General features: G+C 37.9%; 4 protein-coding genes and 2 non-coding genes across 12 annotated transcripts; 3 read left to right on the plus strand and 3 right to left on the minus strand.

Annotated features, from left to right (window-relative positions):
* Positions 1-338: 338 nt before the first annotated feature.
* On the plus strand, positions 339-74,437 carry LOC104595258 (N-terminal acetyltransferase A complex auxiliary subunit NAA15-like). Of its 2 annotated transcripts, XM_010255909.3 has the most exons (26): positions 339-540; positions 6,241-6,319; positions 19,351-19,433; positions 19,538-19,687; positions 24,571-24,686; positions 31,522-31,627; positions 32,631-32,702; positions 32,801-32,916; positions 44,096-44,228; positions 51,280-51,357; positions 51,512-51,565; positions 51,712-51,782; positions 66,513-66,567; positions 66,663-66,758; positions 67,264-67,392; positions 67,537-67,619; positions 69,453-69,683; positions 70,486-70,618; positions 70,695-70,805; positions 70,956-71,087; positions 72,219-72,275; positions 72,374-72,471; positions 72,561-72,619; positions 72,718-72,829; positions 72,957-73,057; positions 73,608-74,437. In XM_010255909.3, the coding sequence occupies exons 1-26, from the start codon at positions 490-492 to the stop codon at positions 73,811-73,813; spliced, it is 2,712 nt and encodes a 903-aa protein (XP_010254211.1). In that variant the 5' UTR covers positions 339-489; the 3' UTR covers positions 73,814-74,437. The 2 variants fall into 2 exon arrangements, with proteins under 2 accessions (XP_010254211.1, XP_010254212.1); XM_010255910.3 differs by lacking the exon at positions 6,241-6,319 and having other exon boundaries at positions 353-540.
* A 1,717-nt stretch (positions 74,438-76,154) lies between these two features.
* On the minus strand, positions 76,155-83,869 carry LOC104595259 (uncharacterized). Its single transcript, XM_010255911.3, has 5 exons — positions 83,662-83,869; positions 80,254-82,254; positions 78,547-78,667; positions 77,540-77,599; positions 76,155-77,437 (listed from the first exon to the last, which is right to left on the minus strand). Exons 2-5 carry the CDS (start codon positions 82,089-82,091, stop codon positions 76,301-76,303), a joined length of 3,156 nt encoding a protein of 1,051 aa, XP_010254213.1. The 5' UTR covers positions 82,092-82,254; positions 83,662-83,869; the 3' UTR covers positions 76,155-76,300.
* Positions 83,870-94,897: 11,028 nt separating this feature from the next.
* Positions 94,898-104,389, minus strand: LOC104595260 (E3 ubiquitin-protein ligase At1g63170-like). 6 transcript variants are annotated; one of them, XM_088898237.1, is made up of 9 exons: positions 104,205-104,389; positions 103,950-104,089; positions 103,574-103,852; positions 101,930-102,575; positions 100,335-100,460; positions 99,953-100,250; positions 98,496-99,004; positions 95,736-95,844; positions 94,898-95,147 (listed from the first exon to the last, which is right to left on the minus strand). In XM_088898237.1, exons 4-7 carry the CDS (start codon positions 102,547-102,549, stop codon positions 98,849-98,851), a joined length of 1,200 nt encoding a protein of 399 aa, XP_088754363.1. In that variant the 5' UTR covers positions 102,550-102,575; positions 103,574-103,852; positions 103,950-104,089; positions 104,205-104,389; the 3' UTR covers positions 94,898-95,147; positions 95,736-95,844; positions 98,496-98,848. The 6 variants fall into 6 exon arrangements, with proteins under 6 accessions (XP_088754363.1, XP_088754358.1, XP_088754361.1 ...); XM_088898232.1 differs by having other exon boundaries at positions 98,727-99,004; positions 101,930-102,741; positions 103,935-104,374; XM_088898235.1 differs by having other exon boundaries at positions 101,930-102,609; positions 103,935-104,373.
* LOC148801997 (small nucleolar RNA snoR97) lies at positions 95,594-95,698 on the minus strand. Its single transcript, XR_016083283.1, has one exon. It is a non-coding gene; the product is annotated as a small nucleolar RNA snoR97 (small nucleolar RNA).
* Positions 104,390-126,395: 22,006 nt separating the features above from the next.
* Positions 126,396-126,468, plus strand: TRNAK-CUU (transfer RNA lysine (anticodon CUU)). Its single transcript has one exon. It is a non-coding gene; the product is annotated as a tRNA-Lys (tRNA).
* Positions 126,469-137,357: 10,889 nt separating this feature from the next.
* IAA19 (indole-3-acetic acid inducible 19) lies at positions 137,358-139,449 on the plus strand. The gene is made up of 3 exons (XM_010255922.3): positions 137,358-137,843; positions 138,189-138,282; positions 138,987-139,449. The coding sequence occupies exons 1-3, from the start codon at positions 137,495-137,497 to the stop codon at positions 139,087-139,089; spliced, it is 546 nt and encodes a 181-aa protein (XP_010254224.1). The 5' UTR covers positions 137,358-137,494; the 3' UTR covers positions 139,090-139,449.
* The last annotated feature ends 4,730 nt before the right edge of the window (positions 139,450-144,179 follow it).

Below are 144,179 nucleotides of genomic sequence, written 5' to 3' on the forward strand. Positions count from 1 at the left end.
TATGGGAAGATATTCCCAATGAATGAAAATCAGCCCTCCACAAAATTGTCCCCCACGACGTCCCAAATCACATTCCTGCAGTGTATTGGGAATATTTCCCAATGATAATATCAGAAATGATAATGTCATCATCGGGAGATGTTCCCAATACAGGACGGGGCTGTGCTGTGGGACGTTGTGGGGGGCTGATTTGAACTCCGTTTTCGGAGGACCGAATTCCATGTCTTTTGAAGCAAATCCGGAATCATGGCCCGATGACAGATCGGCCGGTCCGACCGCGTGTTGAAAACACTGATCAAACTTGCTTTAGCCTAAAAACAAGTGATACGTATTGCACTCTCCTCTTCATCTGGTCTACAGTCTACTGCTGCTTGCTCTTGGGGGTAGGGTTGCAGCATATAAAATACCACTCCATCTCTTCTTGCGCAGCCATAACCTGTGCACCCTTAACCTTATCCTGCGCACTTCTCATCCCTCTGCATCGAAGCAATGGGGTCTTCTCTTCCTCCCAAGGAGGCCAATCTCTTCAAGCTCATCGTCGTAAGTTCTTCCGCTCTTCATTCATTTTCTTAACTGGTTATCCACAGGCAACCCGTTAACGATTGTAGTTCTTTTTACGTTTATTCATTTCTTTATTTTTTTCTTCATGTTACTGCAATCTGTTCCAGTGTCATTCCCATTGAAAAAACCCTAGCCTCTGCCATGTTCTTCAGCCATACATTATTCTCAAAACTCTGATTCAATTGTTTTTTTTTTTTTTTTTCTTGTATTGTTTGCTTTACGCCCTCTAAGTGCTAAAATAACTACAAAATGTGATCGATTCTCACCGAGTTTCACCTTTGCGCTACGGAGCTTATTGTTTTGGATTATTACACTGGGTTAATTTCCCTATAGAGGCTTATGCATACTCACTGGAATTGGTTCAAACATGTTAATCCGGTCATCCATTCGTTGGCTCTGACTGAAAAAGAATTTTAGAAATTAATCGTACTATATTCTGGCTCGATGAGTGTTTCGTCTCTTTCAAAAGTACAAAGTTCAAGAATAGGTTTGATCTTTGTTTTTCTGTTGTAAATTAACAATCTATCTTTGCCTGGGAAGATAATTTTGAACTGCAAATCATTCCGTTCAGCTGGGTCATCTGGGTTTTGAAATTATTGATTAATCACCTTGTCACTTCTTTATCCTTACACAATGGATATTTTTGGCCCAATTTATGTCTACTGGTCCGTGAAACTTTATTTTGTTACGTGCAATCATTTGTCACTCTTCTGTCTCCACAATGTTGGAATTATTACTCATGTTTTTTTTATGGTAAAAACTCTGATGGTTGTTTGGTAGTTCAAGGTTAATCTGCTCAATCATTGCATCTCAGTGAGCACCCAAGAGTAAAAGAATTTTCTGTTTAAATGGTGCTTGCTCCAGCCCTTTCTTGTTACCTAGACTTGATAACAATTAACAACCCAAAGAAATAAAGTTGCCTTTTACAGTGGCTGCATTGCTCTTTTAGGATTGTTATAGTGTATATAGCTGTTTTAAAAAAGTTCAATATATTTCTTTTTGTACAGAAATGTATTCAAATTAATGTTATATAACATGCAACTGATCCACTTTTTAGTTGCTTCATTTAAAAATTATCTATCCTTACATTGCTTGTTTAGTTGAAAAATTTCTCAACACCTTTTATTGATCACAAGAAAGAGAAACATCTAATGCTGGAAAAATGAAATGCTTTTTTCTAGATTAATCAGTAATCACTTTTCAAAGCATTTCAGTACTCCTTTTTGATACACATTAGATATGCGCATATTTTAATGTTTCTCAAAATATATAGTTTAGTATGTTTTCTTTGTGGAGAAGGTATACAAATTGATCTAATAGTATTTGCAAATTGATCCGCTTTTAGTTTCTTGTTTAGTGGAATAACTTCTAAAGACCTTCATTGATCATGAGAGACATTTGACACTGTATAAAAAGCTCATTGCATTCTTCTAGACTAATTACTTTGAATCTTTCAAAGCATTTCAAAGGTTAGGACTGTATCCAGTCTACCCCTCCTAAAATCCCAGATAGCTGGGACCAACATTGGGTAACAGCCTAAATGCTTTATAATCTCTACAGTTTTTTGTTTTACATTTAGCTGGTATGTTATGAGTATGCTACATTTTCTACTCAAATGAAATGTGGATGTGTATGCTGTAATCCTCGAAAGGTTAGGGCAACATAGTAATTAGTAACATTGAGTGGATATAGTGAAGGGGAAATCTCTAAAATTACCCTCAAGTTTTAGGAAATGGACCAAAACTTCCCCTACCTTCGCAAAATCCCTTAAAGTACCCTTAAGTTTTCTAATAATTGACTAACTATACCTCTACCTTTAGTGTATCGTCACATCCTGTTCACATATAGCATATTATTGTCATAATATTTTAAAAACCCACATTTGCCCTCTGTTTCTTCTTCACCATCTCTGACCACTGAGAATAGAGATTTGAATGGGTTTTAAGTATTTTACAGGGGAACGCTGTGCAGTTCTGGGCTCCATTTTCTCGTAATTCAGAGGGACTTGTTTCCATTGTTACTATTATGAGAACCCCATCCGAGTATCTTGGTGTATAACAGAGACGTAGGACCCAGTGCACCCTCTTCCGCTCTTTATCAGAGTGACCATTTGGTTTGATTGACAGTTGGTGGGATGGGATGATACTGAGTATTTTTATCAATAAAGCTTTCATGGGAGTTGATGAGGTAGTTGATGGCCACTTAGGCCAATGCTAGTAAAACGACAACATTGACAAGTATGTGTTTAATCCATTTTAGAGGATAAAAGCCTTGAATGAGCTCTGAAAACTTTTTCATAGTTCCCACATTAGAAATGAATGGAAGGGCCTTTGTTCTGATATTTTCTTCTGGGCTGTGCTTAGCATCATCATCCCAACACTTATCGTCTTGTATGCAGGCACAAAATCCAATTTGAACTCCAATGGTCAAGTATGACAATAATAGATTTTTCATTTTGGTCATTCATCATGATTACAAAGAAGAAATTTTGGGAGCATCTTAAGGCTGATATCTTAAAAGTTCTCGAGAAGTTTCATAATTCTGCAGCCTTGGAAAGAAGCTTGAGTGCAACTTTCATTTCCTTGATTCCAAAGAAGAAAGGGGCTTCTGAGCTGAAGGACTTTAGACCAATAAGTCTGGTTGGGAGTATCTATAAAATCTTGGCCAAGATTTTAGCAACTTGGTTAAGGAAGGTGATAGATTCTTTGATATCAAAGTACCGAGGAGCTTTTGTTCATAACAAGCATATTCATGATGTGGCTCTCATAGCAAATGAGCTAGTTGATTCAAGAAAGAGAGTTGGGAGGAATGGTTTGGTCTGTAAAATAGATTTAGAAAAGGCATACGATCATGTTAATTGGTCTTTTCTGGATTATTTGATGGAAAGAACGCACTTCGGCTCAAAGTGGAGGAGCTGGATGAAATTTTGCATATCCACTCCAAGATTCTCTGTACTTGTTAATGGTGCAACTAGAGGCAATTTCAGAAGTTCGAGAGGTTTGAGACGAGGGGATCCCTTATCTCCTCTCCTATTTATATTAGTAATGGAAGGACTCAGCAGAATGGTGGACAAGGCTGTGGAGTTGAACCTGTTGGAAGGTTTTGAAGTCAGCCCAAATGGTACTTCCGTTCCAATCTTGCAGAGTTGCAGTATGCTGGTGACACACTGTTTTTCTGCAAGGCCTTGGAGGATCAAGTTCTTAATTTAAAGCACCTCATTTTTTTGGTTTGAAATTGTTTCTGGGTTAAAGGTGAACTTAGCAAAAAGTGAAATGATAGCAGTGGGGGAAGTGTCAAACATTCAGTATTTGGCTGAGCTATTGGGCTGCAAAGTAGGACTTCTACCCAGGGCTGCCTCTGGGTGCCAAGTGTACATCAAAAACCATTTGGAACCCAATTTTGGAGAGGATGGATCAAAACCTGGCCAAATGGAAGGCTATGTATCTTCCCAAAGGAGGGAAGGTAATTCTTATAAAGAGTGTCCTAGCCAGCCTGCCTACCTATTTTCTGTCTCTTTATCCAATCCCTTCGGAGGTGGTGAAGGAATTAGAAAAAAAGATGAGAGACTTTCTGTGGATGGGTTGGAAAGGCTCACATAAGTATCATCTAGTGAAGTGGGGGCAAATATGCAAACCCCACTCACAAGGGGGCTTGGGGATAAGAGATCTAAAATCCTTCAACTTAGCTTTATTAGGCAGCTGGCACTGGAGGTTTAAATGTTTAATGCAGAACTGGATAACCTTTGGAGGAAGGTAATAGCTGAGAAATTTGGGCTGGACAGTAATGGTTTGTAGTGTGGTCCCCCTCCTTCAACTTATAGCTGCAGCCTTTGGAAAGGAATTTGTAGAGCTAACACCAAGTTCAGACAGGGTATCGGGTTCAAAATAGGAGATGGCAGAAGGATCAGATTTTGGCTAGACCCTTGGACTGGGGAGAGGTCCCTTAAATAGTTGTTTCCTATTTTGTTCAACCTGGCAGCTGACAAAGAGGTGCTGGTAGCTGATTCTTTTGTTCAGAGGGGAGAAAACATTTGCTGGAACCCATCCTTCAGAAGGGACTTTAATGATTGGGAGATTCAACCGATAGGGGATCTTCTAGCTTTGCTTCATGATCAGACTCTGAACTTGCAAAGCCAGGATTTGAGAGTGTGGGTTGGGAGAAATCAGGAGTATTCTCAGTTAAATCCTTCTACAGATTTTTAGTAGGTGGAAATGGTACACGTTTTCCTAGCCGGGTCATTTGAGGGACAGTGGCACCCATGAAAGTTAAATTTTATGCTTGGATGGCAGTTTTAGAGAAATGCCTAACAAAAGAAATGCTGTTGAAGAAAGGTTATCCATGCAATGACTTGAACTGCAGCCTGTGCAGTGGCCAGTGGGGAGATGGAATCAGTTAATCATCTGTTTTGCATTGCAAGTTTGTAGGAGATATATGGAACTATTTTCAAAAGTGCTTAGAGGTCAGCTGGAGTATGCCTGCCTCAGTTAAAGAATGCTTGGAGGCTTGGCACATACCAGGATGACAAAGAAAGTGAAGTTGTGCTGGTCCTCTTTACCTCTGGCTATTTTGTGGGCAGTATGGACTGAAAGGAACAGTAGGACTTTTGATCACACAGCTTCTACTGTAGCTGGGGTCATAAACAAGACTGTTGAGCTGCTTAGGAGCTGGTTGTCTATACATACAGGTTTTAAAGAAGATACATCTGACTGTAATTTTTTGAAGGTGGCCTTATTTTGTGGTCCTTTTGCTTTTGTTTTGTACAGTTTCTCTTTGTACAAAGGACCATTGATTAATATAATTATACTTCACCTTTTCTCAAAAAAAAGCTCCATATTGCTTAGAAAAAGACTGGCATCCCCCACTCTTTGGCAGCAAAGCCTCTCAGCTGCACTGCCTCATTCTTCCTCCTCCACGCCTCCGCCTCTCCACTGTTTATGGGCTTTATGACTGCAATTTTTTGCTCTGCTAATATGTGTTAATGATATGAGCTTAAAAACATCCTGTGAGTGGGAATAAAAAGTTTCAAAATGTTGTTTATTCAAATATTACTATTTTGAAAATTTAAAGAAGAATGAAAGGTCAACTAGTCTTTTCCATCTTTCCTTAATGGTTAACGGCAATTGTCAATTGTCAGAAAACTTAGGGATACTTTAAGGGATTTTTAAACAGTAGGTAGGCAATTTCCTAAAACTTAGGGCAACGATAAAAAAAATCTTAAAACATAGGGGTAGTTTAAGAGATTTCCCCTATAATGAAACTTTGAATTATCCACAGCCACATCAGAGTTGTTCTTGGGCATCAATGTGCATCTCTGATTTTCTTTGTTTTTCATTAGTAACATCAGGTGCTGTTTTTGTTGATACAGAAGTTCTGAAACTCTTTCTAACCCATTGCTAGGACATGAAATACATCTAGAATGCTCTGAAACTCTTATCTCTTTCATTAAAAAAAGTTAAGTTTGGTTCTTTTGAAGAGAATAAATGTAAACAATAGATGGTTGTTTTTTTTTTTGATCAATAAATAATAAATGGTTGTTTATCTACTAAAATCCTTGTTTTTATCTTAATCTAAAAAGGGAAGATGTATTACGTCTGTTTGCTAAATCCGGATTTATTTTTTCATTTAGACAAGTATCAATATCTGTTGGAACATCCTTCTTATATATTCTAATCATTTCAGAAATCATATGAAACTAAACAATACAAAAAGGGACTAAAAGCTGCAGATGCTATATTAAAAAAGTTTCCAGATCATGGAGGTATGTAGTCTTAGTAAGATTCTTGCATTCTATATGTCTTTATTATTTTTTTTGAGAAAAGGTAAAGTAATATTTATTAATCTAAAAAAAACCTGTACAACAAGAGGCTGTATATAGGGTGCTTAACTGCTCCTGCAGTGCTAACTTAATAAACCATTATTGTTTACAAAAGATTTTCATATACAAAATATGTACTATGATTCCTGCCCTTGAATAGCTTATGACCGCATTTGGGGCAACTTCTCCTACGGGCTTTTTGTGCATTTTGCATTTAAGAAGCCAAAAGCCTGATTGAAACCGTTTGACATATATTTGGTCTGGCTTCTCCTTATGGATAATTCGATGCTTCTTTTGTGGATAAGCACAAGCTGTTTTTTTATTGGCTTCTTGCTTCTGCCTTTTGCATTTAAAGTGGGGGCTACATTTTAAAACTTTAAGATTCCCTTTTAAATGCCATTAATGCCCTCAAACTTATGTTTTAAATGACTATTAACACCTTGAAAATTTTTAAATGTCTAAATTAACACCCCGACTATTTATTAGTACTTCAAAATGACTAACATGCCCCCAATACTTCCAAAACCCAGATTCATCCGCTTCTTCGACTTGTGCCTATCCAGAAGCACTGCTTATGGATAATTTTTAAGCTATTGGTTAAGCGCTCCCAAGCACAGGCTATGTGTGGCAGCCATGAACACATTCTACCCACTATCAGCTGAAAGACGGTGTTCACTGAAGATTCCTTGACCTTGAATATCCTTTAATTTCTTTCCTGCTGCAGACGCCAAAAGGCAGCTGCTGGAATCATATTCCATTCTCCCCTTCTTACTCAAGCCTCCAGCCTCCCACGAACTCCACCAAAGATTGTGGGCAGCAGCTGCAGCACCCCTTCACAGCAAATATACTCAATATCTTCACCCAAATGGCATGAGACAAGCTGCAGTTCAGCAAAAGGTGATTCGCAGATTCAGCATTCCTCTCACAAAGCACACATTCCTTATAGGTTATCTCTAGTAAGCATTTTCTATTCAAGCAGGCAGTCCACACAAAAAATGCCACCTTAGAATGGGTTGTTCTTGCACCATATGGTATTAACAGGGACCTCCTGTTGGGGCCAAATGATTGGAGAAAGACTTAACTGAGAATTTGCCTGGCTCTCCCACAACCATACCTTGCAATCTGTTGCATTGGGATTCACCTGAGTCCCATATAGCCCTTGCAATCCACCATGGGTCCAACTTCCCAATCATTTAAATTTCTTCTTAATTCAGGCATCCGCATCATGTTTCCATTTTGGTTTTGAAAGCAACCAGCCACACTTACCTCCTTATCCACTGCCAGCTCAAACAGATTTTGGAAAGCCTCTATTAGTGGTCTGTCTCCACATCACATATCCCTCCAAAATTTCAGTCTTTTCATCTCCTACCTTGAATCTCACACCTTTAATGAACTGGCTGTATACTTTCTCAATCCCCTTCTACACTGGGCAAACATGAGGCTGACTGGACATCCCTGGGTCACAATCCAAGCTTCTTAATCCATATTTAGCTTGTGTTTACCCATCTCCAAATAGCAGGGCATAGTTTATATCCTTTACTCCTTTTCACTCCTGACCCACCAAATTTCTTTGGTCTGCACACCTTACTCCAATTAACCAAATGATGTTTCTTCTCATCTTTCCAACCCCTACAGAAAAATTCTCTTGTTTTCTTTTCAATGGTAGCTGCCATACCAGAGATGGTATAGGGTACAATAACAAATACATAGGTATAGAAACCAATACACTCTTCAACAAAGTAAGCGTACCTCTGTTTGACAGGTATTTTTTTTTTGTAAGGTATAAAAAGTAATTGTATTAAGTATAAAATATATGGGAGGGCATGCAGCCTTCAAGGGTTATACTGACTGCCGAGTGTGCTTGTATATATTCACATCACATATACATTCAGCTCTTGTACATAAAATTAAAACAATATGGCTGACCAATGATCTGAAAAATGGCTAGAGTGTCTTCTGGTGTAATAATGGCACAGAAGAAAAGAGTGTCATCTGCATACTGTAATTGTGGCACTTCCACCACCCCACCATTTTCCATAGAAAATCCTTTGATCATCCCCCAGAAACAGTCCTCAGCACCATCTTATCGAGAGATTCCATGACACAAATAAATAGGAAGGGGAACAAGGAATCCCCTTGCCTTAATCCCTTGGAGCTTTTAAATTCACCAACATTGAGAAGAGGGGTGGATATGCATACTTTGACCCAATTCCTCCATTTCTACTAAAGTTCACCCTTTCTGAAATATAATCCAAGAACCACCAGTTTACAGATATTCCTCACATCTCTTTGACATCTGTCTCCATTTGATCTCCTCTTGATGTGCAATTCTATCGTAGACTTGTAGTCCAATTTAGCCTTTGCCTTCTATTGCCCACCCTCTTTTGATATATGCCCCTTATCTTCCAATTTGTCCAACTCCTTAATGATGTCTAGCAAGGCAACTAGAGAAACTTATGAGGGATTTCCTTTGGAAGCCAATAGATGAGAGGAGGAGGGTCCACTTGGTGAAGTGGGAATAGATTAGCAAACCTAAGGAGCAGGGAGGGCTTGGGATAGGGAACCTAACTCATAGGAACACACTCTCTTAGGTAAATGACTTTGAAGGTTTCGATTGGAAAGGAACAGGCTGTGGAATGCGAAGGTAGCTCCCCTCTCAATTTCAACTTCTCGTTGAAAATCAATACAAGAGGTATATCTGACTTTCGTTAATTTCACCTAGTTTGATGTGGGCTGTGAGGATAGACTGATAGTCTTTTTTTTGGGAAGATTTTTGGTTAGTTGAGATTCCTCTCAAATTTCAATACCCTGTGCTTTACTTCATGTCAAATCACAATTCTTCAGCCTATCTCTAGGTTTAGGACTTTTTCTCCTTCTGGGATAAATTGAGATTTGGATTTAGAAGGGGTCTGAGAGGTAATGAATGGGTTCCTTATTCAATTGTTGGCTAAGCTTGAATTGGTTTTTCTGGTGTGGTTTGTAGAATGTAGAGGAAACTAGAATTTGGTCAATTTCTCCTGATGGCATATTCACTTTGTTTCTTTCTTCAATGCCCTCACATAGTTCAATCCCTTGGGGTAGAACTTCCCTATAAAAGAGATTTGGAGCGAGCCCTTCCTACTTAAAGTTCAAGCTCTATGTTGGGAAGTATTCCTTGGAAAGATAAAATACCTGTGACATGCTTCAAAAAAGGAAGCCTAAGAAAAGGCCTTTCTCCTCATGTGCGTTTCCTTTGTAATGCAAGTGGTGAAACCTTATCCTATTTACCAATCTCCCACCCTTATGCGCTTTGTGTTTGGGAGTACTTCTGTTCTTTATTTGGTTGCAAGTGGGTTCCCCCTCAAGATGTAATGAGTCTCTTCAATCCAAGTTTCTTAAAGCAGCCAAGGAAAAGAGGGAGAATTATCTGGAAAGCAATCAGGGTAGCAGTGGTATGGATTATATGGGAGGAAAGAAACGGGAGAATTTTCAATTAGAAAAGCAGGTCAAAGGAGGAGATCTTTGAGATTATAAAGATTAAAGTTGCACACTAGATAAAGACAATGGAGATTTTGCAAACCATATCGGTAAATGATGTAATAAGAACATAGACTGAAATGGCACAATCTTCTAAGGCTGTGTTTGGTTTGAAGGAAAAGGTAGGGAAAGAAAGGGAAAGGCAGGGAAACCTATAATTGTACAGGTTTCCCTTCCTTTCCCTACATTTTCCGTCAAACCAAACACAGTTTAAAGAAAAGGATAGGGTGGTCATGGAATAGAAACCCCCAGCTGGTAACAACATAAAACTAAACCTTGATGGGAGTTCCATGGGCAATTCAGGACTGGCAGGTATAGGAGGCGTGTTCGAAGATTCATCAGGCAGGTTGATGACTTTGTATTTTGGACCTATAGGGGTTGGAGACTCACTGAAAGCTGAGCTGTTGTCTTTGCTGCAAGGTTTGAGATTTGCAAAACAATCAAACTTCTAGCAATTGGAATTGGAAGGGTACTCGAAACTGGTTATTTCTTGGACAGGAATTAGGCAATTAGCTGTCAATTACCTTGGATTTACAGGCATGTGTTTAGGGAGATAGAAAGCCTCTCTAAGGATTTAAACACCACTTTTAATTGGGTGAGAAGGACCACAAATGGGGTGGCAGATGCTCTAGCAAAACAGGGGGTTTTATAGAGAACAACTGTTTTGGGCTGTAATGTAACTCTTTTTGTAATATTGGGCATTGGCATATTCTTCATTCTACTATTTGGTGGTTGGAATTCTAAACTGTTGTGCTAAACTTTATTTACAAATCAATAAAATTTCTTTGTTGATAAAAAAAGCACTCCACTGAAGACCTCTCTTCTCATAACTTTTTTTTTTTTTTTTTTTTTCTTTTAACCCCTTCAACTTCTTACATCTTCTTTAAAGGCAATTCAAGTTATACAGTCATTGTTTTTTATGTGAGGATTAAGAATTTAAGACCCTATCATGGACTTGTTTGGGCTTGCCTCAAGGGGCGTGGTACAAAGGCGGCTCGTAGAATCAGGAATGCAATATGTTTTACATCACTTCAGCTACTTCAAGTAATGCAATTGAAGAAAAAAGAGATTGTGGGTTTTAGATGCTTGAAAATGCTTTATATGTTTGATTTTATTTTTAATTTTCATTTGAATACTCTTTACATGTTATGTTTATGTATTTTAATTTTAGATAATAGGTTTATAAAACATTTATTTTAAAATTTAAGTTATATTTTTTTATTAATATTATGTTTAATGTTTTTCGATTATTTTGCATTTGTGGCATTTTTTGAATTTTCTGACATTTTTTTTTGATTTTTTAGCATTTTGTTGTATTTTTGCATCTTGCTTCAAAAAGGTGTGCACCTCACCTTGTGGGTTTTAGATGCTTGAAAATGCTTTATATGTTTGATTTTATTTTTAATTTTCATTTGAATACTCTTTACATGTTATGTTTATGTATTTTAATTTTAGATAATAGGTTTATAAAACATTTATTTTAAAATTTAAGTTATATTTTTTTATTAATATTATGTTTAATGTTTTTCGATTATTTTGCATTTGTGGCATTTTTTGAATTTTCTGACATTTTTTTTTTGATTTTTTAGCATTTTGTTGTATTTTTGCGTCTTGCTTCAAAAAGGTGTGCACCTCACCTTGCACTTTTAAAACACTGGCTTCAAAAAGACGAGGAGAGGGGATGGTGGGGTTACATCAATGAAAAAAAGGAAATTTAGACATGTGACACAAGGAATGGATATCATGCTGAATTGGGTGAAGAGGGATGCCAACAATATGGCTGATGCTTTAGCTAAACAAGGGGTGGGAAGAAGCACTTATTTCTGGGCTATATTGTAATCCATTTTCTTGCTTCTTTCGGGGGAGTTAAGAGAGTTTATCTCCTCCTTATTTGTATCTTCTGTTTATGGTTTATTAATGAATCAATGAATTTCAGTTATTGATAAAAAATATGGCTAGCTGTCCCCTCAAAACTCATCTCCGTCCACCATCCCTTGGCTGATCTAAAAAGCCTCCTTTTTCTAGGCAACAATGTTCAAATATGATGGAAGTAGGCTTAGGGAGGATCCCCTCACAATCCCTCCCCTCAAACTATTATTGTCAGAACCATTACTGCCTATAGCACCCATTCCTACCCATCCTTCTCTGACTGGAAGAGAGTAGAGATTGAGAATATACCTATTTTCTTTGTCCTTCAAACTTACATCAGTTAGGTCCCAATTCACCATTATACCCTTTGCTGTCTCCACAGTTGGCAGTGTCTCCCTATCACAGCTGCACTCTCCTTGTAAACTTCTGATAACCACAGCCTCTATAACCTCCATCTTAGTTTCTTGCAAGCATAATATGCTTGAAGCCCACTTTTTGGTGCATGAGCTTGCCACCACCCTCCTCCGGCTTGAATTTAGGCCTCTAATATTCCATGAGGTGATCCACATGATGAGGTTAAATTATTATAGCTAAAATAATACATTATCTCTATTTATCAAAAAAAATATTATCCCTCCCTTACAGGAAGAAACAATTAAACTACCCTTTTCCTTGTCATTTTGCTTTCTAGCCAATTAAACCCTGCTTTATCATTTAAGTCCCACAAGAGCCTGGACATTTCTTTCTCGGTCTTCCTTCCCTTCCTTATTTTCTTTTCTAAGGCCTTCCTTTCAATCTCCATCACGAAAGGGGGAGAGGGTGGAGTTTTGGGAGGAACTCAGAGGGCTGAGGGAGAAGTGGGATGGGCCTTGGTGTGTGGGTGGGGACTTCAATGTAATAAGGAGAAATGAAATGAAGGGGGGAGGGATAGAAGAACTTCTGTAGGTATGAGGAGGTTTGAAGAATTCATAAACAATAATGAGTTGATAGATTCACTGTTGATTGGAGGGAAATTTACCTGGTCGAACTGCCAAATTCTAGCCATCGTTAGGAGGTTGGACAGATTCTTATTCTCGGGAGACTGGGCATACTATGTGGGAGAAGTAGTTCAAGAACCAATGACCATCCAGTTGTTAGACCATAAACCAATTCTTCTACGAAAGGTTGCTGCTGTTATAGGCGTCAAACCGTTCAGGTTTGAAAATGTTTAGCTACTCCAACCAAACTTTGTGGAATGGATAGAAAGTAAGTGTAAGGACCAGCAGGTCTAAAAGTGATTAAAAAATTGCAAGCCATCAAGCAAGCGTTGAGGGAGAGAAGGAAGGAGGTAGTTGGAGGGGAAGAGGGCTGAAAAAAAGAGATTTTTGGAAAAGCTGGCCAGATTAGAAAGAGTAAGAGAGGGAGGAGAGTTCAGGAGAGAGGCTCAAATTGAGATGTCTGTTACTCTGTTTTGGAATCTGAACTAGAGGGCCTAATTCTGAGGGAGGAAGTCAGGTGGAGGCAAAAATCTAGAGCTATGTGGCTGAAAGAGGGAGACAAGAACACCTCTTTCTTCCATGCTTTTGCAAATGGGAGGAGGAATTGGAGTTGGGTGTCCCTGGGAGATCTGGAACCAATCCGGCTAAGCAACAGTGCAGCGGGTTGGTTAGAAAGGGATCTTGAAGTTGGAGAGGTACAGGAGGCTTTGAAAAAGATCAATGGTGACAAAGCACCAGGGCCAGATGGGTTCAACTTTATTTTCATTAAAAGTTGCTTGTACTTCTTACAAGAGGATTTTATGCAGATGTTCAAGGAGTTTTGGGATCCAAAACTCTAGATAGGAGGGAAAATGCTACATTCATCTCTCTAATACAGAAAAAAAAAAGTGGGGTAGTGAACATAAACAACTTCAGACCAATTAGTTTGATAAGCAGCTCTTATAAACTATTGGCAAAAGTGCTGGCAGGCTGGCTAAGGAAAGTAATTCGGGAAGTGATAGGGGAGATTCAGATGGCTTTTGTAGAAGGAGGGCAGATTTTGGACAGGGTCTTGCTAGTGAATGTATAGATTCAAGGTTAAGAAGTGGAAGACCAGGCTTGGTATGTAAGTTAGACATAGAGAAGGCATACGACCATGTTGAATGGGGATTCTTGGAGGAGATGCAAAGGTTGATGGGGTTTGAGGAGGTTTGGAGAGGTTGGATATATGAGTGCATTTCATCAGCCTCCTTCTCACTGTTAATTAATGGTGTGTCATCAGAATTTTTCCAAGCTTCTAGAGGGTTGAGGCAAGGGGACCCACTTTCCCCTCTGTTGTTTGTCTTAGTCATGGAAGCACTAAACCTGATCATGAAGAAAGGAGTGCAGAGGGGGCGGTTAGAAGGCTTTAAAGTTGGACATGAAGCATAGTTGTCAAGGTGACGCCTAGGCGACAAGGCACCCTTGGAGGCTCGCCTTGCCTAGTCACTTAGCAGTTTTGTGCATTGGGTTATAAAATACTTTTAGATTTTTAATTTTTTGACATTATAATTATAAAATAGACATTATTAAACTAGAATATTCATTTTACGTGTTTATATACTAATTTCTTTTTCTTATTTTCTTATTTTGTTAGGGTTTAATCAATGCAAACATTGCTAACTGCTGTATTGAACCCATGGTTCACAGTATCGATACACCTTTGTGTATTGGCAGAGGTGTATCGGTACTTATAACGATACTCCCCCTATTTTTTTATTTCTTTGGTTTTCAATTTCATTTTTAAATATATATATATATATATATATATATATATATTATTTAAAAAATGGGTCCCTGAAAACACCTGTAAACAGGTATCGAGACCCCAAAGATACAATACAATACACCCGATATGGGGTGTATCATATCGAAATTTTGATCCTTGATTTAACCCTCAAAAATTTCAAAACCTGAACCTATAAGCAAGTGAAGAACTTAAAATTTTGTCTAATCAACACATTTTCTTCTTCCGCGTCTTCTTCTTCTTCTATCTTTTCTTTTCTTCTTTCCTATAACAAAAGTAGGGGTTCAGCCCCTATATTTTTTGAATTTTCTTTACTTTGTTCTTTTTCTTCTCATAAAATGTTGATTTCTAGATTTAAACATGAATTTATACTTTTCTTATGAAAATTATGAATAATTATTAAGGAAAGATGGTTATGGAACCTAGGGAACTACCCTAGGATCTAGGGTTTTACTTAAAAAAATCCATCGCCTAGGCGCCCGCCTAGGCGACTAGGCGACAAGGCGCCCCCCTGTCGCCTAGCCTCGCCTTGGCGCCTTGAAAACTATGACATGAAGGCCAGTGTATCTCTTACCTACAATATGCTGATGATACACTAATTTTCATAGATGCTTCAGCAAATCAAGTTCTGAACCTAAGAGCTATTTTAGCCAACTTTGAGATGCTGACTGGTCTAAAGGTGAATTTAGAAAAAAAGTTTACTGATAGGAGTTGGGAACCTAAGTGTTGAGAAAGTGAGGCAATATGCAGAGGTGCTGGAATGTAAGGCAACAACAATTAATATCTAGGGACTTTTAATAGAAAGGACGGAGAGGAGGCTAGGTAGATGGGAAGCCAAGTATCTATCTTTGGGTGGGAGAATTCATAAAGAGTGTTCTGTCTAGCTTACCAACATATTACCTTTCTCTCCTAAGAGTTCCCAAAGAAGTGACTTTGAAAATTGAGAAAATTCAGAGGGACTTTCTATAGGAAGGGGTGGGCAGGGGGCAAAGTGTTTCATCTGATCAAGTGGGAAAAAGGTCTGTAGATCAAAGGAGGGGGGGTTTAGGGTTGAGAAGGGTAAAATTTGTTGAAGATTAATTAGTTTTATGATGTTTTTCTGAGTAGATGTTTTATGTTAGTTGTTAGGTAGGAGGTGGGGACCACAGTAGTTATGTGAGTCCAAATTTTATTATGTTTTTTGAGTGTTATATATGCTGTTTTATGTTTTGCCGTCCTATAAGGGCATAGTTCTCTTTGTATTGTTCTATTATTTTAGTATAAATAATAAGTGAAGGGAGCGGCCAGATTATTGCTCTCTTTTCTTTCAACTTCTCTTCTCTTCTTCTCCTTCTCTCTTCAAGAAACTACTTTCTTTCATATTTTTTTAATTCAGCAGATTTCTACTAAATTAATTAACAAAACACTTTTACGGAAATGGCTGTGGAGATTTGGGCAAGAAGGAGAGAGGGAGGCATTATGGAGGAGGGTGGTGGTTGGAAAATTTGGAGTGGTGAGGTTCGGGTGGGAATCAAGGGAGGTAAGAAGTTCCTATGGGGTAAGTGTGTGGAAGGGAATCATGAGTTTTAATCAAGAGTTCAGAAGTTAAGTTTAAAGTGGGGGTAGGTCATAGGGTAAGGTTTTGGGAAGATGAGTGGCTTGGGGTGGGAAAACTGTGTGAGGTGTGTCCTAGCCTATACAAGCTGACAGATCAACAAGTATTTTTGTGAACCACCACTGGGATTGAATCTTTATATTACCATCCACTTCCTCTAGCCATTTGCACCTAGACTTCTGTTTCCAACAAATCTCTTCCTTCGTTCAGATCTCTTCCAAATCCTTTATTCTATCCATCTCCTCAATTCTTGATGTTAGATCCACTTTGATTTCTTCTACTTTTCCAAATTGCTCTTTGTTCCAAACTTAATTCTTTCCTTTAATCTTTTCAGCTTCCTTGCAAAACTAATTACCTTTTCTCTTCCCAAAGGATTAGATTCTCCCCACAGAAACCTTCAGTCTCTCCTTTAAAGAAGGACCTTCAAACCACATGTTCTCAAACCTGAAAGGCGAAGGGCCTCCACCAGGGATTTCTTCCTCAATACAAATGGGACAGTGATCCACAGAAACCTTCAGTCTCTCCTTTAAAGAAGGATCTTCAAACCACATGTTCTCAAACCTGAAAGGCGAAGGGCCTCCGCCAGGGATTTCTTCCTCAATACAAATGGGACAGTGATCAGATGTCACTCTAGGCAAATCTCTTGAGACTAGTTCCTCACAAATCTTCCCACTCATGAGACAGGAGAAATCTATCCAACTTTGAACAAGTAAAGGGGGGGGGACTGAAAGCTTGACTAGGTAGGGGAAGCTCTCTCAACTCAAGGGAGTCAACAAGATCATTGAATTTTCTCATGCTTGTAGTGATAAGGGTTTGGGTTATTTGTTTCCCCCGAGAATCTTATAACATTGGAATCACCCCCTAAACACCAAGAACCTTCCCATAATCCCCTGGCAGCATACAACTCCTCCCAAAACAAAGCCCTATTTCCATACGAATTAGGGCCTTAAGCATTTGTCAGAACCCATTCTCTTCCATCTGAGGCTCTTTTGATTTTTTGGGAGACTGAAAATTGTCCTTTGAGCTCCTCTAGACAATCCATTTCTTCATTCCTCCAGATGGTAAGAATTCCCTCTGAGGCCCCCTAGGAAGGTGCAAAGGACCAGCTAAGACCCCTAACGCCCAGATACTCTTGATCCATTTTCTATCAATTATTGGTAATTTGGTTTCTTGGATCATTACCAGGTCTGGTTTTTCTTTTCTGAAAATATTCCTGTTCAATCTTCTCTTTTTTGCACTTCCTAACCCTCTCATGTTCCAACTTATTATTTTCATTTCAATGGCTTAAGAGTCCCTGAATTCCTGTCATCAGATTTACTCCCCTTTCCTTCTTTCCTTCTTTTTGTTATCCTCCTTCTCATAATTTATTCCGCATTTCAGCTTTTCAATTGTGCCCATTTTTCTTTTCTTCTGTTTACTATTCTTCCTCAGATACACTGTTGTTTTCCCACCCTTCTTTCCTTTCTTGTTCTACATTCATCTCTCCTTCCTTTACTTCACCCAGGTCTAGCTTAGGTTTCTGAACTTGGGTAGCATGGCGATCTAACCCAGGACCCACCGATTCTTTCTCTACTTCTAGGGCTCCTAGGTTCTCTAGAATTAAGTTCAGAACTCTTCCCCCTTCCTCTTCTACACTGCTATCCAGGAGCTTCTCACCCCCTAAATCATTGGCACTTGGAATCAAGGTTCAAAATATCAAGCTGTATCAGCCCTTTCTCTACCTCTTCTACCGGCGTATTGGTCTATGTCAGCCCTCCTTGCTTTTTTTTTTTCTTTGTGAACCTGGTTCAGAGGGGTCGGTCTAAGGCGCTTCTACCCCCTGAACCGGGTTAAACGCCAAAACACCCCCTTAGGGGCTTATCGAGAGGCTCCAGATACGATACGTATTGGCTGATACGGTCCGGTACGTATCAAAATTTCGAACCTTACTTGGAATATAAGCATTCTGGGAGGGTAATGCTTCGATGGTCCTGCAAGGATGGAGGGAAAGGTTAGAATAGTAGTAGTTTACACTATACAAGAACTGTGCGAAGCACCCCTAGATATAGGTTAGCAGTTTATCTATATGAGTCCCCCTGTTCCAAGATTTTGGGGTTAGATAAGTTTGATTTAAAATGCAGATATCCACACCCAAACACGTGTAACATAAAAATGGGTTTTATAGAGAAGCAATAGGCTGTTTTGACAGTTCTCCTTTGATGATATTTGGAAGAATAGGTTTTTAGTGCCATCTAGTTCTGTGTAGAAGATTAAAACAAGGTCGGTGTGGACACCTCTTGAAGGTTTTCTGAAATTAAACTTTGATAGGAGCAGTCAAGGCAACCCAGGTCCTTCAGGAATTGGAGGAGTCATAAGAAATAAGAAAGGGATCATACTAGCACTTTATTCAGGACTGGTGGGCATTGGAGACTCTTTAAAGGCTGAACTGTTTGCAGTTTCACAAGGTGTTCAGATTGCAAAGGACATGAGCTTGGAGAACCTGGTGATTGAAGGGAACTCCAAGGTGGTGGTAGGTTGGCTAAGAGATCCAGACTCAGTGGTTTGGTGTTATAGAAATCAAATGAAGAAGTTCCAGTGAGAAGAGGAAGTTTAAGTGGTTGACTAAGGACATTGATGTTTAATGTATTTGGGTAAAGAGAAGTGCCAACTCCTTTGCCAACAGTTTAGCTAGGCAAGGGGTGCATAGGGATTCTATTTTCTGGGCTCATTTGTAACTGTTTTTTCTCTTCTGATTCCTAGGGGAGCTAAGATATTTTATCTCCCCTCCTTTGTATTTTAATCTCTTATTAATGAAGTGCTTCCTGTTATTGATAAAAAAATGAAGAAGTTCCAGTGGTTAACACAGCAGATGAATCTAAGTATACAGTGAGTGGGGAGGGAGGCTAATGCATTGGCTGATTCATTAGCTAAGCAAGGGGTAATTAGGGATCAGTTGTATTGGGTGCAATTGTAATTACTGTGCTAGTTCTGATTTAATAGTGAGGCTGCATTTCGTGCCTCCCTTTGGGATGCTTGTAACAGTGCCTATCATTATTGATTTCAATGAAATTTAATGATCTTTTACTTATAAAAAAGGATGTTTTGTTGTTAGTAAATCCATAACAAGATTAATAGGTTTTAATGGTGCTTTTCTTTTTTAAGTGTTCCCTTAATTGCTCATCTCTCTCCCTCCCTCCCTCCCTCCCTCATTTTATTTCTGATATCTCCTGAAAATTGCTGGTCTTATATATGTATTTTTCTCCTCTGCTACTAGAAACTTTGTCGATGAAGGGGTTAACATTGAATTGCATGGACCGCAAAGCAGAAGCATATGAGCTTGTACGGCGTGGACTAAAGGTTGGAATACCCTATGGTTTTTAGTAAGCTATATAGTTCCTTTTTATCAAGGTTGTAACTTAATTTCTTAAAACAATACCCACAGCTTTTCTTTTTTAATGCAGAATGATCTTAAAAGTCATGTTTGCTGGCACGTTTATGGTCTCTTATATCGATCGGACAGGGAATACAGGGAGGCAATAAAATGCTACAGAAATGCTTTGAGGATTGATGCAGACAATATTGAAATACTTCGTGACCTCTCTCTCTTGCAGGTTGTTATATGCTTTGCAACTTCTATATGTAAATGGTCTTGTAAAATTATTCTTTTTTTTGAGTGGTAAATTTAACTTTATTAATTGTGGAAAATGAATGTTTTGTACAAGGGGGTTTATTTTGTTAGGCTGGCTCTACAGTGTACACCACTTAACGCCCATTTTACTTCTCAGGTTTACTAATAACTTTCATCTGTTATCCTACATTTGTTCCCTATTAGCCCCCTGCTTGGCAAATGGCAAGTGTACCAGCTATATGATTTGCTGATCTATGTGCCCATGTGATCACAACCCTTTCCCCTCTTATAAAATTATTCATCAAAAAATGGTCTTGTAAAATCTACAAAGTGGAAATGAATACAATTGCACTTAGTTTTGTCAATAGATGCATGTGGTTGTCTATATCATGGTCAAGATAATTAAACTGATGAAACAATAAAAGCTATGAGGCAAGGTTCTCTTTTTGAAATCTCAACCCAACTTAGCCTTAATCTTTACTATTTACGTCTGTATCATGAATCCTGTCCTGCCATTGTGTGCTACCAAGGTATGATAATAAAAACTTCCTGATTGTTATTGATGGAAAAAGCTTATTCAAATCATCAATAAAAACTACAAGGTGTTGCTTTACTGTAAGACATTGAAATGATAAACACTACCAATAAAAAAGGAGTCAGTTGCTCATAATTCAGGGTCTCTTGTGCGTCTCTCTAGCTAATCCTTTACTCAATTGAGTATTATTAGGTCGGTATGGATGTCCTAAGGTGGTAAAAATTTGCTTCTTCATGAAAGAAGTGCTAAAATGAACAGTTTTTTTGATGAATATGATAAGTGAACATTGCAGTCCATCTTGATAATATCAACCGGGATATGCTTATATCCCCATCTGCTTCTTTTTATTCATCTTAAATATGATATTGCAGTGGCATTATTTACACATGGTTTATAGGGAGTTCATATTTATTTATTTCTTTTATAAAGCTTCTTCTTGCTCTATGTGGCAGCGGGTTTTGGACAGATTTGAGAAGAGGTTGGCATCTTGGAGGAGCAGATATTTGCCATTGAGGTGGGGTATGGTCACTCTCATTAAGAGTGCTCTAACCTGTTTGCCAGTTCATTTCTTTTCAGTTCTTAAAATTCCAACAAGAGTGGCTAATAAGTTGGAGAGTATTCAGTGAGATTTCCTTTGGAAAGGAGGGGGAGGGGGAAGAAAAAAAATTCAATTGGATAAGCTGGGTATAAGGAGAACTTAGGGAGCTAAATAGAGTGTTGCTTGGGAAGTGGTTATGGAGATTTGGGAAGGAGAGGCATCATTGGAGGATGGAGGATGTTGGTTGACTCATCCACTATTGGGGACACTACTCACCCCCAATGGACCCTCCAAATGTTAGGTGCATTAAGTTATTCTTGATGGAAGTTCAATTTGTAATCTGGGACCTTTAGGAGTTGGTTTGTTTTTAGATATCATGGTGGGAATGTATTTGCACTCTATTTTGGACTGGCTGGCCATGGAAATTCAATAAGAGTGGAATTCTTAGCAGTCAAGCAAGGAATGGAGATAGCCAAATCACCTAATCTTAACTATGGGCAAGGTTGTTTGAAACCTTTGGAATTCAATGTTGGAAGCCTTAAATGGATGGTACATACCTGGGCTAAGCAAAAAAGGAAAGTGATCTGGGGAATTATGCCTTTGGAGCTAGTTTGGACAGTGTGGCTGGAAATAAATTGCAGAGTTTTTGAATGGTGTGGAAAATCAGAAGATGAAAATATCAAGGCTCTTTGAGGTAGACTATATTCTTGGGTTGCAGTGCATATTCTGTTTAGAAACACACCTTAGAGATCTTTGTTTTTTTGTTTATGCTATTCTTTTTTTTGTAACTACCAAAGAGCAAATTGAAGTTGAGGCTGATAGTCAGCTCATGGGTGTATATGCCTTTTCTCAATTTAATTTATTTTCTCTCTCTTTCTCAAAAAAAAAAAGGAAATGCTAAATCTTAAAGACTTAAATGATTGAAGGGGACTTAAAAGTGATGTTAGGATGGTTGAACAAGAACAAATAGGTGCTATGGATTCACAGACAAAGTATAAGGGAAATAAGGAAACGAGCAAGGGAATTGAATGCCACCTTTCAATGGTTGCAAATTGATAAAAAAAAAGAATAACTATCAATGGGTACAAAAGAAGCAAATGGCTTATCAGATACCTTGGCTAAACAAGATTGGTTAATAGGGAATACCTATTTTGGGCTGCTTTGTAATGAACAATTAAAATGGGATAGGTGACATCCATCCTATATAATTGGTTTTCAAGAAACTTTGTTCACAATATTTCTGTTAATGAATTAATAAAGAATCTTAGTTAATATTCAAACAAAAAAAGGTTTAAGAAAGAGAAAGATGCATTAAGGAGAAGAGTGGTGATTAGTAAATATGGGGTGGTGAGATTTGAATGGGACACTAGAGTGGTTTCTTCCCCAATGGTGTTTGTGTTTGGAGGAATTATAAGTTCTAAGCAGAATTTGCTAAATTTTCTACCTTTATGGTGGGGAAGGTAAATAGGGTAAGGTTTTGGGAGGATGAATGGTGTGGAGATGTTAAACTTTGTCAGATTTGTCCTTGATTGTATAATTAATTTCCAAGGTGATTCAATGCTTTGAAAAAAGGGTAACCAGATTGTGTTTGTCCTGTTTTTAGAAGACTACTATTGGATAAAGACCTTGGAGTGTGTGCTGTACTATTTTCAATGTTGGAAGCACAGAAGATGAATACCAAACCTGACATGAGATGTATAAAGAGTGCAAGGATGATAGGAATTTCAGTAAAATCCTTTGTGAAGCTGTAGCTAGGGAGCAGGTATAAAGTTCTTTTTTAGGTGGGGTAGAACCTATGGGGCAGCCCAATACCTCCAGGAGTGGAGTATTTTCATGCCTGTTGGCGATAGATAGTGTTCTGATGTTGGACCATTTAAAGTCAAGAGGCTTTCCATTTCCTAGCATTTGTGTTTTGTGCATTGGTAATGAGGAGGATGAGCTGAATTGCCTCTTCACCCTAGCTTTCCTTACCAATTGCAAAGATAAGAGGGTGTGGTTTATGAATTGATTGATATTTTTTCTTGTAAATCCTTCTTCAAAGCCCTAAACAAATCTCCTCCACTCCCCTGCCTGCCTTTTCCTCCACATGATGTTTGGGATGGGCCCACTTCACTGAAAATCAAGCCTTTCTTATGGGAGGCTGCTTGCAAGATAATCAACACATATGAAAACCTCTAAAAGGAAAAATGAAATCCTGGTGCCTCCCTCATGTGTGTTCTTTGCATAAAATATGGGGAAAGTGTTGACTATTTATTACTATCTTGTCTATATTCTAAGGCATGAATTCATTTCTTTTACCTCTTTGGATTGAATTGGCCCACCTTTAAAACATCATGGAGCTATTCAACACTCAACTTGTGGCCCATAAAATCCAAAAGGGGGAAAGTACTGTGGTCATGCATTGGAGCAGCAAGGCTTCATATGGAGCCTTTGGCATGAAAGAAATGCAAGAATCTTTGACTGAAGACAGCTCATTGGGTGTTGAAAAAAAGGGAATTTAAAGGGGATGGACTGCTGTGGCAAATTTATCCAAAGAAAAACTACTGTCACCACCAGTTGGATACCTTGGGAGATGGGGAGATTAAAATTAAATTGTGATGGATAATCTCTTGGCACTATGGGGCCATCAGAAATTTTGGGGGGGGGGGGTCAGTGAGAGATAATAGTGGCAACATTCTTATGAGCTTCACAGGATTGATTGTGGTTGGTAGTCTTTGAGAGATGGGATCCACACACTCCTTCAAGGTCTGAAAATAGCTTACTCAGTAGGGATTGCAGAGTTGTGATGAGTTGGAAAACAAAGTGAAGGCCCCTGGGCACCTTGTCAGGAGATTAGAGAAGCATTATGGTTGACATCCAATTTGAATTGCTTGTTCAAGTGAATACCCCAGTCAACCAATACTTTTGCTGGTGCTCTTGCAAGAGATGGAGTAACCAGAGCCATATTTTTTGGGGAGTTGTAGGACCTGGGCATGATGTACTTCCAGAATCCCCAATACAACTGATCCCTTGGTAACCCTTGCTCTTCTATTGTCCATCCTCTTTTGATATATGCCCCTTATCTTCCAATTTGTTTACCTCATTAATGATGTTTAGCAAGGCAACTAGAGAAACTTATGAGGGACTTCCTTTGGAAGCCCCTTATCTTCCGATTAGTCCAACTCCTTAATTCATCTGCCAATTTGTTGGTAGCCTGTGGAGCCCATTTCACTTTTGCTTGTATCTCCTCTGTTATTCTTTGTAGCTCTCTTATAACATATCTGTAATTCCAGGCTACCTTCTGATTGCCCCTTAGCCACCCAATAATTGTTCTTGAGTCTCCTTCAATTTCTACTTCATGTTTAGTGCCTTTGTGCTCCTTACACCGGTAAGTTCTGCCCATAGTAAATGTGATACTGATTGATCACAAGTTTTTAAAATCTCTACAATTTTTTTTTTTGATCAATGCCAAAGCACTATAATTTCTTCTCTTTGAATTTTCATTGTGGGGTGCTGGTGGATAGGTTTGTTATACAGGGGGTAGTCTATCTCTGATAGTGATGGAACCATGGGATTTGATCCTAGGTCTCTGCTACAACCAGGAGGAGACTTTACCAGTGATTTAGCTGTCGCCTTCTTATTATGATTTTTCTTGCTACATAGTACATACAAGTTACAAGAAAGCTTGTGTCTTCCATTGTATGGTTTATTACTTTTTCTTTTGAAATTTAATTGTGCCTTTAGTAATTTTTTGTTTTAACTTTTTTTTTATCTGTTATTTAATCTTTTGCTAATGCCTTCTGTTATTTTACAGGCACAAATGCGGGACTTGACTGGTTTTGTTGAAACAAGACAAAAACTCCTGACCCTGAAACCAAACCATCGCATGAATTGGATAGGTTTTGCTGTTGCCCATCATTTAAACTCAAGGTATGCCTGGACCTTGCTAGATCAAGATCTTGATTATGACAAACTACTGGTGTATTTATATTATGTATACATGTATTTGTGTATTCTTGCCAACTATTGTTAGACCTAATGTAGTGAAGGGATAATCAAAGTAACTAATTAGAGATGTTTGACTCTAGTGTTTCTGTGATGTCATATACTTGTTCTGATGAAAACCGAGCTTCATTGATAGACAAATGAAAACCAGTCTTCTAGATTGGTAATAATTATGCACGGGACCTTTTGTATTAGAGATGGGAATAGAAAGTCATAATTTCTTAAATTCAATTTGGATATGATTCATTATTTTTTAAGTCAAATTAATGAGTTTCTAATTTGATGTTCATTAGTGGGTGATTTAAGGTTCTTTTCTAATTTGGCAAAATATTAGTGTTTAGAAGATCAAAAAGATCATGATTTGTAGTAGTAAGAAATGATTTAAGGGCTGATAACTTAACAATGGATATGACATATGACAGTATGGCACTGAAGAGAACAGAATGGTGATTTGTGAAACAGGATTCATGTTGCCAACCCCATATAATTGGGACAAGGCTTAGATGATGATGATATTAGTACTCAGAAATGACACTTTTCTTCGAAAATTAGATATAAAAGCATGATATAAACATATTAAACATATTAAATAGGATATCCATACATATATCTATTTCTGAGATCTTAAGAAATGGAGAATGTATCCCTGTTTGCATCCGTATCTGGTGTCATAGTCTAGCTCAGATCCCTTTATTCTTGGTAGGAAATTAAGAGTACCTTCTGTTCACAGGGAAAGGAGAGGACTTGGATCCACTAGGGGCTCAAGTAAATTATTGACAATCTAATGAAATCAGGGAAGATATGAATGGGATACTCATATGCAGGAGAAGATGAGAGAGAGAAAGGAGCAGAAAAGGGGGGGGTCTGTAATTAGATGGAAGTGGTATGTAGAAGGAAAGAATGTGGTGGACTGGGGCTGGGGAGATTGAAGGAAAAGAACTGGGCTCTGTTAGGGAAATGACTCTGGAGATTTCGAAGGGAGACAGACAAACTATGGCATAGAGTTGTAGCTAACGTTCATGGGCTTTCAGAGATGGTTGGGGTGCTGCAATATCTATCAGGGCTTCTGGTGCTTCTCCTTGGAAGGCTATCCACAAGATTCTTCGACTTTTTTGACTCATACCAGGGTTGATATCAATTTGGGAAACAAAGTTAGATTTTCCGAGGATCTATGGTTAGGAGAAGCTCCTTTAATGGATAGTCTTTTCCTTCTTTGTTTGCTCTTTCATCCTTCAAGGATAGACCTAACTCTGATTTCTTGGTTCATTTCCATTCCCAGTCTGGTAGTGGTTGGAATTTGGGTTTCCATAGAAACGTGAGGGGGTTCAGAGGTGGGCCTTGTGTCACAACTGCTTCATTTGTTGGATGGGGTTTTTTCTTGATAACAGTAAAGTGGATAGTGGTTTATGGACTAGTCAATCCTCTGGAGTTTTCACTTGTGCTTCCTTTTTTGAAGTGTTGGTTTCCCCTCCTATTCTACCTATGCATTTTCCTGTTAAAGAAGTGTGGTGTTGTCAAATCCCTCCTAGGCTGAGTGCTTTTTGTTGGGAGGTCTACCATGGTGCAATCAATACTCATGACTTATTACAAAGGAGGAGGCTTGGTTGATGCCTATTTCCAAACTGGTGTGTTTTGTGTGAATCAAATGGTGAATCTGCTCATCACCTTCTCATTTCCTGTCCTTGCTTGTTGGGAATGGTTTTTCTTTTTTGTTTGGTTGTAAGTGAAACACTCCATTTAGTTTGGATATATTGTTTGATCCCTCTACTTTCAGCTGACCAAGAAGAAGGGGAAGATTACTTTGGAAGTGCACCAGAGCTGCTGTGGTCCAGACATAGGTAAGAAAGAAACGGGGGAATTTTTGAGGAAAAAAAAGTAGAGTCTTTGATTGAAAACATAATGGTGACACATTGGCGGAAGTCAACAAAGTTGTTTTTTGACTTTACTTTTGATGATATTCTCAGACATTGGGGAACGATTGCAACATCATCTTCAGCAAAGAAGAAACAAATGAGAAGTTGGGATCCACCAGTGGATGAATTTTAAGTTGAAATTTGATGGAAGCTGTCTTGGCAATCCTGGTGCTGCTGGAATGGGGGTGATAAGAAATGGTGAAGGAAAATTGGTTTTCTTGTATTCCGGGTCTTTAGGGGAAGGAAACTCCACAGTGCAGAACTGAAGGCAGCTGTATTTGGGATCCAAAAAGCATGGGAGATAGGGATCAGGAAGTTGTTGGTTTAAGGAGATTCAAAGGTGATCATAAGTTGGCTGAGAGATCATGATAAAGTTGCATAGTACTTCAGGAATGAGATTACAAAGTTTAAAAGATTTTCAAAAGATATGCTGGTGGTTTTGCAGTGGGTCCCTAGATCAGCAAACAGATTAGATGGTCATTTTGCTACAAGGGGTCAATAGAGGGAATTGCTTTTGGGCTCATTTTGTAACTGTAAGTTGTTGTCTTAAGATCATGGGGTAGCTGGGGCTACTCATAACATTGTAAATTTTGCTTGTGTCTTAATAAAAGTTTTATTTCTGTTGCTGATCAGGGGGGGGGGTCTGTAATGATTGATGACCTACAAGAGTGTTCTTGTGTAAAAATTAAATTGTGACAGAGCTGAATTTCTTATAATTTCCTTTTTTGTTTGAAGTGTAACATCACTGAATTTTATTAATTAGAAGTTGAAATAAGAGTACACCAAGATAGGAAAACCCAACTGAGGAGGCTAGCTTCGGCTAACCTCCAGTAAAGAAAAAAAATATCTTAACCAACTTGAGCCCAGTACAATTGATCCCTCATTACCCCTTGCTTTGCTAATCTGCAAACCCATTGGCAGCCCTTGGAATCCATTTCACTTGTGCTCGCAATTCCTCTATTAACCTTTTTATCTCTCTGATGATGTATCTATAATTCTAAGTCACCTTCAGTTCCTCCCTCAGCCACGCAATGACTGTTCTTGAATCTCCTGCAGTTTTGACCTTCCTCAAGTTCAATGCTTTTAGCCTTCTTAGACCTGTAAGTGCAGCCCAAGTCTCTGCCTGAATTGAGTTTTTGCACCCAAAGGACCTGAAAAAAAATTCAAAGTTGTTGCCATTTTCATCCCTGATTACTCCACCTTATGCCTGAATACCTAGGTTACCCAAGCTGCATCCATCATAGTTCAGTTTTAAATGTTCCAAGGATGGTGGAGGCCATCTTGGGTTCTAGGAATATGATTTGGATTCTTCTTTGACTTCAGAACTTGATAAGGATATTTAAAGTTCTATGTGGCCATATGGCTAGAGAACTCCAATAACTTACCTGTGGGACCTTGCTGGAGAGTTGGAGTTCCAATGGTGTTGCGTTCTTATTCCTTAAATTTGAGATGTGTTAAGTGATTGACCTTATCAATTGGTGAGTCAGGTACTTCCTGCGGTCTTGCCCTGTGAGTCTGTTACCTTTGGGTTTAATGTTGTCACACTTCTTTAGCTTCTTAATTAAAGTTTTCTTCATTATTTATGAAAAAAAAAAGATTCTTCTAGACTATTCAGTTACTGCTCCCTCTTATTAACTTTTGCCCAACTTTTAGTTCTATCAGCCAGAAGTTAAATCTCTGTACTTGTATCTATCCAAACCCCATTCTGTTGTTGGGATGTGATTTGTGAAAAGGTTGATATTGGTCATGTATTTCAAAGGATAAGGCAAGATGATCTCACTCATGTTTGCCTAATCTGTTTACAATTAGAGGATGGGGAATTAGTGAACCATCTCTTCATAGTTCATACACTGTTTTGAGGCCAGTATTATGTGAAGGGCTATCTGGACTTGATTAATTTAAGTGGCTTTAATTTGAGGACATCTTTGATTTTATTGTGTAATGTGTGATATTGACCTTGCTTTTTATGTATATAGGAAGTAAAGTACTGAGTGAATGGATATTCAAGGACCTATTTCTTTTGATTCATGATTTTATTGATGGTTTTACCATCAGCATCAGCCATTGCAAGGTTGTGTTGTATGTTTTAGGAGCAACTTTGTGGACTTGATAACCCATGAATGGTATTCTATTTCCAGTTGTGAACTATTGTAAGATGGATATTTCTCTGTTTTTCTCCTCTTCCTCGCAATACTGTAAAACTTTGTTTAATGGCATTACATGGAGAACCTTGGCCTTGCTAATATTGAGGGTGCTTTGAAAAAGAGTGATTGTGAAATTCTATTTTGGGCACCTTTCTCTGTCTAATGGAGCCAGAATCATGTCACTTGTGTAAGGTCTTAGTCTCTCTCTAGGTTTTGATGGCATTGTGGTTGAACCATTGAAGTGCATGATGCTTCCTTTTGGTGCATGGCTCTGCTAGTACTTCTGATTAAGAGTTGGTAAATAGAGACAGAATTTCAATGGGGGTTCACTGGCCAGGTGGCGCTTTTCTAGTGTTATGATGTGCATCTGTGTGGTTTCTGTGTTTTTGATTTCTTTTTTAATTAATGTACATGCTACTGATATTAAAAAGGGTGATGATATTGCCACTCCTTGTATTATTTACTGACTTTAGTTCAGCCCACATGCAGTGAAACTTTGAAAAGATGAGCAGCTATAGCAAAGGTGAGGAGGGAATAGCATCATCCCAAGAAAAACCTAGCATTCTTCCCTCATTATGGTAGTTTTCTTAGGCATCGTTTGGATAAGCTTTGGTTTTAGAACTTTTCGAAGTCCAAAGTAGAAAGCTAATTTCCGACTTTCTACTTTGGACTTTTGGCTATGTGACTCGCTTGGTAAATTTGGCTTCTGAAACATGCTTTTCATAGCAAAAGCCCAAATTGGGTGTTTGGTAACACGAAACTACTTCTTGTCTTCATTGACAGGTGGCACCATTATATTGGTTGTAATTAAAATATAGTATTTCAGCCTATTAACCTTCTTCCTCATCAGTCCATTAAAGAAATAATAGATAAAACAATCCATTTATCCAAAGGAAAGCTTTCTTTCTCATTCAGTCCATCAAAGAAATGACAGATGAAACAGTCCATTAATCATAAGAAGATCGTTCTTTCCCATTCAGTCCATCAAAGAAATAATAGATGAAATAGTCCATTAACATTCTTCCCAATTCAGTATTCAGTTTGTCAAAAAAATAGTCCATTACAGAGAATTACATGATAAGCAAACAATTCATTTAGCATGTAGGGGGTTTAAAACATAATAGGGATATTGTTTCTGTATGAAAGGATGTAGAGTACAACTGAATGGGGAGTTTAACATACATTCGAATTGGTGTTTTAACACATATCATTATACATAGGAATGGGGTATAATAGAACACAACAGAAGCATTCAAATGGGGATTTTGTAGAACACGTAGAATACGTTAGCATGGGGGTTTCATAGAACAAATGCAAAAAGCAAGAAAGAATTATGAAGGGGGTAAAGGGTTTTAGGATGACATACTTGGGAGTGGAACTGAATGTTGGATCTGTGGAAAACTGGTTAGGGTCTTGTTGATAAGAAGAATGGACTTACCATTGAAGAGAGTCGAGAGAGACAAGAGAGTTGGGTTGCATTTCGTTCAAAAAGCTGAAAGGCCAAAGTTCTATTATTTTGACTGGGATTTCGACCATTAATTGACTTTGGCTTTGAGAAGTAGGTGCTACCAAATAAACAAAGTAACTTTTTGGCTTTTTGGACTTTTGAAAGCTGAAAGTCCAAAAGTAAAAGCTTATCCAAACAACATCTTATTATTTGTCACCCTAATAAATTAATTTCCATAAACATTTTTTTAAGAAAAAAGGAAGCAACAGGTTGATTGTTTATGGTTGCTCCTGGATTGGGGTACATCAAATTAAATTTTAGTGGAGGAATGAAATTGGAGACATTTATTTTTGGATTGTTAATGAAACTGGAGACATTGCTAAGGTACACAGGTCCATGGAGAAGGAAACTCATTGGGAGCTGAAACACTAGCTCTTTTTCAAGGTCAAGATTGCCTTTTTTCTTCCATTTATTTTCCAATTTAATTGTAAGACCATTAAGTCATTATTTCATGGTTCACTTCTACAGTTCCTGGTCTGTGGATCCTGAGGTGTTTGATTAGAGCAGAAAAGGTTTTGGAAACTAATATGAACTGCTTGTTCAATTGGCAAGGGTAGTAAGAACAGAACTGGTTTGAGGGCTCTAGGCCAAGGGTTGGAAAAGCAAGGCAATTATGTGCTTTCTAGTAGTTAATTTATGGCTATCCATGGGCTGTAGTGTTTTCTTCCTCAATCCTAATTTGTATTGAGGCTCTTATTTCTTTCAATAAAATTCTTTTCACTGTTATTGATAATGAAACGATATCAGCATATTATAATGGAGAGTCATATCTCTGTTTGCTGTATCAATGTGTGTCAGTATTTGTGTCTGGGTATCATAGCTTTTATTTTAGAAATGTGACATCAAAATATTGCATTTATTGTATGAAAAAGGAAGAAATAAAAAAAGAAAGAAATGATGAGTCCATAGGAAAGCTATAAGAGCATGCAGATATACAAGTTTTCTTATGTCAATCCATGTTTCTACTCACTACATGTTTGTTTCCTGATTTGCTCCTATATTGCTTTGTTATCTTGCTATATCATTTTGTTGATTATGGCCAATCTGATCAAAGTTTGTCTTTACTAATCATGCAAACATTCAAGCATATTCTTTCTCTCTCTCTCTATACACACTTGTATGTATTTCATATCTCAATTTGCCATTTCTTTTTTACTACCTTTTGTTCTTTACTTTTTATGTTTTCCCTTCTCTAGTGGCTCAAAGGCAATTGAAATCCTTGAAGCCTATGAAGGGACACTAGAAGATGATTATCCTCCAGATAATGAACGTTGTGAGCATGGAGAAATGCTCTTATACAAGGTTTGTACTTTACCACATGCCAGACATGCACAAACATGGTTGCATTGCCCGTTTAAACTATAGTAGGCTTGTAAATAACTTCACTCTTTTTAGTCAACTTGTTGAGAACTTGCTAAAAGCATTTTCATGATGGGACTCAATCTAGGGGAAAGATGGTTATGACCAATCACTTGTCTTACATGGAAGTTAATGTGGTGAAGGCTTTATTGCCTGGTTGTGCTATGATATGAGCCCTCCCATGAATCTGCATTTGACAGTCAAGTACCATGGGGTGGAATATGGATTCTTATGATAACTGAAATGAAGGAGAAAATGAAAGGAACAAGGAGACAATGTCTGGCCCAAGCCCTAATGCAGGTCAAAAGAAGCTCATGATGATGGGTTCAAAGCTTATAAAATCAACTTTGTAGTCCCAGCAGGCTCCAAGCCTTGAGCACGATTGGGTGTGAAGACATGACTGCATACGCCCAGTCCCATATGCATGAAATACAAGACTTTTTCATTCCTTTCTTTTCTAACATGCAAAGCTGTTATCTAGATATCCAGTTCATCCTCCGTATAAAGTTTGTTGATTCCTCATTATGAGATTTCTAGTTTGTTGATTCCTCATTCATTGTCAAACATTGAACTTCTGCAATGGTAATTCCATGGAGGTTTTATCTAACCTTTGATAGTGTTAATCACGTCCAAGTGCTTTTGCCTAATTTTCATCATTCTCCATAGATCTTTTCAGTCTTTCATGTTCCTATTTCCTTCATTTTTCTAGGCCTGAGATTTTTTTCCAGTTTTTGAAATTTTAAATTTGGTCAGTTTTTCTGATAATCCGGCTAAAGAACATTGGTGCTTGATGCCATGAGCTTGTTTTGGACTATCATTGATTGGCTTTGGTTTGTAACCAAATTTTGATATATGATGGGACAAACTTCAATTTTATGCTCAACATGCTTTTGGAAGTGAGTCTTGGTCTTATATTGTTTCTTGATATTTTTATTTTCTTATGCAGATATCTCTGTTGGAGGAATGTGGATTTCTTGAAAGGGCTCTGGAGGAATTGCACAAGAAAGAGTCTAAAATTGTGAGTGCATGTTTCATGATAGTAGTAAGGTCAAGTTGGAATTTTGGTTTTGAATGTAAGAATTTCATATATTATCTAGTTTTGTAATGTGTTTCCAGGTTGACAAATTAGCTTTGAAGGAACAGGAAGTTTCTTTGTTAGTAAAGCTTGGTTGTCTAGGGGAGGGGGAGAAAATATTTAGAGCTTTGCTCTCCATGAACCCTGACAATTACAAGTGAGCTGTTTATCTTTCTTGTTTATTTCCTTCATTTTTGTAGGTATACATTCCAATTGTGCCTTGGAAGCGGCTTAGCTATGATGATGATTGGGTTAAGAATGGGATGCTTTATGAAAAATTACAAGTTGATGACCTTTTACATACTACACGCATAAATAGAATTTGTTCTTCTTCAACTTGAGATGGTATGGAATGTCTCAGCAAGCTAGCTATGATCTGCAACATTGTTTTATAACCATATTGATTTTGGTCTTAAAATGAAAATTGGTGATTCTCAGCAAACTATTGAGGTACATTTTGTTTCACATTAGGGTATGATTTCATCAGCAGTTACCAGGATATGACATTCTTGAAGATTTAACACCCCATGACATGGCATGACATTTGTGGTATGTCTTGGTACAATCCACTCTGGCATCAGCAATAGAGTAGGTTTGGCATGTTTTCCAATGATGTCAGGTCTCAAACAAAACATAACATGCTACATGACTCTTTTACATGATAAATGGGCAGCCCAATGCACGAGGCTCCTGCCAATGCAGGGTCTGGGGATGGACAGATGCACACAACCTTACCCCTGTACATACAGAGAGTTTGATTCCAAGATTTGAACCCTGCACATGATATCATAATTATTTAATAATTTGTTAATATGTGTGCTGTTAGATGGTTGTAAATTTGTATATGTTTAAGCATTCTATTTAAGTAACTTGCATTTGAAGTATTATAAGTTAAAGAGTTACAACAAGCAAATTGAGGCCATGGTTGTCAAGGTGCTAAGGCTGGGTGACTGTGGAGTGCCTTGTCAACTAGGTGATTAGGCACCTACCTAGGTGATATTTTTTATGTAAAAAAACCTTGGTCATCAACTTGCTCCTAGTTTTTGTAACAACTAGAAAACATTAGAACATTGTGACATTAAAGAGTTTTGTGCCAAAAGTAAAATTAAAACAATATTACATAGTGGATGGAAAACTAGAGGATGGCTCTCGATTCTGTTAATGCAAGAGGGAAATGCAGGGAGTGGTTTGCGTGTTAAATCAAAGAACAGGAGAAAACAAACATGTGGGTCTTATTCTGAAGGCAACAGAGATATAGAGATTAAAAATGCGAGTGCGAGTGTTTTAACCGTGAAGAAAAAGAAAAATGTGAAGGGCCGGAACCCTTATTCTGGTCAGAATTAGAAAGGCAGCTAAGGGATTTCACAGAGGATTTAAAGTTAAAAGAGCAAAAGGCGGAAAATTCCATTTTATGGCTAAGTTGAAAATTAGTCTTTTATGATGGCTTTCTGCACCCTCTTACCTTATTTACACAATATGGTATGATATGGTTTAGTTGCTCTAGACCTAAGGCTATTAAGTATTCCATATGGAAACACTAATGGTCCTTTTGGTTGCCAAGAAAGAATGAGATGGGAAAGGATGGGATGAGAAGGGAAAATTTATTTTCTCATTTTGGCATTCAGGTGTTTGATTGCTGAGAAAACTTTTTGCCTGATTTTTTATATTTTGACAAAAATACCCTTTAAGGATACCCAAGATTATAAAAATACCCTTATTCCCTAAATGTTAGGAAAACTAAGTTTTTCATTTGATTTATTATACTGTTCATCGTCTTCCTTTGAACTCAAACCAGTGGCATGGACGAGGTGAGTTCCAATCTCCCCTCATTTCTCTCTCTTTCTCCTCTTTTTTTTCCGATTTATTATACTGTTCAACGTCTTCCTCCCTTCGAACTGAAAACTAGTGGCATCGACGAGGTGAGTTCCAATCTCCCCTCATCTCTCTCTCTCTCCTCTTTTTCCTCCTATCCCTCTTTCTTTTTTCCCTCTTCTTCTTCATCTTTTCTTCGCTTGCCTCTGCTACTTGAACCAGTAACGATAGAAAGACCTCTGTCCCTCCCGTTTTCCTTGATTTCTATTTTTATTTCAGCCACCTCCATCTCTGATGTCATTACTCTGCCGGATCTCTCTCTTCTACAACACCGCTGCACTGTTTCATATCCCTCCCTCCGTTCACATCTTCAACACTACTACTCCGTCCTTCTCCAACGCCATTGCATTGTTCATATCCCTCCTTCTGTTCACATCTCCAACACTGCTACTCCGTCTCTGACGTTGTTACTCCACCGGACCTCTCTCCATCTCTGACGATGCCACTACTATTTATTCAATCAGCTTCAAACAAGTCATGGTATTTTTTGGAAGTGGTTTCCTTTCTCACTGGGGTCGCACCGTTTCAGTGCAACCCCACGTTCCAAGTTTTGGGAAACCGCATCTCACTATTTCTTGGTCCGTCTCACAAAACCAATGAATGAAAATGGGAATCTGAGGAGAACATTCCCATTTTCTCTTCTCGGTTGCACCAACCAAACAGACTGTAAAGCAGTGCACAACGTGATCCAAAAAGAATGTCTAATCACCTAGTTTCAGTGCACAATCAGTACATTTCTTTATATCATAAAATGTCATTTTTTTAATCAAACTCATGACATTTTATGATATAAAGAAATGTACTGATTGTAGAGATTATAGATACAGTTAAATATGTACAACTGAGCCAGTCCATTGCTGCCTCCCCTCTCTGGTTCTAACAGGGTCTAATCCTTTTATATTGCTCAGTTACTTTAATGGGCCCCCCTCCCCCAGGTTAACCCCTTGTTGGGCTACAGAATCATCAAGAGAAAGATCAAGGTATTCTAATAGACTGCTTCCGAGGTATCATGCATATGTCTTGCTTGTTGCTGCCTTAATTTGGTATCATAAGAGGCAAGGTCCTTTAGGTTCTCCATTCATTCATCTGTGTGCTAATCTTCTTCTATAAGCAGATTCCTCAATCCAATTGTTCTTGCAAGTGTAAGTCCTTGTCTCCTTTGTGATCTTGAGAGCTGTACTTGAAGTAGAGGAGAGGAGAAGAACACCACTGATATGCTGTGAATATCGAACTGAACTGCTCAGTTGGCAGTACTATTATTTATATTATGATGTAGTACAATGATACAGGAAGTTACTAGAATGCCCCAGATTAGTGATGGGACACCCAGACAACTTAAAACAATAAACAGGATTAGGCCCATTAACATAGGCCTAGTATAGGACAACTAAAACTTAAGTATAGGCTAATAAGAACTCTTATCAGCCGAATACTCATACATACAAAGACTTCAATCCAACACTCCCCCTCAAGCTAAGCATGGATATCAATAATGTTTAGCTTGCCAAGCATGTCCCTAAACTTTGCTGCTGCCAGCCCTTTAGTCTGTACATCTGCAATTTGCATCTCAAATGGAGTATAAGGCACACAGAGTTCACCCGAGACAATTCTTTCTCTAACAAAGTGCTGATCAATCTCAATATGTTGTCTTGTCATGCTGCACGAGATTGTTGGCAATGTTGATGGCAACTTTATTGTCACAATACAGCCTGAGAGGACCTTCAACCTTAATGCCAAGTTCATTAAGAAGAGTTCTGAGCCATAAGAGTTCAGCAACCCTGTGGGCCATAGCTCGATATTCTGCTTTTGCACTTGATTTAGCCACTACATTCTGCTTCTTACTGCGCCATGTGACCAGGTTTCCTCCCACAAATGTACAGTAACCCGAGGTTGACTTCCTGTCTCCAACAGACCCAGCCCAATCTGCATCAGTGTAGGCTTCAATTTCAATTCTATTGTTTTTCCTGAAGAGAATTCCCTTCCCTGGGCAAGTCTTCAAGTACCTGAGAATCCTTTCAACTGCTTTCATATGAGGGATCTTTGGAGAGTGCATAAATTGACTGACAACATGCACATCATAAGCAATATCTGGCCGAGTGAGGGATAAGTATATCAGCTTCCCTACCAATTTTTGGTATCTCTCTCTATCACAGTAGTCCTTCCCTACTAATTCCTGCAGTCCATGATTCTGTTCTATTGGAGTATCTGCTGGCCTGCACCCCATCATGCCTGTTTCCTCTAGGAGGTCAAGAACATACTTCCGCTGACATATGTAGATTCCCTCTCTTGACCTGGCAACTTCAATCCCAAGAAAATATCTCAAATGACCCAAGTCTTTGATCTCAAATTCCGAAGCTAGAAACTCCTTCAGTCTTTTTATCTCTTCCAAGTCATTCCCGGTAATTACCATATCATCCACATAAACAATGAGTGCAGTAAGTTTGCTATCCTGTCTCCTTATGAACAAGGTATGGTCTGCACCACTCTGAGTGTACCCCACTTTCTTCATGGCCCCACAAAGCCTCTCAAACCATGCACGGGGAGATTGCTTCAACCCATATAATGCTTTCCTCAGTCTGCACACCTTTCTACCAAAATCATAGCCTGGTGGAGGTTCCATAAATACCTCTTCGTGAAGGTCACCATTTAAGAAGGCATTCTTCACATCCAGCTGATGAAGTTCCCATGAAAAATTTGCTGCTAGTGACAAAAGAACCCGAATTGTGTTGAACTTTGCTATTGGGGCAAAGGTTTCTTTGTAGTCAATCCCTTCTTTTTGAGTAAACCCCTTTGCCACAAGTCTGGCCTTGTACCTTTCAATAGACCCGTCCTTCTTGTGCTTTATAGTAAACACCCACTTGCACCCAACAGTGCTCTTCCCCTCTGGCAGATCCACTAATTCCCAAGTTCTTGCTTTCATTAGGGCTTTCATTTCTTCATTCATAGCTTCTTTCCACCTTGGATCAGACACAGTCTCTGGGTACTTAGAAGGAACACACATAGAGGAAAGAGCATACACAAAGGAGTGATAGGCAGGAGATAAATGTGAGTAAGAAACAAAATCAGCAATGGGGTGCCGGGTGGTGCAAGAGCGAATAGGCTTACAGAGAGCAATAGGAAGATCCAAATCAGAAGTATGTGAGTTGGAATTACCTTGGATTGTAGAGACAGATTGATTCGAGTCCAACTGGTTGCTGTCATGAGATTGAGGGCCCCTTTTTCTTCTGTTGTATGTATGTATCTCTTTCTGTTGCCTACTGGAGCCTTCAGGAACATCTGCAGCATCAGGAGAGGTAACCGGCACAGTGGGAGCCTCACTGGGTTGACCTGGAATGCCACAACAAGGAGTAGGAGGAGAGGATGGAAGACCCGAGGTAGATAGGGGAACAAAAAAGGAGGGAGAATGAGAATCCTCTTCCATCCCACTAGTCTCCCCTTGAAGAGGATTCTGAGAAGACTAAAAATAGGGTTGAGACTCAAAGAAGACCACATCTCTGGTGACATACTTTCTCTTGGAGACGGGGTCATAACACTTGTAACCCTTTTGTGTAGGAGAGTACCCCAGGAATATTCCCTTTGTAGCCTTAGGATCCAGCTTGGTCTTCTTTGGATCCTTCACATGTATGAAACATATACATCCAAAGACCCGAGGAGGAAGGGAAAAATCTGGAAGAGTGGGACACAAAACAGAGAAAGGGGTTTTCATACCCAACACCTTAGATGGCATCCGATTTATCAGATATGATGCAGTAAGAACCGCTTGAGACCAGTATTGCTTGGGAACTTTGTGCTGGAATAGTAAGGCTCGAGCTGTCTCCAATAGATGTCTATTCTTGCGCTCAGCAACCCCATTCTGCTGAGGGGTATAAGCACAGGATGACTGATGTAGTATGCCAACATCTTCCATGAATAAGTTCAAGGATTTTTCAAAGTATTCAGCAGCATTGTCTGACTTGAATTGCTTAGTCTTCTTATTAAACTGAGTTTCAATCATCTTGCAAAATGCCATAGTTATCCGTGGTACTTCATCCCGTTCTTTTAACAGGTAAATTCATGTGCATCGAGAGTAGTGGTCAATAAAACTGATAAAGTACCGGAAGCCATCAAAAGAAACAATGGGTGAAGGGCCCCAGACATCAGAATGAACCAAATCAAAAGGAGCACAAATTTCATTACTGGAAATTGGATACACAGTTCTACATTGTTTTGACACTTGACATACTTCACAGGTTAAATCCTGACTTGAAATGCCCTTAAACAGTTCGGGAAACAACATTTCTAATGAAGAGAAAGACACATGACCTAGCCTAGCATGCCAAAGATGCAACTTAGCTTTTGACTCCACACTCTCCGGACTACTACCAGCATATGCTTGTAAGGCTGAACCGATGTCTACATCAAGATAGTAGAGTCCTCCATACTCATGACCGCACCCAATCGTTCTCCTTGTCAATCTGTTCTGGAAGACACAATGAGTAGGAAAAAAGGTTATGCTACAATTCAAATTTTTGGTAAGTTTTGAAACAGACAAAAGATTTGAGGTGAGACTGGGAACATGTAAAACTGATTTAAGAGAGAGGTCCTTGCTTAGGTCAACCATTCCCTTTCCAGAGATAGTGGAGAAAGACCCGTCAGCAACTCTCATCTTATCCTGACTAGACAACAAATGATATGAAGAGAATAAGGAAGACATATGTGTCATGTGGTCAGTTGCACCGGAACCAATAACCCAAGAAGTAGAGTCAATAGATCCAGTGGCACTGAAGGCAGAGGCTGTACCTGATCTGGCAAGAGATGTAGAAGCAAGAGAATTATTCCTTAGACGGGCTAATGCTCTGCTAAGGCCCTCTACCTCACTAGCAGTGAAGTCCAAAGCACCAGTTCCAGAGGAATCAACAACCTGTCCCATAGGAGAAGAAGACCCTGTTGGAGTATTCTGTGAGTTGTCACCATTGTTGCTTGTGACAAGGTTCCCACTTGCCGCAGGCCTGTTATCCCTAGAAGAAACTTCTCTGGATATTGGAGACATCTTGACTGCAGCCGCTGTGAAGGTGACACTGTTTAAGACTAGCCGAAGCAGTTCTGAAGGTTCTGAACCAGTTCTGGAGCAGGTTCTGATTAGCCGAAATGATCACAGCAGGTTCTGAAGCAGTTCTGAAGTAGGTTCTGATTTGCCGAAGTGATTACAGCAGGTTCTGACAGCACTCGACACAGTTTCAGACTTGCCGAGACTGTCACAGTTCTGAAGCAGTTCAGTTACAGCAGCAAGCAAGGAGTTCTGGGCTGGTAACCGACCTGAAACTAAGGGTTCTCAACTATTGTGCTATGCAGACTCCACTTGAACTTCAAGTACTGCAACTGTAAGGAGAGTGTCCCTCCTTCCGGCCAATACTAGGACTGCTGACATCAGTCCTCAACTAGGGTTCACAGTGCTGGACAATCTGGAGCTGGCAGCTCCCTAGGTAATCTTCACTTGAGCTGAAGCAGTTCGGGTACAGCAGTGGTGAGAGGTTCCGGACTGATAACCAACCTGAACATGGAGCTGTTTACCACTGTGCTATGCTGGTTTTGCTGGGGCTTCGAAGCTGCAGTTGTGAAGAAGCTCTCCCCCTTTCGGCTAGGGCTAGGACTGCTGACATCAGTCCTCAACTAGGTCTGTCCTATACAGACCTCTCTTAGTAGCCAAATAGCTACTATTTGCTGAGAGAAGAACCTAGTAGGACATCCACTTCTGGGCCTTACCTCCCTTGAGCCCTACAACCAAGGGAAACCCTAGGTTCGAATCTTCTTTGTTCTCTACCCTAGTTTTTTTTTTAGCAACCCAGAAAAGAAGAAAGAAGATGGAGAGAACAGCAAGAGAAGAGAGAGTAGTGCGCCGGCTGAAACCAAAGAGACCTAGTGCTCTGATACCATGTGATCTTGAGAGCTGTACTTGAAGTAGAGGAGAGGAGAAGAACACCACTGATATGCTGTGAATATCGAACTGAACTGCTCAGTCGACAGTACTATTATTTATATTATGATGTAGTACAATGATACAGGAAGTTACTGGAATGCCCCTGATTAGTGATGGGACACCCAGACAACTTAAAACAATAAACAGGATTAGGCCCAGTACAGGACAACTAAAACTTAAGTATAGGCTAATAAGAACTCTTATCAGCCGAATACTCATACATACGAAGACTTCAATCCAACATCCTTGAAGCACTGTCTGATGTTCCATCCTTGTCTAATTTCCAATACCTGGTTCTCCTGGCTTTCCAATGTTGCGTCCATCGAAGTTTTATTTTAATTCTGTTTTGGGGTGGGGTAGACAGTGCAATATTGCCTCTAGTTCTGCTGGTGGATGATTCTGGCACCACTAGTCATCCTCTTAAAAATTTATCTGTTGGAAAGCAAGTAAAATTCTCTTTTGTCTTGAAAGCAAAAAATCCCATCAAGGAGCAATATGCTTCAGCCACAAGTATTAACAAGCAAGTAAAAAAGAGGTCGTTGAAGAGGAAGAAAGAATGATTTCTACTATAGCTGTGGGCAGTGGTAGAAATTAGAGAAAACCCAACTTTTTTCAGAAAATCAGAAATTTAACAATAGAGTAAGTGAACTCTAAAATTTCAATTACAAAAACTCTTGTCTACTGACAAAAACATGAGGGCTTGGATCTCCATTCACAAACTCCAAATTTGACTAAAAAATCCAAAGCAAGTTCTTAGTTTTACTGCTCTAAAACTAAGACACCCATAGTTAACCCATTAAGGGCATTAGGGAACTCAAATGGGGGCCCTAACTCCTAAAACCGGTGTTGTCAGACTTGGAGCAGAGAGAACCAGAAAACTGATTGGTCGCAGTTTTACCAGTTAACTGGGAGGTTGGATTGTTCAGCCACGAAAACAGTTAAATTATTGATGAAGCAATAATTTGTGGCATGAAGTAGGAAGGTTAGCTCAAAGGAATAAAGCTCTCTTAGGGAAGTGGTTGTGGAGGTGGCCTAGAGAAAGGGAGAGATTGTGGCATGAAGTGATAGCTAGTATACATGGCAGACGGGAAAATGGTTAGGATGCGGGTGTATCACGTCAAGCTACGTTGGCATCTCCTTGGAAAGCAATTTAGGGTGTCCTCCCTTAGTTTCTCAACTTGGTCAGGTATGATGTCAACTCTGGTGACTGTTTTATTTTGGGAAGATACTTAATTCCCGGCTCTCTATTCTCTTTTCCTTTACAAGGAAAAAACTGTTTCTCATTTTCTTCCTTCTATTACTTCACCCTCTTCCTTAAGCTGGGACTTTGGTTTTAGGAGAGGTTTGAGGGATGTTGAACTTAGTAGTGCTTTAGAATTGTTGTCTCTTCTTGGCAGTGTCTTTCTGGACCCTCTTCGCTCGGATGTGAGACTATGGTCCCCTCATCCAAAAGGTTTTTTCACTTGTGCTTCCTTTTTTAAGTCCCTTTGCCCTTCCATGGGACAGTTGGGTTTCCTTGCTAAGGAGATTTGGTTCAGACCTGTTCCTCCTAAAATTATAATATTCTGCTGGGAGGTGTTTTATAGAAAGATCAATACTCTGGATTGCTTGCAGAAGAAAAGGTCTTTCATGTGCTTGTCCCCTAACTGGTGTGTACTTTGCAGGGCTAGTGGTGAGGATTGCTCCCACTTATTTGTATCTTGTTCCTTTTTTAGTGCTATTTGGAGTTGGATCTTTTCTTTGTTTGGATGCAGGTGGAATCTGTCCTCAGAATTAAGTCAACTGTTCGATCCTTCTTGTTTTGTGTGGCCTACAAAAAGAAGGAAAAACGATGTGGAGATGTATTAGAGTAGCAGCCTTGTGGACAATTTGGGAAGAAGCTTACAAACTGTTGAGGATTGTATATTGACTAGAGCCATTCATTGGCCAAGAACTTTGGACTTCTTTCATACGTTTTCCTTTGATGACATTTGGAGTAACTGGAAGGCGGTAGCCACTAGTCATACGAGGAGGGACAAGGCAGCTGCAGTGTGGAAGCCTCCGCCTGAAGGTAGGGCTAAGCTGAATTTTGATGGTAGTAGCCAAGGAAACCCAGGCCCTTCGGGGATAGGAGGGGTGCTGAGAGATAGAGAGGGCAACATCCTAGCTTTGTTTTCAGGCCCTGTGGGATTAGGAGACTCAAATAGAGCAGAGATCTTAGTGGCTGTACAAGGCATCCAGATTGCTGAACAGTTAGGAGTTCAACACTTGATGGTTGAAGGAGACTCTAAAATTGTTGTGGGATGGCTGACAAAGCCAGCTTCAGCTGTGTGGCGATATAGAGATTTATTGAGGAAAATCAATTGTCTCACAAGAAATATGACAGTTACCTCTCTTTGGGTAGAAAGATCAGCAAATTCCTTAGTGGATGGACTAGCTAAGCAAGGGGTTTCAAGGGATCATTTGTTTTGGGCTGCTATGTAATTTTATTTCTGTTTATTTCTGCTTATCCGGTTCTTAGTTGATATAATACTTTGTTAGAAGAGGGAACAGCTCGTGCTTCTTCATGGGTTTCCTGTATTGCCTTATATTCTGATTTAATAAATTATCTTCATTCATAAAAAAAAATAAGTTGACATCTCTGTGATCTCAAAATCCTTATTAAGTCATTGAGAATCTGTGTTTTGCATGTCTGAATGTTATGCATGTAGATGTTGTTGAAACTATTACCTCTGGATCTAGGCATGGCTTCTTGATAATCATACCTTATGGAAAAATATGTAAAAGTACTGATACCCAGGGAAAAAGGAATATGATGACTTGGCCATTTCTCTATATTTTTCCTCCTGTATAAGTTGGCTCTGGGCCCTGGTTCACTCCACGACCATACAGTTCCTCCAAAGACAACAGAACTTGGCCTTTGAACACTCTAAATGAATGTTCATGAGTAAATTAATATTTATTTTCTCCGATGTAGCCATCAGTTTTCACATGCTTTATTCCCTCCATAACACAATATACAAATAGGCATCAAACCCAACCCAACCTAGATCCTTAATTGCTGATAAAAGATAACTTGCTGAAAGCTCGTCCTCTTCTTTCCTCTCTTTATTCCTGTCTGATTTGACTCTTCTTCTAGCATTTTTCTTAAAGGAAATAGATTGATTGACTTCAGTACCAAAGGTTCACTTACTGCCTTCCCTACCAATCTTTTCCCTTCCATGCATCACAACTTTTGGTGTTGAGCACTTCTTGTCTAAATTCTGTCTGACAATTTGCTCATGTTGTGTCCTTGTTTATCTAGATGGTGGTAATTATTATGAGGCTCTTGTTCTAAGAATACTCAATCTTCTGTTTTTGATAGGTACTAAGAAGTCAAATCATATATTTGTGTTATTTGCACTTGAATATGATTTGTGTCTGTCATATGTTTACTTAATTTTAGAAGGTCAAATGATATGTACCCAGGCCTATGTTTCAAGATTGCAGTGTCTAACTAATTTTATCATTTGGAACTTACTCAATCCAGATATTATGAAGGTCTGCAGAAATGTTTAGGGCTATATTCAGAACATGGCCTGTATTCCGCTGATGACATTGATAAGCTAGATGCCTTCTACAAGTCACTTAGGCAGCAATACACTTGGTCATCTGCTGTTAAGGTAAGGAATTTGTGCCCAAATTTTCTACCTTTTCCAGTTCTTTTTGTTACTGTTAAGTAACGAAAAAATTAACGACAAGAACTCTACTCTCTCTCTCTCTCTTTATATATAGATACCATATTTTCTTATGAACAGTGTTATCTCTAATATATTGTGCTAATGCCTGACTAAAATCTTCATGAACTTGTTATGCAAAACAGTGTTTCTATTAGCCAGATCCTGAGCAAGATGTTGAGCCATTGACTGACATGGACTCACTAAGGCAGCCTTTTTACACCTTTGTTGGGTGCTAATGGGCAAAAAATTATAGTTCTCCCCGTATATCCACCTCCAAGGAATCTCAATTGCTTGTATACAAAAAGGTGGTCTTGAAAATAAATCCTTTTCCACTAAATACCTCCTTATGGTCTATGTTAGGGATTACTGGGAAGAGGTATTATTGTTTTTCTTAATGAAATATGTGAATATATATATACATATATATATATATTGTATATGATATATATATATATATATATATTTGTTCATTTATAAGGACTTCAATTATTGAAATTGGGAAAGAAGGCCCTTACTCATGGATGTTTTCAAAAGATATTGTGTGGTAGTTATAGTGGGTATGCTCATGGCTATGATAAGCCTGATTCTTGAGTGGTAATGCCCATGAAGACATAGAGAAGGCAGGTGAAACTACTGCAATCTATTTGCTTTGCATTCTGGAATCCATATATTGTCTGGAGTTGGATCCTAGTAAGAATACAAGTCCTTGATTCTGATTCTACATGCAGAACCTATAATCAATTCTATAATATTTCTCGATCATACAATCTTTATTCCAATTTGTATGGGATTTGATAGTGTTGGATTTTGGTAAAGTCAAACCAGATTTGAGAATGTTGTCCTAATGGCTTCTAGGCAAAGCTGAATTCGAGAATATTAATTCTGAATATCTTTTTGAAGAATCAAGAAAAATTTTCATTAAAAGAAAAAGATTACATCTTAACACCCTTGGTTGTCTAAATGACACACCAAATACATCAAATACATTCTCAAAGCATTAAATTGAAAAGGATTCTGCATTACAAGGTTGTAAGTCAAGGGAATTCCAGACCAACTAATCGGCTTTGAAGACTTGATCAAAATCTGGGAGCTGAGAACCCATTCTGAGATCAGACTGGACACTGTAGCTACCATGTATTCTATATTGTTTGACCTGTTCACGAAAACTCTTCTGTTTCTCTCCCTCCAAATAGACCAACATACTGCAAAAGGGACACAAATCCAAATAATCCTGGCCTTCTTACTGCCTCTGAGCTTTGGCCACAATGAGAATATTTCTGCTGGAGTTGATGGATGGAAACCAGTCATTCAAATAGGAAAGAGAAGAACTTCCTAATGAAGCTTGCTATGCTGCATGAGAACAAATGGAAGACTGTTTCTTCCTCCTGATTGCATAAATAACACCAGCTGGCCAGATGTAATCCCCTAGATTCCAGACGATCAGAGGTGAGGATGCTATCATGTGCCACCAACCAGGCAAAGGGTTAGGGGGTATTGGGTTACCCCATACTCCTTTTATCTGATCTGAACCCCTTTCTTCTCTTATTAATCCTTTGTAGAATGACTTAAATGTGAATCTGCCTTCCTTGCATTCTTTCCACCAGAGACCATCTTCTAAATCTCTAGAAATGCTGGTCCCTTCTAATTTTTCCAGAAGCAGTATACACTCTTCCACTTCTTGGTCTAATAGAGGCCTTCTGAACTTTGGATTCCTGATTAATTGCTCCCCTCTCCACTCATAACATTGGGCTATTGAGACTTGTTGTTCTGTTAACTTGTATAATTTTGGGCACACCTCACTTTAAACTTGTTCAAGCTTCTTAATTCTTGATTGAAACTCATGATTCCTCTCCAGACACTCACCCCATAGGAGCTCCTCACTTCCCTTGGTTGTTGGTTCCCACCCGAATCATATCACACTATACTTCCCAACCACCACCCTCCTCCATAAAGCCTTCCTCTCTCCCCCTTGCCCAAACTTCCACAGCCATTTCCCTATTGTTTATTAACTTTACCCTTTTCAGTCCCAAACCTCCCCCCTCCCTTGGCTTGCACATCTTTTCCCACTTGACCAAGTGATATTTTTTGGCTCTCCCAGCCCTTCCCAATAGAAATCTCTTTGAAGTGCGATTCTCCCACCCAAAGATAGGTACTTTGGCCTTCCATCTGTCCAATCTTTTCTCTACTCTTTCTAATGGTGGCCTCCAAATGCTAGTTGCTGCTGTCTTTGACCCCATTGGAAGCCCTAAAATATATAAACGGAAGCTCTCCTACTCTGCACTCCAGCACCCCTGCAAACTGATCCATCTCCCCCCTACTTATCTCTCCTACTCCTATCAGTAGACTCTTCTCTAGATTCACTTTCAGTCCAGTCAGCAACTTGAAGTTAGCTAGAATTGCTCTGAGATTCGGGACTTGGTTCACTGAGGCATCTAAAAAGATTAAGGTGTCATCAGCATACTGTAGGTGGGATATACAAGGTCCTTCAGATCCAACCTTAAAGCCTTCAATCAAACCCCTTTGAACTCCTTTTTTCATGATCAAATTTAGTGCTTCCATCACTAACACAAACAGCAAAGGGGAGATTGGATCTCCTTGTCTTAATCCTCTAGAGGCTTGGAAGAACTCTGAGGATACCCCGTTGATAAGCAAATAAAAGGATGCAGATGAGATACACCCATACATCCAGCCCCTCCAAGTTTCCCCAAATCCCATCAGCCCAGGATCTGCCTTCCTTCTACAAAAGCCATCTGAGATCCCCCCCCTCCTGGATCACCATCTTCAGCCTGCTTGCCAGCACTCTTGCCAAGAGCTTGTAAGGGCTACTTATTAAACTTGTTGGCCTGAAATCATTTATGTGCACTGCTCCACTCTTTTTCTGTAATTAAAGCTATAAATGCTGCATTTTAGTTTTCCAGAACTCTTTGTACAACTGCATAAAATCTTCTTGCAAAAAGTACCAGCAGCTTTTGATGAAGTTGAAATTGAATCCATCTGGGCCTGGTCACCATTTGTCTTCTTCAGTGCCTCCCTTACCTCTCTGCTACTTCAAGAGCCCTCCCTAACCAGATTGCTGAACTGTTGGTTAGCTGACTTGGCTCTTAATCTCCCAATGACACCTAGCTCCAATTTCTCCCCATATACAACATCTTGTAATATTTTTTTTATCAATAATGGCAAATTTTATTAAAACATTGAAGCTTTAAATACAAAAGAGGGGGAGGTAAACTGTCTTAACTTCCCCAACAGCATAAAAAGAAACAATTTTAGAAATGATCCGGAAAAAAGGAATCCCTATTCACCCCTTGCTTGGCCAGCCCATCAGTAAGCGAATTAGCAGTTCTCTTCACCCAACTGCATTTAACCTCAATGTCCCAAGTCAGCCACTTAAGTTTTTTATTTTCATTACTGTAATTCCATATACCCGAGCTGTCTTCCCTAAGCCATCTCACCACTACCTCCAAGTCACCCTCAATAACTAGTCTTTTGATGTTCAACTCCCTTGCTCTTTGGGCACCTTCCAGGGCCGCAAGGATCTCAGTCCTAAGAGAGTCTCCTTCCTCAATAGGGCCTGAGAACATGGCTAGAATAAGCCTCTCCTCATTCCTGAAAACTCTCCCAATACCAGACAGCCCTGGGTTCCTAAAGCTGCTGCCATCAAAGTTTAGTTTTATAAACCCAGTGGGAGGAGGGGTCCAAGAGGGATTAGAAACCCTTTTGACCTTGGCAGAGTTGGTGGTCTCCTTCTAATTCCTCGGCAAGTCATCAAAGGAGAAGTCTGGAAATAAGTCTTAAGATTTCAGCCAGTATACCACTCTTAAGTGTTTCAATTCCAATAAGTTTTCAATGGTTCTCTCCTTTTCTAAGAAATTTGTAAATTTCTTTCTTCCCATAAAAACCAACAAACTGTTGCCCTAATATATCACCACATATTCCTCCCTCTTTTCAAAGGCCAGCTAAAGTAAGAGGGAAGAAAAGGCTTTGCAAATTTGAGAGGGGGGGGGGGGGGAGGGTCCAACTACACCCAAGGAGGGAGAATACCCATTCCCAAATAGTTCTAGAAACCAGGCAAGAAACCAATAAATGATAACCAGTTTCCCCTTCAACTTTGTAGAGAATACACCCATGCAAGGATAAACAAGAATTGTGTCTCTTTCTTTGAAGCAGGTCACCTGTGTTAATTCTTTCCAGGAATGTCTCCTAACAAAAACTGCCAACCCGAGGAGGAATGGGCTTGCTCCAAACCTCTTTAATAGGGAAAGACTGTCCACTAGAGGCAATAGGCATGAAAAAATTGAGTTTTTCTTCCCCATGTCTCTACCACTTCCTCCTCCACCTTCACCCTGGTGATCATGTTTTTTCTTCTTCTTCCATTTGCAAAGGCATAAAAAAATTGAGTGTTCTTATCCCTTTCTTTTAAGCACAAAGCTCTTGAATTCTGTCTCCACCTTACTTCATCCCTTAAGATTAGACCTTAGCACTAAGGGCTTGTGGTTTGATGTTTGAAGAGCCAAATGCTGTTGTATTACTTCTCCCACATGTTCTACCCAGTCTCCCAAGAAAAGGAATCTGTCTAGTCTTCTTAAAATGGCTGGAATTTGACCATTTGACTAAGTAAATCTACCTCCGTTTAGAGGTGGATCTATTAGTTCATTATTGCTGATGAATTCCTCAAACCTTATCATCCTACATATATCCTGCCCCCCCCCCCTCATTTTATTTCTCCTCACTATACTAAAATCCCCTCCCACACACCACGACCCAACCCACTTGTGGCTCAAATCCCCATGTTCCTCCCAAATCCATTTCTCCTCCTCTTCCTCTTTAGCGAATAGTCAATAGGTTCCTGAATTCTCCTGCAACCAAGATCCAACTTGTTTAAGCGTTGTGCTTTTGTAATTTGAAAACTCTATTACCGGATGGCGTTGTTCCCCTCTCCCAATCTCTTTCCCCCTTTCTTTTGAAAAAGAAATTCTTCTTTGTCCTTGAGCTCATTGATCTCCATTTGTTCCTTTTCTTGGCTTTCCCTCTCATCCCCACCATCCATTTGTAATCTTTTCTTTAATGCCTTTTCTAGCTCAACGTCTTCTTCCTCTTCCCTTCGTCTCTTTAGCGTCTCCTTATTCTTTGACTTCTCCTCTGTATCACCCAGTGTTTTAAAAGTGCAAGGCGCAAGGGTCAATTTGCACTTGAGGAGCATGGCAGGGTGCACACCTTTTTAAGCTAGGCATAAAAATTAAAAAAAAAGGCTAAAAAATAAAAAAAATAAAAAAATGCAAAATATAAAAAAATTATTAAACATAATATCAATAAAAATATAAACATTAATTTTAAAATAAATGCTTTAAAAAACCTATTATCTAATATTAAAATACATAAATATAACATGTAAAGCATATTTAAATGAGAATTTAAAATAAAATCAAATATATAAAACATTTTCAAGCATATAAAACCCACAATCTTGCTTTTTTTTTTCAATTGCATTACTTTAAGTAGCTAATGTGATGTAAAATATATTACATTCTTGATTCTACGAGCCACCTTTGTACCATGCCTCGCGAGGCAAGCACAAACAATTCCACATTAGGTCTTAAATTCTTAGTTCTCACACAAAAAAAAATAATGATTTTATAGTTTTAATTGCTTTTTAGAAGACATTTATTAGGATGAATGAATAAACAACCTTACCAAATAGGGGGTCTTGAAACACCTGTAAACAGGTGTATTGGGACCCAAAAGATATGATACGATTGTATTGAAATTTTGAACCTTGATCCTTTTCACCATCAAGAATATTTGGCAAGTCTAGCAGCAAGGGGATCTCAGAGTCTCTTAACCCTCTTCTGAGGCCCAAGTCACAACCAATCCCATTATTTGAACTTGAAGGAACAACGAAGTTTGATACATGTTCTGCTTTTAAAGAAGATAAAGAAAATAAGGAAGGAAATTGATCTTTCAAAGGGGTTGAGCCCACCCAAGTGCGCTCCCAAAATTTAACATATTTGCCCAAATAGACGTCAAACCTGATAATCTAGCAGCAACACTGAGTCTCTGACATCCTACCAATGTCCAATTGGCCATGTATACTAAGCACCACCTTGTGCCACAATTAGGGGTGGATTCGAGCCGAGCCGAGCCGAATAGTGCCAGGCTTGAGCTTGGCTCGGGACTATTTTACAAGGCTCGAGCTCGAGCTCGGTTCGAGCCAAAACCTTGAGCTCGAGCTCGGCTTGGCTCGGCTCGGCCCGTTTTATATTTTATATATATATATATATATATTCGAGCTGGCTCGCGAGCCGAGCTCGAGCAGCTCGTGAAAAGCTCGACTTGTTGCCACACCTAGCCACAATTAATCTCTCTCCATTCGAAATCTCCACAACCACTTTCCCAAAAGTGCAACATTCCTCAAGTCCATGTTTTCCACGTCCAAATCACCACCTTGAGATTTGCTTTTGCACTCCATCTACCATCTAATCAATGATCCTTTTTAGTCCCTCTCCCTCATTATCTTCTCAATTTCCTTGCTCATGTTTTGAGGTATCTTGAAGGCTGATAAATGTAGACAGGGAGGCTAGACAAGGTGCACTGTATCGAAGTTATTCTTCTCCCAAAGAGATATACCCTCTTTTCCACATAGTTAATCTCCTTGAATACCCCTCTATCACTGGGTTCCAAAAAGAATGATCCCTATGATTAACTCCAAGTGGGCAAGTGGTAAGCCTATATATTTTGCTTAGTTTTTTATGAGGTTTCAATCTGTGAAGCAAGTTTGAATGTTCTGCATCATTTTTAATGTTGAGAATGACTATAAAATACATAGTTACATACATATGTTGGTGTTTTGCAATATTTTTTGAAGGTAAAAATATGTTTATTTAAATACATAGTTACATACATGTGTGTGTCTGAGTGTTCTGCATCTTGGTACACCATATGGTTATTGGATTTACAGCAATGTGTATTGGACTTTATTTATTTGTTTTCTTCTCAGAGAATACCACTTGATTTTCTAGAAGGTGAAAATTTCCGAGAAGCAGCAGATAATTATATCAGGCCTCTTTTAATTAAGGTAATGGTTATGGTTGTTTACATCTAAATGATTGCCTACTGTTTGAGGGTCTTCACATACCTTAATATTATTTTTTATGTAAATTTCTTTCATTGTATTTGGATATACTTTGAGGCCATGCTTACATAGATTCCTCTTGGTACTCTGCATTTAGGGAGTTCCTTCATTGTTCTCTGATCTTTGTCCTTTATATGATCATCCAGGCAAGGTTAGTCTAATTTCTTATTTTCAGTATGCAATGGAAAATTTGGAGATATTCTTTTGAGTTTGTGAAGGCTGAAGTTGTTTGGTTGTCTTGTAGGATATTTATTTCAGTTGTTAATGTATTTTTTGTATTTTACTTTGCTTTTACAGGCAGACATTCTGGAGAAGTTGATTCTTGAGTTGGAACATTCAATTAGAAAGACTGGAACATATCCAGGGAGGTAACATGAAATCTTTAACTTCCAAATGATCAATTTCTGGAAGGGGGAGGGGGAACTTTTTTTCTGTGCATATCTATTATTTAGGGGCCACCATAGTTGTTTACTGAGCCTGTACTAAGCAACATAGGTATGTGTTTCCAAGAAACATATATAAATGCATTCTGTGTTCTCTAGAAGTCAGCAGGAACTAAGAATTTGGCAAAAATTGTCTTAGTTATTTGCAATAGGCTACCAACAAAAGACTCATTTTCTTTTTTATTTTTTTTTTCATTTTACCATTTAATTTTGGACATAAATCTTTTTTCATTGTTACTGTAAATCTTTTTTTCATTGGTCATAAATGCATTTGGCAAAGTCTGTTTATGCAAAAGGGCATGCAATGAGAATATGAGATACAATAATTTTTTAGGGGCTGTTGCAGCACCCTTTCTGATGTGCACATTGAAAAGTGAAGAAATTGAGTTGTCAGTTGTCACATCCTTGTTGCAGCAAAACTTTTAATAATAAAAGTGAAACAACTTAAATGCCACATCAAAGTTGCCTCCACCAAACAGGTTTCTGGCGGAAATGTTGCATAAATTTTGGGGCATCGTCAAACTCTTTGTTAAGAAAACCAGAGTCTAAATATTTGATTACTTTTCCTTTTCCTCCTCTTTCTTCTTTCTCTCCTTTTTTCTACTTCATCATCATATTATCGATTTTGTTAAAAATTATCAAAACATATTTCTGATGCATATGATTTCTTTTATCAGTTAAAATAAAAGAAAATATGAGTTTATATGAAAAATGGTATACAAACAGCAATGTGCTAGCCCCCCTCCCCCTGTAGTGAGAATGGACCGAATGGGCCTTAGTGTTTTTTTTTATTAATTTCTTCTAAGTAGTTTTTAAGGTTATGGACCTTAGTTATGTTTTTTTTTGTTTTCTTTAATTAATTTTTTAGTATTGGCTGCCCCATTAAGGGCATCCAGGTAATTGTACTTAATTTTAGAATTAAGTTAATAAAAGAGAGCAAGGAGGCTAGGGAGAGAGGTTCGAACTCTTCTTTTCTCTCTTCCCTTCTCTTCTTCTTCCACAACCTACTGCTGAAACCTCTTTCTTCTCCTTGCTCTTCATTTCTTTCTTCCTTTTCTATATTTTCTAAATTACTGCCGGTGTATTTCTAAACTTGATATCAAAGAGGGCTCTCACTTTTAACTTCTTTCTCTTTTCTTTGCCTATACACAAAATGTATGGAGAACTGATCAGTTGATCAATCAGGAACTTATGCAGCCTAGTTAGGAGGGTTTTTGGAGAGTTTTTGTAGAGGTTTTCATCCTTAGTTGAAGCCCAAGGAAAGTTCTTGGAGATTTTTCTCAAAAACCCTAGAAAACTGGAGAAATCTTGTTATAGGTCGTAGAGACAGTTTGAACCAAGCACTTGGGGATCAGGGGTAAGCCTTTAGATTTCTATTAAGGGCGGTTTTGGTTGGGTTGAGTTTTGGAACCTCAGGTAAGAGCGGTTGTTCTTTGCTTATAACAGTAAACCTAGCCTAGTAAAACCCTAATTTGATTTTCGTTTACATCCGTTCACTCAATGGAGCAAATTGGAGGAGAGACTAAATATTTCGCAGATTTCGAGTTTGGACATGGGGGGTCAGTGGAGAATCTTTTTGGGGCTATGACCACTGTGAAGTTAGACGAGACCAATAATTTAGCTTGGTCTCAATCTATTAAGATACATGTGTGCAGTAGATGAAAATTGGGTTACATTACTAGGAGCAAGAAGAAACTGAGGAGGATGATCCTACCTATATGAAAGGTGGATGCAAGAAAGCTACACAATAGTGGGTTGGTTTGTGACTTCTATGCAACCACACATTGGTCGGCATTACTTGTGGATGAAAACTGCAAAAGTGTGGGATAGTGTCATGGAGACCTATTCCCAAAAGCTTAATGTTGCTCGGGCCTACAAATTGACGCATGATGTAAATAATCTGAGACAGGCGGAGAAGCCCTTAGCTGTCTACTTCTTTATGCTGAAATCTCTTTGACAAGAGATTGATATGATGTAGGGGTGTCGATTGGATTGGATTTGGTCCAATCTGATCCAGTCCAACGTGAGTCCATTACAATGGATCAGGTCCAATCCAATCCAATGGATAATTTGAACCGATCCAATTCAATGTTCGGACCATCCAATTTGTTCAAATTCATTTTAATTTGGATTGTTTTCAACCCAAACCTGGTCCATTGACACCTATATTCTTATCTTATATCAATGGACTGGATATTTGCTTAATCTAACCAAATTGAATATAAATTTATTACGAATGGACCAGGCCCAATCCAATCTAATGAATATTATGGACTAGATTGGTCCAATCCAGCGTCTTTTTGGTCTGTCCAATCCATCCAAATTGATTTTGGACTGGACGGGGTCCAATCCAAAATCGGTCCATTGACACCCTTAATCTGATGGAGACTGTTGTTTTGGGTTGCACAAAGGATGGAAAAACATATAGAAAGTTGGTGGAGAGAAATCGGGTCTTTGAGTTCTTCATTAGACTCAACTCATAGTATGATATTGTGAGGCAAAATGTCTAAGCAAAGGATGAGGTGACTTTGTCTCAGGCGTATGCTATGGTGAGCAGTGAGGAGATTAGAAGACATGTTTAGTCTGGTGAGTCGTAGGTTGATCACTATGCCAATGTTGGGGTGAAGCCAAAGGTTAACATTGGGAATAAAGATGTTATCTGTGAATATTGCAAGAAGCCTAAACACACTAAAGACACTTGTTGGAAGCTGCATCAGAGCTCATTCCTGCCAGGCTCAAGAAAGAAAATGGTGGAAAAAGGTTTGAAATTGAGAAAGGTGGAATTGCAAATGTAGCCACCTCACAAGGTGAACAAGAACATGGTGGAGAGAAGTTAGTGGGAGAACAACTTGCAATCGCCAAGGCTGAGTATGAGAAGTATGGCCGAATAATCAGTCATTTGGAGTCCACTGCTATAGCTCCTTCAGAGATTGTTCCTTCCTCTACATATGCTCACTCAGGTATTTGTGTCACTACACATCATACTTTTGTCTCAAGTACTCATAAAACTCTTGGATAATTGATTATGGTGCTTTCGACCATATTACCAGTGTTTCACAATTATTCACCTCTTACCAACTCCTTTTTGGTTGAGATAAGATATCCCTTGTTGATGGCTCTCTTACCCCTATTACGGAAAAGGGAGACATTAAGACCTCTAATTGCCCTGACCCTATCATCTATTCTTCATGTACCTAAGCTTAATACCAATTGCTTTCATTAGTAATTTGACTAAATCACTAAATTGTAGTGTGACCTTTTTCCCTTCATATTGTGTTTTTCAAGACATAAAATCTTAGAAGGTGATTGGGAGTGGTCATGAGGCGAATGGGATCTATTTGGCATGCCTGAGCAGAGCCAAGTACAACCTAAGAGAACTGCATTTGTTTCAAAGTCCACTAGTCGTAATTATGTTATGTCAGTCGTTTGGGTCACTTGTCGTTTTCTTCATTGAGTTAGTTGTTTCCAAAGTTATTTAAAAGAATCAGTCTATCATGTCTACATTGTGAGTCCTGTGAGTTTTCAAAGCATTGTAAGAACACTTACCCTTCAAGTAATAAAAGATCGACTATTCCTTTCAATATCGTGTCTACATTGTGAGTCCTGTGAGTTTTCAAAGCATTGTAAGAACACTTACCCTTCAAGTAATAAAAGATCGACTTTTCCTTTCAATATTGTTCACTCTGATGTGTGGGGGCCTTACCATTTACCATGTATGTATGGGTAGCTATCGATATTTCATCCTGTTTATTGATGATTTTTCACGATATACTTGGATTTACCTTATGCACTTTCATACTGAAGTGCCTAAACTTGTGCAACAATTCCATGAATACATACTCAGTTTAACACTTATATCAAATTATTCCAATCAGACAATGCTAAGGAATATTTTGAGAAGGACCTTACCTCCTATTTTGAGATGTTTGGGGTTGTTCATCAGAGTTCTTGTACCCGCACTCCACAACAAAATGGAGTAGAGAGAAAAAACAAACATATTATGGAAGTTGCAAGGAGCATCATTTTTGCTACCCATGTTCTTGTAAAGTTCTGGGGTGATGCAGTTTTAACAACTACCTACCTTATTAACCGTATGCCTTCATGAATCTTGTGGTTAAAATCTCTTTTTGGAGTCTTCGTTCCTGGTGTTGAGATTTTCTCAATTCCTTTATGGGTTTTTGGTTGCACTTGTTATGTCCACATTCCTAGTTCTAAGAGACATAAGTTTAACCCCAAGGCCTAGGAGTGTATCTTCCTTGGTTATGCCTCCACACAGAAAGAGTATTGTTGTTTTGATCCCATTAGTGGCACCCGGTTTGTTTCCATGGATGCCACCTTTGCAGAGTCGGTTCCTTATTATAATCATCCTTTTAAGGGGGAGAGACCTCTTGAGTTGTTTTCTTCATCCCTTCCTTTTCCAACTCTAGTTGGGTCTTGTGTTGAGCCCTCCATAATTACCCTCATTCCTGTGGAGGGATCCTCTCTGTTGAGGTCTTCCATTTTTGCTCCAACCCCTCCTACTAGTTCTCCGGTTTTTACCACTCATCCTATTCTCTAGAGGTGGTACCAATGGCAAAGGCTAAGGCAAACACAGGTTAATCCCACACCTCTAGTTGAGTCTCAAGTACTTCCAATTACTAAAGAGAGGACATGTCCATCACCTCTTCCACTAGCACCTCATTTCCAAACCTTGACCTACCCATTGCTTTGAGAAAAGGTAGGAGGAAATGTATGGTTCATTGTATTTCCAAACACCTTTCAGAAGCCTTAGCCACATCAGAATGGAAGGATATTGTTGACTTGCCAGTTGGGAAGGAACCTGTTGGGTGCAAGTGGGTTTTCACTATCAAGCATCATGCAGATAGGTCAAGCGAAAGGTATAAGGCTTGTCTTGTCGCTAAGGGATATACCTAGGTATATGGGATAGATTACACTGAGACTTTCTCCAGTTGCTAAAATGACTTTGGTGGCAATTCTTTTATCCTTAGCAGATAGCTATGATTGGCCTCTGTATCAGTTTGATGTTAAGAATGCATTCCTGAATGGTGATCTCATTGAAGAGGTATATATGCCCCTTCCTCCTGGTATATATGGCAAGGAGATGCAAGGTAAGGTGTCTAGATTGAAGAAACCAATTTATGGCTTGAAACAATATCCACGTGTTTAGTTTGACAGGTTTAGGTCTTCTCTTGTTCAGTTCGGCTACACTTAGACTCAATCAGATTATACCCTCTTTGTTAAGAGAAGAAGCACCCTGGTGACATTCCTTGTTGTTTATGTAGATGATATTGTCGTTACTGGCTGTATCATGATACAAAAGAAGTTAGTGCTCTCAAGAAGTTTTTCAATTCTGAATTTGAGATCAAAGACTTAGGGGAGTTGTGGTATTTTCTTGGCATTGAGGTTACTAGGTCCAAGCATGGTATCTTTATTTCTCAACGGAAGTATGTGCTGGATCTTCTTACTTAGATGGGAAAACTTGGTGGTAAACCTGCCTCTACCCTTATTGATGTGAATCATAAACTCTCAGCTAATGATGGAGAACTTTTTGCTAACAGGAGAGTGTTTTAGAGATTATTTGGTGAATCTTCTTTATCTATGTATGACTCATCCAAACATTTCATATGTTGTGTGTTATCAGCTAGTTCATGCATGCTCCCAAAGACACACATATGGCTGCTGCAGAAGCATATACATTATGGCTTCTACCCCGGGAAGGGTATATTGTTTGCTAAACATGGGCTGAATGAAGGTAGAAGCATATATAGATGTTGATTGGGCAGGAAATGTAGATGACAGGAGATCCACATCAGTTTATTGTGCTATGGTAGCCAGAAATATTGTTTCCTGGAGAAGTAAAAAGCAGTCAGTGGTTGCTAGATCTTCAACTGAGGCAGAGTATAGGGCTGTGGTCCATGGGGTTACTGAGTTGTTATTGGCTTAGATCTCTCCTTGATGAGATGGGTGTTTCATGAGATGAGCCATTGGTGTTGTATTGTGATAACCAAGTTGCTATTAACAATGCTCATAACCCGGTTCAGCATGATAGAACACATTGAGGTAGACAGACACTTTATACGGGAGAGAGTTGCTTTAGGAGAGGTGTGTCTTCCTTTCATTGCATCAGAAGTGCAGCTTGCAGATTTTCTAACTATGGGAGTTCCAAAGGCAAAGCTTCAACATTATTTAAGCAAGCTGGGCATGATTGACATCTAAGCTCAGCTTGAGAGGGAGTGTAGTGAGAATGGGCCAAATGGGCCTTAGTGTTTTTTATTTCATTTAAGTAGTGTTTAAGGTTATGTTTGTTGGTTATGGGCCTTAGTTATTGGTTTTTTTTTGTTTTCTTTAATTATTTCTTTAGTGCTGGCCGCCCCATTAAGGGCATCCAAGTAATTGTACTTGATTTTAGAATTAAGTTAATAAAAGAGATCAAGGGGGCTAGAGAGAGAGAGATTCGAACTCTTATTTTCTCTCTTCCTTTCTTTCTTCATTTTCTATATTTTCTAAATTATTGTAGGTGTATTTCTCAACTTTTTCTTTTACATATTCCCACCTTGGGGACTCAACCCCCAGTACAAGTTGACTTCTATTTACTCCCTACTTTGCTAACTAATTAGCCATATTGCTGGCTGATCATAAACTGTTTTCATTTCCATAGCTAGCTGTTTAATCTCCCTCGTGATATGACTATGAACATGTACTCTTTTTAAGTCTAATATGTCTCAATCCAAACAGAGCCTAAGGCTCTGTACAGGTGGGCTGATTATGCAAAAGAAGGAAGGAATTGTATTTTTTGTTTGTCTTTAGGGTCTTTAGGGTCTTTAGGTGTTAGAAAAGGCTGAAACGAGAGGAGAGAAACTTTAGGCTGGTAGGGAAATGGAGGTTGGAGTTGGGTGTTGAAGCTAAACATTTCTTATTCGAGCAAGGATGGACAAGAGGTAAGGCATACATGAAAATCAGAGAAGGTAATAGGGCAACGATTTTCATACCAGAGGAAGCATGTTACTTGTTGAAAGGCTTTGTTGATGGAATAGTAAACACTATCAGGGTAGAAAGCTGGAAAAACTCAGTGGCCTATTGTGGGAAGAGTTATGAAATGGTACTGAGAAGGAATGGGAGAGGATGGTTTATTATGGTAACAGAACACTTTGGCACTAACAAAAAACAAGTAATATGCATACCGAGAGGGCAGAGGGGACAAGGCTGGATTTCCTTCGCCAACAACCTTTAGGCGTTTCTCTTGGAAATCGAGAGGAAGGTTGAAGAAAGAGCTGATAACAAGCCGTGTGAAAGTGTTCCAACGAGTTGTGGTACTCCGAAGCATAGTAAGAAGCAAAGCCCATATAGTCAGGAGATCATGGTAACAAGTTCAATTGGACTTCGAAAATTAGCACTTGAAGAAGGGAGAGGAAATTGGGAACACAAAATTGTATTAATGGCAGATAGGACTATAAGGGGTTGGACGAAAGTCTTAGATGTTGTTGCAGAAAGATTGGGCTTAGAAGGCGATGTTGTTTTATTGCCCTTTGCTGAGAAGAAAGCCATCCTTGATACAGGTGACAAGAAATTGAGTTTCAATACAGTTCAAGTAGATGGAAGGCTGATACAAATACACAACTGGGTTCCAATATGCAATGAAGTAGTGCCAAAGGACGGCAACCTCCTTATCAAACTATTAGGGCTTCCCTTTAATATCTGGAGCGAACAGACCTTAGGAAAAATCGTTAGAGCCCTAGGGGGTGTTCTACTGGAGCTAAAACTTGTGTTGTGGAGATCAAAGTCGCAGGGATCAAGCCTGAGAACCTGCCTCGCGCATTTGGCATACTCTCAAATGGCACCTGGTACAGGGTTTGGTTGGCATTGGAAGTTGAGGCGTCTCTTTGGGGAAGATGACTAGAGGTAGGAGACGATGGTGAGGTTGTAGGATGGAGCACACATGGCTCCCAGGGAGTGGTGAAGAAACTTGTTGCGCGTGATAGAGCAAAAGAGGAGAATGAACAGTCGCAGGGAGTTACCATTTCTCAAAACTTGCCATTTAAAGCTATTAATTCAAAATTCTCTGAATTAAAGGCAAGGTTTCTAGGAGGCCCTTCCTATGCTGACGTGGCCAGAAGGGGAAGTAACACGGTGGGTCTCAACAAAGATACTTTATCTGAACCGGTTGAAAGAGCGGGTGAACCAAAGCTTGGACCACATGCCACCATTAGTGGTCCACGTGATGACTTAAGGCGTCACATGGGGCGGGAGAGACTTAGAGAGGTTGTAGACAAAAACTGCCGTCTCTCTTCTTCTAGGAAAGGGTCGGTCGAACTGTTTAAGTCACAAACAATGCTAACAGAAGGAGGAAAGCGTCCCTTGAGCTGGACCCATCGTCTGGACTTTGACGAGCAGGCTTTCAGTGTAGTCGATCGCCCAAACCCGCGCTACATTAGAGACAAAATAGAAGAAAGAGAGGAGGAAGACCAAGGGTGGATAAGTTGCAGTTCAGAGAGTGATGTAGAGGGGAGTTCATAAGAGATTGCAAGTATTGATAGTTCGGTAGAGGAAGGTCTCTATGAAGGCCAAAACAAAGAGACATTAAACTTGGAGCATCTTTTTTTCGAAGATACAGTGGGAGTACAAGAGGAAGACATGGAGGCTCCGGTGAACACAAATAGGGTGGGCCAAAGCCCAAAAACGGACAAGCCCTTACCAAGTTTTAGCGCCATGCAAGTAGTTGGAGAGGCGTTAGCTCAATCTAACCCAGATTTGAACAAGGGTACATCACAGAGAGGTGGACAATTGGGTAAAGGAAAAGGTATTTGTGTAGACCATTTGACGGGGAATAGTTCCCTCCAAGCCGAGGAGACAGAAAGCTCCAATTATTCTTTACAGGGATTGAAAACCAACCACCTTCATTTGCCCCTTTCTCACAACCCTTAGTCGAAACCAGGTTACTTTGTCAACTCTGTTAATTGAGTTTTTTTCTACTGATGAGTGTTCTGTGTCCCTTGTTCCGGATTCCCTTTCCAACCATGGGTGAAGGAGGAATTTAACATCAAGGGCGCTTCCTAGACTTACCTCGGACCATTGGCCTATAGTGATGTGTAAGGAGGAATTGAGAGGTGATGGTCCTGCCCCTTTCAGGTTTGAAAACATGTGGTTGATCCATCCAGGTTTCATTGAGAAAATCATGGAGTGGTGGGAGCACTATAATCTACCAGTTTAGTGGGAAGGAATGAGGTTCCACAAAAAGCTTCAATTCTTAAAATCTCAAATTAAGGAGTGGAACAGGTTGGAGTTTGGGAGAGTGGAGGAAAGTGTGTTAGCTAGGTTATTCCAGCATTGACGTAGAGTCAAATCCCGCAACCAGCACTTTGGGGAAAAAAGGGGGTAAAGGGGAAAAGGGGAAAAGTTATTGCTGATTAATCAAAAAAAAAAAAAAAAGAGTGGAGGAAAGGAAACAGATCCTGCTGGAGCAGATAGAAGAATTGGATATGAAGGAAGAAAGGGGATTTGTTGGAGAAGAAGATGGAGAGAGGAGATGGAGTTTAAGGAAGCAAATGGAGGATTTATTGCTTAAGGAGTAAATAGGCTGGAGGTAGAAATGGTTAAAGGAGGGGAATAGAAACACGGGTTTTTTCCACTCAGTGGCAAAAGGTAGGAGAAAGAAGAACTTCATCTCAAAATTGGAAGTTGAAGGAGCAGTCATATCCCACCCGGTAGAAATAGCAGAGGCCTTTGTAAGTCATTTCAAATCTATTTTTCAGAAGACCTTTAAATGAAAGGATTTGGTTGGAGGGTTTGGATTGGTCGACTCTAATTAAAGAAAACAGAGAGTGGTTAGAAAAGAGATTTGAGTTGGAGGAGATAAAGGAAGCAGTTTTTTCAATGGATAGAACAAAAGCTCCAGGTCCAGATGGTTTCACAATGGCTTTTTATCAGGATTGTTGGGATATTGTGGAGAAGGATCTTGGGTTAGTGTTTGAGGAGTTCCACAAAAGGGGTTTAATTAACCCGGGTTTGAACTCCACATTCATTGCTCTGGTACCAAAGAAGAAAGAGGCATCACAGACAAGGGACTTTAGACCTATTAGTTCGGTGAACAATTTGTATAAAATAATTGCAAAAGTGTTGTCTCTAAGGGTGAAGAAGGTTCTTCCTACCATAATTGTACCTAACCAAGGGAAGACAGATTACCGATCAAATCTTGATTGCAAATGAGAGTCTGGAGAGCTTTAGGAAATCCAAGAAGAAGGGAGTGTTTTGCAAACTGGACTTGGAGAAGGCTTATGACATGGTTGATTGGTCTTTCCTATTGGAGGTGTTGAAAAGTTTTGGATTCGGAGATAGTTGGTGTAAATGGATTTGGGGCTGTGTTAGGAGCTGCCACTATTCTATTTTGGTGAATGGAACTGTGGTGGGTTTCTTTCCTACCTCGAGAGGAATAAGACAGGGAGATCCACTATCCCCTTTTCTTTTCACTATGATTGCTGATGTCCTTGGGAGATTGATCCATAGAGCGGACTCGAGGAATTTAATAAAAGGCTAGAGAGTAGGAAGGGAGGGGGTACTACTTACACATTTGCAGTTTGCAGATGACACAATCTTGTTTTGTGAAGGTGGGGACATCAATTGTATCCGGAATTTAAAATTGGCAATACAAATCTTTGAGCAGATGTCTAATCTCAAGGTAAACTTGGATAAGAGTAGTATGGTGGGTGTGTATTTGAAGAAGAGGGAGTTAAGTGAATATGCAAGTGTGTTAGGTTGTGCTACCTCGAATTGGCCTATGATTTACTTAGGCCTCCCCTTGGGGGTTAACCCTAAGAAGGTAAGCTTTTGGAACCCGGTGGTGGAGAGATTTGAAAAAAGGCTTGCTTTTTGGAGGAAAAATTATATTTCCTTGGGGGGAGAATCACTCTAATTAGGTCAACCCTAGCTAACCTACCTGTTTACTTCCTATTAGTGTTTAAGATCCCTACAAAGGTTTCTAACATTTTGGAAAAACTTATGAGGGATTTCTTGTGGGAGCCTGGAGAGGAATAGCGGGACCATAGGGTGAGATGGGAGGGGGTAACTAGATGTAAAAAGCTAGGAGGTCTTGGGATTGGGAATATTAGGAAAAGGATAATGGCATTGTTGGGGAAATGGTAATGGAGGTTTCCATTAGAAAGAGACATTGTGGACAAAGATTGTGGCTAGCATACATGGGCTGGAAGACGATGGTTGGGAACTTGGAATTTTGGCAAGGGCTACAGCTGCCTCTCCTTGGAAAGCCATATATAAGTTTCTTCCAGTCTTCTCCCCTTGGATCGGGTATGGTCTTAACTTTGGTAATAGAATAAAATTTTGGGAACAACTTTGGGTTGGGCCGTTGGGGACTCACCTTTGATGGACCAATTTCCCTATTTGTATGCTCTATCAGAGTTGAAAAATGAAACCATATCTTCCTTCTTAAGCCCTTTAGACTCTCCTTCTGGTTTTGGGTGGAACCTAGGACTGAGAAGGGCAATTAGGGATATAGACTTGGGCTGCATCATGTTGTTGTTAGCCATCCTTGAAAATGTGTTCTTGGACCCTAATAAGGAGGACACCAGATTTTGGGTTCCTTCCTCATCAGGTATTTTCTCTTGTGCTTCCTTTGAGACATTAACTCAGCCTTTTGTCCTACTGGGTTGTCCTTCCCAGTTAAAGAAATTTGGAGTAGGCCCATTCCTCCTCGGGTTGGTAGTTTTTGTTGGGAAACTTTCCTGGAAAGAATTAACACAAATGACCTACTTCAAAAAAAGAGACCCAATTCTTGTTTACTTCCTAATAGGTGTACTCTCTGTAAAGCTGATGGGGAAACTGGTTACCACCTTATGATTACTTGTTCGGTTGCTAAATCAGTATGGGAGTGGGTTTTTTCCCTTTTTGGGTGTATTTGGATTCCCCCTAGGAGCGTCCAAAGGTTGTTCTCTTCTTCTTTTTTCAGATGGCCAAAGAAGAGAGGGAAGATTATGTGGAGAGGCATTAGGGCAGCAGTGTGTTGGTCACTATGGGAAGAAAGAAACTCACAGATATTTTCAGACAAGGAAAGAACCCTGAAAAACTTATTAGACATAATATTGTTAAGGGTGGCCCATTGGCTGAAAACTATGGAACTGTTCTCAGACTATTCTGTGGCCAATTTGGTAAGAAATTGGAAAGAGATAGCTTCCTCTGCCCTGTGTAAGAGGACTTGTAGTTCTTCTTGGTCCCCTCCTTCCTCTGGGTTCATAAAACTGAATTTTGATGGTAGCTGCTTAAGGAACCCAGGGCCTTCTGGGATTGGGGGAGTGTTCAGGAATGAGGATGGGGCTATCATTGCTATGTTCTCAGGCCCAATTGGAGAAGGAGACTCTCTTAGGGCTGAGATTCTTGCTGATGGGTTAGCCAAGCAAGGGGTGAATAGGGAATCTATTTTTTGGGCTAACTTTTGACTTTCTTCCATTGTATTCTGTTGGTGGGGAGTTAAGACATTTTACCTCCCCTTTTGTACCTTAAGTTTCACATAGTTTGTTTGGTTCAGAAAATTTTTCACTCTTCTTTTGCTTTTTGCAGTCAGTTGATGCCTTTGGTTCCAAAGGTTCTGCATTAGGAGTTGGTGTTTTTAGGGTCCGTTTGGTTCGTAACCGGAATTGGAATCAAAATCCTTCAATGGCCTATTCCCCATAGTCTGTTTGGTTCAGACAGGAATGGGATTTCATTCCCAAGGGAGGGGTAGGGAATGGTCATTCCCTCAAATGGGGGAATGCCATTCCAGAAGGAATGGGAATGGGATTCCGATTCCAGACCCCTATTCCCGCGAACCAAACCGGGCCTTGGTTCTTTTGATCTAATGGCTCACTCTTCTTTTCCTTTGTTTATTTTTCGGTATCTCAGGATCTGGTTGTTTATGTTTTGTCATACCTGCAATTCCTTCCTTGTATACTTGTTTTATGTGCTTTCCTAATTTTTTTCTTGTATCTTTTATTTTTTCTTTTGTCTTTTTTTATGAGCAACAAAGATCAAGATTTTTCATTAATAAGACAAGCAAGTACAACAAGAGATTGTGTGTATACAATTCATAGTAAATTTAAGAGCACACCCCCTGCTATCTCTACCTACAAGTTCTTTTACTTTTGAGCCCAAAATAACTGTTGCCTATTGTTTATCCAAACCATCAGCCAAACTATTAGATTTTTTGTATCCTATTTTGCCATCTATCAAAAATATCAAACTGAAGTTCTTTTTTATTAGCAAGAAATGTTATTGTATTGAAGTACAAGTATAAGATGATATAAGTACGAAACCCCGATATAACAAAAACAAACTTGAAGCTGCCCAATATCTACAGGTGGGATCTTTGTACAGAAGATACCAAAAAAAAAAAATACATCGTCTATTTGGTAATGCAATATCCTAGTAAAAAAACTATATATCACTCTGTGGCTCCACTCTTTGCTAGATTATTATGGAATTGGCTTGATATTGGGAAATGAGAACCTAGTGGAATGAAGTACTCTGATAACAAAGGTCAGGCCTAATCTTATGGCGTAACATCTGAAGTCTACCAGACATGTTTCTATCCATCATCCTGCCTATAAAATATGAGAGTCTGGCTCACTCTAAGCCTCTGAGCCCATAGGAAGTAGTAATTAATAGCTTGAGCCTTAATGAGAGGTAAGACTCTATTGTTGCCAATTCACTGTTCTAACTGGTCCCGAATGTGTTGGAATCAATGCTGTTCTGCTGTCCAAAACTTCTCCTCCAAACATTGATGGTTTAATTTTAAATAGAAAGAATTTGTTGAGGTTTAGTTCAATTGATCCTTTTTATTTATTTATTTTTTTGGGGGTGTCATGAATAACTGTCTGCTTCTTACATGTAGAGGATCTGTTGATGGGATAACATCCTCTGGCAAATGAATCAATAGTAATTTCACTTGATATCTCCAATTTTAGACTTAATGGATGACTCTAATAGTGGTTGAGTCAAAAATTGCTTTTATTTTGGAAGTCTTTGCTTACTGTTGACAGTTCAGCTAATGGGCTGAGAGCTTTATGGCCCCAGTTTTCCTTTTCTGTTTATTAGTAGTTTTGTTTTCTATTTAGTTGTTGTGCCTAAGCCCATTTGTTCTTTTATGTTTTAAAGCTTGTGATCCCTTTAGTTAAAGATGCACTATTAAGGCCTGTTTAGTCTTTGTACACTTTCAGTTAAGTATAAATAGAAAGGGAGGAGGCGGCTAGAGATCTTCTCTTTTCATTTTTCTTCAAAGATCACATTCTTTTCTAACTTTTTCAGTAATTTACTTGAGTTTCTAAGTTTTCTAGTCTCACCAACCCCCAGAGAGTCCTGTACATCTTGAATCCTGATGAACAAGCAAATAGATACCAGAAATATCCACTAAATGTGTGATTTTTTTTATTTATCATTTCTTGTTTTATTTATCCACTAAATGTGGATACCAGAAATATCCACTAGTTGTGATGACTGTTTCTGACCTTTTTTTTTACCGAAATCTACTTTCTTCCTGATTTTGAATAATTATTATAAGTTTCTGCTTGTTCTCTAGACTGTGAGGTTATCTTGTAATATGTATGTAAGTATGTTTGTGTCAGTTATACACAATTGTTTTTACATTAGCTAAAGTGGGAATTTTGTTACTCGCAGGTCTGAGAAGGAACCTCCTTCAACACTTATGTGGATTTTATTTTTGTTAGCTCAGGTTATATTCTGCAGTGTTATTGGTTGAAATTTCTTTGGAAACTGTAACCACCTGTTTTCTTTACAATGAATCTTCTTAATGAATATGTGATGCAGCATTATGATAGACGGGGCCAATTTGATGTTGCTCTCAATAAAATTGATGAGGCCATTGATCATACTCCAACCGTGATTGATCTATACTCTGTCAAGGTTCGTTCATGGCTTCTGGATTCTGTTTTGTAGTCAGTTTCTGATATCACTGTTATGGTTCGTCAATTTCCTGTCATATATATTTTGTGTATCCTTCCAGGGTCATTGCTTCTCTGCAGTTCTAGGGAAGCAAGACCCCTCTCTAACCTACCTATTTCAAGAGCGACTCACTGTTCAATATCCCACTACCTCTATTTCAGCGATGTTAGTTCTCTGGATCTGAATCTGATTGAGCATCAAACCAACACTGTATTAGTGTAAAACCCTCCCCATCTCTTACATCTTGAATATAGTGATTGGAGAGAGGGTTTTCTTTTCTTTTCTCTTAAGACTTAAGGGCTTCAGTTGCTTGTTTGTTAATTTCACATGCCCAAATTTTATTGAACATTTCATTTTTTTACATTAATTCCTTGTCTTAATTAGCACTTTAGCATGATGGTTTTCAAATAAAAGTTGCTATGGATAGAAAGGTCTTACAGTTAGTTGAAATGTTCTTTGATCACAGGGCAGGATATTGAAACATGCAGGTGACTTGGTAGCTGCTGCAGCTTTGGCAGATGAAGCTAGGTCCATGGATCTTGCAGATCGTTTCATAAATAGTGAATGTGTTAAGCGTATGCTCCAGGCTGATCAGGTATTTCTTCTGTTTGGAACCCCCTTCCCCCGGTCCAGCCAATAAGGGGAGTGGTTCTTGGTCATTTGGTCATTCACCTCTACTTTTGTCCTTGCATTGGTGATATTAAATCTAACTCAATGTTATCTTTTTTATCTTGTAAAGGTAGGATTAGCAGAAAAAACAGCTGTTTTATTCACAAAAGATGGAGACCAGCACAATAACCTTCATGACATGCAGTGCATGTGGTATGACTGTTAACTTTTTTGTGTTTTTGTAAGTTGACTGGTAACAATACCCTCTGTTTGTATGTATACTAACTCTTTAATCTTAATGAAATTCATTGTTATTGATAAAAAACAAAAAGATGATTGGTAACAACTTCGTTATCAAAGGCACTGACTAATGCACTGATTGGTCAGTTGAGAGCCATACTAACCGTATCATTAACTAGTTGGGTGATATCCATGATATTGTTTCATGGGATGCTGGAACGTGGACCGGATTGACTAATGATTGGTTGACGTAGTTAAATGAAAAACTTATTTTCAAATAATGTTTCTAAAAGGGCCATTAACCAATGACCAATGATGGTCCTGGCAATCTGGGACCTTGGGAGGAGTAGACTGGATATGGACCTTATATTTGGCATTTCTTTGCACAAAATGGCTGCTCTCGGACTTGAACCTGCATTTCTCATACTTGTTGGGTCAAGATTTTACCATTGCACCAAGTAATCACCCTTGTCTAACAACAATTTAACATTGCATAATATATCCCCCCATGTTATATAAACAAGGTAATTGTTGAGGTATATTATATAGAAACAAAGCATAGTATAAAAGAGCAAAGTTGAGGAGACAAGGGTGCTCTTCCAGTTGGTGGTGAGCTGATGTAGATGGGTTTCCACAAACATATAGATTCCCTCTCTCTCTCTCTCTATCTATATCTATATCTATATGTGTGTGTGTGTGTGGAAAATTTAGATTTTCCATGCTTTCTCTCTCATGCGAACAGGTTCATGCATTCATGCATGTGTGTGTATGCACACATACACACACAATGACCATCCCTACCCTCTCAGCTCAGCATTTTAAAAGCAAGAAGCACGACTAAAGTGCAAGGGGTTCCTATTGATTGAGGTGCAAGGCAAGGTGTGTGAGTGAACAAAGTAAGGCTCCATTTTGAGAAAATGTAAAACAAAGATTTATGTATAACCCAGCTCCCAGCCTAAGCACACTCAAGGCATCCCTTTTTTATTGTCTCAGGCAGTGTTTTAAAATGCGGAGGCGTGACGCGAGGCATTCCACTACCTAGAGGTGTGAGGCGTAATTCAGAACACAAGCAGCGTAAGCCTCTTTAAGAGGAGGGGGGTTATGAGGAGGATGAAAAGGAAGGGGGATCTCATTTTTTCTTTATTTTTGATAAAAATCTTTTATATTAAGAAGAACAAAAATGCATAACAGTAGTTCAAAGGGTGGGGTCTTGTCGAAGCGAAGGGACCCCCCCCCCCAACTCAAAAAAACAAATTGGGCTGCATCGATCGCTCCCCAGCCGAAGGGATAGGGGGCAAACCATTTTCTTTCCCCTTATCTTTACTTCCCTTCCCTTACTTTTCTTTTCTTTCCTTTTCTCTTTTTTTTTTCTTCTCTTTCCCTTCCTTTTCTTTCCCTTTCTTTTCTTTTCCTTTCCTTTCCTTTCGTTTTTTTATTTTTTCTTTTTATTTTTTCTGTATTTTCATATCAGATGTGCATGAGGCACAAGAGGCGTACGCCTCTAGCACGGTTCATGAGAAAAGCGCAAGAGGCAGTGCATGCCTCTTGCACCTGAGGCATACGCCTCAGAGGTGTCAGCACCTCTGGCATACGCCTCAGAGGTGTCAGCACCTCTGGCATACGCCTCAGGGCGTTTCGCGCCTCCAGGCATACGCCTCCCACGCCTTTTAAAACACTGGTCTCAGGCTATCCTTTTTTGTTTGTTTGTTATGTTAGCCAGTCACTTTCTTGATCCATTGACAAAACTGAGTGGCAGTGTCATGATTATAAGCCTGCTAATCTTGTTTGCTTGTGCATTCTGAGAAGGTATGAACTTGCTTCTGGTGAAAGTTACTATCGGCAAGGGGATCTCGGGCGTGCTTTGAAAAATTTCTTGGCTATTGAGAAGCATTATGCAGACATGACTGAAGACCAATTTGATTTCCATTCATATTGCCTAAGAAAAATGACTCTTCGTGCCTATGTGGAAATGCTGAAATTTCAAGATCGATTGCATTCACATAAATATTTTCATAAGGCAGCAGTTGGGGCTATCAGGTGATTTCTTTTTTCTTTTAATTTCTTTTTGGTAGTAAATAAAAAAATATCAGACAAAAAGTTATCTTCAAAAACTTCCTTTGAAACACCTTCAAATTCTGGCATGACTAATACCCAGTCACCAAGTCTTTTTCCACTCAAGAACACAATTTGTTCCCTGCTTCTTGATTGTCTATAAAAAAATTCTTCTATTTCTTTCTTTTTATTTCTTTATTAGTTGGCGTTAGTGATCTGAGATATTTGGTCAACTGGTTTTCACTTTTGTATTGTTATATATCTGCATTCTTTAGATAGGCAGCCCAGTGCATGCGTCTCCTGCCAATGTGGAGTCTGGGGAGGGACAGATGCACACAACTTTACCCCTTGCATTCTTTAGATGCTTCATGCAAATTAGCCTGGGGTATTTTTAGTTGGAAAATTTTACTTTTGGTTCTGTGACCAAGTTCATAGGCAATTCTTTATACTTGAAATCAGAGATGGCCTGGTGATGAAGCAGTTTGGGCCCACATGACTGGGCTGACATAATTACCTTTGATATCTTCTGAACAGTTGTTGGTTCAGTGGACTATCTCGTTATCTATATAACAGTTTGACCCACAATTTCATTGCCTGAGTCCAAGCTTTTGTCATATTCTGCGTAGGAGGTATAAGTGCGACATTAAAGGATATTATCCAATAAAATAACTAAAATAAATAATGGTCTATGTATTATTTCTCTTTTTACTTGTCATAATAATCCTGTATTTTTTTTTCATATTTGAAGTGTATCATCTTTGTGCTTATTTGGTTCTTTTGGGTGCAGATGCTATATGAAGTTATATGATTCTCCTCCAAAATCAATGGTTGAAGAAGATGAAGAAATGGCAAAGTTGCCTCCTTCTCTGAAAAAGAAAATGAGACAAAAGCAGAGAAAGGCAGAAGCCCGTGCAAAGAAAGTATGTTGCTCTTTCTGTCATCTCTTAGTAATCTTGTCTGAATAGACTTGAGTGATAATATCTTGCATTCCTCTAGGAGGCTGAAGAGAAAAATGAGGAGTCAAGTGCCGGAAATGTCTCTAAATTTGGAAAGCGGCAACATGTGAAGCCAGTAGATCTTGACCCGAATGGGGAGAAGTTGTTGCAGGTAGTTTTAGATTTCTGACATTTTCTTTTTCTAGCTTTCAGATATCTTGTTTTCACATGGATGTTTTGAGGCTGGCATGAAGCAAGCCAGATATTTTCTACATTAGAAGATATAATTGTCACCATGTGGTTTTTATATGCAATTGTATAGGTTGAAGATCCATTATTAGAAGCTACAAAATATTTGAAGTTACTGCAGAACAATTCCTCAGATTTTTTGGAAACACACTTGCTTTCTTTTGAAGTTAACATGAGGAGGCAGAAGATTTTGCTTGCCTTTCAGGTAGTTAAAGTTTCTCCATTTCATCTTTTGTTACCTTGAGCTTTAGAAGTCAAGACTAATACGTAACTGACAATTTATATTGAAAGCATTTTTTCTTCCAAATTTACTGGAAAATAACTTGAAATTTTATGATCTTCAGTTTTACATGTTATGCTTACTTTAACAAGAGAATATTGTAGTTTTTCGCATTGCTGGGTAGCCTCTATATGTGTCAATAAATGCTGTTGAATTTCCTTTGTGCTTTTTACTTTTGTTTTCTCCCAAGTATCAACAATGGTAGTATTTTTGGTTTTTAGCATCCTTTTAATCATTATCGGTCAAGATGAATGTAAAAGAAAAACAATAAATGGTGGTCAATATTTGCCCTGATTCCATGAATGTAATAGGACAAAGGGCATTTAAACTCTATGCAGCCATTTATATACTATTTTTTTCCGTAAGGTTGGTCACTTGCACTGATCACTGTTCCATTGGGTTTTCTGCTTTCTGACCTTCTTTAGTAAGATGAAACTTTACTTCGAGTTCTTGCATTCAGTTGGAGAAGATGACTTTAGTGATGGAAGTAAAGCAATCCATTTTCACATTGATATCTCTGTTTGGCCCTTCTTTTGGCAATATTCTTTTTTCTTATTGTCCTGTTAAGGTGTTTTTTTACTTGCAAAAATTGAAGTGGAAATTATTCCTCCAACAAGGTCTTGTTGGGAATGTCAATTGATTACATTATGAGATCTCCACTTGGAAGTCTGTCAGAATGTGCAAAATCAACGAGGCATTTTCTCAACTGTTCCATTATCAACTTTATCGCATCATATTTTGTCATCTAGCTACAAGGCTGGCATCATGCATGGGCAACAATTTACTGGCTAAATGTCTATATCTACAAAGCTATGCAACAAATGAAAGAAACCAACTATCAGAATTTCATCTCTACAACAAACAAGAGGAGAGTTGTTATTAACACAAAGCCTCAAATAAACAAGTTCAGATTCTAAAGAAATTTAAATTGGTTGATGGGGTCAGAATATTTATATGGTTTTGGCATGTTTTTAGTTTTGCAACTTGTTGATGGATGCAGTTGCTGGATTTAGTTTGTCAATGCAATTTGTTCTTATAATTTCCTGTTCTTTTTAGGCTGTAAAGCAATTACTTCGGTTGGATGCAGATAACCCTGATACTCATCGGTGCTTGGTATATCTTCCATCCTGATATGAACTGGCAGTGCAAGATGAAATTTAAATGTTCAGTCTTGTGATTTTGATATGCTAATGTTGGACTTCTTACGACAGATAAGATTCTTTCATAAGGTGGATAACATGTCAGCTCCAGTGACTGATGCAGAGAAACTCATTTGGCGTGTTTTAGAAGCAGAGCGCCCTGATCTGAGGTTCCTATGGCACTATAATTTTCTTGATTCAGTTTAGTGTTATTCTTAGAGCTCCTTTGAATCTCAATAGTGGTTCCTAATCTTTGCAGTCAATTGCATGGGAAATCTCTAATTGAAGCAAACAACTGCTTCCTTGAAAAGCATAAAGGTTTTATCTGCTTCTTAACCCTGAAAGATATGTAGGATTACAGTTAAAATGTTCATGTTCTGCTAATTATACTAGTACTTTGGATTTTATTTTTGTAGATTCCTTGATGCATAGAGCAGCAGCTGCAGAAATGCTATTTGTTCTGGATCCTCAGAAGAAAGCAGAGGCTATCAAACTTATTGAAGATTCAACCAACAGCGTGATGCAAGCGTACTCTCTCTTTCCATGTTTTCTCACGTTCTGTAACTGCCAGAAAGATTGAAATCTACTGATAATTAAAAGAAGTACAAATCTGTTGGAAAAAAAAAATTGAAGCTTCTCATGTTTTGCCAACCAGAAATGGAGCATTAGGAGCAGTAAAGGAATGGAAGCTCAAAGATTGTATTTCAGTTCACAAATTCCTTGGAGCAGTCCTGGTTGATCCTGGAGCTGCATCTAGTAAGTGCTGCAACATCATTTTCTATTACTGATATTTTTTTGCTATCTGGGTTTTCCAAGTTGTTTTTTGGGTGAGATTTATTTTTCTTTGGCATAGATGAGTTGAAATACATTGAAGGGGGAAACAAAGAGGATGTATTAACCTTGGTTATTTGAAAGAATCACTATGACATACTTGTCAAAATAACTAATACAAGTGCCGTTATCTTCTTTCCTTGGGAAGGGGATCCCAAAACTGTTACATTGGAGATCTACTCATTTTACATTTACTAGTGTCACCAAATAAAAAGTTGAAGGGGATCCTTCGCATGAGTGCATTCATTCATAATGTAATCATCCACACGTTTGGTGCTACATTTCATCACATGTTGATTGGATAGATCCAAACATGGTTATATCATCACCTATAATACAACATCTTGGTCTACCATAGATCGCTCCTCCTTGTTGTCTGGCTATTAACTGCCTGAAGAAATAACCTAGTTGTCTGGCTCAGGTTAATTCTAGCAAGAACTTGTATGTGCTATTAAAAGTTGTTATTTTCTTGCAGGATGGAAAACACGATGTGCTGAGTACTTCCCTTTCTCAACATACTTTGAAGGTATACGCAGCTCAGCCTTCTCGAAATCTGCCGAGGACAAAATCTTGAATACACGTCAAAATGGGGATTTGAACAACCATCATGAGGCTACTCAACGTGGAGATTCTTACTCTGTAAATGGGAAATTAGAGGCATTCAACAATCTAACCATCTAATTTCACATCATCACCTAACCTATCTTCTAGAGCTATAGATCCAAGAGATACAGGGAGAAACTGAGAAAGTGTCAAAAGAGCTGAATCATGCTCGGGGCCCAGAAGGTATCCAAAATTCCCAAAGGAGGGAAAGATCTGAACGGAAGTACTTATAAGTTTTGTCAACAAATGCTTTGAGACTTTTTTACCCTGATAGCCATTTCTTCCACCGGGTTTCAGGATAAATTCTGTTAAAATGTGTATATTTATAGTTCATTTTGTTCTGAGTTGAATCATCTACTGTTCTTGTTGAGTCGATCCTGGATAGTGGTGGTAAGTGGGGTTAGAATGTGCAGCATTTCAAGGCTATAAATATTTATTTAAGGTCAAGGGGAGCGCTGATGTTTCACCGGATGGTTCTATATTTGGTCATAACACTTCGGCATAACATTTTGCCCGATGAGCTGACCTGCAGTGCTTCGACGGTTTGTACCCAATCGTATATGTTTCCTGACCATTGTTCGGTGTTGATGTATTACAAAACATAGAAATTTTGTCATGAATTCACATTGTACCAATTGATTTCGCAATGATGATCAACAAGCAACGTTTGGAGTGAAAGAAGAATAATTGAAGTTAGCTTTCTATTTTGCCCTTATTTTGTGAAATGTCCACTAAATATGTGTTGAATTTCCTCATCTTAGTAGTATTTTACAAGTCTTGCTACAAGCGTATATTTAAAGAAATGCCTTAAGTTGTGCAGCAGAAATTCAGTCACACTCATGCTGTGAACCTTGCTGCTTGAATGTTAACTGAAGATCCCTTTGCACTAAAATCACAATGCAACATAATGGGCCTGATGGTAGAAACCCTGAGCTTCTAAATTGTAATTCCCCCGGACCGGTGAGATCCTGGCAATTGGCATGTTTGATAGATTTTAGTTCCCCGAAATCTTCACCCTCAGGATCCTCGATTTTTGGCATGTCATTTTTATGTTCCTGTTTGTAGTTCACTACTTTGTAAACTAGGGTTACTGTAAATTGTCAGGTAGTATTGCGATGGCTGAGCCTGCTCGAGTTTTCGCTGTTTGATATTGGATTCTGGTCATCTGGTGGGATTCCCTCTTTCATTCTATGTGGCGCCCATATGTTTGAAACAATAATGAAATATTGTATTTTGAAATGCTATGATTCAAGCTAAAATGCCATGGTCCGAGAAGCCAACAATGTTGCAGATTGGTTAGCAAATCAGGCCCATGGCCCCCTCTGTTAATTTCCGTTTTATCCAAAAAAAAATGCCATGGTCCACGTTACCAAAAACCATCAAGAATGTTGGTGTTTGGCATTCCTCCGTGCTCATCGCCTCATCGGTAATTGAAGCAACTTTGAAATTTGTTTCGCTATCGAGATTCATTAAATCTACTAAAATGTTTCTGGAAATATTTCTTTTCTCCCAGAACGTTGAAACAGCACAAATTGCTGCTTTACTCTCCTCTGCAGCAGAAAATGTGGGGAAACTTAGCTCGATCTTTTGGAAGCTTTGTTGGCTGCGCCTCATGCCGTCTTATCTGGTGAAATTTGTTTACAATTTGGTACACAATTGCATTGCATTATCGCTAATACAGAAACTGCAGGTGGTAAAACTGACAGGTCAGAATTTCTTTGGGACACGAGGGAAAGCATCAAATGTTCGCATCTTAATGGCATCATTTTCTACGGATGATCAAGCTTAGGCCTATTATAACTTTTTCCCTCGTTCATTTCTAGCTTTATATTTGCAATCCAGGTACATGGTGCGTCTAAAATAAGGGTTACCCGCATTGGTCGGAAGTTGTACTTTACCTAACCAACCTAAAAATATTGGTTGAAAAGTTGAATAAACTAGTTTCCAGAATAGAAAACCATAAAGCAAAACGAAAGGAAGGTGAACAGCGCGGGATCTAACCTGTAAGAACGTTTCCAGCCACTACAATTCGATAAGCTTTCTTTGTAAAACGATAAAGAGGAATATACATCAAAAAGGGCCAGCAGTACACCCACCACATAGATTGTTTTAGTAAGGCCATTACCAGCATTGGTCCGAGCCAATCTGAGGTCTTGGGAGAAAGGTTCAAAATATTGACACGTATCAGCCAATACGTATCGTTCTGAGACCCCTCCAATACACCCTTACAGTGGGTGTATCAGGGGTCTGACCAGTTCAGGGGGTGGAGGAGCTCTAAACCATCCCCCTGAACCGGTTGCAAAAAAATAAAAAAGCAATAAAAAACAATGTCTATTCACCTGATATGCCCCTACCGGCATATCGGGCATATCGATACTTTGAACCTTGCTTGGGAGGGATAGTCCGTCTACTACCTTTATTCCCTCTTAAGCCGAACGAAACTAATTTTTGTATTTTTTCTGGCTTTAAAGCTCAAAGGCTGAAGCTAGTTTAGTATACAGAAAAGGATTTTATAATTACAAAACTAAGTTAGATGCTGATGACATGGGATTTACATGGGGGATCCTAAAATCCTCTCCCCCTCGAGGCATCTTGTCTCCAATCCATGCTGTTTTGTGCAGCTCCGTAGCTTGGCGTTCCATGAAGCTGGCCTTCAACCGGCTGCCCACCAAAATGGCAGGGTTGTCTTACCCCATTGGCTTGGGCAGCATGGCCTTGAGAACCTCCAGTTCCAGATGGAGGGGTCCACCACACACCGTGCTGCCAAGTAGGAGGGGGAGGGGCCACAGTTTGATGGACTTGGCTCGGCATCATATTCATCGAGGGCCGCAGAAACGGCATTTGTTGTCCCGCTAGTGGGTTAACAGGCTGAGAAGGGTGAACAGATGATGGCTGTTGAGGTTGCCCTGACAATGGATGCTGTTGATTTACATTTACCATATGTTGATGTTGGGGCAGCAGTGGTTGCTGAAAGTTGTGCACTGGTGGTGGCAATGGCTGTTGTGAGGGTTGCGGCTGCCACTCTGGGATGTCATCATCATCCCAAGGATGAACCTCAAGACCTCCATGTCTGTGCTGCCAGTTCACAGGATTAGAACCTGCTTGACCCTGGCCGTATTTATGAACCAGTTGTCTCATTTGCTCTACTGGACGGGGTGGTGGTTGAGGAGAGGGGAAAGGCGCCATGCCAGACCCATGTGGGGGTTTTTTAAGGGCAGAGAACTGAGAAAATGGCAAGTTAGTGCCTCTAACAAAATCAAATTCTGGTAGGTCATCCTCGTCCCTGGCAGCTGCTGGGCCAAAGCCAGGCGGAACATCATCGATGGGGTCATCATCAGGTGGGGGCTCTGGATTAGTAGGAGGTGGTCCCAAAGGTAATGGAGGTTTCGAGGATGCATTGGCATTCAAATTTGCATTAGCATCCTTTTCTTGCTGTTTCCTTGAAGCAAGGTGCTGCTTTTTTGAGCTGTGTTTATGGTGCCCAGATGAGTTGGGTGACGTTGGGGAGATTGCCTGAGCCTTCTTCCATACAACCACCCCAATGAGACCGGTATCTGTACTACCAAGTGTCTCTGATTGGTCCTTAGTCAGGATCTTGCCAAGCATTTCCACTGTTCTCGTATGAGGTGGGCAAAAGTAGAGTTCTACCCCGGGGAGTTCAGCGAATCCCACTCTCTCGTCCATAACATAAGAATCAGCCACCTGTAAAAAATAGATAAAACAAAGATTTGGGTCAGATCGAGGACAGAATATGGCACAGGAAGGGAGATGAGGCGGAATGTATAGGATTAGGATGGGCATCACCTCACAAAGATTTACTCGTCCATTCTCTGGGGATCCTTCCTTCCAACAAAATTGGACGACCTACAAAGTATAGCAAGTTCCATGAATTACGACCATGACAAATGCAACAATCAACTGGATAGGAAATGCCACAAAAGGCAATGCACGTCTAAACGTAACCAAGACAAGTGGAGTTTTTTTTTCCCATTTTTGATTCATGGGGCTACATAACGGGGGGGTAGCCCATCACCCTAAACCCATGACCCCCCCCCCCCCCAACCCTGGTAATGGGAACAATATAGAGAACATTTAATCCTGTAAGTCTAAAAAATACAGCAAGTGGAACAAGATAAGATAATGGTGTGAGAAATTGATGAGAAACACAAGGAAAAGGGTGGAGATTAACAACGAGCAACCATTGAGATTTGCTGATTTCGGGAAAAAAAAAAGCATTCCCATGGCATCTCCCGTAGTATTTTTAAGGATTTCACATTGCTTTCCATTTGTATGATCTTGAATCTCTTTCTCCATTCGTTAACAAAATGAAAAGAGAAGGAAAAACCCCTTCCCTAGCCATAACTGGATTGGCTTTATGATGTAATTTGGACTTCCTCTTAATTGAAGTCCAGCTGATGGATATGGAGCTAGAGCTAATTTCTTGCATAGAAATTGTTTGACCGTAAATTCCATTGTTGCAATATTTCTTTCTTTTTCAGGTTTATAATTAAATTCATTTTTATGAGAAATGATAGAATGCAATAATTTTGTTATCAGCCCAAGGAACACATTATCTTGATAGAAATTCTAAGGAAAATAATTGGTTATCTCCACAGAAGCCCATTCGCATTGAAATCTCATCAACATTCGCATTACTAAAAGAAAATGCCATTCAAGTGTTGGTCTAGGATAGGAGTGTTGTGGAATCAGATCAAAAAGCCCTAGGCTGCAATGGCAGTAGGACTAATAATATACACTGAAATGAGATACAAGAATAGTAATAATAATGAAAAGAAATTAATGTGGGATACCATGATTGCACGACTCCGAGACATTCGAAGATCCTGTAGGAATTTCTCAAATGCATTGAGTCTGACCCTCCCCTTGATCTCAAGAAATCTAGGCCACTCTTTTGCAGATGTTTTTTCACCACTATAACAACAAAATCAGATCAGCATGTGGTAAGAAGAAACATGCAGAGATTAAAAAAGGAATATTCAGAACAAACTTATTACTCCAATATGATGCTTTTAAATTAGACAAGATTCATGATATTTTATTTGATGAAAATTGGCCATCAATAGCTTGACAAAATCTAGATATCTATTCTTAATAGTAAAGCAATTGCTGTTGCAGGAAAAATGAAGTTTACAGAAAATAAAAAACCAAAATGGTATAGATACTTAATATGAAATTTGCTACAAACAACAAATTCCAAATATGTATTCTCTTAAATAACACAGCTTGCTAGTATTCTTCCTCGTTAGTCATTACAAATCTGGCACAGGTTCTTTTCTTGAGAGGCTCAAGTTATGCAATATGGATATAGTGAAGCAACATATTCCCTTGATAAATGGAGATAACATACTGTGCTGAGGTGTACTGAAAGCTTGAACACCTCCATGCTCTTAATACACATTACTTCCACAAAAGATTTCGCATTGACCAGTTAGACCACCAATAGGTTTTGTTAAAGAAAGCAGGTAACGCCTGAATGGAACCAATATGCATGGACTGGCAGATAAATATTCGCATAGACAAAACTACAGTATGCAGTAATAAGCTTTCAGACAAACAATATCAATGCAGTGTGACAAAACTTAAAAAGTAAATAGAAATCTTTCAATGAATGAGAAATAACAGTCCAGAAGGTTTAATGGACCTAGAGTGGAAAAGCCTTCACATTGCTGTGCACCTTTCCATTTTATCACATACCTTTGGAAGACATGCTGCACCAGTAATGAACTCCCTAGAATAAACTAACCCCTCCCCCCCCCCAACTAACAAAACAATCATTTTTTCCGGAGCAGTGCAATAGCTTTTCACAAGGGCGTCCAGATACTGGTGTTGCCTACACGTGTTTAATGGAGTTGTTGCATGTAGTGCCTTTATGCAAGTACAACCCCAGTCTTATGGTAATCAGGTATGGCAAGAACATGTTAGACACAGTATCAGATATGGAATTTCATTAAAAAAATGAAGTATCTGATGTGATATGGCAGCACTTATATATAAGTATCCAAGTATCATAAATGTAGCAACTTATATTCTTAACACGTGATCCAGCCTTCAGAAACAAAATACCAGGAAACAATGAGACATGCTGGTTGACTTCAATACATATTACCAGGAAACAATGGCATCTATTGGTGTAAGGCATTTCACGTTTGACTTCAATACATATTATATAGATGAACTGTTCGGCATAATAATTGACACATCTAAATTTCAAAGCACTTGTCTCTGAAAAGCATAATGGCACTGTGACAGTCATTGTATGGTATGGACTTTCTACTGATCTACATAACCTGTACATTTAGTATGTCCATTAAAGGTACAAAATGCTTTAGTAACAACCAGTAAATGGAAAATTATTTCTAGAATGCATAAGCAAGACTAAATACCCATTTTGTCTATCAAAATCTACATCACAAAACTGTAATCTGCAACAGAAAAAAATAAAAATAAAACTCATATCAAAGAAAAACTTAAACAGGATAACAGGATAACAATTGCACCTTTTAAACAAGCCAACAACTGTGACCATGGTTGAGAAATTCAACTGAAGAATGCCTTCCCATACATGCTCACCCTTAGTTGCAGCACCAGGAGAAGAGGTTCCCGTGTCTATATGAATATCACTGGATTTCACATTACTATCTATCCTTGTGGATTTAGCATTCATTTCCTCCAATTTATTAGGGGCGGTATCTACTGGATCTGTTGAACCAAGACTTGGGAAATCCAACCTGGTGCCAGCACCAGAGCTCTTCTTCTCACCTGATATATTTCCATACTGCCCAGCATCTACTTGTATGTTCTCAAATGGTGGTTCTGAATCAAGAGATTCCATGAACTCATCTAGAGAGACTATTGGAGGAAGAAATTCTGCATCCCTCAATTCATCCACCATGAACCCTTGCATATAATCAGTCCCATCATGTGAAAGGGCAGATATGCTACTTGGGAGTGTTTTGTCCTCTTGGATACTCTTATCAGACTCAACAGCTACTTCAGATGTTTCAGTTACACTAGGTTTAGAAGGAAGCTGAGCATTTGCTTCATTAGTTTTGTGCAGGATTGGAGAAAGTGAACTTGCTCCAACAGCAACTTCCACCGAGACACTATCATTTTGTTCAACTTCTACTTGAAACTCACCTTTATGTGTCTTCTTCACCAAACGTCTAATATCAACATGTGAATCTGGGAGAACTACCATTTGTGCAAGTTCTTCTGCTTTGGCAATTCTCCACTGAGAGAGCTCTTTTGAAGCAAGTTCCTCTGCAGTCATAGAACATAGACGTTCTGGAGTAATTTCTCCAGACATTACTCTTTCTCTCAGTTCTGGATTATTGCGATCTTTCAAATTGAATAATAGAGACCTGCCCTTCTCCTTGTACTTCTTGTTAACACCTCCAAATAATTTGAAGAGTTCAGATTCAATTTTGAATGCCAAAGTTTCTGGAGATAGAAATGTTTGCTTTACCCCATCTCTACATTCTTTCTCATGCTCTAATTTAGGTCGTTTTGCAGAATGGCATTCCATTGCTTTGGAAACCTCTACATCAAGATCTGTTGCCCAATAGAGTCCATTTCCCTGTAGAAGTTCATCTTTGATAAGGAAGCTGTTACTGAATGAAGTATCTTCTTCTGAAAATACATGCTTCAACTGGAATTCCGGTCCTTCAACCTCCCAGTTTTTTAATGCATTTTCTACATTTTCATTAGATGAAACTCCTTGAGAAGAATTTTGGCCACCATCATGTTTTTGAGAACTGAAATCTTGGGAAGGAAGAGTTTCCAAATGCCTTTCAGGTATATGCTGTGATCCAGTACCAATTGTTGTTGAAGATTCAGCTGGCTGAGAACCTTCATGGGCCTGTCTAGGAGTATTTGCAGCTTCATTCTGAGAAGTTGTTCCTACATCTGACACTTTGTTATTTTTCTGAGAAACCAAAGCCAATGCAGAAGCTAATGATTCTCTCAGCTTGGACCTGACAGACTCAAATGACTCACTTTGGCCCTTAGGAGATGGTTCCATCTGAGCAGTTCGTTTGTTTGGTATTGGCAATTGCTGTGACCCTGGTTTACTGGCAGTAGACCCTATCTGTACAGTTCTCTTTGGAGCTGATAATTGATGTGCCATCAGATTGCTGAACATGGGTTCCATCTGTGCTGGCCGCTTATTGGCTAATAAATGTGGTGACACCAAATTACTGGATCTAGGTTCTATATGAGATGTTAGTTTTCCTGGTATTGCTAATTGCTGTGGTGCCATGCTGCTGGACATGGTTTCCATTTGCCCCATCTGCTTACTTGGAATTGACAATTGCTGTAGCCCTGGACTATTGGACATGGCAAAAACACCCGGGAACAACACAACATATGCGCATATGGAAATCAACAGGTTCAACTAGTATAATACCAATGACATTGCCAAAAAGTGTGCCCAGCTCTAAATCCAATAACACTGTAAAATCTTGTGCACATATACGTCTCCTTGTAAGATCTTCCAAGATCTAGTATTACAGAAAGATTGATGCATGAAATAGGTTAGCCCAGTGAAAAACAGAGATAACTAGAATTCACCTCCAAAAGCAGGTTTTCACAACAAATAAAACATACAGATTGTTAGTAATACCTCATGATATTTCACATGGAAGCTGGAGGATATAAGATTCAACTAGAATACACCATTTTATATAATTTTACATATTCTTGGACATAAATTAAGAATCCAGTTGCATTACTTCAAATGGCTAGTGTGATGTAAACAACTTGAATTCCTAATCCTAGGAGATCAGCCCTCTGCCCATTAAAGGCCACTCTTCGAGGCAAGTCCAAACAAGTCCATGCAGGGTAAGGAGTTACAATTATATTCTTTTATTGTTGTTGCCTTTTTAGTGGAAATTTTGCCATTTGAGATCCTATTTACAAGAACTGACGCTTTAGGTATTTAAGAAGTCTTTCTTTTTGTTTATTGAAAAGTAAAAAGACCATTACTAGTGTGCAAACAACAATAGAAGGTAATTTGGAAGTTGATAAACCATCACAAAGGTGTAAAACACATCATCATCATCCATGCCTCATCCCAACTATATGGGGTTGGCTACACAAATCCTGTTTCGCCATTCCGTTCTATTTAAAGCATATTTAAAAGACAAAAAAAGGCATATTTTAATTAGGCACATGCCTGAACTGAGGAAAGGGGCTGTGCCTGGGTTTAAGCGAGCTGCATGTTAAAATGCACTTCACCTTTGCAGCTAGACATGCTTGAGGCTCACCTTTAAACCACTGCTAAGGAAGAGTTCTACATATATGAGAACCCAAAGGACATAGATGAGAACCCAAAGTACATAGCCTCATCTTAACACAATGAGAAATGGTACAAGATCCAATACATGTGTCCTAGAGGATGAAAACATTGTAAAGTTAGAGGATCAAGCCCCCTGGATATATCTACAAATGCACTGCATAAAGTCAAAATCGACTCAACAGAACAATCAGGGGTACTAACCCCTCTAGCACAACCAATCAAAGAAGCAACACAAAATATCAAACACGATACCCTACAATGCAACAAACAATAGAAAAGGTGTGCATGGCCAAAAACCCTAAGCCAGACCATACGCACTCTTCATGCAACGTCAATTAAAAAAAAAAAAAACAATTTGCAGTAAAGCCACTTCTATCGCTCAAACCACGTTATGTTTCACTTCTCATTTCTATGGTCTCCCTGAATCAGATAAGCATGCAGTCACGAACACTCGGAATCAAAGTTCAACGAACAAAATAAGGTAAACAAAAACCAATGTTCCTAACAAACCAGGGTTTTAACAGAACGATTCAAAATTAGGGAAATAAATAGAAGAAGCAAAGGAGAGAGAGAATTTAATGGAGGAAAGAGTGCACACATGAAAACATACCTGTGAAAACGGCAATGGCGCTTCGAGGAACAATGAACAGAGAACAGGTTTTAACCGGAACAGAACAGAACTAAACCGGTTAGGAATTCACAAGCCTCGAAAAAAATCCCCAAATTCTTCCAGAGAGAGAGAGAGAGAGAGAGAAGGAGAGAGAGATTAATGTCAGTTTGTGTTCATTTTTCCTGTAAGATAAGCTCAAATTTACTCCGAAACGAGACAAGAGTCACAAGAAGAGGAAGTAGGGCAATGATTCCCGCGAAATTACTAGGTTACCCTCACTTTCTGGCAGTTATGAATCCCAGTGGCACGAAATGCCGACGTGGTGAGTTGGGCCAGGCAAGCCCAGACGTGGCATGGTATCTTCTGACTACATTCATTCAGATGAGACTCCTCGTAAAGTCGGGCTCAGATGATCGCCACGTGTTCATCATCGATCATTTTAACTTTTGTAGCCAATGAACAATGAAGAAAGAGGGATTGGCGGAATTCTTAGCGTACGAGAACTTCTATCTGAATATCGCTCTCCTTAGGAGACTAATGATGAAAAAGGAAGCGCTCGCGTAGGGAAAAAAGTGAGTCACTGACTTTTAGCATGTGACCGCTCCCATCCAGAATCAAGAGATGGAGACGGAAATGGTGGACGATACGATCATACGAGTAGGTAAATTACAAAGGCCCCCCTTAGTATAGGTCAGTAACAAAGACACCCCTGTACTTCAATTTGCGATAAAGACCCTCTGAATTTTTACATTGTGACAAATGCCCCCTCAGTTGTTAAGTTAGATGACGGAAGGCCTTAAATTGCCAAAATATCTCATTAAACTTTTTCTATTTTTTTTTTAAACCTAATTGATCCAAATGGAGATATGTTGCTTCAATAAAACGACTGAGAAAACAACATACTCTGATTTTATGGTTTCATGTTGTTGATCTCTTCTCTCTCTTTTATGTAAATGAGTCTTCTCTATCGGAGAAAACAATGAACAATACAAAATGTAAAAAATACGGTAAAATAATGGGCTAATTGCTGATAAAGGCAATTTTTCATCTCTAATGCTCAGTTTGGAAGGACTACAAATACAAATTCGTAGAGTGCAAAACTATATATTTTATATATTTATAATGTGCATATTTGCACTTATAATCCTTCAAAACTGAGCATAAATACCAATAAAAGTAATAATTTTTATATAATAATTAGAATAGAATAATTTTTTTTTGAAAAAATATCAAATAAAGGCACTGTCAACAATGAAACCCTCTGTATCTCTCCGTTGTTTACCGCCATTTGCTCTATTTGTTTTTCTTTTTCTTTTTTTTTTTTAAATTTAAGCAAAGTTGCATCGTCTTATTTTGTTTTTCCTCACCCGAAACCTCTGTATCTCTCCATGGTACCCCTCACTTTGTCCTTCTCCTTCCAGCGATCTTTACTGAACTCTCAATTTCTTTTCTCAGCAAAAAGTAATATCAAGTAAACCAGGGTCACAATCTGGTGGGAATCAATCTACTCAATCCATATCAGAAATAAAAATCTCCCAAAGCCATTTTCCACATTGGCATTCCTATCATTTCTTGTTTCAGGCTCTCAGCTTAGTGTTTCTTCGATCGATGGGAAGGAGGTTTTTCTCAGACGATTCACGCTTCGGGTTGCTAGTCCTCCAACAGGGACGGCCTTCGTGGAATATGATCAAGAGATCAATTCGAATAGTGCGAGCCTTCTGATGAAAGAGTGAAAATATAGGTCACTCTGCTCAAGCCTTCCAATGTAGTAGTGGAATATGATTAGGACAGTCTTCATCTTTTTCACGCGATTTCCACTGTTATAGTCAACTCTACTCGAACAATGAACGAAATAGGGGACAGGGGAGATTGATAAATGGTTGGGGAGGTCAACAACATATAGAGGAACAATGGAATGACGATGGCAAAATAAATAAATAAATAAATAAAAGAGGATGAAAAACAGAGATTTTCGCTAGTGATGAGAATGGAGAAAGTGGATAAAATATTCACCACCAAGGAGTCGATGTTCGACAATGAACAGTGATCAAAATGGGGAGGGGAAAAGATAGGGAATGAGAGAGGGTAAGAGAGAAGAATAAGGAGAAAATGGATGAGAGAAATGGAGTCGTGGCGGAGAGTTCTCGTTGGGACTCCACCCCTGCGTCGAGTCAAGAGAGGGTAGACGATGAACAAGGGACGACCAGGTGGTTTGGTTCATCAAGAGAGAGAAAGGAGACAGTAGGAATGAAGAAGAAAGAGGAGGAGGAAGAAAAAAAAAAGCAGAGAGAGAGAGAGAGAGAATGGGGAAGAGAGCTTAGGGGTCACAGCCCTCTCTATTCGGTGTCGTGATGGGGAAGAAGATGAACAGTGCATATTCAGTCTAATTCAAAGAAAAAAAAAAAAAAAGAGAACGTGCATATTCAGTCTGATTCAAAGAAAAAAAAAAGAGAAAAACGGTGTATATTCAGTCGTGCTTCAGAATCGATACATACATTGCCCTTATTTGAAAAGTTGTTACCTTTATCGGATAGAATCCTAAGATATTAATTTCATAAATTAAAGAAAATGATAAAATAAATTAGAAAATGATAGTTTGGGCATTTGGAAAACTTTAAACAATCGGATGAAAATCTTTTTCAAAGTTAAATGACAGAGTGCTAATGAAGGGGTTGTCTAACGGCTAAAGTTAAGTCGCAAATTGAAGTACAGGCGTCTTTATAATTTACCCTTTTATAGGATAAAATACAAAAATCTCTCTTGAGGTTTCTGACAATCATGAAAATCTTCCCTCAAGTTTTACTTTAACAAAAACCTTCCCTAAATTTTTGGAAAATTCAACACATACTTTAAGAAGAACTTCCATTAATTCCACAATGTTGCTTTCTATAAAAGCCCATTTTCCCGCTCCCCACTTGATCTTAATTCTTAGATCATGGGTTGCATACATGGTAAGTGTTGTAGTCGTAATCCATCCTCATTTAATGGAGATATCCCAAAACATGAAAGAAGTTGATCCATGTTGTAGCAGCAGCAGCAACTTCCATGTTCATGAGAATCATGGAGATGCACTAACTGAGAACTCGTTGGAGTTCGCCCTCGTGCCTTCCTACAAGTTCTGTTTGGGGTATTCGGTCCTCATTAAATCAGTCCAAGAGTTGTCGTTCTAGAAAAGAAATCAGCCATTGGCAACTTCAGTGTAAGATCCTTGACCAAGTGGGTCAATGCTTTCTGGACCTTGAACCTAATTCAGAAACTTAGGCCATGTTTGATTCATTGTTCTGGGTCTCATTCTCTTAATTCTTGTTCATTATAGGCAAGAATGGGCAAGAATGAAAGAGTTTGGCCATGTTTGGTTCAATTCTCATTCTTTCTCATTCATACCCAAGATGAAATTCTAAAATGGAAAAGAATGGGTAAAAATAGGTAGAATGAGAAAATATTGCTATGAACCCCACACTTTTTTCCCTAAAAATGAATTATTTTCAGACTAACAACTGCCCTATGTTACTCGTTTTTATTCTTCAAAAAAAAAAAAAAGTGCTAGTATTCACAAACCGCTAGCCTAGGTCTCCAATAATCAATGTTTACCAATTGGCATAGATGTTTTGTAAAAGTGCTTTTATAGAAATGCTTTCCTAAAAGTGCTTTTGTAAAAGTACCTCCATAAAAGTACTTACACAAAAGTGCTTTTATAAAATTATTTTTGTAAAAGTACTTCCACAAAAGTTTCTATAAAAGTACTTTCGCAAAAGTGCTTTCGTAAAAATACTTCTATAAAAATGCTTTCATAAAAGTACTTTTATAAAAGTGTTTTCATAAAAACACTTTTATAAAGTGCATTCACAAAAGTGAACATCTATGACAACAGTTTTATACGTAGAGTTTCCTCAAAGAATGAAATGAGCAAGATGAGGCATGACTATTTTTCTTGTTGCAGGCTAGTCAATTTTTGTGCTATGGGACTGGTTCTGTCGTTGGCAATAATTTTGTAACCAAATACTCTAATGTTATTCATTCTTGACAAGAATGAGCAAGAGTTAAGAGAATGAAGCCTAGAGCAGTGAACCAAACATGGCCTTAATCTTGGCTTTCTACAAAAGATTTTATGTCCCCCTCTTGATTAGAACCTCTAGCCATGGATGCAAATCAATCTTGTGAGCGAAAAAATTAGGGAAGCCAGCGATGGCATTGTGCTTAAAAGGGTCAATCCCACAATAGAGAGCCAATAGGAGGAATATCCCTATGAAAACTCCAATTGGTGTCATTGCAGAAAATTTGATTTAGGTGATAATCTGCGATGATAGAGAAATAGTTGGATTTTTATGGGTCGACAAAGAAATTTATGTTTCTCTCTTTTGATAGTTGGTTGGATGGATATTGGTGTTCTACTTGAAGAGAGAAGCGATGAGGAGAAAGCAGACCCCTGCTGTTGAGAGTTGTAGTGGCGGTTAAAAGAAGAGGAAGAAACAAAAGATGGGGAAGAAGAAAAAGAGAAGGGGAGAGAAAAACAAAGAAAAAAAAGGTGAGAGGGGACAAAGAAGAAGAAGAAGAAGAAGAAGAAGAAGAAATAAAGGAGAAAAACCAGTGAGAGAAGATTGGGGGAAGGATTTCACATCGTTCCCTTCTTTTGCATCAAGAGGAGGGGAAACAGGGGAAATTATGGTATTTTAAAATATTTTAATGACACCCTAACAATTAATTAAGGGCAATTTTATAATTTTATCGGTTTTTCGTCTTAAATAAATGATAGAAGGGATGCTTTTATTGAGTTCTTTAAAAGTTCAAATGAGGTTTTTGTTAAAGTAAAATTACAGGGGAGGTTTTTACGATGGTCAAAAACTTCGGGGAGGTTTTTACATTTTACCCTTTTTGATATTTTTGAAGGGTTGCACACGAAGTAGCCCATCCCCTAACCCTTAACCCCCCCCCCCCCCCCAACCCAGGTGCAAGCGGGATATGACCCCCAAGTCTTCGCTACAAGCCTACGACCAATAGGTACCAACTAGCTGGTTAGCACCTTGTTGGTGGATGATACAAGTAGGCTCGTCAATGATATCCGAAAATCTGGCCCAATCTAACATCCAATCCAATTAAAATATGGATCTGATTATATTATATTATTTTTTAATTTAATATATAAATTTTATATAATTATATTTTAAATAATAAAAAATATATTCTATATATTATATTCTATATGAATTGATATATATATATATAATAAATTTATTATGTTATATTTATATTAATCTATTATATATAAAATTTGAAAATAAATAATTTTATATTTTTTTGGTATTTTAGAAATTTTATAACAAAATCAAATTAAATCTGAATTCGATCCAAGTTCGTTAGGAATTCGAATCCGAGTCTTTAAATCTAATTGATTTCGGATATAGGTTCTCAATTATCGGATCGGATGCGATTTTGATGCATCCTATTCAAGTTTGATCCAATTACAGCCCTAGAAACGAGCGAGTCTCTTCCCAAGTTGCTACACCCTGTTCCAAGGAGCAAGTTATGTCTAACTTGTGAGGACCACCACTTTTGAGTTGGGCCTAAGAATAAAAATATGGGCCCAAAAGACTATTGCACCACTCAAGTAAAAGGGGATAGAAATGATTTTTGTAAATGGTGCTCACAATGTACTCGTGTCCACTTGCAGCTATGCATTGAGAATATTTCCCCATCAATAAAAACATATAAGTATGGAGATATGTTTAATACACAATGGTCATTCGGTTGTGCCTCTTAAAAAAACCATCGAACACCGGAAAACCCTCGAGTATTTCAAATGCTAAGCTACCTTCAAGTGGATTTGGAGGTAGAACACGAAAATTGAATTTTAGTAGTGTCCTTTTAAACTTTTGAAAAATCCAAAACCATCCCCTGTCTTAATATTATTTATCTTACATTGTTTACTTTATATTATCCAAAACTACCTCCATATTTTTTTACACTTTTTATTTTATATTATTCATATAATTTATTATATTTATGGCAATTTTTACTATTATATTTATAATTTTTTACTATTTTATCCTTTTTACATTATTTTACTATTTTCAAATCTCTCAATTATATTTTATATTATTATTAAATGATCTTTTATATAACTAGATTTTTATTACCATTATTGTTTTCTTTTATACATTTTTAATTTTATTAATACCGTTAGCCATGCTTTCTTTCTTTGTTTTGTGTGGGCTAAAATGGCCTTGGAATATACATTAAACCCAACTAGTAGATTAGTAAGATTTAGGTGGCGTTCGATAACGCCAAATTGACCACTAAACACTAAAAATTTTGCTTTTCGTGTTTGGTGGTCATTTAGTTGTGCCTCTTAACGGAACCACCAAACACCGAAAATCCCTCCAAATATTTTAAATGCTATTCAAAAGTGTTAGGTTCATAGTAATATTTTCTTATTCTGCCTATTTTTACCCATTCTTTTCCATTCGGACTTTAGATTTATTAAACGGCACCTTAATGTTTGGAAAATTACAGATAGATATTTTTATACTTTAGGGGTAATGACAATTTAGGGCTTGAATTTGCAAGTGAAACATTCTACTAAACTGAAATTTGAAAAGGGTTAGACTATGATATGGGAAAGATATCATATGCGAATTTTTTTTGACCAATCAACTGGTATCATAAATGTGATAGCATATTAGGTGTTATTTATCAAAATTCATGCGTGGGTTTTGATTGGTCAAAACTCTTCCTATACCATATCTTTCCCATATCATAGATTTTCCCATTTGAGAAATATACACTAAAGCCGGGCATCGTTAACTGAGGTTATAGTGTAAAATAAAATTACCAAGATATCCATTATCTCCTAATTTATTTAAGATTAATTATGTTATTTCTGAGCAGCTTGGAAAAATATACTAGCAAAATAGGTGTATGGGCCAAAACCTCACTAAGGAGTAAATCAGAATTTTTAGGCTTTGTTCGATTTTGAAAGGGTTATATCATTTTAACTAGTTTCTTTCATTTGTCATTTGTGCATCAGATAAAATATCAAGTGTTAGCTTCGTAACAAAAGTAACTGAAAATGTTTTGTGACTACATTGAAGAGTTGATTTAGTTCAATCTGTTCAATGATCAAACCCCTATATTGGACTGATCAGTTTTCTATTTCTTCTTCTTCTTCGTCCATGTGCACTTGGTTGTTTTTTTTTTTTTTGGCTGGACAATCAGTTGAAAAACGTTACTCCAAACAGGGTTTTATAACCATAAATAAGAAGACGTACACCAAGATGCCGCCATATGTCTTTCAGGTGCTGTAGTACCGTTCCCAACAAGGATACTTTTTTTAGCTCTGGTTTTGGTGAGGAAGAATAGAGAGAGAGAAATAGAATTTGGATGGTGAAGAGAAGGGTATTTATGATATTTTAAAACTTTCAAAGAGCAAATGACATCACATAGGTGTAATTAAGGGATAATGGGTGACTTTGGGTGTATATTTCCCAAAGTTGAGGGTACTCAAATGTCCCACTTAGACTTTTAAGTGTTACTATCCTCAAAGTATAATATAGGGTACCTATATCTAATTTTTCCTAAATGCCGATTGCCCTTATTTGCATCTTGTGCGCTGACCCCGCTAACATACTAATAGTGTCTAGTGAGTGTATTCTCCCAGGAATGAATTGCACTTGATGGTTGTGGTAAGGTTTGTTTAACCAATAATTAACGTGGGGAATAATATATGCTTGATGGTTGTTGTGGGGCATCAACGTTATTATTTGTTAAGCAGCTCTAACACAGTCATCAAGTGCACTTCATCCCGACTCTCAAAGGGAGCAGGGATACCGACTGACCATTTAGGAGGTATTTGGTAGGGTGTATTGCATTATTCTTGTATTTTGGGTTGATCGAAATATGTATTGTCATATTACATATGATTAAATATGTTAGGGCTGCAATTGAATCAAACTCTAATTGAATAATTTGGGTTTGAATTTGATTAGGCTAAATTTGAGTTTGATTTTAATTTATCTTGAATATCAAGGTAAACTTAATCAGTTGTTTGAATTCAAATTTGAGTTGGATTAATAAAAATTTCAACATGAAAGCTTGCGAACCTGACTTGATTAACATACATACATATGTCCACACACACACAATCAGGCTTCCAAGCCTATAACTTATATTACACATTGGTCATGCTAAGTCAGGATAGAAATAATCACCCTTGGTAACAGGAGTTCCAAATTTGAACAACCTGCCCAAAGCAAACTCACTTGAACCCCTTTCTCCTTGCAAAATTTCAAGAAACGTGGCAAAATATCATTGGATGGTCCACAAGTCTAAAAGATATCAACTTTTCAGGAAACACGGGAAAAAATTCATTGGATGGTCCAGAAAATTTTCTGGACTAATGGTGATTTGCATTCCCGATCTCCTACCCACAAGACATCTCCACTAGGCATTGTGAACATCTCCCCATATCAATGACATATAAGGGAGATGTTCCCAATGCATGTCTATAGTCTCCAAGTCCGGATCACCTCTTCACACTGTGTGCCTCATACCGACCTCACAACATGTCTTGGTTGCACATCGGGAACATCTTCCGTACTTATATTTATTATATATATTCATGAAGAGATGTTCCCAATATAGGAAGGGATGTGGCTGTGAGGCAGGTGTGAGGTGCACTTTCTGAAAAGCAGATCCCAATTCATAGTCTCCTGGACAAGAACGTGGAAAAAATATTTTGCGCCGGAGATCCAGCTGAGGACATGAGCTCCAACTTGGGAAACCGATAAGGGCTGTTTGGTTCATGGGAAATAGGGGTCTGAAGTTAGAATGGGAGTGGAATCCGATTACTATTCATGATGAAATGGCATTCCCCCATTTGAGGACCATTCCCTCTTCCTCCCCTCCTTTGGAAAATGAAATCCCATTCTAGCTTATTTCAAATCCAATTCTGATTCTTATTTAAACTAAACAAACCACGGGAATAGATCATCCCAATTCAGATTCCAACGGACTTTGATTCTGACTCTCTAAGTCCAACTGCAAACCTAACTGACCATAAGTAATAGCCTTTAAAGGATAAGAAAAAATAGAAGATGCCAACCCAATTGAATGGTCTATCAATTGAGAATTACCAAAAATGGCGACCCTCTTTCATTGCGATTACATTATTTAGCAGACGAAGAAGAACAGGTGTATGCTTCTTCTTCTGGCGCTCCCATCTTCTCCAATATTTGCTTCAATGTTTTTGTCATGACCATTGAAATCAAAGAAACAAAACCTAATAATATACCTTCCATCTTGTTAGTTGTTACAGAGCAACAAAGGAGGGAGAGAGGGAGAGAGTGGGGACAATAATTAAACTGGTGGTAGACCGGTAGTGCGTATTTCAATGGCGTCTTCAGTGGTGGTGTCGACGGAAACAATGGAAGATGACAAGGAGTGCGCAGATCATCATCAGGTCATGACCCTGGCTGCATGAATCCCCATCGTGACTCGTGAGCGGCAGAGTGAAGAAGCCGACTCACAGCAGTGCAGTGCTGTGACGACACCCAGAAAATTATGAAGATCAACAGCCCAAGTGCGCACCTATGCATACGTCCGATCATCAAGGAAAGCACCAACTCCTCCTCCTTCTCCATGGCCCTCCCCTCCCCATCAATACCACATTAGCTCTATCTTCAAATGCCATGCATCAACTTGCAACCTGGACGCCAAAGCTTCTGATCTCCGACCACCCTTCTCTTCTATCGGTACTTCTCAACTCCTCCTAATCTCGTTCTGAAGCGCTCACCAATTGGCTTGCTTCATCTGATGCTTTTCCAACTTTGTTTGAGGCGCGGGTTAACTTCTAAGTTCTAACACAACTTCCAGGGGGTTCATCATTATCAACATATTTTTTTCTTAGGGCTATTCCGAGCAAATTTGATGGTACGTGATAGTCTCAGTTTTATTTGTGTTCACGTAGCGTTAGGGTACGTAGGATTAACTTCTTGTTAATTGGTCCTGTTTTTTTTTTTTTTTTTTATCCCTTAATATCGGAATAATATTCTTCAGAGAAAGACCTCTGGTGGAAGTTGGGTAATAGCTGCAGCACATCGATCGGGTGAATTGTCCGTTCCATTTATCTGGGCGCTATTCTGTGCCCCCTGGAAGATGGAAGCTGGAAGTTTCCCTGTAAATTTCCTTGGGTTACAAAATAGTCTGAGTTATAACAAAATCTTTCCCACCTTCAATAAATTTGCCACATTTTCAGAAGGCTACCTTGTGCTCTTATCAGTAATTGATAAGAGCGAACAGCGAACCATAAGTGATGTCAACAGTATCATTACAAATGCACTTACACTTGACCTCAAACATTAGCGTGCAGAACCAGATGGAATCCATCCACAAGAAGCTGAAGCTGGGTTCAATGCTTGGAGCATTCATTTGTGCCTCTGTAGGAATGGCAACGGCGGGATGGGGAATATATTTTGAAATGAATCCCCGTCCTGTCCCCAATTCCAATCCCCGCTGGATAAAAATTATCTTTCATCTCCAATCCCCAACAGAGATGGGTTTTCCATGGGGACCTGAATTCCCAAATTTTTTTAATTAATAATATTTAAAAAATAAATAAATTACTTAAAATAATAAAAAATTTTAAAATGTAAATAATATTTTGATATATTGGGGCAGGGTTCATACCCCATCCCTGACCCCAACCTCGGTCGGGGCCTGGCCAGGTATATGAGAAGTGTAAATACTATTCTATTCCTTGTAATTTGGATGTTACTTCAGTGGCTAGTGGCTACCGTAAGAACTGAGGGCAGACCATTCATCCAACTCTGCATTTGCAATTGAACTGCCTTGCTGGAGCTACTTTACTTAGGCCATTGAATGCAATGATTGGATATCTCTGCTAAGGTACAACATTTCTCTTGGATCTAACCTAAGGAATGAGAATAGCAATAGATAGCTTTTAGCCATCCCTCAATATAGAAAACACCCAAAAAGAGGAGTCATAAATAATGTAAAATTTTCTTTTTTTCAAACTTGAGTTTCTCTCATATGGGATATAATATGACACATCCAACTTTGCCCTGATTAGAATTGAACTTGATAAGAAACTTTGGGCAACTTTATACAGTCAAGAGCCTTTTTTTTTCCTAATTTTTACTATACAGTCTTACAGTCCACAGCCTTTAAACAAGGATGAAGTGATACGGAATCTATAGCCATTTGGTAAAGAGACAGGAGTCACTTGTGTCAACTTTCATCTCTATGATTTTCAGTCAATTAATTACAGCTGAATATTAGATTAACAGAATTACCAAAAGCTTAAACCTGTTTCATCTCTCACAGGCCTATCTGATATCTCTCTGGAAATATCCTTTGGTAGTACAGCCCATGAGTGTTTGAATCAACTCCTTGTTAAGTTTTGAGGCTTGGAAGAGAACCGTGGGTGCATGGCCCAACTCTCAATGAGGAATATACATCACAATCTGTACAATCTGCATTGGTTCAAAGCAAAAGATGAATTGGCCATCATTCCTCCAATTGGCGGATGCTAAGGAGTGTGTGTATAAACAAACGAATTTAAATATAAAATGAAGAAACCGCCACAAGTTTCCTAACCAGATTATCTCTGGGCAAACAACTAGCGGAGGCCATCATCCCTATCCTTAATACTATCTCATTGAATAGCCATGCTGTTTTCCAAAAGATAACGGCATTATATGATATCATAGTTAAAAATGGAATTATATGATATCACAGTAAGTGAGTTAAAAATATAGCCAAAAACAGGGGTAGCCCTCCCCAAAACCTAAATGTCCACCACACCCCAAGTCACATAATCAGAGAATCTCTGGCCAAACAACCAACCTACAAAGAAAAATGAAAACCATACAAAAAATAGCAACTTCAATAGTAATTATTAATTACAACGACAGAAACATCGTGTTGTTATTATTCAACTCCAACCTCATGAAACATGCCAAAGAAGAAGCTGATTAAAATACATACTATATCAGTTTATTAGCCTCCATAACCACAACTTAGTAAAGGGATAAGAGGATGGTTTAAATTCAACTGCTCACCTTGGACTTTTGACAAAGACTTTGGACAGCCTTACCAAAAACCTTCCATAAGTTATCCACGAAAACCCTTAAACTTGTTCCACAATGCAAAGCAAACAGTTCAACAAACCTGTTACAAATCAAAGAGGAAAACAACAAACCAAATGATATAATAGAACCACAAAATAAAGAGAAAAACAGAACCCAATCCCCTAATAAAATGAACACAAAACCAAACAAAACATTTGAGAAACAAAGCTTCATTTCCACTCCTCTGCATTTCCTCTATCCTATCAATGAAGAAAACTGGGGAACAATAAAACAAATCCTAGCAAAGGAGAAGCTATGAAGGAACTGAGGGAAGTAGGTTTACCTAAATAATAGCTCATCGTACCAGTTTTTAAGTGAAAAACTGTCAAGACTGTTGGAACAGACCAACAGAAGGCAGTTAGTTAGTTTTACAAGAGGATGCCACATCAGCTCAACTAACCAGCCACTTGTAATAACCGCCATCCACTTGTAACAACTGCCACCCAATTGGACTGTGAAGACTGTTGGAACAGACCAACAGAAGGCAATTAGTCAGTTAGAAGAAGAGGCCACATCAGCAGCCACTTGTCACAACTGCCATACACTTGTAACAGCTGTAACAGCCAAGATTGTAACACTATAAGTAGTAGAGCCAAAAAGGAATAAAGGAGGACGCTTTCAGAATTAAAGACTCTTTCAGCATTAAACTCTCTCTCTCTCTCTCTCCTTCCAAGAATTCAGGAGGTTGGCCCCTCGAAGAGCCCTGAGTTAGGCAGGTTCCTAACAATTTGGTATCAGAGCCAGCATGACCAACACAAGAAACACATCAGTAGACACCCGAGTGGATCAGATGGAAGTCAAGATCCATCGAATGTCTTCAGATCTCAAAGAAATGAAGGAAAGCTTCACTGCTCTCCTCCATCGACTGGAGCAGGGGGCAACAAACATTGACAGAGGAAGCCCCGAAGAGCGCGGCAATGAAAACAGTCGTAGAACAGGGGCGACAACACGAATAGCCAAAATCGACTTCCCCATATTCTCAGGCGGCGACCTAACCCCCTGGATTATCAGAGCAGAAAGGTATTTTGATTACCATGAAACACCAGAACAGGATAAGGTAGCTCTGGCTTCTGTGCATCTTGAAGGGGAAGCTATCCTCTAGTTTCAATGGTACCAAAGGGGGCACCCCCGTCAAACCTGGGCAAACTTCACGGACACCATGACTGTCCGTTTGGATCATTTGGGTTCGAAGATCTTGATGAAAACTTGGCAAAACTGCGGCAGGTGGGATCAGTAAAAGAATACCAGATGGAGTTCAAAAGGCTAGCCGTGAGAGTCCAAGGATGGGCTGAGAAGGCGCTAGTGGGAAGCTTCGTCGACGGCCTAAAGGAAGAATTGCGACTGGAAGTGAAGGCGATGCAGCCCACTTCCATCATCAATGCAGTAGCACTAGCAAGATTGTATGAGGACAAGTTCAGTCTAGCAAGAATGGTGCAGCGACTATGGGGTCCAGAAGCAAGAAGGGAGAAAGAAAATACAACAGCACCAGACAAGGAGGAAGGAGTACTGGGCCCAGGCCCACTAGTTCCTTTCAAACAACTGACTTGGGCAAAGATGCAAGCCCATAGAGACAAAGGTCTCTGTTACAACTGCGAAGAGAAATTTGGGCCGGGAAGACGACATCCCCGGTTGCGGAGAATCTAACCCAGGTTGGGAAATACAATCCAATGGCACGCCTGAAATATCCTTACAAGCCCTTACGGAACTTGCGTCCCCTCAAACAATGAGAGTTGCAGGGCTGATTCTAGGGCGCCAAAGTGTCAATCCTCATAGACAGTGGCAACTCCCTTAACTTCATAACCCATGTCTTGGTAGATAAAATGGGACTTCCGGTTCAGCCAACAACAGCATTTACGGTTCATGTGGCCAACGGTAACAGCCTCTCTTGCAATAGCATTTGCATGAGCCTACCACTAAAGATCCAGGGTCATCAGTTTGCGGTGGACCTATATCCTCTCCATCTCAGTGGAGTGGACGTGGTACTAGGCATTCAATGGTTAAGACAGCTAGGACCCGTGGTCTGTAACTGGGCCCGTCTCACCATGGACTTCACATCAAGAAACTCTGCAGTCCATCTACAAGGGCAGACATGCAAGGGCCCAGGCCCATCAGTCTTGCAACACTGACAAAGCAAAGAGGAGACCTAGATCAGCCCATATTCATGCGCATGGACTCAAATTTCCCTACTTAGATCTACAATCAAATTTCCTGCATTAGACCTTGAGGGCAAGGTCGCTCTAAAGGAAGGGGGGATTGTCAAGACTGTTGGAACAGACCAACAGAAGGCAGTTAGTTAGTTTTACAAGAGGAGGCCACATCAGCTCAACTAACCAGCCACTTGTAACAACTGCCACTCAATTGGACTGTGAAGACTGTTGGAACAGGCCAACAGAAGGCAGTTAGTCAGTTACAAGAAGAGGCCACATCAGCAGCCACTTGTCACAACTGCCATCCACTTGTAACAGCTGTAACAACTAAGATTGTAACACTACAAGTAGTAGAGCCAAAAAGGAAAACAGGGCAATAATGTGAACTGTGAAATGACAAAGGTGAGAACCAAGATATGACATGCCTTTTTCAAGAAAGCCATGTATACTTCACACAGTTAAGACATAGACATATGTGAATAAATGCAAAGGGCAATAATGTGAACTGTGAAATGACAAAGGTGAGAACCAAGATATGACATGCCTTTTTCAAGAAAGCCATGTATACTTCACACAGTTAAGACATAGACATATGTGAATAAATGCAAAGGGCTTCACATGAATGGCAATTCCACTGTGTGATACCATTCTCTCAATGCTCAGCCTATCCATGTAGCGCATATAGATTCCATTCCACACCTCATTCCCCCCTTTCACTTTGATATATATATATTGATTTCAAACGGGCAATATCATTCAATACATAAGTATTTACCAAGGGGGTCCAGATTTCTTGATTCTAACTTATTGCTCCCCCCTATGTCTCCATCAGTGAACCAATTACCCACTCTTCTCTCACTGGGGCTACGGCTGGAGTTTGCAGCTGATGACAAGCCCCTACTGCCTTCTCCAACCAACATCAGACTTGCATAGGGGGCATAATGCATTGATTTTCAGCCATTTATCCACACACTCCCTATGAAAGAAATGGGAGCAAGGCAACTCTCTCAGCTCATCATTATTGGCATATCTTGCTAGGCAAATGCAGCATACCTGCACAAGATTGAAAATACTGTAAATAAGCAAGTATGCTAATCATGGGAAAATTGAGTTATTAGGTAAAGCTTGCTACCCAAGACATAAATACACACATATGCCAAACATTCAGCTGAATAGAAAAGCAACCAATAGGAGATAGGTTATTTGCAATTGCATAGTACAACCAAATTAATAAAAAATGTCAATTTGGTATAGATAATTGTTTACAACCCAGGAACATTTATTTTGGTAAAGGACAACTTATACCAAGGCATTTTATGAAGTCTCCTAGAGGTTTTTACATTATCATAGTAAAGATATCAATGTCAAACCAAAATTACTCACTACTATTGAAACCATGTGAAACAAAACGATTCCAAATTACTCAAAAAGATCCATGCGTGTTTGTTGATAAGAATCAGGACGAGTTCATCTCAGGTGTTATCTAAAAATTAGTACATGATGCTGAAATATTAGCCAAGTTAGAGTTAGTACAAAAACAAAAACAAAAACAAAAACAAAATAAAAAAGAAAGAAAAAAGAAACTTGTGGTAGGCCACGTGGAATTGCGAAACACATCGGGCACATTCACAGAAGATCTGTAGGTATGGAAACAGCAGACAGTAGTAATAAGCTACCCTATTGAGGTGATACAAGATGTCCCCACTGAATTCATGGAGTCATTTACATACTAGTGGAGAAGTAGCACTTCATAATTAACCATGAATAATACATGGATAACTCTCTTAATGTGCCAAAGATACAACAATCTCATGTACCTATCCTTCCTACAGATGAGTTCTTTTGTAGGCTTTAAAATACATTTTTCAAGACTTCACAAAAATAAGGCAGTTAAGCAAAAAGGACCATCATCTTGATGTGAGAATAGAAAACTCAAGAATACATTGCCTACAATTCCACAAACTACAAAAGTCAAATAATAAGCAAGTTTGTGAAGTTTACCGCATCTTCTCCTGAGATCACACGCTCTTTTTCTGTTCCTGCTGCCAACACCCCTCCTTCACCCACTCCTTCTGAGTTGACAGTTTCTCTTCCATCCCTATTTTGAGTTTTCTTCAACTTAAACTTGTAGGTTGGCAAAGAATTGATGGATTCTGAGGTGGCACCTCTAGTTTGAGTAAGATCCTCCCGGAAGCCCAGAATAGAAATTATACATGGTAAGCAGCAGCAGATTGTTGCACATAGAATGAAAGGCATGGCATACCCAATGCAGCTAAAGGTAAGGAACACTATACATAATCTACAAGAAGTCCAGAAATCAGTTAAGTTCTTCTCAAATTGGGTGAAAGAAAACAGAAATGTGATAAAGTTACAACCATCATACCTGTACAAGTTGGGAGCATCAGAAGAAGATGAATGACCACCAAATATCCAGACATTGCCAATAACAAACCACACCGCAAAGAAGCAATCTAAGGCCATCTTGAAGTGATCAACTAACACATTAAACCTGCTTAGGCAAAATTATAGCATTAAACTGCAGTCCTGTGATGCTTGGAAGGACCAAAAAAACAAAGCATAAAAAATAAGTAGATCCAAGGGGGATAAATAATTACAGAATAAGATACAAAGAACTGACAAATAAAGTGTCAAGTGTCAATGATGACATTTAAATCCCTTTGTTGAGATTCAGCAGTTTCTTATGATTTCTTTGTTTATAATGATTAGTTAGTGTTATTGGAACCAAGGCCCATTAGTTTATGTTGTTTTTTTTTGGAGCTATTTTTATGTTATGAACAGTAGCCGCCCTATTAAGGACATATTAGTCTTTGTAATCAATCTTTTTTATGAGTATATAAGACAATGAGTGGGGTGGCAAGATCATCATTGGCTTCTCCCCATCTCTTCTTCTCTTCTCACTAAGAACTCTTTCTTTCTTTCTTCTTTTTCACTGTTATAAAACCAGATTATTGTTTTCTCTTTTTCTACTTATATTTAGACTTCAAGAAGTAACAAACCTCCTCACTGATAGAATAATTCACAAACTGAAAAAAGAAAGTGCTTCAACAGGATTTCAAAATCCTAAGGATGTGAAGAACAGAATAGAATTATGAACAAAAGATGTCATCCAAACACAAAGGTTGAATTGGTCAGTAGTACAGTAATTAAGTTAACCATCTCTGTTTGAGAACTAGACTTGGTCCCATTTTGCAGTTGTAGCAGAGCCTGATCTGGTTCATCTACATGAAAGGCAACCCTAAGCTTGATTGCCTCAACGATGACACCAAACTTAGTTCTCCCGCCCATCCCACTCATCCAACACCAACACCCCAAACTTCATCACAATAACAACAAGAATGGTTAGTGCAAGAAGACCTAGAAAAAATTATAAAGAAGGTGGTCATTCTACCATTGAACAAAAGAATTAGTTCACTGATGCTAAATTGTTAATGTCATGCTGCTCCTACCTTTATTTTATTATTTTTTAAATCCAAGTAGACCACAATACTAAGCTTTCAAATTTGGCGTCTGAGTTAGATGCACTTGGCCTCAATTTTTTCTATCACAAGAAAATGATGAGGCATGCTCCATTTGGTTCTTAGTTGGACTACATCCATTGCTTGCCAAGTTGCAAATTAAGTCAAGAAATCAGTTCCACCATATTCTATAACTGCTCTCTTTACCAATGTTCTTTGCTGAAATTAGGGCTAAAAGGGTTCCATAAACACAGGCTTCATGATCCTTTAAACTCCATTTTCAAACTGCAGATTATCTTGGATAAATAACAATATGAAGCATTCCTTGCCAACTACAGAAAACACAGACAGACAATGACAGATATCTCAAAGGAGTATTTCAAAGATCATGCATGATGTGGACAACAGTACAAAACACTGGAAATACAGACAAACAAAGAAATATGGCAGGATTAGAATCAGATAACAGTACAACACACTGGAAAGAGTAACAAAATCATACCTTACACTTTGAGTTCCCACATTTTGACCATTCCAGGCAGCTGATACAGTTGTATGATCATCTTCATCTTCTGGGGCATGATTAACTGAGGTTGTGGTATAAGAGGTAGGTTCCAAATTAGGGTTGCTTTGAGAACCATTACGTTGCTGCATTGGGCCTTGTTCAAGTGCTTGACTGTTGCAGCGGCGATAACGCCAGTAAAGAAGAGGAAGAATTGCAACACACCCAGATGAATAACCCACAACCCATGCAAATAAAGGAGCATGCGGATTCTCATGTCTTGACAGAGATAAAACAACAATGGATGCAATAATCTGGCTCACAGTGACAACTAGCTCAATGGAAATCCATAACCCAGAATTCAAGGGGCTCCTGTGGTGACGGCCATACCCATCACCTCTCCTAATGAAAGAGGAGTTTCTGGAATCCAATCCATTTGAGGAAGATGATGAAGATTGAGATGTGGGAGCATGAGTGCTACTTGAAGGTCTGTCTTCATGCTGAGGAAGGTCCAAACCAAGTGAAGGATTGCCATGAGAAGAGTCCGACAAGGAAGCATCACCATCCCTCACAATATCAATGACATGTTCATGATCATTATGGTTATCTAGGTGCTCCATTAGCAAAGGGTAAGCCTCAGTTTGTCCTGCACAGTTTGTTTCCAGTGAGGGAATGGCCATCTACACCCACCAAATAGAACAGGTAGCTATAAGACTGCCATCTTTCTGAATCTCTTCCAAACTACTCTTCTAAAAAATAAATTTTAACTCCTTTTATATGCTAACCAGGTTGTACTGAACAACTTGCAACTTCTGCACCACAAGATCTGGATGAGTTAACTTCTTTTTTCAGGAAGTTAATCAATAAGCAACAAAGCAGGATCAGGGGGACCGAAGTTGATCATATACTATAATACTAATATGAATGAGGTTAATCAAGCTCTTAGGGCAGAATTGTAAAAATGCCATCTATTACAATACCATACCATGTACTCAAATTTGTTAGGGGGACACCTGGTAGCCATTTAGAATAAAGTGATTTTGTTCTAAATTTCCACTAAGAATATGACCATATTTAATCATCTAAAATTGGTTAATTTCAGGAATGCTAATAACATTCAAAATGAAATCATTTTAGAATTTAAAAAACCTAATCTATTTGAATTTTTCACTGGCAATCCTTAATGACTTGACTTTCAATGATGAGCTGGTGGGTTGAAATTCTATGGAAAATTGAAACTGAAATAATTCCACTGTACATAGCTTCAAAGCATCCCATGAGTAAGGATGCCCACTTGACTGCGCTTCAAACAGATAATTATTACAACACTAGAAATATTACGCAAACCATTTAATCCACAGAAAGAAAAGACATTTACTTCTCATCTCAAAAGACGGAAAAGGATTCAGAAAGTATATGACAATCGAATTTGTTCATAACCGATAGTGGATAAAAGATCCCCAGGATGGTACCAATTTCAGAATTCCACTGGTTTTGCTCCAAAATGAAGCAAGATACTGAAATTCGACAAAAAACAAGGCAACAGAAGATTGGTCCATGACATCTAAATTTCAAATAAATACCAGTCCTCTAACGTGAACAGGAACATAACAAAGATCGATCTCAAAGCACATAAGACCTTACCAACCGAATGAGCAGCAGAAAACCCAGACCTAATTCGAGCTCGAAAACAAAAACCCGGAGTCCATTTTCAGCTCTTTGGTTCACGCAACTGATCAAACGAAAACCCCAACTCTCAAAACCTTTGGACTGTCCTTCGGACCTTGAAGACTTAACCGATCGTACACTGTGACAAGTCAATCAATTCAATTTGCAGCTTCAAGTCTTCACGCGAATTCAATAAAGACTAGACGACGTGGGCAATGAATCGGGACCAATTGGAAAGACAAACGAAAGGAAGCCCTAAATGAAAGACAGGATTCATAAATCCGTTTGTTCCAGTTAAAACTATAAAAAATAAAAAATTAAAATAAATAAAACGCACCAGATTTCACTTAACTAGTCGGCAAGAGAGGAACAGTCAACAAGAGAATAAAGGAGGAGAGGGTTCTCACGTTCACTTCATTACTTGTACCCTTTCTGCTTTCCTTTCTTGAGAAATTGCGCCAGCTTTCGGCCTCCATTTCTTGACAGAGTCATCTTGGAATAAAAACAGAGAAACAGAAGAGGAAATATTTTTTACCGAGGTTAATTCAACAGATACTGACTTAAAAAGAAAAATCAAGACATACACGAAATCACATCAAAGACATACACTGTGTAGTGTCATTCCTCAGTTACAGCACAGCTTTTAAGCCGCTTGATGAGAATCGATGACAACACACAATTCGATTTATTCGAATACGGTGGGGTTCCGCGGGCACTGGAGTGGAAATATCTGTGGCTCTGGCCTGGCCTCCGGGCACTGGAGTGGAAATATCTCGCTATTACAAGTCGGTCCCCGTAGAAGACGGTGGGGTTCCGCGGGTAAGCACTTATTTTAGGTTCGGACCACATCAATATTTGCTTTGAAAAATAAGCTCAAATTATTATTCTTTTTTTTTATTAGTTCCGTGGGTAACCACTTATTTTAGGCCCGAACCACATCAATAACTACTTGTTTGCTTTGGAAAATAAGCTCAATAAAAAAAGAATAAGTGATTATTCTTAAAAATAAGTACTTAAAAAGAAGCTCAAATTTTTTATGGACCGTCTTAACCCAACACATCATTTTAATTTTTAAAAATACCTATGCCACCTTTATTTGAAGTAAGGGTTAGTTTAGTTTGCAATGAGAATCAGAATCCGAATAATCTATTTTTATAGTTTATTTGGTTTAGAAATGAATGAAAATAGAAATTGAAATCAGTATGAATGAGATTTTATTTTTAAGATAAGATTGAGAATGTCATTCCAATATAAATGGGAATGAGATTCTAATTCCATCCAACCAAACAATTAGAATCGGAATAGCCTTATTCTAATTCTGATTTCAAACCCCTATTCCTGTGAGCCTAAAGATATAGTAACAGCTTGTGGGTATTAGATCCAGAATGGCAAATAGCGTACATTTGTCCAAAACTCGATCTCTTTAGAATTGGATCCATGGATCCACTCCTATTGGTTCTATTTAGGGGTGCAAAATGGATCGGATCATGATCTATCCGATCTGTTCTGAGATCTGATTGCATCTGGTCAAATTTGAATCACCCCTATCCAATCCGATGTATTATATATATGCTATTTGTTTATTTATAAATATATTATTTATATTGTATTTTTATAAATTTGTTATGTTATTTATTTTTTATAAAAAAAATATGTATATATGATAAAAATAATTTGTTTTTTTTTTATTTAAATTGGTATATTATTTTTCTTTTAATAATTTATTAATTTTTTAAGAAAACAAGTCAAATCAAATCAGATCCAAAGATCCGATAGGATTCGAATTCATATCGAATCCTATCAGATTCGATCAGATCTTCCAATCGGACTGGATACAACATAAACAATGTCGGATCGGATTTGAATATACCCTGATTTGAATCCGATCCGATCAGTTTGCATCGCTAGTCCTATTCCATCCAATAAAATCCCATCTGATTTGGTTTAGATGTGTAATTGTGTATATTCATATATACACAAAATTTTGTATTGTATCTATGGCTTGAATGTAATGTTTGTATTAAACAGTCATAAGTTCAAATTTCATATAAATTATTTTTAATTCATTTTACTCATAAAATGTAATATTTGTTTTTATTTAATTTTATTAGTAATACATAATATTTTGATCATTTTTAGTTTATTTTATTAAAATTATTCAATATCTTATTGTACTCCGGTTCTTTATAAATCCAATATATAAAATTCCATTCAAAATCAAATTTGGATCTACCTATTTGGGCAGCATAGTTAATTATGACTCATTTATTGCTTCTTCTTTTATTTTCAGATATTTCAGTTGAACTTATCCAATATGTCTTATGTTTTTGGTATTATATTACGCGTGACAAGGGAATTAAGGGTGGGGACAGAACTGAAGTCCGCAAGAGGTAGTAATCGGATATCTAACTTAAAGAATTTACACAGCATTGTCGCTTATCCATAGAAAGGGCCCGGGTCCACTCAAAATTTGGAAAATGCTCAACCCAAGCTCATCCAAGGGTCCAAGGCCCTATCCATTGACCTTACCGAGAAGTACGGACAGGTTTATTGTAGATTTTTTAATCCCACTGCAGATTTATAAACATTCAAAATATCAAATACCTTCATTCTAAGCACTAATGCCTACTAGTGAATTGACATCAATTTCGACTAGCATCTATCTCAACTGTGCTTTGGGCCTAAACATTATGACTCTGGATTGAACCGTCATTCTCCCTTGACGTTACCATGAAGAGCCTGTAATCAACTATATTCCAAGGGAGGCCAACTGGTCAAGTGGCCATCTAATCAATTAAGGCAACAATACGTACTGGTGGGGGAAAGAGTAGGGTGCATGTGAGGTGCGCTGACCTTACATTGAAGAACCTGCAATTACATGGATTTGAACTCGTGCCTCCATTTGTAGAGGGATGCCAAGTACCGTCTCAACTACCAAGTCATTTGGCTTAGCCAATAGCAATATGTCATGTTTAAAAAATCGATGTCATGGTTTTTTTTTCTCTTTCATATTGTCATCAAATGACCTCCTCTACTAGGAAAAAATAGAATAGCAGTCATATAAGCTAACCCCATGTAAACAAATAAAGATGATGTTGTAATTTACTAGGGTTTTAGTTGGGCAAGAGGTGAGGATTTGGTTAAACCCATCTATATCTATATTAGAAAGAAGAAAGAGGGGAGGCTAGGGGTCCTACCACATAAGCGTCCTTATCCTCTTAGGTCATTGTTTCCAACAAATACATTATTATTCCTTCTAATAAGATCATTCACGTCTCTATCCAATTTTTTTTTTTCCGCTTCATGGGGCTATACAACAAGGGGTAGCCCATCCTCTTTCCTTAACCCCCCAACCCCTGGTGGCAGCGAGATTTGGTGCCAGGTTTCCACTCCGACGAACCTTATTTTAGCTCTTTCTAATGAAGCAAGGGTACAAATTAGATAAACTTAAACTTATGTCAAAATCCAAATTTGCTAACCCAACCTTAACCAAATTTTTATTTAACCCACACAGCGCATGAACTTAGTTGCTGGTATTTTATAAAGAGGCTTTGTTCGCTTTTTGGTAAGTTACTTACCCGGGTAAATACAGGTAAGTGTTTTCTAGGAAAGACTTATCCAGATAAGTGCATTTGCCCATATTCTTTTATTTCCCATATAAATAAGGCAATGACCATTTTAACCATAAAAATCTAATAGCAAAAGGGGCATTTTTGTCCCATTCAAGTGATGGCAACTTTTCTCCCAAGTGAGAAAGTTATTTACCCACTTAGGAGATGGGTACCCAGGAAAATAAATTTTCCTTAGTCCCCACATAAATCTAAAAAAAGACACATGGGTTTCTTGGTCAATGGGAATCAAAATCCCATTGACCAACTTCCCTCCTCTCAAAATCCAAAAAAAAAGAATACCCTCAAAGAAGAAGCACCTTCTTATAGAAATCCAACCACCAAACCCATTTACTATAGAAAATGGATAATATTTATTTTATTTTATTATTTGCTTCTGTAGAATGTAAGAGGCTTCAATGCATGCAGAAAATTATATAAATTGGGTCTTTTATCTCTTCTGTCCACTAATTAATACCGCATGCCTTCTCACTTTTTATCATCGTTATCATTTAAGCCTTGTTCCAACTATATAGAGTTGATTACATGAATCTTGTTTTTCCATTCTTTTCTATTCAATGCCATATAAATGTATCAATTTTCTAAGGTGGGCAATACACAAAACATTATGAATTTGGGAGAATGAAGATTTCAAAGCTTGTTTTGAAATAAAATTATCAGTGTACAGAATCAGATGATACACATAAATCATTTCTTACTATTCCAACCCATGTTCCTTTCCGTCTCTCTAATTTTTCTGATTCCTCCAACTTGTAACAAATCACTTATTATTTACATGTGATCAAATCATCTTAAATCTAATTTTTTTTTAATATGTATCAATTGTCAGATACTATAAAGTAATCACTTACCTAAATCGTGCCACAGTGGCACAAACTTATTAGAATTGGACCAGACAAACTCCAACAATCTACAGCCCAAACGGTGTGGCAAGATGAGTCTCCGAGATAGATTATACTGATTCATGGTTCTGCGTCAAAAGAGTAAAGACTTTTAAAAGACTCGGGTTATCCCAGCAAACCCCCAGTTAGAAAGACCCAGCCCAACGAATGATCATAGTCCAATACAACCTGGTTGTCCTCACCTGGACATAATAAACCAGTATTTCGGTTCCAATCTAGAACAATTAGGCCCATTTTCTGTAGTTGAAAACTCGTTTGTTTTAGGCTAAGCACAATGTTGAATGACTAGAATTTAGCAATGAGAAAATGTATAAGCTTAAACAGTCAAAGACAGAAGGCTGGGTCATAGTACCATCTGCACAATTGGGCTGGACCTAATTGTCCACAATCAGTGGGACAAGGTTGCAGCTTAGGTGGTGGCTGAAAATTGATGCTTCCTGCTGTCCAAACCACCATCACCAGGCCGGCCCATGCTTCTGTAAAGCTTCAACTATGGTAGCTTTGGTTTAATCAGGCCCTAGAGACTAGAATGGGCCAAGGGCACGTAGGCACTAGTATTTTCAATCTATCGTCTATCGGGTTGATTGGACCAATCTCTAATCCATTATATTATTAATAAAACGTTGATTTGGTCAAGGACCCATTGGCCCAAATGGTTGAACTGTCAACTTCAACCATTCAACCTAAAAGCTTGTGCTCTTATATCAGGCTTGAGCGTTGAACCGTTAACAACAATAAGTTCACTTATACGTTGAACCATTTGGTCAAATAGATATTAGGTGAGATTGTTGAATAAGTCTTTTTTTTTTTTTTAATTCTCTAACACTGACATGCTTAATGGATTACCGGTTTTTATATTATTTTTAAAAATTTTATTTTTTATACTAATGACATCATAAGTTGAACCAATGATCAACATGGTTGAACCGCTGGTCCATTGACCAAAAGGAAAAGTGATTTGTCCTCGATATCTAATTTTGGAACACCATCAGACCAATCATGATATGACTGACACATCATCCCTGTACAAATGGACTTCACACGTTAAGATGACATGGAACATTGTGGTTGGCCAAGTTTGGGACCCACCAACTCTATATGGCTAGTGAAGTTTTATTAGATGCAGCCTCCTATTCCTTTTCTTTTATTATTTTTAAATGAGAAAGAGAATCAGAGAAAGGGGGACAAAACTTATTTGTCACAGAAAGTTTTAAAATAGATTAATATTTAAATAAAAATATGGTAAAAGACTTAAACCTCCTTTGTGTTTTTTCTTAAATACTGAAATACTTCCTTTTTATTATTATTTTTTTTAAATGGACTAAGACTTTCTGTGTTGGGTGATGTCATCAAACAAATACCTCTCCTTATAAATTTGGCAAGATCCGCTTGTATATATATATCTGAGGATGATTTTTTTTTTTCAAGGATCCAATTTTTTCATTGTGTGGTCCTTTTTAGTTCATTGTGTTTAACTTTAATTAAACGAAAATTTTTTTCTTAAAGGCTCAGTTTGGATGGAGTATAAATATAAAGATATAGAATGTAAATCCTTATATTTTATATATTTATATTTTTATTTTTATTTGTATTTATACTTCTTCCAAACTAAGTATAAAGAAGATTGGATGCTGAGAACTTCGACTTGGGATAATCTTTGCAATGAGACGTGATGTAGAGAGAGATTTTTTTTAGAAGGCCAATGTAGAGAGAGATGAATACTCCAATGTAGATTCCGGTGATATATAGCAAATTGTTGCAGCAGAAACAAGAACTGGTATCGTGGTCCTTCTTCGCCGCCAAAGCGCCCATATCCACATAGAGATTATATCCTGATCAGCCACTTGCGCATTTGATGTTTTATATTCTTGAACAGTTGAACCATACCCAAGTAGAGAATCTCCCCCGTCTTAGGTGGCATTTATCCTTGACAAGGATCGTGACAATTAGAGGCATTTATTGGGTGTTTTGTTCTAATTTTTATGGACGTTTTGTGATAAGTATTTATCAAAAACATGTTATATAGGCGCTACTTCAGCATTTCTCCCGTTATGCGGATTCGTATATATAGAAACTTGCAAAAGCAAGCCTTGATTTATGTGTGTGCCTACCATTGGGAGAAGCGGGTAGGCGTTTAATTATTGTTTTGCTGATGTGGTGCCTAATGGTGCCTAAATGTCAATAAATAGGTTTATTATTGTTTTTTTCAGTTTTACAAACAAATCAAGTACAAATATATAGTGAATAAATACCCACGGTTTCAAACACATACTAAGTAGGTGTTTGGTACCGTGGATGTTTTCAATGAGGTGTTTTCTAGTAGAAACAACCATGTAACACCTCGTTAAAAACGACCATAAAACGATTTGGCTAGGGGTGGCAAATGAGGGGGTTAGGTTGGGTTGGGTGAGGGTTGAGTACCAACCCACCCATATTGACCCACTAACCCATCTCCCACCCATGTTAGTGGGTCAATCTGACCCTAACCCATCCATTTGACCCTCTAATTCAAAGCAAAACCTTAAATTCAGAAAATGCAAAAAATGTGAAGAGAATTACAGAAAAAATGTAAAATATACACATATATGTTTTAACTGAAAAACATGAAAAAGGAAAACAAGTTCAAAAAATACTTTCAAATATAAAATACATAAAAACAAAGAAATTGTAAAAATACCAAAAATTATAGAATTGCAAACATAACAAAAATTTCAAAAAAAAATCTAAATTATATAAATTTCAGAAATTGCATAAAATAAAATTTGTAGAAAACACCAAAAATTATAGAAAAACAAAGAAATTGCAAATAAATAACGAAAAAAAAAACAGAAAATGTATAGATTGTAGAAAATAGAAAATGCAAAAAAAAAGGATTATAAAAAACAATGGAAATTATAGGAAAACACTAAAAAAGAAAAAAAAATTGAAAAAAGACAAAAAATAAGATAAATATAAAGATGGGATAAAAGCAGAAATTGCAAAAATACATAAAATGATAAAATTCAAAAATTATATATTATAGAAAAAAGTAAAAAATTGCAAACTAACTAATAAAATGATAAAAATTTTCAAAAAAATCAAACAAAAATGGACATTGCATCCACCGGATATTGAATCAAATTTTCAAAAAATATTTCTAAGATAAAAATTTACAAAAATATTTTCGCATAAATTTGTAGCACCCTTGATTGGATTTACATTTCAAAAAAAAAACCGCTGAAATTTATGATCATCTTCATTCTTTCAAATCTTTGAACTGGAGATTTGAGTCAGTGAGAGAGGGAGAGCAGTGGTGCGACGACAACCTTCAAAGGTAGATCTAAGCGACATACACACACACACACACAGGGTGGTGGTGTGGTGGTGAGCTTCAAGATCTGAGTGCAATAGAGGGGTGGTGCAGCATCCACTTACCAAAGATCTGAAAATGAAGCGAGAGAGAGAGAGGGAGAGTGGTGGTGCTGTGGCGATTTGAGCGAGAAAGGGGCGGTGTGGCATCCACCTACGGTAGATCTAAGCAAAGTGAGAGGGAGTGAGTCAGTTTGGCGTTTTATTTCTTCTGTATATGTGAGGCTTTTGAAAGAAGAGACTATATCAGCCAGAAGATTTGAGTGAGAGACAGAGATGGTTGATTGGGGAGAAAGAGAGAGAGAGAGAGAGAGAGAGAGAGAGAGAGAGAGAGAGTTTTGGGAGAATTACCTAATTTCCCTAAAGAAAGGGTCAAGGGTCAATCGACCCTGATCCTTTTTCCCTGACCCTTATGGGTCATTCGACCCATATTGACCCATTGTTGAATTGGGTGGGTATGGGTGGGTCAAGTGGGTTGGGGTCAAATTTGCCAGTCCTAGGTTTGACAATGTTGCTGCCATGTAGGATAGCATGCAATGGTTTCACCTATGTAAAAAAGGTCACATCGCCATTAATGTTGCCACGTCACATCATCATTGCAAGAAACACTAGCCTCTTGCTCAAAACACTTTTTTGATGTTGCGAGCAGTTGTGAATTATGCGGATTCCTAAGCATTTCTGATTCTACTCGTTTTTCACTAAAAACGGTTTAACCAAATAGGTTTTTGGACCGTTGAAGTAGAATATCCTATGTGGTGCCTATATGGACTCGAAATGGGCACGCAATGCTTCGGTACCAAACAACGACTAAGTGAGAGGACAAAATCACAATTCACAAGATGAGTAATTGACCATTGACCAATGAGGGGAGGTCGCTTTCTTGCTTGGATCACTCTAACAAGGTTTTTAAAACCAATCTAGACAACGAACCGATCAGGGGTCCAGTTCTTGGGTCGAATGGTCTGACTGTTTGAACCAAACGAACAACCTGCTTTGACAAAAAAAAAATTGGCCAAACCGTTGAATGGTTCGAACGGTTTGACCACCCAGGTCAGCGGTTTGCTAACCAAATCAATGGTTTTGGGGTAAAACGAACTGGTCACCTGACTGGTTTCCAGTTTTTCCAGTCTGGTCCGGTTTTGAAAACCATGCACTCTAATGTTTCGTCAAGAGTGGCTGCCCACATGGCCTTTGCTTTCTGTCTAAGAACAAAATCCGTACCTTTCAAGTAGGGGTGGCAACAAGCCGAGCTCGAGCTTTTAAATATCAAATAATAAATATTTTTATATATAATTTTTTATTTTTATAAAACATTTTTTCTCAAAATCGAACTCGAGCTTTTGAATTTTTGACTTGAGCCAAACTCGAGCTCAAGGTTTTGGCTTGAACCAAACTTGAACTCGAACTCAAACCTTGTAGAACAGTCTCGAGCCGAGCTCGAGCCTCATATTATTCGGCTCGGCTCGAATCCACCCCTAAGGTTTTGTTTTTGGTTATTGCAAATTTACTAAAGAAAAGAAGATTAACAAGCAAGAGGACAAACACCCCACTTCGATACATATGAGCTAAAATATTATTATCCCTTTTAACAAAAAAATAAATTAAGAAAAAGAGAGCCATGAATCGGGCATCCTCAATGATCACACTGATTCACACATAAGGTTTATAGCAGAGAGATTGTCACCCAAAACGAGAATCCCATTTGACAAAGATGAGTACACATAATTGCCAACTTTAGCGCAACAACTTTGGACATTTCAACATCTATCACCTGTAGGTTGAAGCTGAGCTTAGAGAGAGGACTGATGTTTATTAAGCACAACAGACATTGTAGAACCAACTCCAGTTTTACAGGCACCATCAAAGGAAATCACAATATCATACCTCACAATCCAACCAAGAAGAAGCAAATAATTGTCCAATACATGGTCCTCCATGTACACCAACTGACAAGTTAAACACCATTTAGCCACACAAAGATTTAATTTTGCAAACAAGGGCTTCTAGGGTTTACAGTTTCACCATGGAAAACCACTCTATTTCGAGCAATCCAAACTTTCCACAAGGTCATTGTCTGGTTCCCAAACACCTCCCATGAGGCTTCATCCTTACTCTTTATTAAACAAGCTTTGAAATTGGAATTTGCATGCCATCCATCCTCCAACCTAGGGGTGTCAATTGAATTAGATCTGGTCCAATCCGATTCAGTCCAATGTGAATCCATTATAAATGGATCAAGTCTAATTCAATCCAATGAATGTTTTGGACCAATTTGGACCGGTCCAATTCAACATCTGGACTATTCAATCTGTTCAAATTCATTTTGATTTAGACTGATTTCAATCCAAGACCAGTCCATTGACACATAAATTCTTGTCTTATATTAATCGACCAGATATTGATTTAATCCAACCCAATCTAATATAAATTTGTTACAGATGAATCAGGTCCCAATCCATCCAAATTGATTTTGGATTGGATGACACCCTTACTCCAACCCATCACATTGAACCAGATTGCTCTAGCCACCACATATAGTAAAAAAAATATCATTGTCATCCCTAAAAAAAACAATAGTTCGAGGGAGTCACATAATGTGGCAAATGATCATGACAGAACTTTATGATCTCTTTAGACTTTGCAATGGTAAACTGAGAAAAAACAATAGTTGGGTATAATTCGTAAAGAATATGTGTTTTCAATAGTAAAAGGTGACTGGTATTAGATAGATGATCGGAGCTTCATCAATGATAATTGGTTGCAGCAGTGATGTGAGTGACAGTGATATGAATAGCGACTAAGGTTATTATAACTCTATAAGTTGAAGACAATTACATGAGGTTTTTATGTAATTTGATTAATCCAATTTTTAGCCTATAATAGACAATTATATGAGCTTCATCAATGATAATTGCTTCTTATACTTTTTTTAGGTAATCCAAGAGAAAATGCCACATACTCCTTACGGAAACATGCAAAAGAAAGAAAATTTCCATCGTTGTCCTTTGGTTTCTATCATGATAAACCTAAAAACAGGTTGATATTTTCTACTTCAGGTGAGCTCTTTGAACCATTTTGTATCTTCGCTGCTTTCTCGTAGTAGCCATTGCTCTTCAAAAGTCCTTTTTGGTAACCTGTTGTTTAATAGTCTTCTTCCTCTCTCAGTGTCATGACTTATGTTTTGTGATTAAAGGCTTCCCAAGTAGGTGGGAGAGCTAAATTTATGTGCTAATGACAATGTAAATGTATGAAAGATAGATTTTTTTTTTTAAATTAATGAAAGTGTTGTTTTACCAAAATATAAAGAACCATTGATTGTTTTGCCTACTCTCCTATTGCTATTATTCAGTCACTGAAAATAAATCTAATATTTAAAAGGTTAGGGTTCATTTAGTTCATAATCAGAATCCAAATTGGAATTGCAATTAGAACGATCTACTCCTCCTGCTTGTTTGGTTCAGATGAGAATCCGAATCAGCTGAAATAGATTCTCATTCTCATTCTCATTCTCAACGGAGGGAGAGGGTTGGCCCAACTAAAGAGTTGGAATTGGAATGGGCCATTCCTTCCGATTATAAACCCCTATTTCCACAAACCAAACGGACCCTTATGTCCCCCAAAATGTGATTACATTTTTTTTTTTTATAATTTTACTAAGAAAAAGTATATACAAAATGAAATGATTTTACAAAGCTCAAAAAGATATTGTATTTGAAGGAAAAACAAAAAATGCATACCAAGTTTGTCTAATCCAATATGGTCCATGGTTCCCTGTTTTCTGAAAGCTATTCTATTCAAGGAATTATTTTCTAGGTTTTATTAATGGAGTCAAAGCCTTAGTGCATTCAAAAGAAATTAAAGTGAATGTTATCTTCAAACCAAATTTCCTAGACAGATCACTCTTATGATAGTGTACCCCCATTTAATGGAAGAACCAAATTTTATGCAAGCTCTTCAAATGGGTATAAATCATCATCAATGAGGAGCATCAACAAGCACGAATGTACCAGTAGGGTATCATTAGGGGCGCAACCAGGGCTGATTGTATTGGGTTGAAGGTCAGCCCAAGTCCAACCATGGATTTAAAACTTAGGTTTTAGGCCTGGCTCAACCCAAGGTTAAGGCCAAATTTATCGACCACAGGCCTAAACTGACCTTAACCTAATATAATTTGAGTGGGTTGGTCAACTTGAAAAGAATTTTTGGACATAGATTGTACATCCATTGCTTTGTTGCCAATTTTAGGAATAGAATGGACCAGAAATATGTAGTAATGCCATTAATAATTGCACATATAATAGTACATGCATTGATATAATTAGAAAAACTTAAGGTCTGTTTGGTTCATAGCTGGAATCAGAATCAAAATTCTCCAAAATTGGAATTGAAATGGTTCATTCCCATAGTCTGTTTGGTTTAAAAAGAAATGAGAATGAGAATTAAAATAAGCAGGAATGGAATGTCATTCCCAAGGGAGGGGCAGGGAATGGCCATTCCCTCAAATGAGAGAATGCCATTTCAACAGGAATGGAAATGGGATTCCGATTCCACCTAACCAAACAGTTGGAATCGGAATAGCCCATTCCGTTTCTGATTCCAAACCCCTATTCCCATGAACCAAAAGGGCCCTAGTCACATTGATCCCAATCCAAAGCGTGAAAACTTAGGTTGGATTGGATCGGGCTCAAGTTGGGCCTGATCAATTTGCAACCCACTTATGGGCCCAAACCACCTTGCGAAGCCACACTTTGTCTCCAGCCCCTCTGGTCTTCCCCATTTGGCAGACGGTCAATTGCATAGGACTGCACAAAAATTTGATGCGACCCATTTAAGGTGATATTTGGAAATCTAAAAAATTGTAATATATGCCTGAGACCGATTAGACATGTAGTCATTCTCCTCCTCTTAGATGTGTTGGGTTTCACCTCTGAATGATCCTATACTCCCCCTTATCTATTACTAGATTCTAAAATACAATTGTCCTCATCAGCCTATTATCTCTTACTTCCTTACTTCCTTAGAATTTGGTGATTTTTTATATTAAAAAAAAATAAAGCATGGGCTATTCATGTTAGAATTCACGTGTGAATAGTGTATGGAATGAAGAGAGTCTCATATTAGAAAAAAAGGGAGATGCAAGGGGCTTATATACAAAAATGGCCCATAAGACCAAAACCCAATTATAAAGGCTTTTGAGTTGTAAGTGGTGTTTATCTCTTTATGTATAAGTCTTACATACACATATATTGTGACTCTCATGCGTTGTTGATCTCCCATGATGACTCTACCCATGGGAATGTGCTTTCAAAATTGGTCCCCTATTTTCATACTGGCAAAATACCCTTATCCTTATATTTAAATAGAAGAAGATACCCTTATCCTTATATTTAAATAGAAGAAGCTGCAATAAGCCAATAACCATTTTGATCAAGACTTCTCAATTAGATTTTTCTAACATAAAAAAAAAAACCTCATAAGCAAACAATATATAATTATGCTTTAGAGGTACTTCAGACTTCTAAGCTCCATGTATATGCCAACTCAAATGCTCTTATACCAAAAATGAGCAGACTTGGAGGAAATTGAACTCTAGGCTTTTGCCAAAGATCCTCTAATCTAATTCGCCCTTTTCTTCAAAGCAAATTTTAAGTTTGAAATCAAATTTAAGATCCTTAAACGTTTTTGAATTTAGAAACCTAGACTGATTTAGCTCATCATTTCTTTCCTTGTGGGTCTTTACCAGCCAATGAATAAGAGAACATCATCTAAAACTAGGGTAATTGACCCTCTTCAGGTGGGCAAGCAGATTAGTGACCCACCCAAACTTCATGGTGGGCCTTGCAAGGTCTACATACTCAATAGGTTCACTGGCCACTGGGATATTTAAGCCCCTCTACCTATAGTAAATTGTACAAGTAGTATGCTGTTACAAAGGAGCAGGTCTAGCAAATGGATTTTGTTAGAGAAGTCTGAACAATGGTGATATGGGCCTGATGTATCAGGACTCAGTAGATATGTATTACTCAACTCAACTCAACCAAACCCTGTCGACCAGTCTGATATGAAGTAAAATGGTGAAATGGGCATGATGTATCGGAGTTGGGATTTCCTACCCACAAGAACTCTATCCACGCCTCACTACTGCTGTACATTGAGAACATCTCCCGTATGTACATATTACTATTCATGCGGAGATGTTCCCAGTGTACAGCTATAGTGCCATGTGGGTAGGAGATCTGATTTTGATGTATCGGGGCTCATTAGATAAGTTGTGCTCAACTCAACTCAACCCAACCAAACCCTGTCTATTGAGTAAAATGGTGAAATGGGCCTGATGTATCGGGGCTCATTAGATATGCTGAACTGAACTGAATTCAAACCAAACCTTGTCTGTTGACCAGTCTGATATGGGGAAAATTTGTGAAACTGGGGCTGATATTATCGGGACTCAACAGATAATTGTGCCTAACTCAACTCAACCCAAGCCCTTGTTCAACTACATTGAATAAGATACTTCAATCCAGTTCCTCCATGCTACTCTATTCACTAAAATATCCAGTGTAAAGTTGTGGGTACTCAAATCATTTCCCACTACTCCAATCTATATCTTGTGGACTGGCCCTAACTCTTTCATACCCTTCCACATATGTCAGGTTGGCAGCCAATATTCAAAACATTTTATCAACTCTTATGAACATGTATCGACCCTCTCAGCCCAAAAAACTTATATCAGCCCATATAAGAAGTATAGTATCCATTGATACTTTGAATATTTACAAACCGGTGCTTATTCCCATTATTTTAATTTAAACTTGTGCATTTTAACCAATTCAAACTATTCATCATCATAATCATTCATATGTTAGGGTGGGCCTTGGCGCAGCGGTTGGATTACTCCATTGCGATCTAGGTGACCAAGGTTCAAATCTTGAGAACAGCCTCTCTCATGGATAAGGCTCTGTCCCTCCCCAAATCCTGCATTAATTATGAATTTTATCTTCTACTCGACCCTAACACAAATGATTGCATTTCTGAAAGCCATGTTTTCTTGGCTAAAATCGGATTTTAGCTAAAATTTTCATAGATCGGGGCAGATGGTATTTGTGCAATAGTTTGAAAGTCATAGCTAAAAGCTTGGTTAATTTGACAAATTTTAAATTGATCCATGACTATTAAACCTTTTATATCACTTAATCAACCAGATTGGTTTGGACTTTGGAAAATCAAAATCAGCCCATATTAAAGTCACAGACCTCATAGAGTTTTGGAGTAAAGTTTTTGGGTTTTAAAACTCTTCATCTTGTAAGACTGAAGTTGGTGGGTTGGGCTTGGGCGAGGCTAGCTTTGAGCTTCTATTTATAAGGCAATACTCTAAGGCCTAAAGAGTCATAGTTTTAAAAGGCTATGACGTGAGGGAAGACTTTGTAGTATATTTCAGAGAGCGAGGCCTTAGAATTGAGAGGCATTTGCCTCTTGCCTCAAATAGGCAAAGATGTATACCCCTTTCAAAAAGTAATCTTCCCCTAATAAAATATTGAGAGAGAGGTAGAGGATAAAAGGCTATGAGCTAATGGCCTTTGAATATTGAGAAGTAATCAATTAAAGAGATGTCTTAGGGGTCTAAGAGCATCATAGCCTATTGGTCCATTACTCAAATGTCTCTTCTTTTTCTTATCCTTAACAAGTTCTCTCTTTTCAAATCTCCTAAAAACCTCTTAATTCAAACATACTTTCTTAATAAAACACAATTGCATATTCTCTATCTTAGTTAGGTTTAAACACAGTTCACCATTTTTTTTTACTGAAAAAGCTTATTGTTGTGTACCATGCCCCCTAAAACAAGGTTCTGGATGGGTGAAATAAAAATTTTCAAATGCATTTATCATATATATATATAGAGAGAGATTTTCTCACAATTAATTATGCCCATCCATAGTCCCTTTGCTTAAAAGGGGTTTGAAGACTTGCCATGTATTTGCACAATAAGGCAAACCTGATTGGATCAACAAGAGCCTGTGGTGGAATCACTAAGGCTGCATTTGAAAATGATGCAAATAAGTGTGAATGTAAATATGTAGAGTGTAAAACGGTTTATATAAATTGCAAAGTTGGGTTAGTTTTGCACTAACAAATTTACATTCTTACCAAACAGACTTTTAGTTGTAATAGATGAAAATACGAATCCAATAAAACATATGCCTTTTTTTTTTATCAAAAGCCCACTTAAATGCAAATTTACTTCTTTTTTATTGATGTACTTTTACATCTTATTATCAATATAAATATGCATTGATCTATCATTTGTTAATACAAAAATGTAATATTGCCAAACACAAGTAAAAGTGAACCAGAGTACAAATTTACCCTGAATCAGGATTTACATTCTATTTGCATCGTTTCAAACACAGCCTAACTGTCTTTATTTGCCTTCAGGGGGTACCAATCAGTTGGGTTAAGCGGTAAACCTGCATTGGCTCAACTGTATTGGGTTATTGTTGTATCAGTGTTGACTGAGTATCTGGTCGGCTTAGGGTTGAAATGGTGAACCTGCACTAAACCATTGGCATTGCAGCAGTGAAATATTTATAAATATAAGCTTGGTTGGGTATAAGTTTGCTATATATATTGTATATGGGACAGGCCAGGGTGGATTTGGTATCACTTCTTATATAGCCAGATCTGGTTGGAATTGGGTTGAGACAAGCCAGGAACGAATCCAACTTGTAGGGATGGCAATTTCTATTCTATCCGGTCAGTATATATCCACCCCACCTGGTTTAATGGGATAGTTTTATTATTTTTTTTGGCTTGAAAAACAGATTTTGGGTAGGGTACGGTATTATGCTAAAGTCAATCCTCCCCAACCGACATAGTATTGTTGTAAGGCATGTGAAATTATGTATTAGGTGTTGATTTTAATATGTGAATGATAGTTGACAATCTGAGTTTTTTACATGTTTTAATCAAATAATTAGAAACTTTGGTGTTTATTCGTATCATTTTACTTGTTTATTGCTTATATGTAACAAGAAATTAGATGCAAGTTCTAATCATGACCTGCTCATCCTTAAATGTTTGCAGAAAAGATTTTGTATTTTAGAAATTCAACATGTTGCAGGTTTTGAAGAAGGTGTGGTTGGAACGTCAAGGCCCAAGGGAGGCCGATAGGGTATGGTTGAAAGCTTCACTCTGGTCTCTGGTTTCTGCATGCATGCTTGCTTAGTTGATGATATATCATATAAAATATATAAAAACTTGACTGGGACAAGCTTCTCACAGCATTAAGCAATAAATCTTGTTTAACCATAGATTAGATATTAACACTTGTTCTACATAAACAAATTAGTCAAGTAGAAAAGCGAGAGGCCTCAACAGCATTAATGCAATTAACTAGTTCGTCAACCGCCCAAAGTTATTACCCACCAGCATCATTCATTCTCTGATCAGCTCCCCATGCTTAAAATGCTGGCTTCAAGTGGCGTAGCGTGACTTCAGTGCTTTTTTGTCATAGAAGAGCCGCCAAAACTTTTAGGTTGTATTTGGTTTGAAGTAAAAAAAGTAGGGAAAGAAAAGGAAAGAAAAATTAGAAAAACCTTTATAAATCTTGTATAGGTTTTTATATCTTTTCTTTCATTTTCCTACTTTTTCCTTTAAACCAAACATAGCCTTAAGAATCCCGTTAGAGAGAGAGAGAGAGATCTTTCATGGAGAAACTTGAAAAATAAGAACAGGCAATGCATTCTACCAGGGATATGTCAAGGACGATCAAGTGTTTTACTGATTTGCATACTTTGAGAGAAACCACCCCTTATCAGGCTGTGGCATTTGCTGGTGAAAGCGTGAAGCTAAACAGAAATGAACTCATTGAAAAAGAGGGCAATTTAATTTGCATTAGTACAAATACATGGGAGTGCAAATGAAAAAAAATGCAAATTCTAGTTTAATTTTGTGTTAGGTTTTATTCATTCTGCTTCAGGTCTTAATTTACTTCATTTATACTGCAATCAAACTAAATAAGTTAAAATCTAAAACAAAAATAAATCAGAATTTACACTCAAATCATTTGTACTATCATAATTTTGCATCAGTACAATTTTATTTGCATTGCAACTAAACACAGCCTTAACAACAACTGCTTGCATGGGATGCATATGGCCATATATAAGTCATATCACATACTTCGAATCATTCAACTGTCCCAATTTATTGAAGACACACTTTGAATCATTCAACTATCCCAATTTATTCAAGGAACATAGTTTGAAGTTCGAATCATTTAATTGTCACATACTTCTAATCTTTCTTAATAAATAAATGGTAGTAACACATTTTAATAAATTTATCCATATTAAAGGATCCCACCTTCCTATTTTTCAGGTGAATTGAAGGTAGTCCATTATGTGTTTGGATTATGGAATGCTTAACCAACCAAGGGATGGTTCATTAGTGTGTTAGTTGGTTTGTTTAAGCGTTGACGTGGAATCAAATCCTGCAACCAACACTTTGGGAAAAAAGGGTCAGGGGGGAAGTTGTTAATGGTGCATAACACCGAAAGCCAAAAAAAAAAAAAGATTGTGGAATGCTTTTCTCCTTTTATTGCCCTTTATTTGAACACTAAGGGGCCATTTGATAATGGGTGAGATGGACTTTTTGCTTTAGCTTTTAGGGTCTATTGGTTTTTCAATGGAGGGAGATTAACTTTTTGGTGAATGAAGTTTTCCTACTTATCCGGGTTAAGTGATACCTATCTCTCAGGTGTGAGAGTATGTTAGAATTAATTTGACAAAACTACCCATTAAACAGGTTTAAAAAACAAAAAGAAAACTACAAGAGTAAAAATGATAACATAAAAAAAAACTTATTTGAAAATAAAAAACATAGATAAATGCGCTTACTTGGGTAAGATAACATTTACCTGGATAAGTGCATTAAGTAGCTCACAACCTCCTTAATAGCTTATCCACCAAAAGACAACACAATAAGCAATTAAGTTTAGCCACTTCATCTACCATTAAATGGATAATTTTCCTATAAATGAATATCCAAAAAAACTATCATATTTGTTCCTTACTATATATTTAGTTGAAAAGAACACCATTTCCACTGTATGTAATCAATCAATTTGATGACAGCATAAATTGATGGGGGGGTGGGTTTGAGCTGAACATTTGTAAGTACTATTAAAGTATCTCAAAATTATTTATAACTCATTGGCAGTTTTTGAACAGTTATAAGTGGGCTGTTTTTCGAGTGAAAGTAAAAGACATATGTCCTCTTTATGCCCGTTGTATACTGCTTAGATAAGGGATAGAAAATGTCCAATAAAAATTCCAGAAAAAAATGGGCATTCGCTCTTTTATAGATAGTATAGATGTGAAAGAGGCTGGGGCCTAGGAGTGCTCAACAAACTGAAAATTTGAAAATACCAAACTGAATTGAGGAAACTAAAATGAAAAATCTGGTCAACTGAACTGACCGATATATAAATTATGTAGAAACTCATATGCATTATATAATATATTTATAATAAATTATAATATATGTTTATATATAATATATATTATAAATAAAAAAAAAACAAAGAACTGAATTATGGACTAGCTAACCGATTTATTTCGATTTGATTTCAGTTCATCGCTTTCAAAAACTGATGGTACCAGTTCAGTTACGAAAAAAAAGCCTATGGTTCTTTTAACCAAACCGTGAGACCCTTATTAGAGCCCAAGCCTAATGCAATGTATGTTCAAATGCTAGTGTGTGAAAACACTGTTGAATTTATATGATGTGAAGTGAAATGTATCACCCCCTCTAAATTGGCATGCGTCTCATTTTATGACTTCAGCTGACCTAGCTCTGGCAAAGTGAGAGGTTATGATTTCTTCTTTGTCGTATGAAACATTGTTCACTTCACACGAGAATTATCTTTTCCAAATTGGATATCCAACATGGGAGTGGATTTGCAAGTAACATCATAAGCTTGCCATTTATCCACAAATTTAAGCAATAGGGGTACAATTTGGGTGGGCCCAACCCTAGTATGTAATTTTTAAGATGCAATTTAAACGAGCTTAAGTTGGGATTTTGTCAAAATTTGACTCGGAAACTCAGGCTAAATGCATTGTAAAATCTTAAAATGGGATACCCAACTTTTACCTCTAGTAATTTTACATGGTTTGGGCTTGGAAATTTTTGTTCTCAAGCTGGTCTTGGGCCCAAAACTTTATAATTTCTTATTTTTGTTCTCAATCGAGTACCCAACTTTCAACTTACATGCACTGGAAACCCGACAAGGGGTTGGACTCGGTGTAAAATCCTAACATCCATCTCACAACACTTGTACATTGGGAACATCTCCCCATGAATAAAAACATACAAATATGAAGATATTCTCGATGTGTGGCGACAAACAGAGTTGTGAAGTGGGTGTGAGGACAATTTTTATGAAGAGAAAACCTGAACTCAAAAAAGGGACCAAAACAATTGGATGAATTGACCTGCTTTTGATGTCTCAATTGAAATTTTGATACCAGATGGAATCAAACTTGAACCCGCCCCAAGCCAACCTACTGGAATTACTACTAATACTGGGCAAATCCTGGTTCAAAAGCGAAACCATACCAATTTTGTGCTGTATCACATCTCTAAATAAGGCTGAAAAATAACCATTTACTAGACACATATTTAACATACCTAATTTTCAAAAATTGTGCCTAGGTTCTGTTTTTTGCAATGCACATCCAAATTGGAAGCAAAATTTGGACCCGATTCATATTTGCATGCATATGTGTGTGATTATGATTTGCACCTATACCTGATGGAAACTTTGCACTATTGGTAATATAATTGTATTTTTAAAATTACACCACCTTCCATCTTTCTCTCTAATAGTTTTTTTTTTTTTTTTTTTTTTCTGTTGCTCTCAAATAAAGTTGGAAACACATCATTTTGTTTCTCATTTTACTCCAAACAATAACCTTTATCTTTGGTCTTACTTTCATCTTCTTTCATATAAAACTAGTGAATGACCCGTACTAAGTACAGGGATATATATATATATATATATATATATATATATATATATATATATGAATAAACATTAATGATTTTTATTACTGATTATAAAATGCCATCTTTTAAGACACTCATACGGTCTACAAGTCCACATAAATTGACCCTTATATGTCAAACCCGTAAAATTATACAGGTCATAAAATTCAACTTAAACTGTTTATTACTTTAATTTAACCATTCTTATTATTATTATTAATTTATTTTAGTATTTAATTTAAATTTTTTGTTATATAGTAATAATATTAACTAAATTTGTAATTATTTAAATATTTACTTAAAATAATTTTTTCCAACCGAGTATAATTATTATATAATAGATTTGTTAATTCATAATTTGCATTTAAGAATAAACATTAATGATTTGGCTTAACAATTTTAAAGACTGTTAATAAATATTGATTCTTATTTAAGGTTTAATTACTATATTTGGTAATTATTATAGGGCATGCTTTGAATAAACATTAACGATAAAAATGATTGTTATTTCTTTTTTTATTATTTACTTAATTAAGTACTTGATGATGGTTATTATTATTAATTATTTCTATAAATTATTGATTGTTATTATTATTTACTTAATTCAGTAATTTTCGGTAAGTAATTATTTGATTTAATTTGAATTTTTTCATTTTATTAATTATTTATAATAGACATTTAGGGTAGGCTCTTTATTTGATTTTAGAACTCCTAAGCTCCTAAGCTTAGGACTGGACAAACTGTTATGGAGTCTGAAGCTTCTAAGCTCTTGGCTGCGGCCGAGAATTCCAAGACTGGACAAACAATTGGAAAGACTATTGTTGTTAATACATGGCTGATACCGGCAGAACTTTTACTGCAGGCTTGGCACCTGTTGGATCTTTCAGAAATCCTACTACCCCACTCATTACCGACGGCAGGCAGGTGGGGGTCTTGGCTTCCATCAGCCGGCGGATTCGGCACAAGAGAACATTCAAGCAGGTGAAGAACATTAGCCGAAAGCCGAGCACTGTCAGAACCGGCACAAGAGACCGTTCAAACAGAGACTACAGGTCCACCGAAGCTCTCCATCTCTTAAAAGAAACAAAGAGAGAACCCAGGGAAGAAGGGTACTCTGGTTTGACAGAAGGGTCTGCAAGGGTTTTGAAGAAGAAGGAATGACCTTTTCTGCTACTTTTTCGTGAGAAGAACCTACTGATTTCTCCTGTCTGTAAATGCTTTAATAGCGAAGCAGTTGAAGAAGATGAACAGTGTTTAAATACACATTAATTTGTAAAAAAGTAAAATAAGTACTTTGAAAAAAATATTATCTTCTTAACGTTTTTCGTGTTGATTAATGACAGAAGAGACATATTTGTTGAATTTTTGAAAAATAAAAGGCAGATTTTTGTTAAAGTAAAACTATAATGTGACACACCCAAACTTTTTTGTCTTTTACAACATTTAAGATGTAACCCCTTTTTAAGTCACATCCTCCGCTCTAGAAGCTAATATGTTTCCATTGTTTTAGGCTTTTGTAAAACAAAAATGAGTCTGCATGTGCTCCTCCTCATACCGCTAATATGTTTCCATTGTTTTAGGCTTTTAGTATTCCGTTAACTAAATATTGCACGAAATCAAAATTATCTTTTTGTCGGTTAAACTTATTTGAATTGATTAATACTATATATAAGTTTAACTCATAGAAGGATAGTTTTGACATTATCTAATGTTTAAATGACAGAATACTAACGGATAGATTTAAATTTGCAATTGAAAATTCGAGATATCCATCTTCCGCTACCCCTAAATGAAAGTTTTGGAATAAAGTTAGGTATATTTGTTTAATAAAATTAGAGGAATGGATGAGAGGAAATAACCAAATTTGACAAAGCCCGTCTAGCTCAGTCGGTAGAGCGCAAGGCTCTTAACCTTGTGGTCGTGGGTTCGAGCCCCACGGTGGGCGTCAACATGATTGTCTCTATGTTTGTTCAATTGTTTTGCTCAGCCCTCTCTCTCTCTCTCGTCAGAACCTGGTACAATCAGGGCTGCAAAATAGTTTCCGATTGTTTGAATTCGATCTCGGTGATTTATGGCTGCAAATGATAGACCGAATGTCCTATTTCTTTTTTTTTTTTTTTTCGAAGATGCCGAATGTCCTATTTCAATTCCAGTGATTTGAATTCCATCCAATTATATAAATTATTGGATGTATCAGTAAATTTGGTTAAAATGCAATATTTTTGTTAAATTATCGTAGGTTAAGTTTTATATAAATTATTTCTGATTCATATTGTTAAATAAATACAATATCTAAATCAAATTTGTTTTAGTTTATTATTAATATATAATATTTTAATAATTTTAATTTAATTTAATAGTACCATTCAAAATCTGAGTTTGATTTGAATCTGATACAAATTCAATGAATAAGATCTGATTGGAATTTGAATATAAGAGAATCAAATTTGAATATTGCAAATAATCAATTCCATCCAATCCATTTATAGCCCTAAGTGTAATTTTTCTTTCATTTCTCTTCTATAGGCATCTTCTGTTTTCATAAGATGTTATGAATTAAGGGCCCGTTTGGTTCGTGATTGAAATCGGAATTGGAATTCCTTAAAATCAAAATTAGAATAGCCTATTTTGCTTGGTTGTTTGGTTCAGACCAGTATTGGAATCGGATTCCGATTTATGCTGTTTGGTTCATTAATAGGCTGGAATCAGAATCAGCCATGATTTTCAATTTTGTCCTTAATAAAAATAAAAAATATAAAATGCATAAAAATATTAAAAAATGTATAAATTTTATAGGAAATGCAGAAATTAAATAATTTTGTAGAAAACTGTTTTTTATGCTGTCGTGTTTCATTTTTATGCAACACAGTTGCATGAAAAATTACATATCTGCTGTAACACTACATTACAGTCAGTGCATTTATCTGCTGTAACAACACAGTTGACAGAAAACGGAAATTACAATAAAAAAACATGGGGGAATGCCGTGTTTCATTGCGAGTGTGTATGACATTTTGATAACATGAAACACGACATGGGAATGGCACCCCTGAATGGGAATGGCATCCAAGATTGAAAATATTGATATAATACGATATGTTTTTATTGGCGTATTGGACTGTGATGATGCACAATCCGGCCGATTTTAGTTGTCGATGATCTTGCCTCTGAACTAGGTGGCAGGGACCTGAAACGGAGGGAGAAGAGAAGCTCCGGGGAGAACCCGACGTAAGGGCTCCGAAGCTCGAGTTAGAGTCTTTCAAAGGCAAGATAGACCAGATAGCGCAAAAGTTAGCATACCTCGTTCCTGGGGGGTAGGAGCCTTTTATAACCACCTCGCGCACTCAATTCCAGGCCTCCGTCAGATCGGGCATGATTACTTCTGAACTCCTACCAGTTCGGATGTCATTTCTTCTGGCTAGACAGAACCGCCACTGCTCCTTTTGTCAGAGCCGTCTCTGCGGCTAGTAACGATGGTGGCAAGTGGCGGTAGCAGGAGGCCGTTTGAAGTGCGGCTGTCAGGCGTCAGATCCCAAATCAGTTAGGTGCGTTGCCCTTGGATACGGACGTCCTTGGTGTCAAGTACGTTTGGTCAGCCTGGTGTTTCGGAAGCGAAGCGTTGGAGTGGCGAGCGAGATGTCTTGAGTTCGGTTTGGGGAGTGTTCCGAGCTACCATGGGCCAGCTCGGGTCACAGCTTTGTGAGGCTTGGGGCCCAATATAGTTCGTGCTCCTTGCAGGGAGCTCGGGTTCTCAGTAGGGAGCTCGGGTTACTAATAGGGAGCTCGGGTTCTTAATAGGGAGCTCGGACTCTTGGTAGGGAGCTCGGGCTCCTTTTAGAGCGGTCTGGTGGAGTTCAGGCTCAGTAGAGAGCTTGGACTTGCTTTCGGTGCTCGCTTCGGGCGCTCTACTGTCCTGAGTTGCTTGTTTTTGCCACGTGTCGGGTGATTGCGAGGTCGGGCCAAATTCCCCTTCATCGGACTGTATTATGAGTCACTCCCTTTTTTTTTAGTTTTTTTTCCCCTTCAACCTGATTCTGAGGGATCGGTTTAAGGCCCATCTACCCCCTATAGCGGATTAGACCCCAAAACATCCCCTAGAAGGGTGTATCAAGAATTGAAATTTTGAATCTTGGCCGCATCTAGAAAGCCCTCCCAAACGAGGAGTTAAATTTTGATTCTTTCATTCCGTTTGGATCTAGACTATAGTAGGGCTGTCAGTGGTATTTGAAAATCTGATTTGGAATTCAGAATTTAACATAATCGAATCTAATTCGGATAATCTGAATATCTAATCGGTCGAATTCAGATATGACTTGATTCGATTCGATACATATCCGAATTCAATCAATTATTTATTACTTATATATAATATATAAATTATTTAAATGTTTTATATAATTTATATATAAAATAATTAAATTATATAAATAATTTATATATTTGATATAAATAAAATATTTATTAATTACCTAAATAATTAATTGGTCAAATTCAAATCGAATCAAATATTCGAATATTTAATCGAATTTAAATTCAAATATTAATTTTCAATATTCATATGATATCGAAACAAATTTAAATATTGAATTTTTTAATCAAATTCAAATTCAAATATTAGTATAATGTACTTTTAAGAGACTAGAGTTTGAGATTTCTCCACGCAGTTTGGCTCGGATCCACAACTTTTTAGGACCCTCTGGGATCAATAAAAACCAACTAGGCCTCAGCATTGTTAAGCTGTGAATGATATCAAGTTAGGTGGGTAGTCAGTATAAAACTGAAGAACTGGTGACTTGGTGAGGCATAGACAACGCGTCACATGTAGCCCGTGGTGGGCTTTCCTTCTGTAATTTGTCCAGCCCTAAGGGAGCATCATATAGCCGCTGGACAACCAACATTTCCTTTATGAACTCCAATCAAAAACCACTCCAGACACCATCAATACATTTGCAGTGAAATCCTGCAACTCCAAGGCTTTAGCAAAATGATTCAGTATTATTACATCACGGCAAGGTTTTAAACATCGATATAACTTATAAGCCGATATACGATCAGGGTCTCGTTTATTTTTGTTTCTTTGGCTGTTTTTATTTTTATAGGTTCTTTTTCAAACCTGTTAGGTCAAATCCCGAAATATTTGTTATAGGACATATTAGAGGGTCATATTTATGTATCGGTTGATATATTATGATGTGTTGCAAAATTTTAATCCTTGTATTAGGGTAAGTTGTCGTACAAGCATGGAACCATGAGGTTTCTAAAACTGACATGGTGATCGAACTGGTCAGGGGTTCGGTCACCGGGTCAAACGGTTCGATCGTTCGAATTGAATGTTTGGCTTATTTTGATAAAAAATAAAAAAATAAAAAATGGTCAAAATCGTTCGAATGGTTAATCATCTGGTTCAGCGGTTCACTGACCAAAATCAACGGTTTTGAGAGGAAATTCACCTATAAGAAAGCATGGCATGTTCTTCAACTTTGTTTTTTGTTCCAAGAAACAAAAATAAGTTGATTTTGTTTCGAATGTTAGAGCATGCATAATTTATAAAAGATGATGAGATATATCGTATGATTTAAGACAAAAAAAAACATTTTTTTTTATATTTTAGCTTTTGAGACATACACATTTCCGACTAAGAATTGTTTTTAAACCAAATGGTTTTAATTTATTTGTAAAACTCACAACAATAAAAGGAAAAAATTTATGCTGTTAGAAAGACATGATACCAAAATAAAGAAGAGAGGAACAGAAAGTTGAGGGAAAGTAATTTAGGAATTTCACAATCTTCTGTTTTTAGCTTATTTTCTATGAAATCAATTCAACAGTTCAACCATCTTGGCAACTTTTTTGTTTTGGTAAGTAGTGGGTTAGAGGTTGACCCGGCCTAACCGGGTCACCTGTCCAATAGACCGGGCCCACAATGGGTTCAATTACTATTGTATTGTCAGATTCATTATATACAACAACCACAAGCATTTCATTCATAGAAGTGTGTAGTATGTTGGTTTGAGTATAGCTTTCTTAGTGTTTTCTGCTCTTTGTTCCTTAGCCAAAATTGGGCAAAGATAAATTTGTCATCTTTTGAATAGGATTTTTCTGGGCCTTAATCGTAAGTTTGGCTAATTCTAATTGCGCTTTTCTCCTATTGGGGGTTGGAGATTCTTTCTGACGTTTTTTTTTTTTGAATTTGTGACTATGTTGTTGTGCCAAACGGGACTCAGCTTATCCTGAAACTTAGTTATTTATTGGTTTTGGTGTCAATTTCAAATGACTTTTGGAATATTTTAAGTACAAATACAAAGCAAAATGGTGGGCTAGGGATTCAAACCAAGCCAGTTTCATATCAAATTGACCAAATGATCGGCCCACAGTTTGTCTTAGTTTGAAATTAAAGTCTTTCATTTATCACTAAAGGCTAGATTGGTTTGAAGAAAAATGTAGGGAAAGAAAGGGGAACCTTTACAAACAACCTTTGTATTGCTTTTTCTGTCTTTCCCTACATTTTTCTTCAAACCAAACATAGCCTACGTTGATCAGAGAATTGGTCAATTTTTTCGCATTCATTTAGTAAAAATGTGTGAATCTAATGGTAAATAAATTTTGGGATTATAGCTGATAAGGGAAACTTTTGGGCCATAATATCAATAAAAATAACCATTTTGATATAATTTTTAAAATAAGGTAACATTTTTAAAAATATATCAAAAAAGGGCAAAAATACTATTCATCTTCTTACTCTGCCCTTCGTTCCACATCCAGCAAACGACATCCAAGTATCGATTGGTGGAGGCCCTTTCAATATTGGATACATGTTATGACTTGACGAGATACCACACAATAAGGATACCAAAGAGAAACATCCATTTCCGCGAGGATATCATGTTGGATATGCATCCTGACAGCATCCTTTACAGTGGAAACATCTTGCAGGTCTATCTGGCTTTCGTTGGAAACAGACAACGGAATCCGAAAGTGATCTACGATCTTGTAGAGCAGAGGAATTGGTTTGGCCCAGGAGGTTGCAACTAAGGATGACTGAGAATCATTTAGTACTCTATTGATTTAACTAAAAATAAGACTGTGTAAACTCGGTTATGCACGTGGTACTTATAATCCCAAATATTTATTAATCTTGAGAGAGTTGAGAGAGATTTATTCAGTGGTTTGGAGGAAGAAGAAGATGAACATTATTTTTTCCCTTTTTTGATCTATTTAAAAAAAAACTATCCTATTTTAGAAATTATATCAAAAGGATTATTTTTATTGATATTATGGCTAAAAAATTTCCCTTATTGGTTATAATCCCATAAATTTTTCCTAAAGTATATCTTTGTCAATTATTTAAAAAAGACTTAACATTTTCCTAAATGGGCAAGTTATTTTCTCATCAATAAGAAAAGAGGCCAAAATTAATTAGACTAAAATGTGTTGTAAAAAGAACATGGATAAGTGGTTAAGGAATAAGGGTAACTCGGGGAAGCATTACCCAGGTAAGTAACTTGCCGAAAACAAACGAGGCCTTGAACAATAATTCAAAAAATGAAATTAATTTTGTTGACCCAAAATAACTAATTTGTAGAGAATATGTGAAAATGGCTAAAAATGTATAGGAAAAAAAAGTTTAATAAATTTTCAGTTTTGTTGTATAAAATTGGTTAGTTCTTTCATTCCTGTACACATGCATGACTGATATGTACTTCAACATGGTGTCAAAATTGATTTTCCTTGTATTTTCCCCCATCCCCTACTATTACATAAAAGCAAATCTAAAGAAAATGTCACTAGTTTTCACTATAAACAACCCTACTTTGAAGGAAATGATCTCATAAGTCTGATTCTATTCTCCTATAGTTGTGTTTGGTTCAACGTTTTAAAAACCACCTGGAAACAGAACTGCTCTGGCCATAGGTTTCTGGGTTGATGGTCTAATCATCTGGTTCGAGCAGATGATTCGTCCTGACAAATAAATTAAAAAAAACAAAAAATTAATTAAAAATAAAAAAGTGGTAAAAACTATTGAATGAACCGATGCTTTGACCACTCGGGTCGATATGTTGTTGACTTTTTCAACAGTTTTTGACCAAAAATCAGGTTTGGGGTAAAATGGAAGCAATTATCTGAACGATTCCCGGGCCGAACAGTTTGACTGTCCGGGTCAACAGCGGTTCAAAAACCTTGGTTTGGTTTAGTAGAAAATATGAGAGAGAGAGAGAGAGATTTTCCAGTCATATATATTGCCTGTAAAGAAAGCAAATTTCAGAAAAATCATTTATTTTCCTTCATTAATTTCATGTGCAACCAAACGTAAAACTGCTTCCAAAGAAGTGGGTGATTTTAAATTAAAACCAAAACATGGGAGTTGGGGGACCAAAAAAGCAGATTAATTAAAATTCCAACTTCGCATGAAGAGATCCATGAGGTTGTGGAAAAAGGTTAACACCCAACGCGTTACAGAGAGATTCAAGCCATCGACAACGTGGACCCTATTGAACTTGGCTCTTTCCCGGCCAGATTGTCAGACAAAATTCCTCTGTGGCCGTCTGTTTATCCCTTCATGCAGAAGGTGAAGTCCATGAAACAATGCCAAGAAAGAGATGCATGTGCTCATGTGCTTCTCCAGTTTCCCAAAAGCTAGACACCTCATTTTTTGGTGTCTTAAGAGCTTCACCAACCTCTCCCTCTCTCAACTGTCAAATAGCTGAGAGTCTCTGACTCTCTGGGTTCAGAACATGTGTACACATCCATCCAATTGATGGAATAGTTCAAATTAAAGACCAAGCAAGTGGGTCTAGGCAAGGTTCAAAATATCGATACACCGATAGGGGTATATTGGGTGAATTGATACTAATTTTTTTTACTTTGTTTTTTTATTTTTTTTTGAATTCGGTTCAGGGGGTTAGGGCTCCTCCACCCCTGAACCGGTCAGACCCGATACACCCACTATAAGGGCATATCGGAGGGGTCCTAAAACAATACATATCGGCTAATATATATCAATATTTTAAACCTTGGGTCTAGAGATGCAAATATATCGAATTAGATTTGAATAAAGGTATATTCGAATCTAATCTGATAATCGATTTGAAGATCTAATTGAATCTCATAAATGAATATTTGAATCTAAATTCATTAAAAACGTTAAATAAAATTGGATAGATCATGATCCGGTCCATTTGCAACTGTGGGTCTGGATTATTTTGCACGAAAATAAGTGGGGTTTGTCGGTTTAGACCCAAATTCCAAGTAATTCACCCGAATCCATTTGCCATTGGTCAAGACCCGTGACTGTAGATGTAGATCCAGAAAACAAGGGCATTAATTTTCCATATCTCAATATGGGTGGTGCATAATTGAACAGATCATAGGTCTAACCGTGTGGGTACACGTGCAATGAAGTGGCAGGAAGTAAATTGGAGGTTTCCCATTTCTTTTCTAGAGTCTATAATTGTGAAGAAACAGGAAGTAGCACGGATTTTGTTTGTTTGCTTCAACATTCAATCAAGTGGAGAGAGAGGTAGACGGCAACTTTGATTCCCATGGCGAGTGAGTCTGTATGACTGTCCCTTCCATGTTGTCTCCAGGCAATATCCTGACTCAAAACAGGTGTAATGAATGGAATGTTGGAAAGTCATCCCTACCCACCGTCCCATAATCAAATGCTTGATTAACAGATTTACGAACCACAGAGCCAGATGATTACAGCCATGAAACCTGTAAACTTTTCCTAGATTCTCTCTGTTTAATTTATAACTTGCAGTAAAAACTGAAAAGAGTGGGAAAAGCTTGAAGTTTAATATGATCAATAATTGCTATGGTTTTGCAAACTAATGACTCAAATGTCTAAATGGAAACCTTGGCTATTTTCACTTTCTTTAAGTTTTTTCCTCTCTTGCTTTTGTTCTCTTTCTTTCTCTCTCCTCTGCTTCACTCGTTAGACTTTAGGAATTGTTTTTACACCAAATCCAGCTTTTGTTTTAACCTTTTCAATCAAATTAATTGTTTTATTATAATGACTGTTAACCTTTTAAAATTTCAAGAGGTACCCCATCCTTTTAATGGAGTTTGGTTGCTTTATTTTTAGTGGGTTAAATCTTTATATATTTTGAATTGACCCCATAGTTTTTATTTGAGTGGAGTCAATTTTGAGAAAAGAGTTTAAGCCAAAGACCAATTATAAATAACCCCTTAACAATTTTAGAAGCTAAGTGGATCCAATTGCTCACCCACATAATTAGCAGTGTAGCTCCACCTATGGAGAAAGTTATGAGGCAAAGTATCAATGAATTGTTAGCTCAGATAATAGCATATATGCCCAGCCCTTGTATTAGAACACAGTGATTGTTCTTATATTGTATTAGAATAGTAGAAGGTTGGCCAATGGGATTTTGAATCCTGTTGACCTGGATATCTATGTTCTTTTTTTTTTTTTAGATTTATGTGTGGTTCGTGGAAATTTTGTTTTCCCTCCATCTCCCAAGTGGATAAATAACTTTTCCACCTGAGGGGAAAGTTGTCAATACTTGGGTGGAACAAAATTGTCTCTTTTAATAATGGTTTTTTATGCCTAAAATGGTCAATTTTTTTTATTTATCTGGGAAATAAAAGAACATGGTAAATGCACTTACCCAGTTAAGCATTTTCCAGGAAACATTACCCAAGTAAGTACATTTACTTGAATAAGTAACTTCCGGAAAAGCAAATATGGACTTAGGGTCCATTTGGTCAATCCAGATAACCTAAAATTTATAAAAATTCACCAGGTTGGTTTTAATTGATTAAACCCACTTATGTGAAAGAGTTTGACCAATGAGAACCATTTCGTAAGTGCCATTTGGTAGGGCTGAATCTTAGATTGAGCTGTTTTGAAGAAGCCACTAAAAGAAGGTTCGGTGGAAAGACATAACTTTTTTTTTTTTTTAACTTTTTGGCTGTAACATGGCTATTTTGGGCTTTTAAGGATATTCATCAAACATTGCCTATAGACTGTCTCAAGCTCCTATTTAAGAGTTCACATCTCCGCCCCACAGCACATCCCCGTCATGTATTGTGAACATCTCCCGATGATAGTACCAGCCCCGATGATGGAGATGTTCCCAATATATGGCGGGGATGTGCTGTGGAGCGGCTCGTTGTGGGGTGGAGATGTGATCTCCCTATTTAAGGCCGTTCCTAATGGGCCCTAAATTATTACAACTTAGAACCTCTCAATTTTGAGTACTCATCATTTCTGTTTGAAATTTTTGTGAAAGAACCCACTTGGGCAGGGATTCCTAACTAAGGGAGCAAGCAAAAAGTGGGGAAATGGACTCATGGAATATATATGATTGATGATCATTGTGTTAGGTTCCTGTTTGGGTTTGTAGATAGATTTCATATTTAACTAGCAGGGCAGCAGAAAGTTTGTTTACTTACTTTTCTCTAATGTAATGGAATCACTTTTGGATCCTCTTTGCCCGTGAACTTCACTAATTCACGTGAGGAAACAGTATAAAAAAATTTTTCTTTTTCTATATTCTCTACTATGGTCTCACTGATATATACCAACTTTAGAAAATTGTTCTCTCTGCAATTTATCAGAAAAACAACTAACAATCCAACTCTCCAACAATTGGAAATGCCTTGGTTGGTATATGTCCAATTCGATTTTATATGAACATTTGGTTCAATTATTATTCGGTGGGTATATACACCTAGTTGAATATTTGTCCAACAACTTGAATCTTTCAACACGTCTGTTGGATGAGTTGTGCCTGAAATATTGCACCATTCATGTTGACTGATTATTCAACCAGTGATCTAGTCTATCCATTACAATAGTTGTTTATGGCCACACTCAAGCAAGTAAATAATCAAATTGTTGGATAATATAATAAAATTAAATAATGAATAAACCATAACTTATAGAACTAGCTAGATTTCTACCATAAGTTGGTCATCTATTTAGATAGGTATATAAAGATCAAAAGTAACCCATACTCCATAGTCCACCATCTATCTAACAGATTTCAATCCTTGATCAAGGCTTGAATTGGGTAATTATATTATCTTCTTTTTTTTTTTCAATTAAAGAGCTTTGTACTAATCAATATCTAGACACCCTTCTTCTCTCTGTGTGTGAAAAATCAATCAATATAGACTCTCAAATAGGTAGTTTGGTTATCAATTGAATGACAAAAACCCATGATTGTTTTTGTGGGTAAAGTTTAATTCTGAGAACAATGAAATATATCGTAATAATTGAAGAAAGGGGTTTAAAGAAACTCTTTTTTTAAGCCTAGCTAATAAGCCATGCATGGATATATCCATGCATGCATGGATACATACATAGATGCATACCTGCATTACATGTTTAGAACTGGCGTTAATATTCTGAGTTCTGACTGATGTTATATATATATATATATATATATATATATAGTACTATAGGAATCGGGATGATTACAGAGATGATGGGTGCATGAATGAAGAACCATTAATGGCCATGCACAGCTTTTCATGCGTACATTAACAATGTATGGTGGTGTTGGTTGTTTCTATAATTAGTGGGAAGACGACTACTGGACCAGCCAGGCCGTAGGCCACATGGAGTGTTCCTAACTCAATTCATCAAAGGGACCAGATTAAACCCTACCAACGCGTCAAGCATCTGTAACCCTACGATCTGTCCCGTATCCAACTTAGGGTGCTCCCGTAGAAATCCTGTTGGAGGAGGCAAACAATTGCCCACCTTTGCCACTCATGTGACCGACCACTTTCACCCAGTTGACCTGTCACTGCTTCCACCATGTCTCCTCCTCTTCCCTTGTATATAACCTAGCTACCCATTTGTTCGTCAAACCCAGAAACTCTCATACAATCCAAGAAGAAGAAGAAGAAGAAGAAGAAGAAGAAGAAGAGGAAAGAAGGAAGCAGGAAGAAGGAAGAAGTAGAGGTAGAAGAAGAAGAAGATCAGAGAAAAAGATTCAGACATGACGACTCTAGGCCTTGAAATTACAGAGCTGAGGTTGGGTCTTCCAGGAGGCAATCCGGCAAAGGAGAAAAATGAGAAGAAGAGGGCGTTTTCAGAGATTGCCGACGACGAGCACAGCTCGAGCAGCGGAGACCGGAAATCCAAAACCAAAGCCCAAGTTGTTGGGTGGCCGCCGGTCTGTTCCTATCGCAAGAAGAACAACGTTCATGAGAAAGAAAGCGCCAAAATGTACGTGAAAGTCAGCATGGACGGTGCTCCATTCCTGCGTAAGATCGACCTCAACACCCACAAAGGCTACTCGGATCTCGCCGTCTCCTTCGAGAAGCTCTTCGGTTGTTTTGGCATCGGTAACCCATCTCTCTCTCTCTCTCTCTGCTCTTTCCTTCTTCATTTGCTCATTAACTTCTAACTCGTAGAAGAAGAGACCCAGCCATGCAAAGCAAAATTTCAGTCATTTTCACGTAGAATCCTCATATCTTTAGACTGATTACTAACTTAAGCAACAGTTTAACATAATTGTATATAACACCACAGTTCATGTTGACTTCCGATAAGCTAATCATAACGTGACACTTGTCCTTCTAATGGTGAAACACCATTGTAAAGACAGGCGTCAAATCCTTATTGCGTTGTAGTTGGTAATATAGATTAATTGTGTAAAATGGTCTTACAAACTCCTCCGTTCATGGCAGGTGGTGTTTGGGAGGATTCGGACAGCTCGGAATATATTCCAATTTACGAGGATAAGGACGGAGACTGGATGATGGTGGGAGACACACCCTGGGAGTAAGTCTCTTCTCTCAACCAAACAAGCCACAGTTTTATTCAATGCAGAATCCATCTAGACCATCAAATCAAGGGCCACGCCTCAGATCCATTGATTGGATGGTTCTGATCTGATGATTTAGGCAACAAATATTACATCTATCAATTGGGGTTAAACCATAGTTTTATCACCGTCGTTTGATCTCTTAGATCTGATAAGACAGTTGACCTTGTAGACATGGATAGAAAATGAAGTAAAATGAATCTAATTATTACTTGCAGTTTTCGGTAGAAGGAGGGGTTGATTTGGTAATTCTATCCTTTTCTCACTTCAGACTGCTGCTTCCCTGTGTGCCTCACCAACCCGACTTTATAAACAATTTTCCCATTATAATGTCAGATTTTCGAGTACATGACAAATTTGTCCTTGAAGAATTGACCTGTTCAAGAAAGCATATATATTAGTATGACTAGAGAGACGTCTCCACCACAATTTCCCAAGAGGATAAAGCTTTTACGTACTCTGCTTGTACTCAGCCCCATTCACACCCACGAGTCTTTACTGTGCTTTTCATGGGTCCCACTTCCATCGTCCCCTTCATCTCATCAGATGGTCTTGATCTCCTGATATCCCCTCTCATAGATCCAAAAGAAGAAATCTGATTGAGTCAACCCATGCCATCAAGCGGTGGGCATTTACTTATATTTTGCTAATTATCTTGCAGGATGTTTACTGAATCATGCAAGAGGCTGAGGATAATGAAGAGGTCAGATGCAAAGGGTTTTGGGTTGCAATCAAGAGGCTCTGAGGGGAATTTCAGGCACTGATGTGTGGAGAAAAACGAGTTGAACTGAAATTTTGATGATAATTCTCTAATTTGTTGCTTTAGACATTATTCCAGTTTGTTCAGAACAAAATTGGTGTCATCAATTGTGTTTAATCAGACTTTCTTTTTGTTTAAGCTTTTGAATACTGTAGATCTGGGCACAACTCAGTGAGGAAGGTGATTTGCCCCTCCTCTCTCTATACATTTTAATGTCATGTGATAGAGTAAATACATAGATAGTTGGTTATACTTTTCTTTTTTTTTTATTATGAGATCAATAAATGTTAAGAATGAGAACAGACTGAAAAAGAGAAAAAGAAAAAGGGAAAAAGAAAGGAGAGACATGTTCAAAGTGTTCTTAGATTCAAATTTGCATGTGATTGCCATGTTATCTTTAATTAAATAAGTGCCCTTAAAATTGAATTAGGACTTAATTTGGAGTCTTTAGCCCAGTTTGGGAGTGCTTATTGGATAATAAGTGTTTATCCTAATAAGCGCTTATATGAGTGTTTGATGAAAAAGTGCTTCTTTCGAATGGGAGTAGTATGGGTACATGGTGGGTCAACATGGATTAGAAACGCAATAAGTTCTTGAAAAAAAATTGAGCTTATTCAATACGGGTTTATTTCTTATAAAAGTGCTTATTTGGGCTTATTTCCCAAATGCTTATTGGTGTGGTCCGGGCATAAAAACTTTTTGCAATTTGAAGAGATATTTTGGTGAGCATTAAAGTTATTTGACCATTTTTAGATCAGGATTAAACCCTAAATCGGATACCCAATTTGAAGAATTTACAATTCTTCAAGCTTGGGCTTTTGGACTGCTCCAGTCGATTCAAACTTTAAAAACTTTTCAATTAGACCTGTTCATGGGCCGGGCCGGGCTTTCACTCTGGATTAACAGAATTTTCTAAGGCCCGAGCCCGAGCCCGAGCCCGGCCCGACCATCGGGCCTACAACTTGGGCCCGAGCTCGGTCCTCATAAAAAGCCCGAAGCCCGGGCCTAGGCCCGAGTCCAAAATTTAGCCCATACTGTTAGCGGCTGAATAGAGAGAGAGAGAGATTATAAAGAAAATAATAAAAAATGTATATATTAAATTATAAATATTATATTATTTATATATTTTATATAATATATAAAATACATATTATATATTTTATAAAATATATAATGCTGAGTCGGACCGAGTCGGGCTTATTTGACAAATCCCGAGCCCAGCCCGAAACACAGTTGGGCTTACTGTGTTAGGCCCGAGGTTAGGCTCGTGGGCCTGATTACATGACCAAGCCCGACTAGGAATGCGGGCCGGGCCATCAAACTACCCGGCCCATGACCAGGTCTATTTCCAACCCACAAGTCAGCCCAAGTTGCACCCTTAACCATAAAGCACTATCCCTTGCTGGTCTTCCATCTGACTACATAACTAGTTCACTGAGATATCATATATTTCTTCAATTTTCGCTGATATATTACTTTTATTTTGGGTTTGCAATAAGATAATTAAATAAAAATTTACTTAAATATCTTTGTTTGAACTATAAAACTTGATATCATATCTTCCATTTCGCTGCTTTTAAAATTATCAAACTTGACACATTCTCAATATACCAAGGGTGAATTTGTAGATTTTCTATATACATGCAACCCTAAAAAATTATACATAAGAAATAAAAGTGCAGACATAAGAAAATATGAATAGTAAATAGTATTTTGGAGTAAAATGATATGGTTCCCACTATACAACAGAGAAAATGAAACGAAGCCTCCGTGCAAATTCGATGCAATTATGCATTCTAGTTCAGTTTTGCAAGTGTTTGATAAGAAAGTTGTTCATATAAAATGACAATAGTCATGAATTCCAAGGCATATTTGCATTTAAAATGAGAGCAGAGTTTGCTTCCAAACTTTTGCTCTCAAAGTTGTTTAATGTAAAAAAAAAAAAAAAAAAGGATTTTAGTCTTAGAATTCATATTTACACCCATCAAGACTAAAAATCATTTGGCAAGAATATAAAATTATCAATTGCGGTTGCATTTGGAAGCGATGTAAATTAAGAACCGATGTGAAATTTACATCGGTTCGATTTTGTAGGCGTTTGGAAGGAGCATATAATTATGATCGACATAAAACTCCACTTCGGTTTAGTTTTGCCTGCATTTGAATGGAGTGGGGTTTTATGTCGATAATCGATGTAAAACCTCATCAAGTATAAAGTTTTACATCGATAATCAATGTAAAAACTATATTGATTTTATCGATGCAAAACTTTGCACTTCCACCCATCGCATTTTTCAAAAAGCAAAGGCCACTTTCACAATTCAGTGTAAAACGTTATCAGTGTACTTTTACACTGATGACGTTTTACATTGATTCCAAACACAGCCTGCAAAACTAAACCAATATTACATTTTTTATGAACCACACGTATTCGTGTTTGCACAAAAAAAATTGTACTTGCACTCTTCCTAACTATTTGTATTGGAGTAAAATAGGAAGTAAAATGACACAAATAGCCCAAGGAGAAAAGACTATTTGTACCAATGAATGTACAAATAGGGTGATGCACATTTTCCATGAAGCTAGTAGACAAATCTATAGTGCGGAGTAACTTTTACAACTTGTGGGACTTGTGTGTAAGGTGCAAAGTTGTGGCCACACAAACCCCATTTATTTGCATGCGTGCTACTTTTATGACCTCGGATCCCAAATTTATGACCTCAGCTCTCCTACAGGCTATGTTTGGTTTGAAGTAAAAAATAGGGAAAAGAAAGAAAAAATAAAAAATATACTTACAAACCTTGTATAGGTTTTGATACCTTTTATTTTTTTTCCCTACCTTTTCCTTCAAACCAAACATAATCAAATGAGTGGCCAAGTTACTCCAACACTGTATTACTTTGAGACCAAAGCATAACCCTAGCATAGTGTATAAGTCATAGTTACAAACATTTTAAGGAAGGGTTTCTTTTTGAAAGGAAGTAAGATATCATTAACATAAGTGCCCCATAAATTATTACCCTCAATGTCATAAAGTCTCAAGCTATGTGCCCTAGGGGTCCAACATATCACAAGGCGCTTCATTCAAATACATTGCACAACTGCAAGGAACGTGTCATCATCTTGGGCACACAAAATTGCATCTAAAAATAATCAAGCAATTGAAATGCATGCACCTTTCATTCAATGAATCCTGACTAACCTACCTACAAAAGGAAAATTAAGTAATTAAGCAAAACGGATGCTTGGTATTTGCAACATCTCATCTCTAGACCTTGATTGTAGATAATGCACAATAAAAGCATAAGATATTATTATAATTAGGTCCATGGTTTTTGGCATTGTATGAGCCAAGAAACTTAGAAAGTTGTGAAATTATCATGAGCCAAAAAATTGACTTTCAGATGATGCTATCATAGGTTATTTCTTAGAAGTAGCTTAGTCAATACAATTCGATTATCGTAGAGGAATAAAGAGTAAGTTGATTAATCAGGTAATTGACCATTATCCCTACATTCATATGTTACTATATCGAATTTTACTGTAAGCGAAATTTTTGAAGAATATTCGTATGAAATATATCCAAGTGATATATGCCCTCTTGGAGGGTGGATAAGTTGCTTATTTGCATAACCTATTGGGGCCATGAATGCTTTACCCAAATAGGTAAAAACAAATGAATCCTAAGAGTATTAATTGGGGCTTTAATCCCTAGATTTACAATAATTAAAAATCACAAATCGAATATCAATGTATTAATGGTATACCTAATCTGAGGTCAAAATCATAATTAATGTATAGGATCAAAGAAAATCATATTAATGTAGGCAGAGACCATAGCATCCCTAGCTCATGGTTCAAAGTATCTACACCTACGATATCCAAAAAAAACTGTGAATGGGCAATATTCATGAATGTTGGTAAGTAAATTTGTTTATTTGTTGTGTGCATGCACATGAGCCAATGAACAGCAGGATGTATCCACACGATTAGTCTTCTTCTTCTTCTTCTTCTTCTTCTTCAAAGCCAAACCCTAGCTTAATTCCAAATACAGAATCTGATCTGCATTTAGCCTTGTATATCTCCATTTCAACACTATCAGATCACAATTGTGGAGCGAAGATTCCTTTTCAATGGCTACTACACTAATTCTACTAGCTAGGGTAGTTTGTATTATGGGTACAGAGTAAGGGACAGTTTGGTCCTTTGAAGTATTATTGTTAACTCTCCAATGACAACAGAATCCCCTGTCTCTAGGTCGCTAAGCGGCCTTAGATATGGTTGACGGTTTGTCCGCCACAAATTAATTTCTTTTAGTAAAAAATTAAAGTTTAAAATTGTCGATTTTAATAATAGGTAAAATAGATTTTGACTTATTTCGGCCATCGAGATGTAACCTCTTTTAAGATTTTTCTTTTTTTATTTTTACTTTAGAATCGTAATAATTTTATATTTCTTTGTTATTACGACGGTTCAAAAAAATAGGGATTTGCTTAGTTCGCTCGGAACTTGTATGACGGACGGGCCGTGTTGGAATTTCAACTATCGTTATTCGTTACTACCCACAAATCTCTATTGCGGAATTTTAGGCGGGGATGGTTTACACGTGCTTAATGATTGTTGATACTCTGTTGATTCTCTTTTGGCCCACTAACTTTGAGAAACATGGCAAAACAAGAATGATCCAGGCAGAACATATCGCCTGGACGACCCAACCAGAAGAATATGTGGTTTTGTATGTAAGATTGGTGTAATGATTCAACGAGGGCGCTCCAATTGTGTTAGTAATGAGACACCCCGAGTAATGGGAACATCTCCCAAATCCCAATGACAAGTGCGGTAGATATTTCCAATTAGACCTGTTCATGCATCGGCCCGGCGTTCGTACGGGTTTGAACATGTTTATAGGCCCGTGGGATTAAATTCGGGCCAAAAAGTCCGACCCGCAATATATTCAAACTGGGTTCGGGTTTTGTTAAAATAGTCTGGCTCGACCTAAAATTAGAGTTAAAATGGGTTATGTGATTATTTTCATTTGAATAAATTTTTTGATTTAAGAATGTAAATTTGTGTTTTAAAATGTAAAAGAAAAGG

This window comes from Nelumbo nucifera, chromosome 2, assembly GCF_055504915.1.
Source record: "Nelumbo nucifera cultivar China Antique chromosome 2, China Antique-T2T, whole genome shotgun sequence".
Taxonomy (NCBI): domain Eukaryota; kingdom Viridiplantae; phylum Streptophyta; class Magnoliopsida; order Proteales; family Nelumbonaceae; genus Nelumbo; species Nelumbo nucifera.

Excerpts from the sequence above, each read along its gene's own strand:
- IAA19 (XM_010255922.3), top strand. The coding sequence starts at position 137,495 with ATGACGACTCTAGGCCTTGAAATTACAGAGCTGAGGTTGGGTCTTCCA. Across the intron at positions 137,844-138,188 it reads CTTCGGTTGTTTTGGCATCG|GTGGTGTTTGGGAGGATTCG; the intron begins GTAACCCATCTC and ends CGTTCATGGCAG. Across the intron at positions 138,283-138,986 it reads GTGGGAGACACACCCTGGGA|GATGTTTACTGAATCATGCA; the intron begins GTAAGTCTCTTC and ends ATTATCTTGCAG.
- LOC104595259 (XM_010255911.3), bottom strand. The coding sequence starts at position 82,091 with ATGTCCAATAGTCCAGGGCTACAGCAATTGTCAATTCCAAGTAAGCAG. Across the intron at positions 78,668-80,253 it reads GTTGTTGGCTTGTTTAAAAG|TGGTGAAAAAACATCTGCAA; the intron begins GTGCAATTGTTA and ends TTGTTGTTATAG. Across the intron at positions 77,600-78,546 it reads CTCGGAGTCGTGCAATCATG|GTCGTCCAATTTTGTTGGAA; the intron begins GTATCCCACATT and ends TATACTTTGTAG.
- LOC104595258 (XM_010255909.3), top strand. The coding sequence starts at position 490 with ATGGGGTCTTCTCTTCCTCCCAAGGAGGCCAATCTCTTCAAGCTCATC. Across the intron at positions 6,320-19,350 it reads AAAGTTTCCAGATCATGGAG|AAACTTTGTCGATGAAGGGG; the intron begins GTATGTAGTCTT and ends CTCTGCTACTAG. Across the intron at positions 69,684-70,485 it reads GCAGCAGTTGGGGCTATCAG|ATGCTATATGAAGTTATATG; the intron begins GTGATTTCTTTT and ends TTTTGGGTGCAG.
- LOC104595260 (XM_088898232.1), bottom strand. The coding sequence starts at position 102,609 with ATGGCCATTCCCTCACTGGAAACAAACTGTGCAGGACAAACTGAGGCT. Across the intron at positions 100,461-101,929 it reads GTGGGAACTCAAAGTGTAAG|GTTTAATGTGTTAGTTGATC; the intron begins GTATGATTTTGT and ends TTGCCTAAGCAG. Across the intron at positions 99,005-99,952 it reads TGATCTCAGGAGAAGATGCG|GTATGCTGCATTTGCCTAGC; the intron begins GTAAACTTCACA and ends AATCTTGTGCAG.